Source organism: Canis lupus, chromosome 5 (assembly GCF_003254725.2).
Source record: "Canis lupus dingo isolate Sandy chromosome 5, ASM325472v2, whole genome shotgun sequence".
Taxonomy (NCBI): Eukaryota; Metazoa; Chordata; class Mammalia; order Carnivora; family Canidae; genus Canis; species Canis lupus.
This window is the reverse complement of record NC_064247.1, coordinates 38848172-38990124: the sequence shown is the minus strand read 5'-3', so window position 1 is coordinate 38990124 and position 141953 is coordinate 38848172. Positions and strand designations below refer to the sequence as shown.

At 42.1% G+C, this 141953-nt stretch overlaps 3 protein-coding genes and 1 long non-coding RNA gene across 5 annotated transcripts; 2 read left to right on the top strand and 2 right to left on the bottom strand.

Moving 5' to 3' along the window:
- The first annotated feature begins 32189 nt into the window (after nt 1-32189).
- Nucleotides 32190-64503, top strand: PMP22 (peripheral myelin protein 22). 2 transcript variants are annotated; one of them, XM_025428323.2, is made up of 5 exons: nt 32190-32452; nt 36761-36872; nt 38364-38463; nt 55566-55706; nt 63173-64503. In XM_025428323.2, the coding sequence occupies exons 2-5, from the start codon at nt 36795-36797 to the stop codon at nt 63334-63336; spliced, it is 483 nt and encodes a 160-aa protein (XP_025284108.1). In that variant the 5' UTR covers nt 32190-32452; nt 36761-36794; the 3' UTR covers nt 63337-64503. The 2 variants fall into 2 exon arrangements, with proteins under 2 accessions (XP_025284108.1, XP_025284107.1); XM_025428322.3 differs by lacking the exon at nt 32190-32452 and adding an exon at nt 34768-35119.
- Nucleotides 64504-83398: 18895 nt separating this feature from the next.
- On the bottom strand, nt 83399-85278 carry LOC112647577 (40S ribosomal protein S6-like). The gene is given in 3 exon segments (XM_035716109.2): nt 83399-84039; nt 84042-84326; nt 85209-85278. Coding segments are annotated over 3 exon segments (927 nt in total). The 3' UTR covers nt 83399-83467.
- A 6158-nt stretch (nt 85279-91436) lies between these two features.
- On the top strand, nt 91437-97787 carry LOC118354813 (uncharacterized). The gene is made up of 3 exons (XR_004816026.2): nt 91437-91828; nt 95790-95934; nt 97164-97787. It is a non-coding gene; the product is annotated as an uncharacterized LOC118354813 (long non-coding RNA).
- A 20531-nt stretch (nt 97788-118318) lies between these two features.
- Nucleotides 118319-118739, bottom strand: LOC112647626 (ubiquitin-like protein 5). Its single transcript, XM_025428786.3, has one exon. The coding sequence runs from the start codon at nt 118704-118706 to the stop codon at nt 118485-118487; it is 222 nt and encodes a 73-aa protein (XP_025284571.1). The 5' UTR covers nt 118707-118739; the 3' UTR covers nt 118319-118484.
- Nucleotides 118740-141953: the final 23214 nt, after the last annotated feature.

The following is a 141953-nucleotide window of genomic DNA, read 5'->3' as shown; positions in this document are numbered from 1 at the left end:
TTCTTCTAAATCTTCTAGTGTCTTCTGAACTTACATTTAAACACCTGGAATTCAACCTGATAGGATGTCAACAGCATTCTGGCTTTCAATGCTTTGATGCGGAAGCTCTGAGATGGGAAGGTGGGGTAACCCAAGGGAAAGGCTTTGTCTCTGTATCTCCTCCCTGTCACTTAGGTGTAGACCTCCTCTCTGCCATGAGCTAGCTAGCATCTCTCTTTCCTCCCTGCTCCTATCTAACCACTGTTGATCAACCCCAAATCCATCTCTCTCTCTCTCTCTCTCTCTCTTAAAAGTATCTCAGACCTTGGTTAGTCAATTTCATGAACTATCTCAAAATGCTAGTAGTGTTGACATAAACATGGTAAGCTTGGACCAGGGGTATTTTTGTGGTCTCAGTGTATTCTTTTAAAAATCATTTTAGAAATCAAATCCTTCTCCTTTTGCTTCTAATGGAAACAAAGACCTCTAAGTGCCACTCAAACGCTTAGGCAATGAGAGCAATCAAGCGTTGATAGTCATCGCTTTTAGACGACACTAAGAATAAACAAATTCCCCATGTCTCGAACTTGTTATATGTTTCACGGAAAATCTTGGTGACTTTTTCCATGACCTGCTACCTTTTTTTAAAAGAAATATATGCTTGTGGAATTGTTTTCTTTCCCCCCCTTAAACATACGTTGCCAGCATTACAAGAATGTGATGGGAAGAAAACGTAGTTCAGACGCAGAAAAAGGCCAGTTCTCTTGTTATTTCAGTAAACTGTGGGCAAGCCTGTGTTCCACAAATAAACATTCGGTTGTTGGTCTTAAATATTGTGGCCACTTCACGAGGGTAAATAGTCTAATGCTGAAATGCACGAAGAGCGAAGAATCACCAAGTGTGACCCTGTGTGAGAATCACAGGCTTACAAATATCAACACGGGATGCGGCTTTATATATTCAGGCCCAAGGTATCTTGACTAGTATGTGGCTTTAAGGAAGGGCTGCTGGAATGTCAAAGGTTTCCACCTCCCCAAGCATCATTCAGATTTAGAAATGCGTGTAACTGCCCCTAAATAGCCAAGTCACCTATAATTTTAGTAATTTCCATTTATGCCTCTGGGGAAGTGTTGTCATAAACACCTCACCTGGCACTTTCGAGCTCTGAGTTCATGCTGTAAATAGCCGTGGTGGGGTCTGGTTGTAGGTTATAATTTTTGTTTTGCCCTGAGAGTAGGGATGGAGTCCTTTCCTTTGTATGCAGGGCTGACCCAAGGCGCACAGGAGGCGGACTGGCTGTTTATTGCTGTGTCCCCAGGCTCATCTCCACTCTGCTAGCCCTGACCCTTCCTTCAACTATTTCTAGCAGCACCAGGTTCACCATTGACTTGGTTGCCAAGACCAGTCTTCTGGGCCCACAGAGCTCTGACAGTATTTTCGGAACTCTATATAGTCATGCATTCAAGGGGAAAAGACAATATTTCATCTCTTCACCAGAGTTGGACAATCTTTTTCACCTTGCAGACCAGCTCTAGACCTTGGTAGTGTGTATGTGTGGAGTGCTGAATTAAGAAGGTTGCTGAGGCCCTGTGTGAGCTTGGACAGGTAAGAATCGAGAGGTGCCAGAGGATAGTGTTGTCTGCAGGAGTTCCAGGGCAGAGAAGTGGCCGCACAACTACAATTAGCCCTGCTCTGAGTTGTTCTGAATCCTTCTCAGCTCAAATCTTTCTCTGTCAACATCAGAAAGGTTCTGTTTTGTCTTCTAGGGCTCATTCTCTCCGGACCTTGCTATTTGCTAGTTTTTCTGGGAGCTAATAGGAGACACTTTCTCCTGCTGAGATTTTTCCTCTTAGCAAAAGAACTTTTTATTTTTCTTTAAAAATGTTATTTATTCATGAGAGACACAGAGAGAGAGAGACAGAGACAGAGACAGAGACAGAGACATAGGCAGAGAAAGAAGCAGGCTCCCTGTGAGGACCCCGATGTGGGACTTGATCCCTGGACCCCAGGATCAGGACCTGAGCCAAAGGCCGACGCTCAACCGCTGAGCCACTCAGGTGCCCCTAGCAAAACAATCTTTTAAAGAGCTCACCAGGACTGTAAAGCAATTCTGGTGGCATTGTGGCACAGTGAGGAAGGAGCTTGTCAGGGACAGGGAGCCTTTTACTGCTGCTCTAAATGGTACCTCATTGTGTATGGATGGATAGAGCTGTGGGAACCATACAAATTGCTTGTTTTTCTCACTTTTCTTCCTCCCTGTAAGGTGAAGTAATAGCCTTGGACTAAGTTTCAAGGTTCTTGTCTTGGGTGTTTTAGCTCCTCAGTTACTCAGACATAAGGATGCTTTTCCTACAGTCCCCTCCCCTCCCAAATTGTGCTCTGCTTGCCTGAGAACCTGCTCTTTATTGAAACCTATGTATTTACTGATAACAAACAAAAATCATTACATATATTGGGGGATATCCATTTATTTGCAACAAGCTGGCCGGTTTCACGTTTCAACCCCAGGCCACATGATGTGTGTAGCAAAGATGGAGGCTCTTTAAGAGATGAGGCCAGGCAACCCGAGAGGAAAATAATAAGCCAGGGCCACAGATAAGACTTAAGAGCACCATTCACACCACAGAATGAAAGAGTAAAGCATTAATGCTTTGTTTATTTATTTTATCATTTATTATTTGAGAGAGTGAGAAAGAATAAGAGAGCACGTGCACATAAGAAAGGGGAAGGGCAGGGGGAGGAGAGAGGGAGAGAGAGAAATCCTCAAGCAGATTCCCTGCTGAGTGTAGAACCTGACCAGGGGCTCGATCCCACCACTCTGAGATCATGATTTGAGCTGAAACCAAGAGTCAGACCCTCAACTGACTGTCACCCAGGCACCCTAAAGCACTGACACTTTAAAATAATGCTGGAAGAGGCAACTTTCTCAGTTTCCTAAAGGCTAGATGTAGTAGATATTTCTCAGGGTCTTGGGGGAAAATAATCATACCTCCAAGTATTCATGTCTTTGCAAAGTCCTATCTTCTCCTTGAATATGGGCTCACTTTCTGATCACTTAACACAGCAGAATACAGTGTAACACTGTGCCAATTCCAGGCAGAGGCCTTGAGAAGGCCTGGGAACTTCTGCTTTTGTGCTCTTGAGACCTTGCTGCCATGTAAGAAGTGTGACTATCCGGAGATCACCATACTGTGAAGGAGCCCAAACAGCCACACGGAGAGGCTCGTGTGGATCAGAACCTCAGCCAATGACTGCAGATGGGCTTGTAGGGAGGCCAGCACCTGCTGCCAGTCATGTGAATGAGACCATTTGGAACCTTCCTGCCTTCCCAGTACCTCTGCTGATACCATTGGAAGCAGAACTGCCCAGACAACCTACAAAATCATAAGAAATAATAAACTGTTGTCTTAAACTACTAAGTTCTTGGATAATTTTTTATGTCACAACAGGCAGCCCAAACAAGTTTGTTGAATTGCCTATTACTATGTTCTCATCATATAACACAACAATCTCATGAGGCAGCTATTATTGCCACTTTGCAAATGGGGAAACTGAGACCCAGAGAGATTGCATAACCCCACAGTTGTTAAGCAACTAGTCTGAGATTATTCAGACAGAAATGCTGGATTGAGTGTTCAATCCCTTTATCTGACACTGGGATATGAGCTGTTAACCACTATTTTATGCTGTTAGAGGGTCTCCAGATAGCTTTGCTTCTCAGTGATAACAACAACAACAACAACAACAACAAATGTGTAAAATGATGGCACTGATGGATTTAGAATTGAGGACAAAGGCATTTAGGAAAGCTTTAATTTTGGAAAATTTGCATAAAATTAAAGCATGAGTGGCATCCAGCCTCTGGGCCGATGGTCATCTCTTGACACATGTAATGATAATAGGGATAGTCAACTCGTGCTGAGCAGAGGAACTTTATAAGTATTATTTTACAATCACAGCTGTTCTCTAAGGTGTGCACATTTAATTATTTACATTCAAAAAATGAGGAAATTGAGACTGAGGGAAGTAGAATAATCCAGAGTCAAGTCACTGGTAAAGTTCAGAATTAGGAGTTGAACTCAGATAGGTTCGCTTCCAATTTTTCCCAAAAGATGCTCATGAGGAATAATATTTTGAGCAGTCTCATAAACACTAAATTATTTTTACCATAGTATTTCAAAGCCTTAGCTCTAAACTTCTTTCATTCTATCTTTAAGTAGAATTTAAGAATAATAACTGGCTGTATACTCTGTTTGTTCAGATTGAAGAAAATATCTCTTACAGTTTAATAGAAAGTACTCAGTTCTAGAACTCAAATTCTTCACTCAACTTCTCCTGGAAGCCTGTCAGCAATACCATGGACACTGATGGATTGTAAGATTGCCCTCCATGTGTTGAGTCTTGTCAGCATATTTTTCCTAAAGAGCATTCAGTCTTAGAAGGGAAATGATTGTGTTTAGTGACCACATGCACCAGTATTTTGGTGCTAGTTGACCAAAATAGGTTCTTTCCCATATGTGTGAATTTTGTTTTTATCTGGGGTGAAGTTATAGCTACAAAAATAGCTCCTTAACTTCCTCTAGAGAGAAAAGAGAGTTCAGAACTAGATCTTTCCAGTTGTTGCCTTGGTTTGGACTCTCTTCATCTCACCTTGTTCATAACATGTTTCTTTGCTCATATGCAGCTCGGGGGACACAGAAACATATTAATAAAATGAGCATTAACTACTGTGGTGTGATAGTGTTAGGAAATGTAGAAAGGAATCTAATTATGAAATATAGAGAGGAATTGATGAAAAGCCTAAATCTACAAGCACAGAGCTATCTAGTGAGAATTTCCACAGCCATCTCTGTTCTGTTAATTGGTATTCAGGATAAGTAACTACCTATATAGAAGTGAAGTTTTGAGATTTTGAGATGTGTTTATTGCTCATCCTTCAAGAAGAGAAGGATAATGTTTATCTCTTGAGGAGGAGAAAGCTCAAAGGCTCAGGGATCCATCAGTGGTGAAATAATGACTATCCATATTGGAGAGTTTGTATGACAGGACGATCTCTTCTAGCTACATTAGACAGAAAGGGATACAGATCTTCCTTAACTTAAGATGGGATTACACTCTGATAAACCCATAGTAAGTTGAAAATATTGTCAGAAAATGCATTTAATACATCTAACCTTCCAGACATCATAGCTTAGTCTACCTTAAATGTATTTAGAACACTTGCATTAGCTTACAGTTAGGCAAAATCATGTAATGCAAAGCCTATTTTATAATGAAGTATTGAATATCTCATGAATTAATTGAATACTCTACTGAAAGTGAAACACATAATGAATACATCGGTGCAGAATGGTTGTAAGTGTAACAGTTGTTTACCATCATGATCGCTGCCTGACAGGGTGCAGCAAATTGCTGTGGCCCAGCATCACGAGAGAGGATTGTATCACATATCACTAGTTTGGGAAAAGATCCAAAGTCAAAATTTGAAATATTATTTCTACTGAATGCTTATTGCTTTCACACCATTGTAAAGTTAAAAAATCATAAGTCAAAACATCTTAAGTAGGGGGCCATCTGTGTAGGATATTGAATATTTTCTAGGGTCACTGATAAAGCTGAGGAAACAGACTCTTGGCTGATCTCCCAAGTCACTCCCAAACCAAGTTGCTAAACTTAAGGCCACCAAAGAAGTTGACTTTTATGGGTTTGGGAAAATCCCATTGAGTTGAGAAGCCACCAAACAACTATCACATCCAGCACTATTTCTGTTGGGATCAGAAAGCCACCTCTGCTAAATCAGGAAGTGGTAAACACAGCTACCAACTCCAGCAAACATGACCTCTGTCATCCCAAGGAGCAAAATTCATGCCTCGCATCCTTACTATCTTCTCATGGAGCTGAATTCCAAAGGCAAGTCTCACACAAGTACAACCCAGTCAGCCCAACCCGAATCACATCAAGAGCCTGAACTGCAAGACAGTCTGGGAAACGGAGTTTTTTTGTTTTAAATCCTTTAGCCTCTACGGTATCGTAGGGCATATTTTCAGAAGGTTTGAATAGATATCAAGGGATCCAAACCCACCATTGCAATTAAAATTGTGTGAGGATGGCAAGAGATTTTTTGACCTGGACCAACTGACTGTGATTAGCAGTATGGACTTGGTTTTGAAGAGAGCTCATATTTAAATATTAAACACTATAAATTCATTTCAGTGTATAGTGGTTTTGAATGATTGCAATTGTCAAAAAGAGAAAGGAAGCCACTTGCTGAAGGTATGGTCTTACGTATAGGAGAGACTCCTTTGATTTGTTTTTTACTTAAAACTTGCATATTACACTCATTTGAGAGTCTTCACATTATAGAGTGATTACTGAGTTTTGTCCCTGCTTTACAGAAGAGAGAGTTCTGAGGACCACTCACCCATCAAGGGCATGCTTCTGAGCTATATGTTAAGTAGCTATATGACTTGTTTTATAGCCTACCTGTGTGAGGAGTGTTTGAAGACAGACAAATGATTAGTTTCCATAAGGAAGAATTCTAGTGAGAATTAGGTTAAGATAGAGCTTCCATGTTGGGGAGACAACAGAGAATTAGCCTGGAACTGGAGAGTAAGGCTGGAATAAATGTGGAGTGCATGCTCAGTCTAAAAGGGGGAGCCACTATTATGCATTGCCCTATTATTGCCAGCAGGAAGGTGGCCTCGTGGGGCTGGAGCTTCTGTACCCCTCTATTGCAGTGATTCACACCGTAGCAAGAGTCCGGAGGATTTAGCTTGGAGAGATGAGAGCGGGCAAGGCTACTGTAATACTATACCTCCAGCTTATTTTACAAACCAACCTAACAAGAAGTTGTGGGTGTGGGGAGGGAGTTCGGATTTAGACCTGGAGCTTAGGTTTATTATATTCACACTATAAATTAGAGTGCTGATGACCACAGTGAGATGAACCAAAGCCTTGAAATGCAAGAGTGTATCAGTTGGAACAGGCAACATCATGTAACTTTAGTTTATTGTACCAGTATACAGTCCAATAGAAAAATAGGAGATTGCATTGAAGACCATTTAGGAGGTCTTAACTTTAAAGTAAGTGTGTACTTAACTTGAAAGTACACAGCTATTATAAATCAGGAGACATGACCTAACTCAGAGTACAATATGCAAATACACATACCTCCATGTCTGCACAAGTGGTATGATGCTATATAGCTTAATTCCACTTAAGAAAAGTAAAAGGAGCTTGATATTTTCTAGTGCTAAGTTTGAGATGGCAACAGGGCAACTAGACGGAGAGGCTCATCCTAGTTGAAGGACTTTTTACAAGTCCCAATCTGGTCATTTTGAAGGACCTGGTGGCAAATATTCTTGCATGACTATAGAAATTAAACTAGTCAACAAAATCAATCCAATGATGAAAGGCTAGGTGAAGTCAATTATGTCACTGATATAATGAAGTCAGCTATTTGTTTTTAACATTTAACTATATATATAACAACATATATTTATATAACAACCATATATATGTTTATATGTAGTTTTATGTATATTTATATTATATATATTTATTTATTTTTGGCTAGGACAAAAATCTGGCCAAGGGTTATTATTAAAAGTAATACTTTATAGAAATATATTGAAGAGGATCCTGGCAAATTGTGAGGAGGATCATCTAATAAAGTCTTTTGGTCAGGAGAAGCTATAATCTCCTACATGGTTCCTCCCAATCTCCTCTGAGCTAAATACCACCCAGTACTTTTGTCACTCTTCAACTCAAGGCTCAATTTCTAGTCACCATTTCCCACTAGAAGCTTCACAATACCTTTTGGAATTGCCTCATATCTTCAGCTTAATGCTAGAGACTCCCATATAAGGTGGGGCAACTTGCCTCTCTTCCTTCATCATTCAGTGAGTCCACATAACTCCTAGAGGATTATGATGAGATTTTTCAGTTGTTTATCTGAATCTCCACTAATCTAATTCCTCAGATTCATGGGAGTTTATCTCAGAGACACTTGGCTATCTCTTCCACTTAGTGCAGCTGTGTTTCTGTTGTCAGCGAAGTTTCTCTTCTAGGCATTTCCCATAAATGCTATTTTATGACAGTATTGCCAGCCACACCATTCTTCTTGTGATGTTTATCAGCCCTGCTCAATAGCACTTTCTGCAATGGTGGAAATATTCTAGATCTTCTCTTCCAAGAGAGAGATATTGAACACTGACTAGAGTTCCACATGAAAATTTAAGGCACCAAAACTCAGGAATGCTATTTAGTTGCTTCATGTCATGGAACCAGCATGGTGCAATTCCAGACATAAGCCTGAGTCTTCTCTCTCTTGATGACGTTTTCTCTATACCATGATTGGCGGTCTCAACAAGCATTTATCTGCAAAGTTTTATTGACCATCTTTAAATGTATCAAGTATTTTGGGGATGCCAAGAAATAACATAACTCCATTGGGTCAAAAAGTGGTTGCAATAAGGAGAGAGAATCACATTGTTGACCTCTAAGAGCAAAGAAGAGGGATAGTCCCTGTGTTCACCATCAGGAGTCCAGAGGTGTTACTATGACTATTCCACAAGATGGGTCAGGTTCTGCCTCTGTGCTGGACAGACAAGTCTCTTGATCGCTGAAGTTTCTTTAGTGCTTGACACACACTACAGGTCATCAATCTCATCCATTGTGCTACTCCAAGGTCTTTGGCTTTGGTGACAATGAGGCTAAGTAATTTGCCCAAGCCCACACAGCTACTAAGACAGAGTCCAGGTTGAAATCTAGATCCTTTTGGGATCCCTGGGTGGCTCAGTGATTGAGCATCTACCTTTGGCTCAGGTCATAATCCCTGGGTCCCAGGATTGAGTCCCGCAGCAGGCTCCTGGGGAGCCTGCTTCTCCCTCTGCCTGTGTCTCTGCCTCTCTCTGTGTGTCTCTCATGAGTAAATAAATAAAAATCTTTTTTTAATTTTTTTAATTTATTTATGATAGTCACACACAGAAGGAGAGAGAGCAGAGACATAGGCAGAGGGAGAAGCAGGCTCCATGCACCGGGAGCTCGACGTGGGATTCGATCCCAGGTCTCCAGGATCACGCCCTGGGCCAAAGGCAGGCGCCAAACCACTGCACCACCCAGGGATCCCATAAATAAAAATCTTTAAAAAAAATCTAGATCCTTTTGACCCCAGTATTGATTAAGGTAGCAGTGGGTACAGATACTGCAAACATAGTTTGTACACCGACTCTGGTGGTCTTGAATGCAAGGTTAAGAAATTTGGATTTGATTCATTGGCAGCAGTCATCCAGAGAATCTTTTAATGAACTTCTCAGTGGAAGCTATTGAAGAAGTAGGAAGTACAAAGAATAAGCTAGTAGTGGTGTTAGAGAGGAAAGATGGGAGAGCTTCAAGAAAAACCATATATAAAGGTTTTATGACTTAGGGACTCTTCTCTCACAAGCAGGTGTCTTATAGATGCCAAGGACAGTGGTAGCATTGGAATGTCAAGGACCAGAACTGTTCTGGCACTCCATCAGAAGGTCAGCAGCTCATTTTTAGGTCCAGAAGATGCTAACTGATCACGGGCTGAGCTGTGGAAAGGTCCAGCTGGTACCTGATGAACACAGAGCAAGCTACCCCATGCTCTTTGGAATCGAAGTAGAGTGAAGTCAAGTAACTTGAGCAAAGCAGTCAGCCAGTATTGGAAGGGAAGTGAGTATGGAAAGTACAGGAAGAGCAAAGAGGCAGGGAAGTCACCTCAGAAGAGACAGAGGAGGTCCAGAATGAGGCAGTGGCAGGAGAAGAGAAAGGCAAGTCCAGGCAGTATAGTGACTGGTGTAACATTATGTAAGAGGTTGCAGGAGGTTGAAGATCATAAATAGACTTGAAGGACATGAAGGAGGTCGCTGATAACTTTTAATAGTTCTCTTTGGGGAGCACAACATGGCCAGATAACGCAGGAATTTAACGGAAAGAGGACTATGTTCTGTGAGTAGCAGGGGTTGACTGGCAATGAAAGGAAGGACAGAGAAGTAACAACCAGAAACACACAGGGAAGTCAACACAAAATAGGAAAAATGTGTTCACTTTTATAGGAAAAAGGAAAGAAGCCGAGTGGAGAGGATGAGAAATTAAACATATTGGAAGAATCATACTGCATGTACTTCTCTCAACATTTATTTATGAGAGAGAGAGAGAGAGAGAGATGAGAAATTAAACATATTGGAAGAATCATACTGCATGTACTTCTCTCAACATTTATTTATGAGAGAGAGAGAGAGAGAGAGAGAGAGAGAGAGAGAGTCCGTGCGGGTAGGTAGAGGGAGAGAATCTCAAGCAAACTCCATGGTGAGAACAAAGCCCGATGTGAGGCTCCATCTCATGACCCTGAGATCATGACCTGAGCCAAAATCAAGAGTTAGATGCTAAACCTATTGAGCCATCCAGGTGCGCCATCCTGAAGCCCTATTTTTAAGCTATAGTAATTGGAAGTGGGATAGGTAGGTGGATCAATGAAACAGAAAGTCCAGAAATAGCGCCACATATATATGTGGATCTAAGAAAATGCTTCGTAATGGTGGGAGAAAAATGGATTATTCAAAAACTGGTTATTTGCTTTAAAAAACACTACACACATTAGGTTGTAATTTCAAGTGATGTATTGACATAATTCTAGCTGGTTATGAAGTTTTAAAAACCATGAAAATACAGGGGCACCTGGGTGAACATGAAGCCTGTTTGTCCCTCTCCCTCTGTTCCTCTCCTTGCTTGTACTCTCTCTCTCCAATAAATAAGTAAAATCTTTAAAAAAGATAAATAAAAATTAAAACCTAAAAATTAAAACTTTTTAGTACAAAAGTACTAAAAGAAAATGTAGGTAAGTTTAATAGTAATATAAGCATATCAAAAAACATAAAATTCTAACTAACAACTGTAGGCCAATGAAACTAGAAGCAAATTCTAGGTGGTTCTGTTAGAAAGCATTTGAAGTGGAGCTAAGTACCTGTGGTGAGGAACCCTTCCATTCTCTCTGAACCTGTTCAAGCATCCAGAAGTATGACAATAGTATATTAAACTCAGAAACTGGGAGTTAGCAGTGAGTGGTCCCTATTGCATTTTTTGGTAGAATTGGTCTTTGGAATTTTTCAAATTCTGGCATCATTTGATTGCAGTTTCAAAATATCAGCTACTCAATAACAACATCTATCACTTCCTCTTGGAGAAAATCATCAAATATTAGGAAGGAACTTAATTCTTTGCAATTAAATTATTTGCAACAAGTGTCCATCTCTTTAAGAATCCTCAAGATTGCCAAATATACAGGGAAGGCATGCCACATGCCACATGGGGAAATCAATTGACATCACTAAAATGGCCTTAATTGACACGAACAGTGTCATGAAGTCGTGCTTAAAAAAAAAAGAGAAAGCCACACAACTGAGTCCTAATTTCTAATACTCATTTGAGTGCCTTCAATCCAATACAGTCTGTGTAGAAAATAAAATCTTGGACTTCCTGCCAATACCTTCACACCATGTGCTGAAAAGACATATTTCAATGGGCCCCACTCAATTTTAATTTCCAACTTGAGTGCATTTCCTGTGTTATTGCATGATGTTTAGTAAGCATAATACTGAGAAGACAGACATTTAGGAGCACCTTCTTTTATTTTTATGGCGACTCCCTTCCTCGATGCCTACTTAGCTTGTGTTCCATGTACCTGGCCACGACACACATTTTCCAATCCTCACCATGACTCACAAAATAATTGTTAACTAAAATAAACACCTCTTCTCCTGTACTATAGTTTCCAACAGAAAAATGTCACTGGCCTCTTCTTCCCTGAGTACGTCACTCATATTTCAAGAGTGAGTTCAAATGTTGGTACATCGGTGGTTTAATCCAACCACTGAACCAAAAACAAACACAAGCCTTACTACCACTCCTCATGACATTGTTCTTTCATACCAATATGCTGTTGATACCCTGCTTCACTCAAGTTGTGTCTACTGATTTAAGAATTCTAGCACTATGTATCACTCAAGATGGGCTAAGTTATGCTGCAGTGATAAATGAACTCCAAATCTCACCCAGCGAAGTTCACATCTGGAGCAGGTCAGTTGAAGGCTGTGCTGCATGTCTTCCTCACTCCCTGGGGTCCAGGCTGGTGGAACAGCCACTTCTGGAACCTGGACAAGATATCATGGCAGTAGAGGGAGAGAGAACATGGCGAATTGTACACTGGCTTTTAAAGTTGTTTTGCCACTCTCATTTCTCTGAGTAAAATGGGTCATACAGGCATGCTTAACTTCAAAGGCAGCAGAGAGAGGCAGTGCTGTCATGCACATAGAAGGCAAAGAACTGGAAATAGGTAGTGAATGGTACTAATGACTTCCACATGCTTATTTGGCTTCCTTGCCAAGCATAAATGTGTCAAAAGCTATGAAATTGGTTTTCCAAACTTCTGGAAAATATTTTGACTTAAACCCTGTTTATGCTTTGAAGAAGACTTTGAATGTTGGCTTTGAAGTTTTAAACTCTTTAGATAAAAAAATATTCAATTTATAACTGGAAAGCAGTATCTTTGTACTTATTCTAGAAAAAAAATTCTCAACAGGTTTGTGAAAAAGGTCATCATTGGAAAATGATACAGAATCTTTGTCCCCCATTTGACAAAATTTCTAAACAGACAAATCTTTGCAGAGTAGAATCAAGTAAGTTCCTTGGTCTAGTGAAATTCAATTTTAATTTATTGTTTTATATTTCTAAGTAATATCTACACTCGATGTGGGCTTGAGATCACGATCTGGAGATTGAAAGTTGCATGTTCTACTGAGCCAGCTAGGTGCCCCTAGTGAAATCTAATTTTAAAATTTATTGTCAGTTGGGGGTTGTTTGTGAGAGATCTACTTGCCCATCACTTGTTCTAGCACATGCAGATTCACAATCTATATTTGAATTAGGCTGGAATCCTCTTTCCTGTTTATATTTATGATTTTATTTTGAGCTGTAGTATTTATATTACTATTTTCATTACACTCTTATTTAACAAACCACTTTTGAGTCATTGCTTCTTTTTTGTGAACTGTGGATTTAAAACAGAAGAGAGGCAATAACAACAACAACAACAAGATAAAAAACACAAAGGGTAATGTGTAAAGAAAATAAAACAAAGTGCTTACATGAATTAGGACTTCATTGATTAGGATGGACATATTTTGTACAAGTTGACTTTAAAGTATATCTCATTTTCTACAGTCTTCAGCAGGAAATGTTTTCCCATTGGGTGTGTGAGTCGGGAAGATAATTTACAAGCAAATTAAGTTTAGAGCCTTTCTCCCCCCACCCTTTAAAAAAAAAAGATTCTATTTATTTATTCATGAGAGGCACAGAGAGAGAGGCAGAGACATAGACAGAGGGAGAAGTAGGCTCCATGTGGGGAGCTCGATGGGGGTTTGGATCCCAGAACTCTGGATCACGCCCTGAGCCAAAGGCAGACACTCAACCACTGAGCCACCAGGCATCCCAGGTTTAGAGTATTTTTGAGTAAGGTATTTAGATGATGGGTAACTCATGCTCTAGAAAGCCTGTATTTAGATGACTTGTGAAAACGATATAGGCAGAACTCTGTATCTCCAAAGACAGATAAAAGTAGAAAATCCTACCTCTTTGATTTTCAGAAAGTGGTAAAATCTGAAAAATTCATAGCTTGTGATCTCAGAGAATGTGATTCCCCCTCTCCATTCTACTTGACAATGTCCTTCTAAATACCCTCAAATGGTTTTGAGGTGTTGTTTTGTCTTTATTGTAAGAGACATATCAATTATTTAATTGACCCCCCCTCTTTTAACTTTAAAATTAATAACGTGATGAATCTCAATGAATCAGTGGTCATCATCCCTCCCTGAGGAAGGACCCTGGAAGGGGTTAGAGAAGGGTCAGCTGTGTTCTCTTCAACACTCTTCCATAGGGAGGAGAAAGTGAAGTCCATCTTCTATGAACCAAAATAAGAAAAAAGTAGAGAAGAAAGTCCCTCTCTGGCACTCATGTTTATTATCTGCTCTGGTTTGAATGTTTATGTCCCCCAAAATTCATATGTTGAAACCTAACCTCCAAGGTGGTGGTATTAGGAGATGGGGACTTTGGGAGGTGGAACCCTCCTAAGTGGGATCAGTGTCTTTATAAAAGGGGCCCTAGAGAGCTTCTTTGTCCCTTCCAGCATATGAGAACACAGCAAGAAGGTAGTGGTCTATGAACCAGAAAGCAGCTTCTTACCAGACACTGAATTTGCTGGCACCTTGATCTTGGACTTCTCACCTCTAGAACTTGAGAAATAAATTTCAGTTGTTCCTTAGCTACCAGTCTATGATATTTTATATAAGACATTGTCTCAGATAATAGCAGTAGCAGCAAAGAACGTGAGCATGCTGGTAGGGCTCACATAGAAGGAGCAGCAACTCTATGCAATTGAACTTGTATTGGATCCTTGTGGGCCAGGTCATGTAGCGGGCACTTTATAGTGATGGGAAGAGGAAACAGGGCTGACCTCATGCTCAAGGGATCATGGAGATGGTTCCTATGAAGGCTAAGTGCAATTCAAGAGAGACAAAGTAAGTGGTGTGTGGAGGTAAGGGTGGAAATAGAGGAGCTCTTATGTTTTGGATCAGGAAAAGCTTGATACAGGAGGTGGGATTTAAAGATGGAGACAGATTAATAGGATAAATTGTGACAAACAAGGGGATAGTATGAATGAAGGTATAGAAAAAAAATGTGCTTTTTGGTTGGCTGGAACAGTACTCTGTGAGGGGAGTAGTGGAGGACATGCCCAGGAAGATATATTGGGGCCCTTTGGGAGAGTGATTTGAACTTTATTGACTAGTCCATGAGGAGACATTAGGGTTTGAGCTGTGCTTTGGGAAGATGCATTGCCCATAGTCGTTGGGTCTGTGGAAGAAGGGAGGGCTGGGCAATGGTAGAGTTAGTGGTGAGTGGGATAAGGTTTGGCCAAAAGTGAGTTTGGTTAAGAGATGGACTGCAAAGGAATATAATTTTCACTGATTGAAAGGAAGAAAGAAACCCAGAAACTCTAAGCCTGTTCTGGAAGGGGAATCTTTTTTGGAGGAGGGGGGTGAATGGACTTGAAGCTGCTATTCTCTTCTCTCAAATTTATTTTCCCTTTGGAAATCCCTCAATAATTGCCAAGGCCCCACCACACTGTTCTGTGTAAGGATGTGATGTGGGCTGAACTGTGATCTCCCTAAAATTCATAGGTCCAAGTCTTAAATCCCAGTACCTCAGAATGTGACATATTTGGAGAAAGGGTTGGCAATTAGGTTAAGATGTGGTCATGAGGGCAGGCCCTCACTCAATATGGCTGGTGTTCTTATGAAAGGAAGAAATTTAGGTGCAGACATGCACAGAAGGAAGACCATGTGAGGACATGGGAAGAGGATGGTCTTCCACAAGCCCAATGAGAGGCCTCAGAAGAGGCACCTTGATTTTAGACTTTTAGTCTCCAGAACCTTGAGAAAATTAATTCCTGTTGTTCAAGCCAACCAGCCTGTGCTACTTTGTCCTGGCAGCCCTAGCAAACTAGTCCAGTGTGTAAGGGAAGTGACTTCACTTGATGTTTTAGAGCACAGCAGAGAGAAGACATTTAACATAGGCTTTTGTAAAGTTTGGGAGACAGCAAAGATGAGCCAAATCCACAAACCAAGATAAAACTAGGCAATAGAACTTGTTTGAAATGGCTGGCTTTTTAAGACTTTAGCAACCCATCCCATTCATAAAAGGATGTATCCAGGGATAGACGCCTTTGGATTCTGTTGCTGCCTCTTGCATTCAGAGGGGGAGCCCCCACAGTATCGCTCTGCCATTTTGTCATGGAGCCATGTGCTGAAAGAGGGGTTAAGACTCAGAGCACAGGTGGCCTGTGGTGGGGCATGTGGTCAAGAAAAGAGCAATAGAATCCGACATCACAGCCTCCAGGTTTGTCCACAAACCAGTCTGGACATTCTTGGGATCGGTATGGCCTATGGTGTCCCCATGCACTTGCTGGGAGGGCTCTACCATGAACAAAGTGTTTTAAGCTTTGATGAAAACTGGGTGTTCCTACTCCTCACCCCCGCCCCACCACAAGCCTGCCTGGGAGGGCAGTAGTACCGGCAGCTGCTGTCCTTGCACGTACAGAGGAGGGGTGGTGATTCCCTCTGACTGGAGAGAAACATTATAGGAACATTCCCTGGCAAAGACTCAGCCCTCTAGAGTGCTCCAGGAAAATAGTTCTGAACACAGGAATTGCCAGGTCTGGATAAACATAGTTCAGCCCCTCAGATGTTTTGAGCATGACTGAATGTTCTCAGCGAACAGCCTTTCATCAGAGGTCTTCAAATAGTTCACATAAAATCCTGATCCTATTCCAAGCTGTGGCTTGGTCAAGAGTTATCAGATCCACTGTTCTGGGGACCCAGCACCGTCAAGTGCTCATCTTTTTGAGATAAAATGAACTTGTGAGAAAGTGAAAGCTTTAAGCTGAGCTGGTGGAGGGGCATCATGCTCCCCAGGAGGGTCCAATTCTGGTTTTCTGGCTAATGGACTTGGGAGGTGTCTTTATACCCTGAACTTCATTTTCCTCATGCATAAATAAGGAATGTTGGTAAGAGTGTGTCTTCATATGCATGGCTCCTATGTTTTTAATCCAATTGAAAAGCAAAAGGCAAAAGGGTTAGAAATTTAAGGTGTTTGACATAATGTACATAAATGAGTTGTAAAAGAGCTCAAAGCAATGTTTAGCAGCCAACAGATGGTGCATATAAACATGGGGTCACCACGGGGCAGGCATTCTAGAAATACATGGAGGTTTGGGGATTTATACGTTTTTCTAACTATACTCTCATTTATTCATTCATTCAACAAATATTAGTAAAGTGCTTATTTTATGCCAGGGACTATAATTAGGCATAGGGATCAGAAAACAGTAAGACAAGACCCAGCCTTCCAAGGCTTATAGACTAAGGAGGAATATGGTAAGGAAATAAATGGACAAATAATGCAATAAAGTATAATTAGATTTTAGCAGCTGGATGTGGTGTTCATGGTGTCAACAGCCTATAAGTAGTCACACAGATCTGTGACATGATTTTTAGAACTTGATTTTCTTTTTTAGGGACGTTTTAGTTTTACAGAGAAATTGAGAAGAAGGTATAGAGATTTCCCAGGTAGTCCTCTCCCCATATATATACCGCCTCTCACATTAACAACATCCCCCACTGGAAGGGTACATTTATTGCAATTAATAAACTTACATTGATACATCATCATTTACTCAGTGTTGAACATTCTATGGGTTTGGGCAGATACATAATGACATGGGTCCATCATTTTGGTATCATACAAAGTAATTTTGCTCCCCTAAATATCTTTTTTCTCCCTGCCTATTGGTCCCTCATATCTCCCTCAAGCTCTGTTAACCACTGATCCTTTTATTGTCTCCATACTTTTATTTTTTCCAGAATGTCATATGGTTGGCATCATACAGTATGCAGTATGCAGTATGCAGCCTTTCCTGACTGGCTTCTTTCACTTAGTGATATGTAGCTAAGTTTCGTCCATGCCATTTTTTTTTAATTTTTAAAAATATTTTATTGATTTATTTGAGAGAGAGAGAGAGTGAGAGAGGGAAAGCACGAACAGGGGGAGGGGTAGAGGGAGAAGCAGGCTTTTCACTGAGGAGGGAGCCTGTTGCGGGGCTCAATTCCAGGACCCCAAGACCATGACCTGAGCCAAAGGCAGACACCTAACCCACTGAGCCACCCAGGTGCCCTTCATCGATGTCATTTCCTGGCTTGAAAACTCATTTTCTTCCTGTGCTGAATAACATTCCATTATCTAGATGTATCACAGCTTATTTAGACATGCTGTGATTTCAATCTTGCTGAGAGCACAGCATAAAATGTATGGGCAGGAACAAGTTATCAAAGTAGTGAGGAGACCAGCTCATCACCCATCACCCACTTTTCAGAAAGGCTTGGTTCTCTGTGGGGTGGGGGGAAGTTTCTCCAGCATGATTATCTTCAGAGTGCAATAAAATCCTATCTCAGTACTGTCATGGAAAATGATCTTGAGACAGAAACCAGCTGCTATGACAATGATGGAAACAAGAAGCAAAGATGTCTAAGGAAGCAGTAGTTCTTATCCAGGAAACAGCATTTAGAGAAAACAAATAGGCTGTATTGGTGGACCCCATTGTGGGAACCCATGAGGCCCTTGGAGTGTATTCCTGTCAATATAAAAGCTCTATTCTCTACAAAGGGTACAAGAGTAGTGGGGGGAAGTCAAAAGAAGTTTCATGAAGGAGGTGATCTTAGAGCAGATTCTTGGTAGATAAGTCATATTCTGACCAGTAATGAGGAGGATCTTTGCTTGCTTGGAAAGTACTGATAAAAAAAATCAAAAAACAACTTTAATTTCTGGCCAAGAAGTAATGTCAGAGACTGGATTTACCCTCTGACTAGAAACAATAAAAAAGAATCAACAAAAAGCCAAAAACCAGACAAAATACACAGAAACTGGACGTAGACATCAGGCAGCAAAGAACATTCATCCCCTGTATATAGAGACATGAATAGGAAGGAAAGAAGGGAAAAATATATGATATATTAAGGTTAATTTTTAAAAAGCTGGAGTGATAAATATTGGACAGTCACTCTCAGACTTCCGGGCAAAGAGATACATTTTATAATAATAAAAGGATCAATTCATCAAGACGACATAACTATTCCAAATGTCTATGCACACAGTAGAACTCCAAAGTAAATTAAGCAAAAAATTATTAAACTGCAAAAAGAAATAGCCACAGCCACCAGTAGAAGTTAAATGTTACAACACCCTTTTTCAATATTTGACAGAAAAAAAAAGATAATCAGGAAGGATATAGAAGACTCAAGCCACGCTATCAATGAAGGGACTTAATTAACATTTATAATGAACATTTCTCCATCCAGAAACAGCAAAATGCATAAACTTTTCAAGAGCACATGGAACATTAATCAAAATAAGCCATGTGAGGACCATAAAAAAGTCTCAATGAATTTAAAACGATTAATGTCAGACAGAGTATATCCTCTTACTACAATTGAATTATATAAAAAATTAGCTGTAAGATCCGGGAAAAGTCCTCACATATTTGTGAAATAAGAGACAGACCTCGAAACAACCCATAGGTCCAGAAATAAATTAGAAAGGAAATTAGAAAGTATTGGGAACTGAGCGAAATAAGCAGTACTGATCTAGACAGTATTGATCTAGAGTATTTTTTTTTTCAATTCTAGAAGACAGAAAATGGCTTTTCCATCTTTTGATTGATACTCACCAGGTGCTGAGGGTAAGGAGACTTCTACTTTTAATATAGAGCACTAGTGGGAAAAACAGACCCTTAATGAACCCCTTTTGGATTGTTCAACACAGGTAAATTCTAGTTTGTAAAGCAGTCATAGCAAGAAACATTCATAAGTTGGTGGCTTGCCCTTGAAATGTCTTTTCCCCTAGCATTGGTTGGAAGTTTCATTCCCAGCTAACCCTCAAAAGCCTGTCTCAGCCACACAGGGGGGATATCTCAACTACATTCTGTGTTAAGTAGGTTGTGTGGCCTTGTTTTGAGACACAGTCACCATCTTATACATTGTTGGCCAAGGAGCAATGCGGGGTGATGGGTAGAGAAAAGAAACCGTGTTTGTTCAAAAAGTCCTTTTACCAGCTGCCAGGTGTCTGTTGAAATAGAAACAGAGAGGTGTGGGTGACAGGTCTGGCGTCTGGGAACAGCTGGGCGTCACTTCTGTCTCAGTAATGGGTGTGTTTTGGTCAGTGGGTGAACGATTTGTCCAAGGGCTTGAGGGCTTTTTCCTCCCTGGGGACGCCTGCCCAAGGCTCTTGGCTACTTCCGGCAGTGTCAGTCCTGAAGCAAGAGCTGGGGTGTCCTTACAGACCGGGAGCCTTTCCAATTCGATACTGTTCCTTTTAACCCAGGGTAATGAGATGAGTGAAGAGGTATGAGATAATTAATGATAGTGTCCATGGGGTAATAGTTTGTGGATGTTTGGCAATGTGGTGGAGACAAGGCTGAGTGTCTCAGTTGGGTTGATTCGATTCATTTTGGCCAATGATGCTAAAGAAAAATGTCAAGCTGAGTAGTACAGAGCCATGTGTACTTTCCACCTCTCCTGCCTTCCCACAGTGATCTTGGATGTTACTTATTTATATGGATGTGTCATAAGAAGAAGCAGGAATCCTGGATCCTTGAGTCATAGCTTGGATGAGAGCCCTCACCGACCCCAACTGGACTTGGAGTGAATGGCCAATAATCTTTGTTGGGTTAAACCACTAAGATTTGGGATTTTATTTTCTATTTCAGGAGGGTCCATTCTCTCTTTGTTAATACACTAAAGTTTGAGCCACTATTTGGCTGCAAGTGGTTGCTGCCACGCAGTAATGTGGGCTGGGTGTTGCCAAGTGTCCCAGTTTTTCAAGGCCAGCCTGAAATAGAGACTTTCACGTGACTCCAGGTTGGAAATGGTGGCAGTGAGTTCAATTTGAAACCATCATGGCCCTTTGGTGTGGAGACCAGACGTCAGTGGGCTGGCTTCAGCCTATCAGTGGCTCATTTCCGATCTCCAAGGTCCCTTTTCATCTATGTAAGTATTTTACAAATTTAGTGTCCTATTATATTTGTAACTTCAGGACATTACATTATGGACATAAATGTCTCAGAATCTTCAAGCTAAAATGTACAAAGCCATGGCCAATGGAGGACAACCCAAAGCGAAAGTATTTCTCCTACTCAGCCCACTCTCTCCTGTCTTTCTTTCTCTGCCACTTTTCAGGAAAGAGGTGAGGCATTCATTGCCTTACATCAGATTCTCCAGAAGCCAGATGCAGATGGGGATTTGTGAGCAAGTGGTTTACTAAGCAGATACTCCCAAGGCAGACTGGTAAAGGATGGGGACGCAGGGTAGTTGAGAGGAGCCAAGCAAAGCACCACCATCTTCAGCAACATTGTGTGGAGGGTAGATTTATCCTCACCCTATAAAATACTGGAGGGTAAGATGCACCTCAGGGTTGCCCCAACCCAAAGCAAGAAATCTGAGTTTTCACTCTCCCCAACCTGGCAGTCTGGTTAATGGCCACTATGCGGGTGGGAGGCCAGTATGTGAACTCCCAGGCACCTCTGGCTCTCTGTGCCTGCAGGTACAGCATTCCAGGAGCCCAAAGGCAGCCCTTCAAAGAAGAGATTGCAGGTACTGGCCATTGGAAACACAATGATGGGGGAGGTTGACCAGCAGGGGCACAGAAGTGATAAGACAGGATTTGATGGTATTTTGGTAGAGCACCAACATTGTCCACTTTAGGCATAAAAGAGATTTAAGGGGAAAAATTTCCAAAATTGCACCATCAATCAGTAGAAAAGAGTCATTTTTGTTGGGGGCTCATGGAGACATAGGGATTGTAGTTCTATATAAGCAGATGATACCTGCATGACTCCGGGCATCTCATTCAATTTCTCCAAGTCCCAGTTAGCTTGGGACTGTATGGCTGCTGTGAAGAACACAGAAGTAGTATGTCAGGCACTTCAGGCCTGGTGCATTTTGGTGCTCACTAAATGTCCTTAGCATCTTCCCTCTGCATGCTCCTGGTACTCTTATGCAATGCTGCAAGGCCCTCCCCCAGGAAGATGCCCAAAGGGACACTCCTGAATGCACTCTAGATTTTTTTTCTGGAATTTATTTATGATTCTGCTGGCTAAAGATTAAGAAAGTGGTGGCTCCGTTGAAGGGAATGGATGTTTAGAGTTGGGGCGCATCATCTCACTGGCTGGAGTGCTGTTTCTGCAGCCCCCGAGCTGACTCTGCCCAGCAGTCCCTGCACTGGCATTCAGGGTAGGGCTGGCACACAGATTGGCATTGCTGTCAAGACCATGACTCACAGATGGTCACAGAACAGTGCTTTTTAAGTACAGCTGCGTCTTCTGGCCAGTGGGGTGCTGGATGTTGAGAGTTATTATTTTATTATTCAGTGCCTTTCCCAAGTAAGAGTTCTGTTCTTTACAAAAGTTGTCCTATTATTTGACTTTCCATAGGCCTTGCACTGGTGATTGAAGAAATGCCGTTTGGCTTGGTGTCCAAAGAGAAACTTTAATGGTTAAGCTCCCGCCACAAATGAGAGTTCATGGTTCTGGGCCAGGGACTGTGCATACTGTAGGGCCAGCCACAGCCCTCTTTGCAGAAATTCTACTAAAGCGTGATTCCCACACCAGATCAATGCCAGCTCACAAATTGCTACAGGGTGTCTGTGAGGCCAAGACAGAAATTGAAAGTCAGAATTTAGAAACTTTTGTAGCAATGTCTTTTCCTTTTTTTTTTTTTTAATATTTTATTTATTCATGAGAGACACAGAGAGAGGCAGAAACATAGGCAGAGGGAGAAGCAGGCTCCCTGCCGGGATCCTGATATGGGACTTGATCCCAGGACCCCGGGATCACAACTTGAGCTGAAGACAGACACTCAACCACTGAGCTACCCAGGTGCCCCTTTTGTAGCAATTTTATGTTGCATAGCATCCAAGTACACCATCAGTGGGCATGTCTTATCTTGCACGTCCAGTGGGGTCATACAGCTGACTGGAATGGATCAGAAATAAAGAAAAAGCAAACTTTCTTTGCCACAGTTAGTTTGAGCAGTCCTGCTTGACTCTGCATTTCAGGACACCCCAGAAATCCATAGGACTCTTTACAGACTCATAGCATCCCCATAGAACTAAAAGATTCTCAGAAAATACCAGGGGGTTTCCAGAGAGTCCTAGTGATTCCCCCAGAGCCCAAGGAATCTGTTCAATCTCTCTGACCTTACTACTTTCCTCCCTCAGAGAATCAGCTGAGCCAAGTATTAAGGTAAGTTTTCCAGGCCTCAGAGCACCAGGAGGGAGTGCAAGTCAATTTGCTACTGCAGGAGCCGCTGCCTCTGCCCTGCTGGCATACAGTACTGTTTCTAAAGAATATATTTTTGGCACTTAACCCCAATTCTAGGATTGTTAATATATCAGCTAGTTTTTTATGTGTAACAAAGAACCCCAAAACTTTGCGACTTGAAACAACAAATCATCGGTTTTCACCATTCTGACTGCTGGCTGGCCTTGTGTGACATCCCTTATGGTCTGGGCCAGGCTCAGCTGCTCTTGTCTGGGGTGGCTTACATTTCTGGAGCCTTCGCTAGGATGGCTGGAATGGCTGGTCTCTCAATATCTAGCAAGATTCCCTGGGCTTGTTCAGGTGATGAGAGAATAGTCTCCAGCAGGAAGAGGGCAAGACCCAATGAGCAAGCACTCTTGGAAGCTTCTGTTTCTGCTGAGAACATCCCGTTGGCCCAAACAGGTCACACAGCCAGGTTCAGATTCAAAGAGTGGAGCAATGGACTACACTTTCGATGGAGAAAATAGGAAAGCTACATTGCAAAGAGGCACATCTAGAGGGTTGGGAATCTTTTGCATTCTCATGGAGATGAAGAGGCCAAGCGACATTGCTTGCTTCTGGTCTATGGTAGCTGCTCAATAAATCCCTGTTGAGTGAATACAGTTGTGAGGAGCTTTTAGTTTCCATTCTCCTCACGTAGTTGAGGTTAAGATGGTCAAAATACACTTCGCTCAAAGTCTGGTTCTGTCTGTGGATGGCTTTGGATGCCAAGAACATTTAGTCATCCTCTGTTTACTCTCTCATCATGGAAGAGGCCAGCCAAGTCCAGTGATCTTAGTGAGAGGAACTATATGGCTTTTGTTTCCTTTATAGAAGCAATCACTGGTGTCGACTGGGAACTAATGCTTTGGTTGTATGGTTGTTAAGACCACACCAGCCACTTTCAGCCCTACCAGGTAGTCACACATAGCCCAGTGGATAAGGGTCGGCTGCTGAAATTGATGGGTAAACAATGAGTCCATCAGTCGCCCGAGCAGGAGTCCACCTGATGGCATGCTGTCTGGGTGCAGGGCTCTCGTGGCCTGCCACCAGACTATGTACAGGTGTCTGAACCAGATTGTTCTTTCCATAGCTACATAGTGGAGTAGTTCACACCTTCAGGCTCATAACAGGTGTTCTCCCTCAGCTTGAGACTGAGAAGGGTCTTCCCATTGGCAGCTTACCACTGGCAATCCATGTCAACTACTTGCACCTTGGCCTCTCTGGAAAAACAAACAACAACCCATTACGCTTGCTATTTGAGGAAGCTGGAATGGCTTGTGTGATGAGACCTCTGGGATGCTTCTGTCTCTCTGGAGGATTTTCTGTGTGTGTGAATCCTAGGGCCATGGCTGGTTTTCTGTGTGCTGGCTCCAGGATTCTTCTATGTCTCACATCTCTCCATGTATATGTGGGGGTTTATTTGATGGACTTTGGGACTGATCTAGGGAAAAAAGATATGACCAAGAGAGAGAGTAACAGGCAACACACTTCATTAGGTGATGCTTGGGTAGGGTTACATGAGAGGGGAGGTCCCTCTCAGCATGAGCCTGGCGAATGGCTATCATCCAAAAGGAAGAGGGAGAAGGAAATTCTTAGAAGATAGGATTCCAAAAGGGGGCTTGCGTGTATAGGCGATGTTGCTTATCAACATGGTGGGGAGACTCTGGGTCAGAACTGTGAAGGGCTATAGCATCTTGGAGCCTCATAACCACAGGCTTCTATGTCATCAATGGCCTGCAGATGTGCAGTGAGGTTTCTTGGGGTGCAAACAGACAGGTTCTAAATGGACAAAAATCTGCTTGTTTGAGCTATTTTTAAAAATAGTTTAACATGTAAAAATTTGAATAAGACACCAGCAAGCTTTTGAGCTAAAAGGTCTCAGTCTGCAGTGAGAAATACACAACTTGGGACCAACACACAGAGGCCACCTTTGGGTCACTCGAATAACATCATAATTGACTTCTACAGTGTTCTCCCAAAGACCATGATGAGACCACCCCCTGAGTTTAAACACTGTGGTCTCTCCAAAAGGAGAAAAAACATATGACAAGGGAGGGGTTGAGTGGCCACTCGGAGTGACGTGGCTTGGTATGACCTCAGAGGCCATCCACCCAATTCCTCTCTCAGAATCACAGCGACAAGTGTCTCAGTTGGTCTCCAAGGATGTTTTCTCTTACCTGCTTGGGGAAAGTTAGCTGGCCTGGCATCCTTAGCGAAGCCTTCTGTCTTCGAATCTGTCCCCTCATTTCCTGAAATGTCTACAGTTTGAAGGAATGCCATTTCTTCTATTTGCCCCCACTGGGAAAGATGAGAACATCAGAGCTGGAAAGGTCATGTAGCTCAGTGTTCCAATAAAAGTGTTTCCAAGAGTGAGTTCCATTGGAACTTACATCTTGGAGAGAATCTAGGAATAAAAGTTCAATGGTCCAATAAATTTAAAAAATGCTTTATAATCTAGTCCCTGCCTAAGAGTTTCCAAGACTGAGTTGTATATTCAATGATCCAAGATCATATAGGAGCGAGGCACGAGACCATGTCAAGTAGACCACCTCCTGGGAAGTCTCTTGAAAATACCTTCCTTGGAAGGAAAAAAATTCAAGAGTCCTGAGGCTTCCCAATGGTTGAGGAGCTCATAAAGTGGTGAAATTCAGATAGTAATGTTATATTTTTTAAAGATTTTATTTATTTATTCATGAGAGACAGAGAGAGAGAGAGAGAGAGAGAGAGAGAAATAGAGTGCACCAGAGACACAGGCAGAGGGAGGGAAGCCCAACGTGGGACTCGATCCCAGGTCTCCAGGATTAGGCCTTGGGCTGAAGGCGGCGCTAAACCACTGAGCCATGCGGGCTGCCCAGTAATGATATTTTGATTTCATTATGGTTGCATACCATAATGGATGGAGGTGGCAAGAGAGAGAGAGAGAGAAAGAGTGAGAAGACAATGTGGCAGGTGATAGAGCATTGACAACCATGTAGGACTTTCCCCTTTGGTCAATGGACCACAACTGGTCAGTGCACTTTTACTCATCCCAACTATGTCTGATCATATTTTTGTAGTGAGTCATGAGGATTCTCAAATTCAAAGTCACATACCTAGACTGATGGGCTGTTGGCTCATTCATGGTCCCTCAAGATCAGTAAGGGTCCAGGATACTTACTTTATTTTTCTCTTTGAGTCTCCTGATGTATTTAAATAAGCATAAAATAAGGTTACCAAACTCATAGTCCATATACAATGCTGACATTATACCATCAATGTTGTTGGTGTGCTGTCAACATCGTGCTTCCTTGTAAGAGGTACAACGGAATTCAATTCTGTTGTACTACATCTGGGTCTGGATTGTGACTTCATTTGGAGACAGTACAAGAGATGAAGCAAGGCCTGGCCCGTGGCTCTCCTGACCCCTCCCTGGGGTAGGCCCAGTGCCCATTTCCTCCACGTTAGCCAGAGAATCACAGATTCATCTGATGGAGGCACAAGACTAAGATGTGTGATTATTAATCACGATTGGCTCTGTGATAAGTTCAGTTCCATGCAAATGCATTTTCCTCATTTCATGTTGAACTTGGAAGCCCAGTGTTGTGCTGCATTCTCAGACTTCACAGGCTTTCAGATCTTGCTTTCATTGTTGTCCACCATGGAACTTGCGATATGTCTGAAAGTATACATTTGTGGGAGTCTAGTGGTTGAGAATGCAGATTGTCAGCATTTATATTTTGGTGCTACCACTGCAGCTGTGTGCCCTTGGCACTACACTAACCTCTCGGTGCCCTAGGGATCAGAGATGTCCAGCCCTCCTAGGATTGTTGTAGCTATTAAATGAGAGGGTCAGTGCAGTGCCTGGTAAGCACCCAATAAATTACAGATCTATTATTTCCTAACTTTTCCCACACTAGGCATGCATTGCTGACTTTTCCTCATTTCATGAAATAAACTTCTTTAATGTTATTTTTAGTATCTACATAATATTCCATCTTAGGACTGCACCATAACTTCTCCAGTCAATTCCCCATTGTTTGAGACTTAGGATGTTTACATTTTCCTTCACGGTAAAAAGGGTTACAAAGGCCAAATTGTTGCATGTCCATCACTATCGTGAGGCACATTTCTAGAATTTTCATTTCCGGATCAGAATTCTAAGCTAATTGCTACAGGAGACCCCAGGGTGCCACTGAAGTCCCCTGGATAGATATTCCCTGATCTTCAACAAGGAAAAGTAAACATATTTGAAGCTTTGCCCACATCTGCCTTGAACCTCTCAAAGGGAGTTTTGACCTTTGTCCGTGAACTTCCCTGGCTCGAGCTGAGATTTCACACTTGGTAAGTGGTTCAGGGACTGAAACATCTGTGTTCAAGTTCATGTGTAGTGCAACTGCTGTTCCTCCGGCTCAGAGGCACTTGTGCCACGATGCACTCTGGGGCTTGTTCACTGGGGGTGTCTTCCAGGATGGTTGGTGCAAACTTCCTTCTTCTGGTGGGAGATTAATGCCCCATGGCTTGGTGTGGCCTCTTCTACCTGAATCGAACATTCCCTTGGCTTATAGCGGACTTTCCTATGCACCTACCTCAAAAAAGACAACCTCTGACATGGAGGCTGGGCTGCCTTCCCTGGCATTGTAGTATCTGGCCTGTGGGGCCCAGAAGATTCGTCCATTCCCGCCCATTCCAGCCTTGGCCCCGTGACAGGATGGATCACCTTCCCCAGCTCTATGGGCCTCTCCCCGGCCAGGAGCAGAAAAATGTCCCTGAGGAGTAAGAAGTCTTAGAGAAAAGTTTCAAACTTTTCCATCTCTAGCATACATCAATTTCGGACCCTCTCCTGCTTAAATTTCTCCCAGATCCCTTCTAGAAAAGCCCGCTTTCTCACCCTCCGCTTGCATCTATGGAATCTGGCTTTCCTAAGCAACAAACATTGGGGAACAAAGAATTCTTTGTACTTTGTGTCCTTCCAAGAGCACAACATAATCGCTCTGTGCTTTCTTGCTCCCATAGGTGAAGGGAGCTAAAGATGCAATTTACCCCGAGATAAATTTGCAAATTTTATTTTTTTTTTTTTTTTTTTTTTTTTATTTTTTATTGGTGTTCAATTTACTAACATACAGAATAACACCCAGTGCCCGTCACCCATTCACTCCCACCCCCCGCCCTCCTCCCCTTCTACCACCCCTAGTTCGTTTCCCAGAGTTAGCAGTCTTTATGTTCTGTCTCCCTTTCTGATATTTCCCACACATTTCTTCTCCCTTCCCTTATTTTCCCTTTCACTATTATTTATATTCCCCAAATGAATGAGAACATATAATGTTTGTCCTTCTCCGACTGACTTACTTCACTCAGCATAATACCCTCCAGTTCCATCCACGTTGAAGCAAATGGTGGGTATTTGTCATTTCTAATAGCTGAGTAATATTCCATTGTATACATAAACCACATCTTCTTTATCCATTCATCTTTCGTTGGACACCGAGGCTCCTTCCACAGTTTGGCTATCGTGGCCATTGCTGCTAGAAACATCGGGGTGCAAATTTTAAAGACATAATTTAGGGAACCTGCCTTGTGCCAATTTGGGTGTGTGTGGGTCTTCAGGCTGCTTTCTACCTGCTTCTGTTGTTCCCAGGGAATGTCTTCTGGGGGCTTAGATTTGCCATCATTCCAAGTGTGTGTTATTTATAGAGATCTGCTCAAGGAAGTCAAAGTGGCTCCTTACATTCCTTCTTTTCTCCTTTCTCTCCCTCTTCTCTCTTTTTTTCTTTGTCCTCCCTCCCTCCTTCTTTTCCTCCCGTGCTCCAGCTTTTAATACTAAGCTGCTCAGGAGAGTCAGAGGAGTCTCGATGAGGCAATAACCTCCCCTTTTGAGGACCTTTTCAGACCAGATGTGCCCAGGCCTGGCCAAGAACGCCCACACAGGCTGCTGGCTGCAGTGAGACAGGAAAGGCTTCATTTGTCATGTAAACACTCCCCAGATATTGACCCAGTGCCGGGCCAGACTGACGCTCTGACGACACCTTCATCCATGGGACAAATGCCCAATTAAGACTCACCTCTGTTTTTTTTTCCCCCCTTGGGGCTAGTCCACATAATGGAAAAATCACAGGTTTGGAAGTCAGAGGAACTGGTTTCGGGGCCCAGCCATGGCACATTTTCCCTGGCTGATGGAGGAAACATGACAAATTCTCCAAGCCCAACCTTCTTCACCTAGAGAAGATGGTCAAAATTGGCCCCCGCCGTTGAATAAGATACTACAGGCGGCAGCATTTCTGCAACTCTAAAGGCAGAAAAAAGGGGGGCTGCAGCCCACTTCAGAGCCTGTTTAGATCCCACACCATGAAGTCGACAGCAATGGTCTTATAAGATTAAACTGTCCAGTGTGCAGGATCCAGGGCTGCAAGGGTGTGCGACACAGAGACTGTGCCCTAGAAGGCAACAGGACACCTTCGAGGGGAACTCACAGGACTGGTGCAAGCAGTGGAGGTTTTAGGATATTTTCTGCTTTTTTAATGGAGAAAAAGAAATGCGGATGTAGAAATAGAATGTATCAGTATCTTTGGCAGAACAAGGAAATTAGATTATACGATGTGTAGGGCAGTATGGTGAAGAAGTATAGATGTTCTGTGAAGGCTGAAATTAGGGTACAAGATAGCGTGGGGTACGGGCTCTATGGCCGGGACACCTGCCTCACATCTGGCCTTTGTGATTTTTTCATGAGGTGTCTGAGAAAGCCGCTCAGTGTCTTGTGGTGCCTCAGTTTCCCCTCATATGGAAAAAAAGATGAAAGGGGAGCCTATTCATGAGGTTGTTGTAAAGAGCGGTGCTTGGGTGGCTCAGTTAAGAGTCTGCCTTTGGCTCAGGTCATGATCCCAGGGTCCTGGGATTGAGTCCCACATTGGGCTCCCTGCTCAGCAGGGAGCCTGCTTCTCCCTCTGCCTCTGCCTGCCACTCCCCCTGCTTGTGTTCTCTCTCTCTCAAATAAATAAATAAAATCTTTTAAAAAACGGTTGTTGTAGAGATTAATATTCCTAGAAAATGTTCAGAATGATGCCTCATACACCAAAAGTGCCAAGTAAGCATGAACTATGATTGTGATTGTTACATTTATCAGTGACTTGTGGATGACTTGTTGCTCCCAAGCTGGGGTGGCACAGCACAGCACAAAAGCTCAGGCACTGGGATGAGCCCATCTGATGTGACCTAACTGTGTCTCCTCTGGAAGTCTACCTGACTCTCGTCGTCCCTACTTATGTAATGGGTAGAAATAATAGAAGTAAAATACGACTTGGTCACTATGCTAGTCATCATTATGACAAGTGATGCCGGGGGGATATTCTCCCTGGCCCTAAGGATCTGCTCAACACAGATGGGCTGGGGTTTCTTTTGGCCGAGGACGGTCTCCAGAATAGGGGAGAGAAAGGGCCAGGAGGAGGCAGAGAGCCTGGCCCAGATGGGTAAAGATAAGTGTGTTGATGCCTGATGGGTGGGCCAGTGGGGGAGCACAGCAGGGACCAGCTCTGGGAGTCATCAGACAGGTCTCAGCTAAAGCCAGCAAGTTTTTAGGGCTTGGTTGCAGTTGATGGAGCAATCAAAGGAAACACGAGGCCAAGGGAGCAGGTCCTAGAACATGGAACTCTTGGGACGCCTGGGTGGCTCAGTGGTTGAGCGTCTGCCTTTGGCTCAGGGCATGATCCTGGGGTCCTGGGATCAAGTCCTGCATTGGGCTCCCCAGAGGGAGCCTGCTTCTCCCTCTGCCTATGTCTCTGCCTCTCTCGGTGTGTTTCATGAATAAATAAATAAAATCTTAACAACAACAACAACAACATGGAGCTCTTGGAAGGTTGGAGGGCTGATCAGATGCTTCCTACCTGTACCCTGCCCCACCCTTCTTCCTCTGAATTCTTAGCTCTTGGAGCAGAAATGGTCTCAGACATCTTCTGGCTTAGCCCAGCCCAAGGGGCAGGAACCTTGTCATGCAGCCTTCAGGTGGGATCACGGGGGTATCTAGGAAGGGGGTTGTCTGGGGAAGCCCAAAGCCATGCTCACTGGGTCCTCCTTCACTGCCTATGTCAGGGGAGGATTGAGGGAACTCCACTCTCTCTCTGCCCCCCCCCCCCCCCACACACACACTCCAGATATACACACACACACCGTGTGTTACCTGGTAAGACCAAACCATAACTTGTCTAACATTGTAGGCCACACTGGGCCTTACTACCATTCGGGCTCTACCACAAAGGCAGTGAGCAGGAAACCAGGGACCCTCTGACAACTTACGACAACCTGGCGGGACACTGAAGCATCTCGAGGAGTGTTAAAAATTACCCACACCTGAGCCACATCCCAGAGCACTGAGTCAGCCACTCTGCACTCAGGCCCAAGCCGGGCGGTATGCAAAGTTCTTGGTCATTTTAAGTAGCAGCCAGATCTAATGAGCCCCAAGGCTGGGTCAGGCTGTTCTACTGGGCCTGAAAGATCCTGGCTTGTAGCAGAATAAGGAGAGGGCCTTTGGGACCCCCTTCTGATCACAAAGCCCAATAAAACATAAAGTGTTTGTGACAGAGAAAGACTTCCCCAAACTCTACAGAGCACTACAGATTGGCACCCCTGACATAAGAGGTGGGGGAAGGTGCCAGAATTCCAAGAGACTCCTTCAGTAAAACCAAGTGCCCTTGTCTTGGGGTTTCTACCCAGGAGAACTTGCTGGAGATGGAGGACCCTTTCTGAGAGCTTGAAGGAGCAGAGAGTGCAAGGAGCCTGAAGAAGGCGGTACTTGAGTTCATCTACTACCCCATAGCTTTCCAACTGCTCTCCCGGCCTGTTCCGCCTGACAGGTTGGAATGTCTTCAACAGAGGCTTGTTTACTTGAATTGGATCATGGCTTGAAGGTCAATGTGATCTGTGCAATGTTTGAACTTCTCAAAATGATGATGTCGACTAAAAATGAGACTTAAGCTGTATGTAACACATATGACAGTACACACTCAGACCTTTCACATGGTGTATTTCCTCCTTGAGGAACTCCCTGGAGGGGGGGAGAGGAGGGACACTGGTTGCTGGGGCCGCTCTGCTGTCCTACAGCCTGGCACCGCAGCGGGACTAGGGTTGCCTTCCCAGGTTGTGGGCAAACCCAAAAGGCCTCTCCCTGTTCACCCCAGGTTTTCTATACCCTGGAGTGCCTCTTGGGATCACTGTGCTCTGGCAAGTACAAAAAGCTGGGTGCTGTCTCTTTAAGTAGTAGAGGCTGAGAAGCTCTCAGGCCACCATGACATATCCCAGCATTGGACCAGCCCCTGAATAAACTGGAAAGACGCCTGGTCTGGCTTCAGTTACAGGGAGCACCAACAGGGAACATCTCAGGGAGCCTGGTTGGAAGCAGTGGGGCTCACAGTCTGCCAGCTGCTGGTCTCTCTGCCGCCCTGTGGGGAGGGCCTTGCCGTGGCATCCCTTGTGTTTGACTGCAAGGAAATCCGCCTGGAGGAAGGGGTTACACCGTTTGGCCCGGTGAGTTTTCTTGGCAAATCGTCCCCCTGCATAGTGAGAGTATGCTTATGTTTCTTGGAGAGGTGCCCGGTCCCCCACCCCCTGCAAACCACCACTGGAAGGGATTGCAGTGGAGACAGTGCTCTGTGTTGCAACCGACAGAGTTGGAGCATTTTTTTTTTAATCCTTGATTAAGAGCTGGCTATATACTGGCTGGGGAGGTGAGAAGGACTATCTGAGAGCAACTAGAAACCCCAGCACATCCAGGTTTGAAGGGAGCAAGGGGACCCGATGCTATTTCCCTGATGGGAGACAGCTCTGCATGCACAGCTGGCAGGGGACGTAGGCTTGGGAAGCCGGTCAGGGAGAAGCTTCCACCTGTAGCAAAGCCCTGGTTGGGCCCTGGGTGTGGCCAAGCCTGGTGGACCCTTCCCTGGGCAGTGTTTCTTTTCCTATCCTGGGAATCGGGCAGGTGGGAGACATGGGCAAGGCAGTAAGGGCTGAACCAAAGGGTTTAGGTTCCCGTGTCCAAAAGTCACAGCACGGTGTGACCTGCTCATTGACTAAAATATCGGGTTCACGGGAGAGGAAGAAACAAGCTGTGCTTTACAGTGTGTGTGCTTTTCTGGAGGTAGATACCTCATTAAAAAGTTACTTGGAACAGAAAGAAAGGAAGAGAAAGAAAATCCTGAGTTAAATATGCTAATATTTGTAAAGTGCTTAGAATAGTTCTGGGGACACAGTGACCACATAAACGTTGGCTAAATAAATAAAAGTCTGGATGGCATAAAGTGAGGCCATAATTCCTGGGGGCAGCCTTGACCTATAAAATGACCCAGGAAAAAAATAAAATAAAATGACCCAGGAGGAGAGGCTATACTGCCATTGCTCTGGCTGGTTGTTCTATTGGCATATGCACTTCCGACCGGTGCGATTTCTAAGCTATTTTAGCTGGGGGTGGAGGGGTGGGGGGTGTCGGCCTTGCCTTGAGGGCTAAAGGTTATACAATAATAACTGGTGACAATTTACTGGCTCCTGGTCCCTATGTTCTAGACACTGTGCTAACAGCTTCACACACTTCGGCCCCTTTACTCACTACCATAAAACAGGCATTACCAGTCCTGCCTGCAGACCAAAAAAATGGAAGCTCATGGAACTTTAGCTACTTACTCAAATTCACAACCCTGAGGAACCAGGCGTGTCTGAGTCCAGAGCCAGAGGTCCCATTGGCATTGCCCCACCCCACCTCTCCCAGACTGTGTGTCAAGTCCTGCTAAAGTGCCTGCCACACCACGGGCATTGAATCAAACTTCTACATGTCATCTTCTTTGTAATCTGATAATAGAATTATCAGAAGAATCTTTCTGAATCTTTAAAAGACAGCTGTTGGAAGAATCCTTCAGATAATGTACTTAAAGAGAAGAATATGCAATGGGGCTGCCCTAAGCAGCTACTTTGAGGAGTAAAATCGTATGGAACCGTTTGAATCATTTAGAGCGATAGGGTTTTATGACACAGGACACTCGCAGGAGGGGTGTGTGCGCCAAGTGCTGCATTAGTAAGCAAAGGCATTTAAAGCCCACGTTAGGGCTCCCTGTTTGTGCATCAAGGCTCCCGCATCCTGGTATCTGGGTCCACCTGCACCACGCCCAGAAGGGCTCGCCTCTCTCTCTGGGACGCTGGGTGGACCGCGTTCAGGCGACTATGAATCAGCGGATTTCCCTGGCTGTTCTTCCCCCACCTCCAATGGCCAACTCCCCACCCAGTGGCCCGGTCGCCAGCGGAGGCTGGGAGCCAGGCCAGGTCGACTTCGTCTGGAGCTTACCGGGTTGTGGTCCGGTTCTGCCCAGGCTAGGAGCACCCAGACCCCCCGGGGGGACGCTGTTCCGTAGTCCACGGGGCTCTCCCTCCTCCCGCTAATCCTCACCCAAGCAGGCCCCGCAGGTGGGTCCCCTGGAGTCCTGGGAACCCGGCTCACGGCCTAGGCGCAGGCACTGACAGCGCAGCGCGGGCGCGGCCCAGGTGCGCCCCCGGCTGAAACGCCAGGGCAGGCCAGGACCCGAGAGGACAGGGGCGTCCTCCTGCCCTTAAGTGCCAGCTCCCCAGCTCCCCCCTACCCGGACGAGAGGAATCCAGGCTCGGCCCCCGCGTGGGCGCAGTCCGCGTGCGTGCGCCCCCCAAGCCCAGCGCCCGGCACCGGCGGAGGCGACCCCGGGAGGGCTTTTCCCTCGTGGCCGAGGGGGCGGGAGGGGGGAGGGAGGCCAGTTTATTGGCCAGCCCTTGGTCTCCAGGAACTCGGGGAGCCAGAGGAAGCGGAGGTGACAAAGCTCAGCTGCCGCTAGTTTGGAGTAAAAGTCGCCGCAGCGGTTTTGCAGAGATCGACTTTCTCCCGGGGCGGACTGAAGGCCGAGTAACTGTCGCCTGGGCTCCCCCCCTCCCTCCTGCCCTCTCTCCTCCCTGAGGCCCGCCCCCCTGCACACGCTGACCCAGGGACACACCCTGTTGCAGCGACGCAGACAGGGCGTTGCTCCCGTTAAAGGGGAACGCCGGGAGCCTCCCTCTGGCCCCTCGCTTCGCGCGCGCAGCCGGGCAGCGCAGGAGTCTTCGGGGACGCCAGCAGCCGAGCAAACGCACCGAGTTTGTGCCAGAGGCCACTTGGAGGATCGGGGACCGCTATCCCTTTGGGCTGTAAGTGCTTTGGTAGGCTGGGTGGAGGAGATGGAGGAGAAACGGGGGCATCGTGGGCATCTTCCGTCGATGGTGCCAGAAAGCGCGGGGCAGGCGCGGGTTTTGGGTTGGCCAAGTCTCCCCGCTGTTTTTCCGAGCTCAGACACACAGACAGACCGCGATCTGTCTCGAATAGTTCTTACGGGGCTTCTAGGGACACGGTGCGGCCTGCCTCATGGTCCATAAGTCGTAAGGGCGCGCGGGTGGTGGTGTCTGGATGTGGAGCAGGGGCTGAGCGGTTTTCTTCTCATTGGAGAGGCGCCTACTTGGGGACTCATTGGCAGAGCGGTCCCTGCGGTGGACCCCGGGGAGGGGGCGCCACGGGACTCCCGTGGACCCCCAACTTCTGCTCACATACCCTAGCCCCGATTATCCTTCTCGTGTCCCTCCCCGGCTCTAGGAGCCCCTGGATTTAATTTAAACCTTCTGGGAGACATCAGAGAACCTTATTTCTTCCCGTTGAATGTGTTGCTTATGCAGCGCAACGGAGGGGCCCGGCATATCGGGTACTTTTTAAATTAAAACTGAGTTACTGAAACGTCGTCTCCCTGGCCCAAGGCCTTGTACTGAAACGCCCCCTCAAGAGCAGCAGGGTTTTCGGAGCCACACGTATCCGCCTAACGGGTCACGCGGGTCTTCAGTTCCCCCAAGGACTGTAAAATGAGGGGCTAGGACGGCAGGAGGGGCTAGCCGAGGAGGGAGGACGCCCTGCCGGCCCTGGCGGGCTGCGGTCCCTTCGCACCCGACGTCTGGCCCCCTCCGTGCAGGCTTCTGGGCGCGCGTCCCGGCGCGCCGAGGCTGGAGCTGGACCGGGTTGCGTCTTGGCTGTGCGTGCCGGGGAGGGGGCGGGGGGCAGCCGGGACCCCGGCGAACCGCCCAGGGCCCAGCCCGGGGAGGGGAGCGCAGGGCCCGGCCCACGGGGGCCGCCGGGGACGCGCGCGGTGGGCGGCAAGCGGGGGACCCGGCCACTCTCCGGCGGCGGCTCTTTCCTGCCCGCGCGCCCCCGGCTGTGCGCCTCCTCTCCCGAGGGCCAGGACGGCGCCCCCGCGCTGGCCCGACCGGGTGGGAGCTCGGGAGCTAACGGAGTGCGGAGCGCAGCGGGTGTGGGAAACCAGCTCCCAGCCGCGCTCTCCCTGGCCGGTGCCGCCGGGTCCCCAGGCCTCGGGCAGAAATCCGGGCGCCTGCCTCCTGCCCCCTACCCGCCCCCCCACCTCGGTAGAGGAAGGGGGCACCCTGCCCGCCTCCTGCCCCCTTCCCCACGCGGGGCTGTGCCCGGAGGCAACCCGGGTGGGTGGAGGTGTGCCGTGGCCTCCGCCCGGCTGCCGGGAACGCCCCTCCTCCTGGGGTGACTTAGACGTGCGTGCGTACCCCTTGTTCTGTTCCCCAAGCGGGGGCTGTCGGGTGGCGGGCGGCTGCGGGCGGGGATGCTGCGGTCGGCTGCTGCCCTCTCTCGGCCGGCGCCCGGCGGCGGCGGCGGCGGTGGCGGGCGGGCGGGCGCGGCGCCAGGCCCCTGCATTCCGCGGGCGCGGGGACCCGCCCCCCGCGCTCCTCCTCCGCGGCTCGCCCGGCCTCACGCCCCGCTCGGGCTCCGTGTCCCCGCAGGCAGGACCTCCGCTGAGCACCACTCGCCGCCAGAATGCTCCTGCTGTTGCTGGGTATCATCGTCCTCCACGTCGCCGTGCTGGTGCTGCTGTTCGTCTCCACGATCGTCAGCGTGAGTGGCGGGCGGGGCACCCCGACCCCCCAACACCCCCTAGCCCGGGGCTCGGCCTCCCGGAGGCAGGTCCAGCGGCGCCTGCCTCGCCCTCAGCGCCCGGTCGTTATTTGCAGACAACGTCAAGTCTCAGACGTCGTCCCGGGGCGTCTTCGCAGTTTCTGGCAGTCTGCCCCCTTTCAGTTGTTTTGAGAAAACCCGAGCAGATTCATGGGGTAGGAAGGAAGCAATCGCCGCGCTAGGTCAGCTGCGCAGGCCTCCCCGTGTGCCAAATAATTTCAGAACAGAGCCAGGGTTCCCCGACTTCCATTTGATGAGATTAGCTTAGCGTTTACTCCCCCCCCCCACACCCCCCGCTGTAGATTCGTGGAGGAAGGAAGCAGAGTATTTATGAAGTTTTGTTTTTCTCCACGTGTCATACATAGGTCAGATGGGTGACTTGGTTCATAAAACACCCTGGAGGGCTGGAGATTGAAAAGTTAAAATGGGTTCTTCCAGAAAAGAGTTCACAGCCCCCTGTTCTGTTTTATGATGTGGACACAGCACCTTCCACCATCAGATAAGCCTCCACTATAGGAACAGGTCATCAGGGTCTCTTGGGTCACAGAGACTTCAAACATTAAGCACCTTAGATTTTTTTTTTAAGATTTTATTTATTTGTTCATGAGAGAAAGAAAGAGAGGCAGAGACATAGGCAGAGGGAGAAGCAGGCTCCCCGTGGGGAGCCCCATATGGGACTTGATCCCAGGACCCCAGGATCACCAGGACCCCAGGACCACGCCCTGAATGGAAGGCAATCACTCATCCACTGAGCCAGCCAGGCATCCCAAGCACCTTAAATTTGAAACTTCCTTCCTTGGCTGTGAGGATGAGCACAGACTCAGGCTGTCTTGTGGCTCTGGCTTTAACTTTTTAATATAAGGCAAATCCCAGGCATGATTTTCCCGTGCCTTTCAAAGGATGAGAGATAATTATGTCAGAACGAGAAATATTGATGTTGGGGACTTGTGGATTGTTCTATCATTTATAAGCACCTTTACAACATCTTAAAGACTCTTATCGGATTAATAGGAATAATAATAGGTAAGGAGATGGGCTCAGAGAGGTGGGACAGACACTCAGGGGATCCAGGACAAGAGCTGGCTCCCATGCAGGTGCCGTGGGCCGAGGCCGTGGCTCCTGTCGGAGTACATACTTCTGCACGTACTAGCTGACACGTGCATGCTATTTTTCTAATGACAGTGTGCTTTCTACTTGTAAACCCTGGGGCTCCCCGCAACACCATGTCTGAGCCAGCCCACCACGTCTCTCCTTTCTCCAGCATAACTGTGACCTCTGGCCAGGCCATACTGGGCAGGACAGGGCAGGGCAGGGCAGGGCAGGGCAGGGCAGGGGCAGGCTGGCTAGATGAGTGGAGGAGGCTGCTCTTACCTCCCCCTTCCTTGGTTCCTCACCGGGCTCGTCTGACTTAAGATGTCTGGTTCTTTCTAGCAATGGGTCGTGGGCAATGGACACGCCACTGACCTCTGGCAGAACTGTAGCACGTCCTCGGCAGGCAACGTCCACCACTGTCACTCATCATCAGCAAACGGTGAGACTGGCTTTTTGCTCTACACGCTTGCCCTTGTCTGTTGGTGCCATGTTTCTCAGTCCAGACCTGGAAACGCTTGTTCTTGGAAGACACGGCTCCAAAGTCGTCGCTGGGGTGGGGCGCAGAATGCAACAGGGGACCAGGAATCCAAGACAAGATGAGAGGAACAGAAGTTGGGCTGGTTAAGCCAAGACCCTGGGTATTTACTGTACATCATCTGTATTTGGGAAGATGCCCTGGAGTGCCCTCTTGTCACTTGGTGTGATGCTTCCTGTGTGCAAAGAAATGCAGACACAGATAAGCAAGCAGTCAAGGTGGCACAGTGGCAAGACTTTAGGCAGACCCCAGTCGGACTTTGGATCCAACTGGCATCTTTGCTTTGGTAGCTGTCTCTATCCAGAAATGTCCTGTTTCAGTGACAGTCCCAAGGGTGGTTGGGCCAGCTTTTGATCCCACATTTACAAGACTGCTTTTCTAAGTGGTGGGCCTCCCTGGTGCCATTTAGCATCAAAACTTTTGAGTGTTTCCTTGTGGCAAGACAGGAACTTGAAGCTATTGGGAGAATGTTAGCTGAGCCCAGGAGGGCCCTTCATCCAGAGGATTGTGTTCCTTCCTCTGTCCTCAGCACCATTGCTTGTGATACTTGAAACCAGGCTTACTTGGATCCAAGTTAAGGGGATAATTGGCAGTGAAGCACCCACTAGAGATCTCAAGTACTCAGAGAGAGCAGTCCTCAGCAGGGAGCCCTGTGTCTTTGGATGTGGAGAGGCCAAGGAAGGAGGGTGCCTCTTTTGGGTGGCCAGGTGCTGTTTAGTGGCTTCTAAATGGAAGGAGCCACTATGGAAGGAGCTGTAGTGCTTGGTGTTGAGGACATAGTGGGGTTGGCTTGGCATGGTCTCCTGTTTCAAAGCATCTATCCTCAGCCTGGAGAGGGGAGTAGCTTTAGGACGTACAGAGCTTTCTTGTCATCCTGGGTTTTAAAAGACCAATAAAATACGGACGGCCTGCCTTGTTGCTAAAGGTGTTCATGATCCAGTATTTCTTTTTTATTTTTAAAGATTTTATTTATTTATTCATGAGAGACACAGAGAGAGAGGCAGGGACACAGGCAGAGGGAGAAGCAGGCTCCCTGTGGGGAGTCCGATGTGGGACTTGATCCCAGGACCCCAGGATGACAACCTGAGCCAAAGGCAGAGGCTCAACTACTGAGCCACCCAGGTGCCCCCCTATCCAGTATTTCTGTTGAAGATGCTACAACCAGTGAGAGAGAGCAGCTTCGATCCAGCACAGTAAAGCAGTGAAGGGGCCCTCCATTCTGGCTTCCCACAGTGCAGTTTCTTTGCTGGGCTTTGCCTCCTGTGGGTTCCACACGCAAGCTGTCACTGAAGCATTACAAACCGAGCCTCTTGAACCTCAGTATAAAGAGAAACTTCTAGAATAGCTATTGGGAGCTTATGTGGGGAGGAGAGGCAAGGAGTAGAAAACCGTACTTAATGTCGTCACTTTTCTGGGCCTCAAAAAAAGAAAGGCCTCCGTCCTTACCGAAGCAAGCAGTCCCAAATCTTTCCTCTGAGTGCGTGAAAGATGCTGCATTGAAAACATCCTCGAGGTGGCACCATGAGTTTGCACGGTGAGCTGGCAAATGGAATGAAGCACTCATGCCTGCGGGAGAACAAGGCCGGAGCCCTGCCTGGCCCCAAAGCCACAGCATCCGGTGCGCCCCCCCCCCCCTTCAGGGTCTGGCTCAAGTTCCCTGAAGCCTCAGGATGGGAGGCGCCCCGCTCGCTGCTGACACCTGGTGGTCACAAGTGGTGACCGGGCCCCAGAGGGTGAGCGGCTTTCCCTGAGGCCAGCGGCAGTGTCCACAGTCACCCTTCCCTAGAGGCGTTTGGCCACATGAGGTTGGGGCCGAATCCTGGACTCTTAGGTCCGGAGGGGACAGAGGAGCAGCCATCTGAGTTGTGCTCAAACCGTGTATCGGAAGGAGAGTGGTCCTCAGGTCGGGGTCTGTGACCCTTCTTGCCGCACCTGCCGTGGTTGTGTCGGGCTGTTCTTGGGCCAGCAGCCCATCTCAAAGAGGCACCAGTGTCACTTGCATCAGGAAACTTCTCATCTTTCAACTGGCTCTTTATGCGCCAAGCTCATTCCTTGGGTTCCTTGACAATGACTTTGGGGTTTTTCTTGTTGCTCAGCGAGGTGGGGGGCGGACCCTGGAGCGTGGGGTCTCCCTCCTCCACATCTGCTTTCTCTGATGTGTTGAGGGAATCTGGACACGCCCTTAAGTAAGCTGGGTTGGTTTGGATTTGGGCTTCTTCTAAGTTAGAAGTTTCCATGGAAGCTTCTCCAGTAGCTGTTGACCTTGCCGACATCTCCCTGGTGGGTCAGCGTGAGCTGCGATGTCAGATCTGATAGAGGGGAATCCTCTGGACCTCCTCCACCTTGCTGATCCGGTTGACCAATTTCCGTGGCGAACAGTAGACGCAAAAACATATAATTACAAAATGAGACGGTCTTTACGAATGAACTATCTTAAGTCGGGAGCCACTTCCCTTGGTCCGTGAGTTTGCTCTCAGGATGTTCCAAACACACTTTTTATCGAAGGCATCCAAGTAATTCTTTACTGAAACTGATTTGCAAAGAGCACGTTACAGGTGTGTCTGGTGAACATAGGTTGGTTGATCTGACTTGCTGGTTTTTTCCTGAAGGGGCTTGTGTTTGTAGGTTTGTGGGGCCTGGGCTTGGCCCCCCTCCAGGGGTCATTGTGGCCTTTGTCATCTCTATGAACAGTGACCCTCACCTCATGGTGGTCAAACAGCTGTGGTACATAGTTTGAAAGAGATGTCACATCTTTCCCTCTTGCTACCTCTTGATACTGGAAGTGGTTTCAGATTTCTTACTAGCCGCCCTCAATCCTGCCTGCCTTCTTGTTTTCTCAATTTATTTGCTGGTTCCCGAGCCTCTTTGAGGAGCCAGGGGATAAGTGCGGAGGGATGAATCACTGTGAAGGCAGTGTAGGCCAGATGCCCAAGGAGTGGGGGCAGGCAGGCAGCGCCAGAGTTCAGGGGAGGAAGTGGAAGGGAGGTCTCGTGTGGGAGGTGGAATTTGATCCATCCTCCAGAGGATGGGCAGGATTTAAATAAATACAGGCAAGGAGGAGGATATTCCCTATCAAGGCAATGACGTGACCAACAGCAAGGGGACTGCGATGCCAGGGACGTGTTGGGCCAGTCGGCTAATATTCTGGTTAGGATTAAGACTGAATGCATATAACAGAACATCTTCAAGGGGCAGTGGCTTAAATAAGATAATTTATGGCACTCGTATGAAGTTGTCAGAGACCCAGGCACTTTCTAGCTCATTTCTTTGCCATCCCTTGGATTTGGTCCTCATCCTCATGGACAAAAGGGCTGCTGGGGCACCAGCCATCTCATCCACACTTCAGGCAATAGGGTGGAGAAGAGAGGAGAAGAAATGTGTGCCCTTCCCTTTTTATGAAATGTCTCCAGATAGACCACACACTTCTGCCTCTGTCTTGTACAGGAACTTAGTCACACGGCCACACCTTTTAACAAGGGAGGCTGAGAATGTAGTCATTTGGCTTTGTAAGAAACATGGCTTCTTAATTCCTAGAAATTTAATAGTGAGCACCTCCCAGTAAGCCTGGCTTGAAACACCACCCCACTGTTCTGGTTGGGATCTTTGTTATTTTTCTTCCAGCCTAGACTTCTCTTGTGAATTCCAGACTTGCATATCCAGCTACCTTCTAAACATTTCCACGGGGCTGTCTCATGGGCATCCCCAAACCAGTCCGTGTCTTCCACCGAACCCCACCTCTCTGACAGGGTTTAGGATTTTAGTGAATGCTGCTAATGTCTGCATGCATTTCGTCCTTGCTCCTCAGTGCCATCATAGGGCACCCCCCGGCCATTGGCCATTCCCTTGTGGGTCGCCATACCTTGCAGGACTTATCAGAGCCCCGGAGGCAGCCCCTGAACTCCCCACCTTTCTCTTCTTTATTTGTGACTTGCTTTTCTTTTTTTTTCTTTTTTAAGATTTTATTTATTTATTCACGAGAGACATAGAGAGAGAGAGACAGAGAGAGAGAGAGAGAGGCAGAGATACAGGCAGAGGGAGAAGCAGGCTCCATGCAGGGAGCCTGACGTGGGACTTGATCCGGGGTCTCCAGGACCACACCCTGGGCTGAAGGCCGGCACTAAACCACTGAGCCACCCAGGCTGCCCTGTGACTTGCTTTTCATACTGAATCCAGGTTGATATTTTTATTTTCTTTCTTTCCTTCTTTCTTTATTTATTTATTTATTAAGATTTTATTTATTTATTCATGAGAGACACACAAAGAGAGAAAGAGTCAGAGACACAGGCAGAGGGAGAAGCAGGCTCCATGCAGAGAGCCCGACGTGGGACTCGATCCTGGGACTCCAGGATCATGCCGTGGGCCAAAGGCAGGTGCTAAACCTCTGAGCCACCCAGGGATCCCCAGGGTGATATTTTTAAAAACCCAAAGCCAGTCCTTGGACTCTGGGCTTGAAGCATTTTAGAGTCCCTGCCTTGGTCTCAGTCTTCAGATGAAGATCTTTACCAAATTGCATAGGAATCTACCTGAATGATCTGTTCCCATGAACCCTCATCTCCCATCTCTTCTCCCCCATCATCTTGGAACTCTAGCCTCCTCTTACTTCCTTGACCATGAACTTCCCATCCCAAGGTCCTCCCCTCCCCCTTTCTCCCTTCTCCTGTTCTTTGGTGCATAGCTACTCATGGATGCCTACCAGGACTAGATACTGTTATACACGCCCAGGATACAAGAGTGAACAAGAGCTTGCATTTCACCGGGCGATAAAAACAGCCAAAGAACATGGATAATTTGGGGCCAAGGATGGGAAGTGCAGAGAGAGTGAGACAGGGTAATGTGTAATGAGGGCCGGGGCTGGGGGTGGGAGGCTTCTTGTCGGATTGACCCCTTGAGGATGACCGGGAGGCATCCATCTGTACATCTGGGGCAGGTTCCAGGCAGAGGGGCCACTCAATGCAGGCCTCAGGGCAGGGGAGGGGCCTGGCAGCGAGGAGGGCTGGAGGGCAGGCCAGAGCGTGGGAAGACAGAGGCCGAGGGGCAGAAGAGTAGGCCTGTCTATAGGTCCTTCTAGAGCCTAGTAGGCAGTTGGTGCATACAGGTGCGTTTCTACTTTTTCTGATCTCATTTAGACTGGCTGGATTGATTGATTGATTGATTGATTGATTGATTGATTTAAAGATTTATTTATTTATTTGAGAGAGAGAGCACACAGAGGGAGAAGTAGTTCCCCTCTGAACAGGGAGCCCAATGCGGGGCTAGATCCCAGGACCCTGGGATCATGACCTGAGCTGAAGGCAGAGGCTCAACCAACCCAGCCGCCCGGGCACCCAGACCTGCTATGTTTTATATGCATCTTTCAGCTGTCCGTTTTACTCTAAGTTGGAGTGGCAGCCCGGATCATTTAGGGGGCGGAACATATGAGACATCTTTGGTAGTAGAAATGCACTGATGACTGGTGATTGTCCTGAGACGTGGGATTCTTATCACTTTCATCATTGCTTGCCCTTCCTCCACCATCGTGCTCATCTTCTTTGTTGGGATTTTTTATTTTCATAGAAAATCCCCTAGGAATCTACCTATTTCACATCTAATTTTCCATATAGCCATAATGTTATTTCCTGATAGGAAATTAGTATCGGGTAACACATAGGTTCTCTCTGCCTTGAGTAGGACAGTGGAGCCTCGAGGTACAACAGACAGGCCCGTGGGGCAGCATCCACACGAGCAGACATCCATCCAGAGACAGATGAGGCCAGTTCCTGGAGCCTTGGTTTTCGAACTAATAAGATCTGAGCAGCTCTAGTTGGGATCTGGGGAGTCGGGGTGGATGCACTGAACCTTCTCCCTAAGTCCTGGAAGCCTTTACACAGTGAGTGAGTTTAAAATCTACCGACCCAGAAGGTTCCACAAGACCTGTGCCTTGCATTGACCCAACTAATGTTTTTTGTTTTGAATTCTCCAGAGTCTGCACATTTTAGGTCCAAATACACACATGCATTCTCCCACTTTTTGTTTTATCTACGTGGACCTGGTGGGTAGCCGAGTGGGTCGGAGTATTGGACTCAGGCCCTGGGCTGCTTGGGACCCCAGGCGCTGGACAGGCCCAGCCCTGACCTTGCCTGCCCCTTTGCTTGGCCTGGTCTTCATTGGGTTCACAGACTCCATCTTTCATAAAACCTGTCTCCTGTGCCCTGCCCCCACTGAAAAAGTCCTCCTTTGTCTCAGAAGAGAGCTCACAAACTTTTTCATACCGAGGTGTCCACACATAAAATGTGTGTGTTCTTGAATTCTCTTCATTTTAAAAGAGAGGGCCCATGCTGAACACGAAAGCATGAAGGAAAAAACAAGGCCCTCCTCCAGTCTGTCCCCAGAACATACAGGGCCACCTCTCATGTCTGAGGGCAGCTGCACACATGCACCCCCATTTCCCAGTGACGCCAGGCAGGTCTGCTGTGCCAGAGTGTGGGCTAGAGCCAGGATCCCAAGCCAAGAAAATGAGCAGTTGATGCTTTTTCTTTCTGTTCTAAGCAACAATGGCAACAACAAATTCATGGCAATCAGGTTGTGGGCAGCATGAGACTGACGCTTTGGATTGAAAATTAGAGAAATATAAAGCTTGCCAATCTCGGGAGCCCCTAGCTTGAGCCTCAGCGGTCAGTTGTTGTCTGTGTCTTCCAAGATTCCAGATTTCTCTCTCTTTTTTAAATCCATTTGGTGGCATTGTCATTTCGGCAAGGACATCAGACCATTTCCTCCTCTGTGGCTCAGCTCTTGGTCAGGCTTTAGAGAACACAGGAGGCCCTCTGCATTTATGAGTTCATGTTTTGCAATTTAAAATCTCCGTTGCTCTCTGGGCCAACCCACAATCTCTACCCAAGTGATGGCTCTTGATTTTACAGGCCCTTGTGGGTTTGCTGAGGCCCTGGCGGGTGAGGGAGGCACAGGGGATGGGATGTGGTGTCATAATGCTAATGTTTCAACCCGCAGAGTTTCTCATCAGATGCCAACATCCAGGAGTTAATTCTGAACGCTTGTTCAAACCTGAGTCTCAACCACATGGCCCTTGAAGCTCAGTCTTTGCTTTTTCAAAGAATTTCAGTTTCCAGGGTTCCAACTGAGTCAAGAAAGCACCTCTTATATTTCAGGAGTGGGGATTGGCCATAATGCGGCCCAAGGTTGTGGGCGTTGGTTTTTCAGAGCTTGAGAGAAGGATGTCTGGCATGAAGCCTCCTGAGTGTTCTCCACGGGCACACACATAGACTCTCAATGTTGGTAGGGGTCTGGGCGTGTCATCAGGTCCATCCCTCTCCTGCCACATCTGAGCTGATGCCCTCCTTCTTCACTGTGCCCACCCCATGTTTATCCTCCTAGTGATGGGTAACTCACTACCTTTAAAGAGGGCCTCCCATTTTCGAAGAGCTAATAGCACAGTCCTTTCATTTATATTCCTTAAATATGTTGAATGCATCTGATGTACCAGGCACTGCTCCACAAGCTGACCACACAGAGCCAAACCAGAAAGACCCAGCCTTTGCTCTAGTGGGGCTCACGGTTACTTGGTGGAGACAAGGATATACAAAAAATACTCAAATGTAGGCAGTGGAAAAGACTCTGAAGGAAACAGGGAGATGACATGGAAAGTCACCATATTGGGGGGAGCCAGTTATGGAAGGTGTCTTCCTTCTTTCCCTGTCTTATGGATGGAGATGGGAGGGATCCATCCTGTAATGAAAAGAGGCCAGTGTGGCTGAGTGTGCTGGCTGGAGGAAGGGGTATAAGATGTAAGGTGAGGTTTGAGGGGTTTGGGGCCAGATTGCAAGGCTTTGGACTGAGGAGGATGATGAGGACACCGTGAAGGGTTTTAAGCAGAAGAGTGGATGATTCCATCCATGTTTTGAGAGCTCATCTGGCTGTTATGTTGAGATTATGGAATGGGAGCAGAGCCCTGGGATGTACAAGTTGGCAGCTCATGGCGGAGGCCTCCGCTAGACATCCAAATATGGGAGTCACTCATCCCTACGGGAGGGTGTTGTGTCTAGAGCTGAATGGTCTTACCTAGGGAGTTGAGAGAGGGGGGGTTAGGAAGAAAGGAACAGAGTCCAGAGCTGAGGGTCGGGATACTCCAGTGATTAAATGGCGTGAGGGTCAGAGTTAGTGGAAGGGATTGGGAAAGAGTGGTCAGTGATGGGAGGAGTGCCATGAGGTATTGGCACGAAGCAGTGACTGTGTTGGACCTAAGCGTGTCCCCTCTTATGTCCGGTCATTTCTAATGATGTGCTAGGCATGGCTCATCCTCAAGCCATGAAGGGTCCCTAGGCTGACTTCAAGTACTCAGATTGGAGGGTCTTCCCTTGTCTGGGTGATGCCTCCTTCTCTCAGTGGCTTCTCTGGTGTCAAGTACTGCCTCTAGAAAGCAGGCATGAGCCTCCTCTTGCCCCTCGGATGCGGGATGGGGGGTGGTGCTGGTTTGGCTTTGCAGGGGTCCATGAGCAGAGATGAGGGAGACCTCGTGACCTTGCCCTCCTCCCTCCCCAGCTCCTGTGAATTCTAAACCTAAAGCAGGGCAGCAGGATCATTTAATTCATCAGATTTCAAAACATCATTGAACTTGTCAGTACCACCATCACCACTACCTCCGTGTATTGTGGTGGAAAACCCAGTAGAAAGGACACCAGGAGTCCTTGCTTTTTTGCACTGGGCCTGCCTCTAACAAACTGGGACCCTGGGGCAGGTGCCCTGGTTGCCCAGTAGAACGAGTACGGAGGTAGGGCCTGGAGTTGACACCTTCCACATCACGTCGTGGGGCCTCTTCATATTCAGGATATAATTGTGACATGGCGTGGGGGACAGTCGTGAGCAGAGGTGGCCTTTGAGATGGGCCGTGGAAATTGGGTAGAATTTCAGTAGGTGTGCAAGGGAGATTAGGGCATTGTGCTAGGGGAAGGGGGGATTATTGTGACCAGTGAGGTAGGGGCTCAATTCAAGCTCTTTTTTTAAATAAAGATTTTATTTATTTATTCATGAGAGACACACACAGAGAAGCAGAGACACAGGCAGAGGGAGAAGCAGCTTCCCTGTGGGGAGCCCGATGTGGGACTGATCCTAGGATCCTGGGATCACAACCTGAAGGGAAGGCAGTCGCTCAACCATTAAGCCACCCAGGTGTCCTTTGATTCTAGCTCTCTATCACCATGGTGCTTGGCCTTTTCAAAAATACTTTTGGGATTAAGAGGAGAGGGGGCTTCGGGTTATTATTATGTGGAAAATGCCTTTCAGGCCCAAAGATCCTTAGAATAATGCGGGCGTCCCCCCTCATCCACTGTACACTCTCAGAGAGTACAGCTCAGAAACGATGCGTTTCTGTCCTGGACTGCCATTTCTCTGGCCCAATCCAACTGTTCCAAGTGGTCTGTTCTTGAAACAAAAAAGGTTTTCTGATGAGTCAATTTGAAAAACACACAAATTTGAAACTTAAGAAGGCTTCTTCCTTTATGGCAAGAATTCTCTGAGCCTTTAATATTTTATTGCGCCTTGGAATTAACATCCAAGGAGGGAGGTTAATGGACTTGACCATGGAACCCATCCCCTCTTGTTTTTTTTAAGGATTTTATTTATTTATTCATGAGACACAGAGAGAGAGGCAGAGACCCAGGCAGAGGGAGAAGCAGGCTCCCTACAAGGAGCCTGATACGGGACTCGATCCAGGACTCTGGGATCACGACCTGAGCCAAAGGCAGAGGCTCAATTGCTGAGCCACTCAGGTGCCCTGTTTTTGTTTTTTTAATCAACCGTTGGGTTGATTAAAAAGTGGTCCCACGACAATTCTTTGAGAAACAAACACAGCCTAGCCTAACCTGATCCTCTAGTTACTAGAATTTTCCAACTGGAAATAAAGGAAGCCTCTGACAGCTTCATATTTTCAGGTACCTCTGTGCTGTATTATTTTCCCATAGCAGAAGACTGTTGATATTAAGCCACAGATAAAAGTTAGACTCTGAAAGGACCTCCTCCCCATGTGGCCTTCCTGGTCTCTGAGTTCTGGGCCCAGATCTGTGGGCTGAGGGCCCGCACAGCACAGAGCTTTCCCCTCTGGTTTGCATTCAGCCTGAGACCTGAACCTTCTTTCAAAGCCATCAGCTGGTCTGGATGAGGAAGAAGCCAGAGCCCCACGCGCTCAGCCCTGCACATACTGCAGCTAGTGGGTGAAGCCTGGATAGAGACCTCTTGGCAACTCAGCTATTCCTGGAATGGCATTCATATGGAGAAGGAACGACAATGGCAGGGTGTGATGGGAGGGCAGGTGGGGAGAGCCAGGCCTTGGTGGTCACGTGCTTTTTTAAAAAAAATCTTTTATTTTTTAAATTATTATTATTATTTTTTGGTCACATGATTTTTTATTTTTTTAATTTATTTTTATTTTTTAAAAAAGACTTTACTTATTTATTCATGAGAGACACACACACACACACAGAGAGAGAGAGAGAGAGATTGAGAGAGAGAGGCAGAGACACAGGCAGAGGGAGAAGCAGGCTCCCTGCAGGGAGCCCAATTTGGGACTGGATCCTGGGACTCTGAGATCACATCCTGAGCCAAAGACTCAACCACTGAGCCACCCAGGCGTCCCTTGGTCACATGCTTTTGAAAGCAGCCTAGCATTATGCCACTGTGCAGTCTGATCTCTTGCCCTTGGGATCCATCCCCTCTGATGGCCTCTTTCTTGGAGGTTTTATTCTCTCCTGGGCTCCCTTGTGTTTGCTCTGACTCTCCCGCATCTGCCCTTTCCTCTCCCTTCCAAGAAAACCGGTCCTCTTGACTGAGTCAGGAAGCTTTTCTGAATTCCCCAGAGCGGGACTCCAGGCGGAGCAGGGGATGGGAGGGGCAGGTGGTTCTGTAATGAAAGGTGCGGAAGGGCCCAGAAGATCTGGTGCATTTAAAAGTGCTTCCTTCATCCTTTCGGAGCCCGTAGCTCCCTGGACTGCAGGCCGGGCTAAGAATACAGCTGCGGGGGAACATGTACTTCCTTCACTGCTAAGCTGCCACGGCCGCAGGAATCTGACCTTGAGGTGAGCTTTGATCACTGAGTAACTCAAGCTTGCCCTTGTCTGCCGGGGGAGCTGGGCCCGCCTGTCACAAAGCTGTCAGCAGCTCCTGGGCCTGGCGGGGGCCTTAGAACCAAGTCTGCGGAGAGTTTTAGGCCTTCTGATCCCTGTGCCTCGCACCAGGGTTGGAGATTAAAACGCTGCCACGAGCAATTCCACAAATACTTACCTAGGCATCCACTTGGGGCCTGCAGGATGACCCTGGGTGATCGTGACGGGCTCAGCGGATGATTGCAAACTTGCAATCGGAGCCAAAGTGTGTCTCTGCACCGGGGCTCGGAGAGGAGCTCAGATCTGCCGCTTGGAGTGGTGGCCTGTTAGGTTCGCTCTGTACAGAGCAGGTTTGTCATCGATAGCTCTGTCCCTTATATCGGATACCTCTCTACCCTAATAATGACATCTGGTACATCTGCTTTGCTTTGCCATAGCAGAGGTTAGCCACTGAAGCCTGCAGGCCAAATCTGGCCCACTGCCCGATTTTGTAAATAAGGATTTATTGGGGGAGTGGGCCACACCCATTCATTTACATATTGACTAAGACCCATTTTGTGTTAAGATGCCAAAACCGAATAGTTGCCATGGACACCAGACCTGTGACTTGCAAAGCCTAAAATATTCACGGTCTGACTCTTTACAGATAATTTGCAAATACTTCCAAATACTTCTGCAGTTCTGGTTGGTGCTTCAACGATATGGTGGCTTGTGTGAGCACTGTGGTCCCCATCAATCATTATGGGAGTGACGCAGATGGAGTAAACCGTCTGCTGGAACAGTCTGTAAATGCTTATTTACTCTGGTCCTCAACATCAGCTTTTTTAAAAAAAACGTTTTATTTATTTATTTGAGATAGAGTGAGATCGGGAACAAGGGAGCATGTGTGGGGGTGGAAGAAGGTAGGAGAGAGAGAGAGAAACAGGCTCCTCACTGAGCAGGGAGCCGACTCGGGGCTCAATCCTGGGACCCCGGGATCACACCCTTAGTGGAAGGCAGACACTCAACCGACCGAGCCACCCAGGTGCTCCTAACATCAGCTTTTTAAATGAGGTACTTGGCATCATCCTTTGACAGAGCTTTCATATCAGCATGTTTGATCATTGCGCCAGGCCGACCAGCCAGTCAGTATGCCCCGTCAGAGAAGAGAAATTCAAGGCCAGGCACGTGGTAAGTGGCAAGTTAAGCCGATGGTCCGCAGAAGCAGGTGACAGAGCCATCCCCTGGACCACTGTAACTGGAGCACGCGACTGCTGGTGGTCAGGCTTCGCGTATCCTCCAATGGGATGGAACCCCTGCCGTGTCCTGAGCCGGGATACCTCCCTGCTCTCCTGGCCTAGTCCGGTCCAGGTGAAGGATTCTGGGTCTGGAGCAGTGGCCTCTGCAGTGCAGAAGCCGCGAGGACATCGTGGGCTTCCTTCTGATTAATACTGACAGGCGTTTGGACTACTCAGGCAGCCTCCTGAGGCTGGAGCGGAGGCTGCTCCCTTCTGGCTCAGCGCTGCTGTTCTTCCCCCACCCCTGCTTCCCATGTGCAGCTTCTGATTTGATAGCATTTGAGGGAAGGATAAGTGTCTTTCCTCTCTGCAAATGGAAGATCAGTCCTGTCCAGATTCCAACTCTTCTTCGAATTTTAGCGTCCTTGCCTATTATGACCGGCAATGTCTAGTGTACCTTGGGGTCTTTTAGATTATTTTTAATTATTCAAATTTTACATGAAAGCATTCTCCTTATTAAAAATAAATCAAATGATAGAGATCTCAACCAAAAACCAAACTCTCCTCCATTCCAGCTCCAGTTCGTGGAGGCAGTGTGAATATCACTCTGGCACGTCTTTGGCTCTTTTTCCAGTGAACACACACACACACACATTGATGTGTGTGTGTGTGTGTGCATATTCACACCTCCTTATGTAGTTTTTGGGTGTGTATTTACACAGTGACATCCTGTTGTGTGTACACCTTAGTCTTTTCATCATCTTGGAGATCTTTCAAAGATTGTTCATTTTCGAAGTTGTGATTTTTTTAACTGTTGCAAAATACTCCATTGTAGTCATTTACCCTAACTTGTTTCCACTCATAGGAGTGATGGTACGATGAACATCCTTATTCATTTCTCTTTGAGTATATGTTTAAGTATTTATCCAGAATATAGTAATTACATTGTGGACTCATATTATGGGCATTTAAGGATTAAAATGTATTCTTCCAAATTGCCAGTCACAGGATTATCATATTATCATTCCTCTGAACAGTGTACAGAGGTTATCTATTGTACGTGTACTCTCTTGATGCTATCAACCCTTTTGCTTTTTGCCAATTTGATAAACATTGGCATCACATTCCTTGTGCATTTCATTGCATTTTCCTAGATACTAAAAGGTTGAGCACCATTAAATATGTTTTTTTTAAAGGTTTTATCTATTTATTCATGAGACAGAGAGAGAGAGAGAGAGAAGAGAGGGGCAGAGACACAGGCAGAGGGAGAAGCAGGCTCCCTGTGGGGAGCCCAATCAGGACAAGATCCCAGGACCTCGGGATCACAACCTGAGTTGAAGGCACACGCTCAACCACTGAGCCACCCAGGCTCCACTCAGATACGTTTTTAAAGTGTTGGTCAAGTTCTAGTTGGGATATTATTTAGGATAGCATCGAATTAGTACATTACTTTGGGGTAAGTGGTGTCTTTAAGATTTTGAGTGTTTCTATCTGGAAACATAGTATGTTTCTGTGTCTTTGACACTTCTTCTATGTGCTTTAATAAAATTTATCTGCCTTATTGAGCACCACTCCCACCAAAGAAAGTGATTCTCTAATTGATTGTATTTCTGTCGTTTTAAAATTTTATTAAAATTTGCTCTTATTAGTGAGTCCATTAATTTTGGATTCATTTAATTATTCCTTTTCTAACTTCTTAAGTTGAAAGTTTAGTTCATTCTTTGTCAATACTTCTATTTCTTAGTGAAAGCTCTAAGGGTATACATTTTCCACTGAGTACTGATTGGACCACCACCTGTAGATTTGGCATTTACTACTCTCAATACCAATCCTTGCTGAAGAACGTTTTAGTTCTCATCTTCATTTCCTTGTCCCAATACTATTTTTTAAATTTCCAATCTTATTTTGGCCAGTTTGTTTTTCATTTCTACTTTCTGTTCTCCTCCAGTTGTGCCTTTATCACTTCTGTTTCCTTTGAGATTTATTGAGCATTTCTTGTTGCCTAATGTGTAGTGTGTAGTTTCCTTGAGTTTGAAAATAATTTATGATCTTTTTTATATGGACACAAAATTTCTTTTATCAATAATCTCTCTGCTACAGTAATTGTTTTTTAGTTACTTGATTTGTCTATTCTGAAAGAGGTATGCTGAAGTCTCTCACTATAATTGTGATTTTGTCGATTTCTTCTCGTATTCTAAGTGTTCTTTGCTTTATACCTTTTCTGGGCCATGTTATTATATGCATAAAGGTTTATGACTCTTATTTCCTCATGGTGAACTGGATCTTTCCATACTATGAAGTATCCCTGTTTGGCCCCTTTCGTCTTTTTCAATTTAAATTCTGTTTTGTTTGATGCCATTATTACTAAACTTACTTTCTTTTTGTTAATATTTGCCTGGCACCTCTTTTTAAAACCTTTTGATTTTTCGGCTGTTGTTTGTTTTAGGTGTATCTCTTGTATCAGACTATTTTTATTTATTTATTTATTTATTTATTTATTTATATCAGACTATTGATAGGAATTATGTAATTCAAGGTGAAGTTCTACATCTTCTAACAAGGGATGTGAATCCATTTATGTATATTGTGATTGATGATGTTATTATACTTACTATGTTTATCTATGTGTTTTATTTATTGTACCTGTGGCAAAAAAACCTTCAGCATTGTATTCCCAGAGCCAACCAGGGGGCTGGCCTCAAAACAGCAGATGTTCAGCAAATGCTCATTGGATGAAAACTTCCTTGAGCCCTTTATTCTGATCTGATTTGACAGATTATGGGAAAATAACTCCATTGTAATGGGGTTGAGACTAAAGTCCAAAGTATTGGCAAAAGAAGTTTCAAGAAGGTTTTAGTTACATTTTTAAATCTAAGGGATTTTTCCTATTCATGTAGATTTAACTTCAAAGATTTTGAGTTTTCAAAAAAAAGAAAAAAAAAACAAAGATTTTGAGTTTTCTCTAAATATGAGGTCTATTATTAGTGGTAGTGGGGAGTAAAGAGTAAGTAAAGGTTTTAGAATTGGAGGAGGTAATCCAGGCTGTCATCTGTACCAGCCATGCTGCCTGGGTGGGTGTACACCCAACATTTCCCAGCAAAACTCCATCACTGTTTCAGTTCTGGATTTAGATCTCACATATATTGATATTTCCAGCCTCATCTACCAGAGTACCGGATAATTGATTTACTTTTGAAAAAATAGTATTATGGCAACATTAACTTTATTGCAGACTGCTCCCCTGGAGGAATTACTAGGCTGGAGAAAGACAAACAGATTTAATGGAGAGGTATATAAAAAAATGAAGTTAGGATGGCTCACAATGTAGGACATCATTTTCTTACCTTAATTGACAAAGAAATTGAAAACATAAAAGGAGCATATGTTCCATCACAGTGAAAAGGATACTAGACTGGAATCAAGGGCCTCCCAGATTTGGCTGTGCCAGTTGGGCTCATCAAAACATCTCCGGAAATCCCTTTCAGTACAAAGGAGCTGTATTAGTTGATCTCTGACATTTCTTCCAACTGTAAAATGCTTCCAGTCTGTGTCTGGAAAAATCTTCCATGAAACTCTGGTGACAGTTAACCCAACCGGTGCCCTTAAGATTCTGTCGTGATCTCCCTGCAACTCATACCAGGTTCATCTTACTTGGTGATTGATTATAAGCCATGCAGATTTCATAGTTTTGAGTACCGTGTTGAGCATTGATGTGTTTCTCTAAGCTTTTACATGGTAGCCAGTTACTGCGCTGTGAGGATAAAGCCCTGTGGCTTCTCCAGTTGCTTTGCCTTGTTTAGAGCAGCACTCACCCCAGTGATTCTTTGGCACTCGGAAGAAAGGACGCGGGTGACAGATGGACAGAGCTAAATGCAGCTCCTCTAGCTGGACACCAAAGGTTCCCTCCGTAGTGCTGAACCCAGGCTGTCCTCTTCTCCCTTCCTCCCTGAAATGACATTATTTTGCAGTAGAAGGTGAACTACAGAATTCTCTTCTCTGCCTGAATATCAGTTGGAAGCTTGGAAATTTGATCCAACCTGGGAGTTCAATGAATCTACAGAAGTAGAACCCAGTGTCCCACCTGGTGATTTGACTGAGCACAGACTGCTCTGTGCTGAGGCTAAGGACTAGGGTTAAGATACCAAGATACAGCTTGGCTGAGCAAATGGATTTTCATAGCCTCCTCTTCTCCATCTGCGTTTTCTTCCAATTTACTACAAAACTGGTGTTGGCCTCAATACTGTTTGCTCTTCCCAGCCATCCTCACGATTCCTACCTCCTTGATGGATGTTGATATTTTGAAGAGTGGTTTTAAGTTATTCTTGGAATATAGGGGTTCCACTAAGCAAGCCCTTTAAAACCTCTTGGGGGCAAGAAGAGAGCAGAGGGTGGGGCTAGGACCCTCTAACATGTGTACACTGGGAAAAAACCTGGGAAGGAGTTTGACATATTTTAACTTGAGTTTAACTCCTATGAGTGGAACTAGAGCTATTTCCCTACAGCCTTTTCTTAAAAATGGCCATAATTAAGTATGTATTATAAAAGTGAATTGTCTGAGTTCTGTTCATACAAGATGGCTTCTGCCCCCTGGGAGGACTATGGCTTTCAGTGGTCATGGTGCGCCAGGCACCATGCTCCTCGTGGCACAGCAGTCCCCTGGTCCTGGCCAGCTCTTCCTAACCTGATGTCTCTCCCCTCCCAGAATGGCTGCAGTCTGTCCAGGCCACCATGATCCTGTCCATCATCTTTAGTGTTCTGTCGCTGTTCCTGTTCTTTTGCCAACTCTTCACCCTCACCAAGGGGGGTCGGTTTTACATCACTGGAGTCTTCCAAATCCTTGCCGGTAAGTTGGAAATGAAGTTCATGGGGGAGACTGTGCCTGTCCATGTCCATGGCTGGGGAATGATCAGTTAGTAAAGGGACATGGCCCCAGAATGACTGATATTTGAGTGTACCTTGGATGGTTTTTATAAAGTACAGGTGGGTGACTATGTGCGTTGAGTGCATACCTACACCTTAGGATTTGGGAACTCTCCACTGTTCCACAGAATGAGATCCATAGGGAATAGGACTTAGGGAGTCTGGAAGGAAGGTCCCTAACCAAGCCAGACCTATCACCAGGAATGAAGCTACAATTGGGACACATATCAGAGGTAAATGCAAAGAGTATCAGTAGAGCAAAGGCCAGTCTTGAGGGTGTATCTCCGTAAATTACATTCTGCCCTGAGGAGCCATCCCTACTTCGGCATGGAAAGTGGCCCCAATGTGCTGCTGAGCCTGCTCTCAGGTATGTGTCTCCTCCCTCTGAGCAGTGACGAAGGCATGGCAAATTCTTACTCTCCTTTATTCCCCCTCCAGGGTTCCACTGTGGTTTGATTTACTGTTGTCATCCTCATGTGTCTTCATTTTGACACTCCTGGGTAACATGCCATTATTTCCAAATATGGGGCCGTGACAGCACATGGGAGGTTTCCTTTGTTTCCTCCTAAAATTACCTTCAAGTTCCCCCACTGTACAGGTTATCCATATGTACAATATGCAGAGTCCTAGAAGCTTCTATTATAGAAGGTGACATCTTCCAACTTTGTCTCTAAATTCTGACAGACATCTTCCTTCATTGACTCTTATCCTTCTGTCTGTTGACTACTAGTTGACTCAGTCAGTAGACAATGGAGAGAAATAAGAGGCAGATGTGGTGGATCTTATAGTCCATGCTAATAAGTCACAAACTCCATATGTACCAGAGTACATCTACGTACTATGAGATGTCCTAGTGTCTGGCTATCTGAATAGGCAAAAGGGCTATTCTATTGTCTTTTATTTTCCTTGGTTGTTGGAATGTCCATGGTGCTGAATCACCACTCTGTGCTCAGGAGGCCAGAGGGTTGAAAACAGCCCACATGTCCTTGGTGGGTGGATGGATGTGCAGATAGAATGGCTTACACATGGCTATATAAGGCACGGCTGAGGTTGAATGTTGACCTTTTCTAGAAGCCAGAGAGTTACTTTTTCCTGGAAAAAGGAATTAGCCTGGACAGCTACTTATCATTAAATACTAAATACATTTCAATATACACCGTTTGAGGATTTCAAAACCAAATAGGGCTTTGCTCCTTGCGTAGGTGTTATTATACTGAGCCAAGCTCCTGGAGTGTTGCCAATTTTGTTAGATCACTAATTATGGAATAAGGTATCATTCCTAGGTATGTTAGAATCAGAGCTATCATTAGTCACTCCATTTCCAGAAATAACACACAAAACTAGAATGTATTCTGGGATTTCTTTTTTGGCTCACTATTTACGGTTTGATATCAAGTCAAATGATGTTCATATCTGTTGCATCAATGGATGCATGCCAGACTTAGGAACCAGATCTTTCACAAAATGTTTATATCTGACCTATACAAGTATTATTTTATTAATAAATAAACTGAGACCGGGAGAGGATAATGAGTACCCAAGAGCACCCAGCTCATGCAAGAACAAGTGAATGCCTCTACTTCCTCTCATTCCACATGGACTCAATATACACTTAGGAACATCCTTATAGTTAGAGATACAGAATCCACCAAAGTTGCTACAGAACACAAAATCCAAGGCAGAAACTTGGCTTTTCCAAAGTGAATGTGCTAATCTGTCCTGTTTTGAATCTCCTCTGAACTCAACTCATGCCTGCTAGAATTCTGCTATTAAAAAACCTCTCTATATCTAAAAGCACATGATTTGTTCCTCACTTCTCCCCTTCAAATATCAATTCTTATCTCTCATGGGACCCAATTTTCAGTTTATCTGTTCGTCAACCCAGTAGCCCATGTTGGAAGAGGAAGTTGTCATGAATTAGGAACGTCAAGCCACAGTAGCCATCGTAATTTTTAAGCCCAGAGAATGTTCTGTTCCTAACTGTTTGCTCCAGTTAACGTGAGCTGAAAGCAAGTCCACTGGCAACCACAGGCTCTCCAGAATGTTGGGTTTGAACTTGCCATGTAGGGCCTTGCCACTCAAGTTGAGGACTAAAGGAGGAAGGGGCTTCCTTTAGAGACTCCCGTGCTGCTTCAAAGCACCGAAGTATTTTGAGTGGAAGCCACTGGAAGATCTTCTGAGTCTCCCAGGTGGCTGTTTCGGGCTGCACTGTCTCTGCCTGGCTTCTCTTTGGAGGTCTCAGCTTCAGTCTTCACAGATCATGCACAGGAGCATGCAGGAAAGGCAGGGCTGAGGTGTGGGGGGGCTCTCAGGCCGACTGTAGCTTTAGGAGCAGTCTCTGCTTGCTCTAGATTACACCTCTGCGTGTGGTTATCGGTCTGCCTGCTTCGCTGCCTCATCCCCTTCTGCTTTTCATAATAAGCCACAAGCCTCACATTTAAGAGCTGTCTTCCTTTGATTACATACTTCTTAGGTTGGCTGCTTCCTGGAGATGTGTCGAGAGGCTTCATCTAGTTCATCACTTTTCAATCTTAGCTGTACATCAGAATCACTGTTGAGGGGTGCCTGGGTGGCTCAGTCAGTTGAGTGTCTGACTCTTGGTTTCGGCTCAGGTCATGACCTTAAGATTGCGGGATCAAGCCCCGCATCCAGCTGTGTGCTTGGCAAGGAGTCTGCTTGAGATTCTCTTTCTCCCTCTCCCTCTGCCCCTCCTCCTACTTATACATTCCTTCTGTCTCTCAACTAAATCTTTTTCAAAAAGAAAAAAAAAAAAAGAATCACCTTTTTAAAAAGAAGATGCTTTAAAAAAAATACAGTGTTCAGCCTTCATCCCCGAAGAGCTCTTGGGTGGGGCAGCTCCTTGGGTGACTCTCATGTTAATCCAGGGTTGGGAATGACTCATGTAAACCATCAAACCATCTCTAATTCCACTATAAGGTCTTCAAAGAATTTCTCTGTTGACAGCTCATCCCATTCATGAGCCATAGATTCTTCTAAACCTCTTTCTTAGAGAAGAGTCATTGTATCCTCTATATGGATTTGGGGGTCTTTTTAAAAAAATTTTTTTTCATGAGAGACACAGAGAGAGAGGCAGAGACATAGGCAGAGGGCGAAGCAGGCTCCCTGCAGAACTCAATCCCAGGAACCTGAGATCACAACCTGAGCCAAAGGCAGACGCTCAATCACAGAGCCACCCAGTTGCCCCCTGGAGTCTTTTTTATTTTCAGAACCGGTACCCATCTGTTCTCAGACAATGGTTACCCTGGCCCTAGCTCCACTGGGCTGGGTTGCACTCAATGGGAAAGCATCAAGAAATTCATAGAGATACAGACCTGAAAGACAGAGCCACATGTTTTGATCTGTATTTCACTGCTTAACACCCAGCACCAAGCTCCGGGCATACCACGTAGAAGGCCCTGAATAACCCACTTGTTGGATGACTGGATAATTGTATTCCCTTGGCAGAATCAAACACGAGTCACATGTGTAGTTAGTATTTATTGTGATTAAGAAGAAAAGACGGAAAAAAAGACTCCTGAGTGAGTTTTTCTGTTTGTTCTGTTTCTTCTATCAAATAGATACAGACATTGGGGCTTAAGCATGAAAGACTTTGGGGGATGAATAAAAGCACAGCGCCCTCCTTATTCTGCGGGGCTCAAAGGCAGTGGCGGCCAGTTACCACATTTACAGACCCCCCCCCCCATTGGGGGTGAACTGTTCCAAATGTTGCCCTGGCCATGCCCAGGTCAGAATCCAGGAATGCTGTGGGTGGCTTTCGAGGCAGCAGGGGTCACTTGGACGCTGAAGATGGAAATGGGGCCAGCAGTGCAGAGAAGGTTCTGTGTAGGTCAGATAGAGAGCCCAACGCTTTTCAGTGGAATGGACCTTCCGGCCTCTTCCTGCCCCACCTTGTGACCCTCCAAGGTGCTCACTCATCCATCCAAGGCCATGAGGCACCTCGTACCCACCATTTACTTTCTAGCCAACTTCACCCTGGCTTGTGCTCCAGGTTCTCGAATGAACGGCTTCTGCAGAGATCGCTGATGTAACTGCTCAAGTCACTTGCTGGGCCCCTGCACGCCTTTCAGTTCTGTTGACCTCTCACTGCTCCCAACTGTTTATTCTGTGGCTTCCAAGACCACTGTTTGCCCAGTTAGCTCACTTAGCCCACCGGAGACGGGGGAGGCAGGCCAGGGTCCCCCTCTCCCCCTCACCCCAGATCCAGTCCAGCCCTGAGTCCTGCCCCACTGTGTAGCATCCTGGATGGATATTGTGTCCATTTCTGTTCTCTTCTTGCACTCACTAACACCACCGCAGGTGTGCAAAAGCCAACTCAGGTGTCTTCCTGTCCCCTGTCTCATCCCTGCCCCTAAATCCATTTCACCTGCTGCTGCTGTAGTGATCTTCCTAAAACACACACCAGATCATGTTTCCTCTCTGCCAACGATGTGCTTCCCACCACAACTTCCTCAGCGTGCGGCTCAGGGCTCTGTCGCCAGGCCTGGGGCGCTCCCCTGCCTCCCCTTACGCTGCCCCCACTCTGTTCTGGGAGATTTTTGTCTTGGTGGTTCTTCTGCTGGTGGTTCCCACCCAGCCCTCTCTGTCTTCCTTGCCTCCCCCATGTTCTTCCTTTACTGGCACCCCCTTCTCACCCTTTCTTCACCTGGCTGACTCTCTTGCACCCTGTATACTCAGGTCATGCACCAGCTCCCCCACCAGGCTTCCCTGGGCTCCCCAGTTAGGACTCTGGGCCTGTCCATGCTCTCAGGGCATCATCTAGTGCCTTTCTCTCTCACTCTCTTGAAATCATGTCAGACGACACTGGAAGGTTCTACTGGCGTGGCTGTTTCTGAATGACACTCCCCTCTGAATCTAGGGGCCATGTCCAGTCCATCTTGGTGCCCTCAGTAGCTAGGACAGTGCTGCACACACTAGGGACTCATTACATGTGTTCTGAACCAGACAGAATGGAGATAAGGAAGTGTGGAGAATTCCCTCCGTTTCTGCCTTTGCCTTTGGCCCCTTTTTGGTTCCCTTCTAAGGGTTCTGGGGTCTGATTGCTCACCTGTGTTTGACTATCGCTGTTAAGGGAGACTTGAGGCCTCCCCTTAAAGGGGGCCTTGGTGGTTGCAGATCCAGCTCAATGTTGTCTGGACAGGGTCAGCGGCCACCACTTACAGGTGACTGCCCTCCGGGACTCAGGCCCCTACAAGGGCGTCCCCATCACTGCCAGGGCACAGATTCTGGTCCTTCCAGAAGGAAGGACCTTACTTACCTTCCCCGTGGGGGCCTTCATCCCCACGCCCCCACCTGCTAGTGGCTGAGGAAGCCAGTTACAGCCCACTTACAGGGACAGGTGTGTGACATTGGAGGGACTACCGAGTGGCCTCAAATACCCCATTTTCCAGGTCACCTCTCGTGCTGTACATGCAGACAGCCTGGTAATAACGTATTCCCTAAAACATCAGTCTCCCGACGACCGTAATTACAAGGCGTGTGTCCACTCTCGGGCTTTGTCAGGATCTGAGCTCAGTGCTTGTCGCAGCGAAGCTTAAATTCATTTACTGCTGAGATTCTCTTGCAGCGAATATCATATAAACTAGGCCACCTGGTCAGTCACCACACTTCTGAATCCTGCCTCCCTCCGTCCCTCTGGGTCACAGATAGTTTGCTCTTTGCCAGTGAGATCTGGGCACAGCTGGTCGATGCAACTCTCGTTCCAGATGGCCCATTTGGAAGCCTTGCCAGCATGACAAGTATCACCTGGTCTTTTAGCATGCATTTCCCTTGGTCACATTTCTCTTTCCATAGCCCTGCTCTCATGAGGTTAGCCCAAGAGATAGTCTCAATCTTTCCTAAAGACACAAATTTGCTCTCTGCAGAGGTGAGCTATGGAGCTGTGGGGAGAAAAGAATTGGGGATCACAGCCTGAGGCCCAATGAAGCCTGTCCCTGGCAGATGCAAACGGCTGTCTTTCTCCAATGACAATTTGCCAGCTGTGGTTTCCCTTCTAACACAGGCATCTTCGCTGCCTCCTGCATTTTCTGTAGGTGGCAGGTCCTGGATCCTATCCCGCCATAGTCCCAGGACTATTGTGTGGCTTTCTCAACAGGGGCCAACCCGGTGGGAGTTCACTCCTCTGACTTGGAGAAGGCCAGTCTTATCGGGGTGGTGAATGTAACATATTCCCACTTAGGCACTTTGTTCAAACAAAGTTGCAGTGTCCCATGGAATAGCAGCCCAAATAGCAGCGAGGTTAGATGTAGGTGGTCTCGGGAGTTGGGAGCTTTGGAACCACAGGCATCCCACATAACATGCTGGCTTTATAATAGAGTCACTCAGAGCCTCTCACAGACCCTGTTTTCAAGGAGGGAACAGAGTGAACAGAGCAGGCTTTGTGCAGCTCCGGGCGGGGTGCTGACATCACCGGGCCCCCTCCTGTGGGGGGATGCCGACTGTCACTGTGGGCATGGACCATCACTCTTGAACTTGTCTGCTTCAAGAGCCTCTAGGTGGAGGTTTTTCTTATCCTTTTAATGCCAAACAGCTGCAGAGGTGGGCCTGATTTTATCTGTGTATCCGATGACCTTCTCCTCCTCTTTGGGCTTCAGACCAACCTTTGGGCACCAGAAACTATTGGAAGGGATCAAGTGCAATGATAGTTTACTCTCTCTGCTTCCCACCCATATCCTGTCCTTCCTCCTCACCTTTTTTCCTCTCTCCATATTCCTTTGTCTCGATCAGTTACGTGGCAGTCCTGCTGAGCAGCCCTGGGTTCTGCCCCGAGCCCAGTGCTCCGGCCCTGGCACCACTCAAATAATGGCAGTCATTTCACCTTACTGGTTCAGATGACACCACCACCCATTTGTAGAGTGACTCGCGGGTTTCCAGGGGCTCCCCCACCCAAATCTCCTCGGAAAGAGCTAGGTGGGTTTATCTTGCAACCCACATCATTGCTGGCCACCTCCTCCTGTCAACTAGGAATTGGTGACAGTTGGAGGCACAGAAATGGGACCGAATAGATGACAAGGCGCCTTGGAGATGCCAGTCTGGGGCATGTAAGTCAGAAGCAGAGAGCAGATTGCTTCCCATGTTCCTATATCTTTGAGACCCCTCCTCTCAATTCTGCATCTGGCAGCAGATTCTTTCCAGAACCGGATATGCTTTTCTTGTACAGTGTTGTCTGTCAAAGATTGGGCGATATGGTCTGTGTGTGTGTGTTGTGTGTGTGTGTGTGTGTGTGAATGAGAGAGAGAGAGAGAGAGAGTCCAGGGCAGACAGGGGCTGGGGCAGGTACCAAGGGTCCTGTGGAGTCTGCACTGGGGATGGTAGACAGTGACCCCTCACTGTGACCTCTCCCTCATGCTACTTGTCCCTCTCTTTTGGCAGGTCTGTGCGTGATGAGCGCAGCGTCCATCTACACGGTGAGGCACCCAGAATGGCATTTCAACTCTGACTACGCCTATGGCTTCACCTACATCCTGGCCTGGGTGGCCTTCCCGCTGGCCCTTCTCAGCGGTGTCATATACGTGATCTTGCGGAAACGTGAATGAGGCGCCCAGACAGTTGGTCTGAGGCACTGAGCATACATAGGGAAAGGGAGGAAGGAAACCAGAAACCTGAAGAAAAAAAAGAAAAAAAAAAAAAAGAGCTAGCCAAAAAACCCAAACTCAAACCAAACCAAACAGAAAGCAGTCGAAGGGGGGGTGGGGGTTAGTGTTGATTGAAGATGTATATAATATCTACGGTTTATAAAACCTATTTATAACACTTTTTACATATATGTACATAGTATTGTTTGCTTTTTATGTTGACCATCAGCCTTGTGTTGAATCTTAAAGACGTAGCTAAGGAACTTGACATCTTAACCGTATAATCAAGCTCAGTAGTTTTGTTCTGTGTTTTGTTCTTTCTGTTTTGCCCGGACATACAATAACTCCATCTCGCCCCTTCCCTTTTATCTGAAAGAAGATACCTCCCTTCCGCTCCACCTCATTCAGAAAACCAAAGTGTGGGTAGAAACCCCTGAATGGCCAAAACCCCTTAAACTGTGGGGGACCCAGTGCATTGGGCACAGAGACGGGCACTGCCCAGGCCTCCGTGCGAAGCCTCCCACTCACATGGATAAAACCCCTAAACTGGAGCCCTTGGCAAAAACAACGGCTTGTGGCTTTGGAATACTTGCCCTTGACGGTGGGTGTCTCAGTCACACGTCTAGATGAGAAATCGGTGACAACGAACCTATGAAATGGTGCTATGTATTTACCATTCCTTATTATCACTAATCATCTAAACTACTCACTGGAAATTCAATTAACGATTTTATGACGTAAAGTAGAATGGAGACCTGAATAATTCTGTGTAATATAAATGGTTTATAACTGCTTTTGTACCTAGCTAGGCTGCAGTTATTACAATAATAAATGAATAATAAACACAGCCTTCATTGCTCCTACATTCTTCTTACGGTCGGAGCATGAGGACAAGCCTCTGGACCCCCCGGGACAGCGCATTCCCAGGGCTCAGCTGGGTCTAGACTGTTCTCTGCCTCCAAGGACTGTCTGGCAATGACTTGTATTGGCCACCAACTGTAGATGTATATACGGTGCCCTTCTGATGCTAAGACTCCAGACCTTTTTTTTTTTTTCGGCTTTGCTTTTTCTGATTTTATACCAACTGTGTGGACTAAGATGCATTAAAATAAACATCAGAGTAACTCACTGATCTCTCCTGGGATTTTGTGGGGACCTCGGTGGGGGTGGGACGTGCGTTTCAGAGCGGAGAGAGGAGCTGCAGCAGAGAACAAGGTTGAGCTCATGGTCGAGGTTGCACTTTGGCTTGGCTTTCTTTACAGACTACAGGGAGCATGTCATGCCTCCCATAAGCCTATGCAAGATGTCTGCTAATTGGGGAGGCCTGGGAGTTGCAGCTGAAACAAACTGTAAATGGGCTGGAAGGGACTTAAGTGTTCGTTTAGCTCAGCCCTCTCTCTTGTGGTCTTTTCTGTGATGAGCCATGTGGGGACGATGGAGGCATGTCATGCATTTGCCTAACCTATGGAGAATGTTGGTGTGAGCAGCACAGTCCCCTGACCTGTAAAAGGAGGGGATGTATGTTTTAGCGGAAAGTCTACATGATGAAGACTTGAGGCCAGACTTTCAGGTTACTAGGCATCAACTAAGTGCCTGATGTGGTCCTGAGGGAGGGCACGGGCCAACTGTGTCATCTAGCTCCAGTTTTCTGGGCTGTGTCTCACCCGTAGATGTTTTTACCCATTGACATTATATCGTACGTGTGTAATACATTGAGCTCACGATGCACTCAACGTTAATCCAATTCTCATTGAGTACCTACATTGAACTGGGCATCAGGGATCGAGAAAGGATCATATACACTTTTTAAAAAAGATTTATTTATTTTTGAAATACCATGCATGGAGAGAGGGACAGGGGGAGAGGAAGAACGAATCTCAAGCAGACTGTGTGCTGAGCACGGAGCTTGGCACTGGGCTCGCTCCCAGGACCCTGAGATCAAGACCTGAGCCAAAATCAAGAGTCGGATGCTTAACTGACTGAGCTACCCAGGTGCCCCTGGAATCATATACCTCTTAATCACAAAGGGTAATATTTTAGTGAGAGCATAGGCAAAACAATTATATTGTAATGAAGAACATATAGATTAGGCTTCTTGGGTTTGAACCTGCTCTCTGCCCCTTACCAACTGCAGAAGGCTATTCAAACTCTAAGATTCCATTTCCTCATCTGTAAAATGAACATGCCAGTGCCAAATTTATGGGATTGTAGAGATTAAAAAGAGATGGAATATATAAAGTGCTTAGTATAGTGAGCAGTAGGTAGAAAGCCTTCTGTAAATCAGTGGTTATCAGAGATGCAATGTTTGAGGTGTATCACAAGGAGACGTTGATTGTTCTGGGAAATTTGCAATTCCAGGCCCAGCATTAGAATCTCCCATGCAGGGGCCACCCCAGAGATTTGGATTCCTTCTGTCTGTGTTAGGCCCCACCCTGCCTTGATGGATTTAAGGGACCCTGCAGGTGATTACAGTGCATAGCCAGGATGAGCAGCCAGGAGCTAGTCAAGTGCTTTTCAGGACTTCAGTGTGCTGAGGAATCACCTGGGAATCCTATGAAATGCAGATCTGGTTCAGTAGGTCCGGGGTGGGGACTGAAGTTCTTCATTTCCAATTCGTGCCTAAGTGATGCTGATGCTCCTGGTCCATGGACCACACTTTGAGGAGCAAGCGCCAGAATAAAGCCACCTTCAGGCACCTCATGCTCTTGTGTCTTTGAACATCTATGATGGGAAGGCCTCCCCCTTTCCAGGTTTTCAATGATGATAAGCTAACTCTGCTTGTGACTTGGAGAGATGGGGTCAGGTGGCACAAATTGCTACAGGAGCATGTGAGACAAGTAATTGGGAAAACTAGGGACTTCAGGAGCTTGTACCTTGAAAAGTATACTTTCATTTCATAAACCTTCCTTTATAATATTTACCTAAAAATTAAAAATGTATACATGTAAGAATAAAGAAAATCAAAAGTGGCCCAAATCTCCCCACCTAAGTAATACTTTGGCATAAAAAAATTAATATATATCTAGTATTGTAACATCCTAAAGACATCTAGGGGGAAAAATAATGTGTGAAAGCCTCTTTCTGCCCTCCCCAGTCTCTTGCCAAAGATAACCTATAAAACATAGCTTATGATGTCTTCCATGAAAAAAGACAATGCCCATATATAGAAATCCATAAGTATTTAAAAACTATACACCAAAGTGGGGGTGCTTGGGTGGCTCAGTTGGTTAGGTGTCTAACTCTTAATTTCAGCTCAGGTCTTGCGCTCAGGATCATGAGTTTGAGCCTGACATTGGGCTCTACACTGGGCATGGAGCCTACTTAAAAAAAATAATGTATACCAAAGGGATCAAACTACTTACGCTGTTCTGTATCATGCTGTTCTTTTCATATCAGCATATACTTCATTATTTTCAATGAGCTCAGTTTAATTCTTTCAAAATTCTGCATTAGTATTTTATTGTGTAGCTATACCAACCTTACTGAGCCTTGGCTCAGAGATTTTTGCCTGGGTAGAATAGTTTCTACTCTCCTTCCAAGGAATAGACTTCATCTGTACCAAAGAGTGAAGAAGTTCAAGCCTCAAGGTGCTCTCAAGAATAATGGAAGTGCTGGGGGAAGACTGTGAGAGGAGATTCAAGACACACTCTAAACTGTAGGCTAGTTGGTTTGCAGGAAAGAACACGAGAACCCTACAGATCAAAGGAACCCTCTGGAATCAGAACAAAAAATCAAACCTTGACTTCAGAAACTATTCCTTTAAAGGAGTAAGGATTGACTGGATTAGTTTGTAGATCAGTTTATTTTATTTATTTTAAGATTTTATTTATTTATTCATGAGAGACACACAGAGAGAGGCTGAGACATAGGCAGAGGGAGAAGCAGGTTCCCAGTGGGGAGCCCAATGTGGGACTTGATCCCAGAACCCCAGGATCATGACCTGAGGCAAAGGCACACGCTCAACCACTGAGCCACCCAGGACATTGTTGAAAACAGTGGAGAAGCCAGCAGTAAATCAATGGGATCTAATAGTGGGATGTGGTCTGGAAAATAGAGAAAGAGAAGCTTCCTGAATCTCTTGACATCCCAGGGTAACAGTGAGCATTCCAAAGCTGTGCTTCCCTGAAGAACAACATCAGAGGCTAAACACTGGGGAGGAAAGAGATCTCACTAAAATAATCTAATCAGTTACTGAATACAAGCATACCTCATTTTATTGTGCTTCTCTTTGCAGATCTTGAATTTTTTTACAAATTGACGGTCTGTAACACTCTGCGTTGAACAAGTCTATCAGCACCATTTTCCCAACAGTATTGGGTCATTTTGTGTCATTATATCATATTTTGATAATTTTAGCAATATTTCAAACTTTTTTATTATCACATTTGTTATGGTGATCTGTGACCAGTGATTATGATTTGCTAAAAGCTCAGATGGTAGCAATTTTTAGCAGGAAAGTATTTTAAAGTGTATCCATTAGGTTTCATATGTATAACATCATTGCACTCTTAGTAGACTACAGTAGTGTAAACACAATTTTTATATGCACAGGGAAACAAAAAACCCTACTTGACTTGCTTTATTATGATATTTGCTTGATTGTGGTGGTCTGAAACAGGACCTGTCATATGAGGTATGCTTGTAATTAAACGAATAACAGTAGCAGAGTAGGGAGAGCCATATCCAGAGTTGCTATAATATATTTATATATTATAATGTATTACATATATTATAATATATTATCTAAAACATCCAGTTTCCAACAAAAAATTATGAGGCGTGTGAAGAAACAGGAAATATGACTCATACACCAGAAAAAAAACAGAAAAACTGTCCATGAGAGAGACTAGATGTCAGATTTATCAGAAAAAGACTTTAAAGTAGTCATCAGCTGAGTGAAGTAAGTCAGTCGGAGAAGGACAAACATTATATGTTCTCATTCATTTGGGGAATATAAATAATAGTGAAAGGGAAAATAAGGGAAGGTAGAAGAAATGTGTGGGAAATATCAGAAAGGGAGACAGAACGTAAAGACTGCTAACTCTGGGAAACGAACTAGGGGTGGTAGAAGGGGAGGAGGGCGGGGGGTGGGAGTGAATGGGTGACGGGCACTGGGTGTTATTCTGTATGTTAGTAAATTGAACACCAATTAAAAAAAATAAAAAAATAAAAAAAAATAAAATAAAATCATTAGAAAAAAAAAAAGAAGATAAACAAGAGGAGGTGATAGAATAATAGGGGATGTGGGGAAACAATAGAAGTATATTTCAAGAGGTAAAATTAGAGCTTAGATTTAAATGATGCAGAGAAGATAAACATTCAAAGATCCAGGGCAGCAACTTCTAGGCAGAAGAGACAGCAAGTGCAAAGCCCTTTAGAAGAAGAGAGTTAAAAGAAAAATCAGATTGGAAAGATAAGCAAGTAGAAGGTTCCTCCTTCCTCCAACTCCCCACTTCACCTACCCCAGGTCAGAACCTCAGCCACCTTTCTTCTCTAGACCTAGAAATCAACCCACCAGATTGGGGCATTGATGGGATTTCATATGTCAACAGCAAGTTACAGACTTTATTTTATTTCATCTACATATTTGCATTTGGGAATTCTTATATTTTGCATGGAAGCATTACTAAATCAAGTGATGTATTAACCACTGTTTATAACTGAAGAAAATAAGCTCTGGCATATAAAAGCAAATACCTGGAACCCCAGTGCTATTCATCTCAATGTGAGAGACATTGCCTTTACTTTCAGCCAGTCTTGGGCTGAAACGTAACAGCTGTTGATCTACTTGGGTGTTGCTAGCAGGTCGAGAACAGTGATCTATAGAGTAAAACACTCAGTTCATTAAGAAAAGCTGGTATCTCAGAGACAGATACCCATATCCAGAGTAATGGGGAAAGAGTGGTTTCCATATTGTTGATAGAACACCCCAAATCCTCAGGCCACTCATCAGCACAGTTATTTATCTTCTTCTCTAAGTCAAAGGAAGAAATACATCAGGCTTAAAAACCCTAATGGGAACAGGGAATAAAAAAAAGAAAGAAAGAAAGAGTGATTTGTAAGAACCAGTTTTGAATTTTGTTTTGGTTTCACTAAAGAAGACTTTGGGTAGCACTATTAAAATCAGATATATTTCAATATGACTGACATATATAATATATATAAGTTTTGAATACGTAATCCATTCATATGGGATTAAATAAAAACAATATAAAGAAGTGTTCAGCAAAATGTTTCTACTTTATTCTTGTCCTTCATTTCCACAAGGGTAACTTACTAGCTACTTGTGTCTTTGTTTTTTTGTGTAACAAAAACTGAAGTATATATATTATTGATTCCCCCTTTTTATATAAAGATTCTATACTCCTTAAAAAAAAAAATAAAATAAAGTAGTCATCATAAACATGTTCACACAATGAAAGGAAATCATGATTAAAGAGGTAATTGAAGGTATGATAACAATTTGCATCAGATAAAGAATATCAATAAAGAGATGGAAACTATGAAAAAGGAACAAGTGGAATTATGTTGTTGAAAAGTACAATAATGCAAAAATCATGACATCTCAATCAATAGACTTAGAAAAATCATTTGACAAAATCCAATGTTCTTTCATGATAAAAAAAAAATCCAACAAAATAGGAATAAGAGGATATTCACAACCTAATAAAGAACATCTATTAAAAACCCATGCCTCACATCCTATTTATTGGAAAAATATTGAATACCTCCCCTTTAATATCAGGAACAAGACAAGGATGTCTGTGATTACAACCTCTATTTAACATTACCTTGGAGGTTCAGCTAGGACAATTAAGAAAATTAGGTTAAAAAAATCAAGATTAAAATGGAAGACTAAAATTATCTCTATTTACAAATAAATGATCATGTATACAGAAAATCCTAAGTAATCCCATAAAAGCTCTTAGAATAAATGAATTTAGCAGAAGCAGGACAAAATGTCAATGTACAAAAATCTATTGTATTTCTATATTTGCAATGAACGATTCAAAAATGAAATTAAGAATGCAATTCCACTTAGAATAGCATTTAAAAAGGTAAAGTACTTAGGAATAAATTTAACAAAAAAGGTACAAAACTTATAGTGAGAATTATAGAACAGTGATGAAGACATTAAAGACAATCTAAATAACTGGAAAAATATCCATGTTTCTGGATCAGATAATTTAACATTGGTAAGATGGAATGCTCCTGAATTGTTCACATTTTCAAGGCAATTTCCATCAGAATCCCAGCTGACTTCTTTATAGAAATTCACAAGTTATTCTCTTTTTTAAAAAGATTTTATTTATTTATTTATTTATTTATTTATTTATTTATTCATTTATTTATTTATGAGAGACACACAGAGAGAGGCAGAGATGTAGGCAGAGGGAGAAGCAGATTCCCTGCAGGGAGCCCGATGCAGGACTCCATCCCAGGACCCCGAGATCATGCCCTGAGCCAAAGGCAGATGCTCAACCACTGAGCCACCCAGGCACCTCTCACAAGCTGTTTCTAGAATTCAAATAGATGACAGAAAATCCAAAATAACCCAAATAATCTTGCAAAAGAGCATAGTAGGAGGAACTCCTAGTTCCTGATTTCAAAACTTGCTACACAAAGCAATGGTAGACAAGACAGTGCAGTACTAGCCCAACAATAGATATATAGGTCAGTGGAATAGAGTTGAAAATCTGGAAGTAAACCCACATATCTGTGATGGTATATCATAAACCCACATATACTTGATCACATTCTATGATCAACTGATCAGCTAATGAGGAAAAGAATAGTCTCTTCAACAAACAGGGCTGGAACAACTAAACATCCACATGCAAAAAAAATTAAGTTGGACCTTTATTTAACAGCATATATAAAAATTAGCTCAAAAAGGATGAAAGACCTAAATTTAAGAGCTAAAACTATAAAACTCTTGAAGAAAACTTGGGAGTAATCTTCAGTAATCTTCCTTGGGTTTGGCAAAGATTCTTAGATATGATGCCAAAATCACCAGCTAAAAAAGAAAAATTCAATAAAATGGACATCATCAAAATTAAAAGCTATTGTGTTTCAAAGGACACCATCAAGAGAGTGAAAAGATAAACCACTGAATAGAAGATAATATTTGCAAACCCTGTATCTGATATGGGACCTGTATCCAGAATATATTTATAGAGAAGCCTTATACTCAATAATAAAAAAGACAACCCAATTAAAACATGAGTGAAGGACTTGAATAGACATTTGTCCAAGGAATATATATAAATGGCACGTAAACACTACTACTCCCTCCTCACCAAATGCTCAGCATTCTAAGTCATTGAGGAAATGAAAATTAGAGCCACAATGGGATACTAGTTTATACCCACTAGTTTAGCTAGAATCAAACAGTCTGATAATTACGCGTGTTGTTGAGGATGTAGAGAAATTGTAGCCCTCATACACTGATGGTGGCAATGTATATGGCACAACTGGTTTAGGAAACACTGTGAGTCCTCAAAGGATTAAAAGGATGTAGTGTGTTTATTAAACCATATGGCGTAGTGATTTCTGTTCTAGGAATATAGCTGAGAGACATGAACATGCAAAATGCAGAAACTCGTACATAGGTATTTATAGAGGTATTATTCATAACAGCCAAAAGGTAGAAACACCCCAAATGTCCATCGACTGAAGAACAGATAAACAAAATGTCATTTATCCACTTTTCAGAACACTATTTGTCCACAAAGAGGTAGGATGTCCTGCTATATGCTACAACATGGGCGAACCTTGGAGAATTTATGTTGCATGAAAGAAGTCAGTCACGAAAGACTACATATTCCACAAAGCAATTTCTTTGAAAGTCCACAGTGGGTAACTAGACAGAGATAGGAAGCAGATCAGTGGCTATTTAAGGCTGGGGAAAGGGGGATGGGGGTGTAGGCTTGTCATAGCTCACAGGTACCATGCTTCCTTGTTGAAGTGATAGACGTGTCCTAAAATTGACTGTCTTGATGGTTGCATATCTTTTCACAGAAGTTAATATATGAAAAAAACAAAGAATTGTACACTTTATTTATTTATTTTATTGTAAAGATTGTATTTATTTGTTCATGAGAGACACACAGAGAGAGGCAGAGACATAGGCAGAGGGAGAAGCTGGCTCCTTACAGAGACTCTGATGTGGGATTTGATTCCAGGACCCCGGGATCATGACCTGAGCCAAAGGCAAACACTCTACCACTGAGCCACCCAGGTGACCCAAGAACTATACACTTTAAATGGGAAAAATTAGAGAGGGAGACAAGCCATGAGAGACCCTTAACTCTGGGAAACAAGCAAAAGGTTGCAGAAGGGGAGGTGGATAGGGGAAATAGGGTAGCTGGGTGACGGGCACTGAGGAGGCCACTTGATGGGATGAGCACTGGCTGTTATACTCTATGTTGGCAAATTACATTTAAATTAAAAATAAAGGGATCCCTGGGTGGCGCAGTGGTTTAGCGCCTGCCTTTGGCCCAGGGCGCGATCCTGGAGACCCAGGATCGAATCCCACGTCGGGCTCCTGGTGCATGGAGCCTGCTTCTCCCTCTGCCTGTGTCTCTGCCTCTCTCTCTCTCTCTCTCTATGTGACTATCAAAAATAAATAAATTTAAAAAATTTTAAAAATTTAAATTAAAAATAAAAAATAAAAGATAAAAGGCATGCTATTCATATAATAAAAAAAATAAATGGGTTGATTGTATGCTGTGATAATTACATCTCAATAAAGGTGTTAATAAAAAGGAAAAGTGATTGCCATCTGTTCCAGCTGTTCCTAGTTCTCTCATCGAGCCTGTTCTTTCTGTTTGAAAAGGAATACACCTTTGATTCTCCTGGTTTGGGTTATTTATTTATTTATTTATTTATTTATTTATTTATTTAAGGGACAAGATTCTTATTCCTTCTGAGCAATCAAAAGCAAGACAGTATGTTGAAGACGAACAGTTAACATCTTTCTTCACTAAAATAATCTCGGGGTTTCCCAGGGGATTGAGCCCTTCTGAGAAGTATCTCAATCTTAGGAATTTATACAAATGGAGTTTTGATTAGAAACCACCCTCTTAGCCACTGCTTTTTGCTGAGAGCTCAGGGTTGGGGAGGGTACCATTCACAAAACCGCAAATGCAGGGAGGGGAATCGCAACTCAGGGCAGCGGGTGTGCTTGTTCCAATTTCTTTTTTTCTCCAGGATCATGTACCTTCATGTCTTAGTAAACTCGAAACTCTAGTTTTGTCTGTAATCCTCCCAAGTGCTACAAACGGCTTCGTCTTTCTGCCCCTAGCATCTGCTTTCAGACAGCTTTTCAATCCTCTTGATCTGCTGCTTATTAATTGGCAAATGGGGAAATTTGGGATTTGTGGTGGGCTCACTTCACTGGGTTTCCTTTTCTCTGATCTGTTGGCTCACGTCCTGGTGGCCTTGGTGTCAAAATGACACTTTCAAACAGATATTGAAAAAATTTTATCCAGATTTTTTTTTTTTAGTTGTTCCCAGCCAGAGGAATTTATCTGCTATAAGCTGCTGTACAAGAAGGCCCTTTTATTTTGAAAACAAAAATTCTTTATTTACCTTGAAAGAGTTTATGTGAAATTTATAAATTTTAGCTGGGAGAAAATCCACATCTTTTCCCATGCAGGTTGTAGGGGCCAAGGCCAGGCTCCCCCAAAATGGGTCACTTTGTCATATCGATTATTTTATTTTTAGGGATCCCTGGGTGGCGCAGTGGTTTGGCGCCTGCCTTTGGCCCAGGGCGCGATCCTGGAGACCCGGGATCGAATCCCACGTCGGGCTCCCGGTGCATGGAGCCTGCTTCTCCCTCTGCCTGTGTCTCTGCCTCTCTCTCTCTCTCTGTGACTATCACAAATAAATAAAAATTAAAAAAAAAAAATCTCCCGTGTAAAAAAAACACCCTCCATATATTAAGAAGTAAAAAGACATCCTTATCACCAGATAGGGAGTTTAAAGCTGAGAAGGCTGTAAAAACAAACCTTGTTGCCTTTTTGCTAATCTACTAACTCAGCCCAAATTCTGCTTTAGAATTCCTTACTAGTTAAAACTCCTAAACACCTGTTTTCCTTATCTTATACATTTCTCACAAATTTACTGTCTCTGCCTAAAATGTATAAAAACTGCCTGCTTTCATTATTTCTTTGGGTCTCAATTTCATTATTGCACCTCCGTGCATGCATAATAAAACTTTGGGCTTTTTCTTCTGTTGTTAACCTGACTCATCTAAATTTAATTCTTAGTTCGGCTGGAGGACCTTGGTTAGAGGGAGAATTTTCTCTCCCTGACAATGTACAGACAATGAATAAATGCTAATCGCTCAGTTCTTAGTTTATATTTTAGGAACATATTTTGCTTTTTTTTATACTGATCCTACATTCTTTTAAAAAATATTTTATTTATTCATGAGAGACACACAGAGAGAGGCAGAGACAGGTACAGAGAGAAGCAGGCCCACGCAGGGAGCCTAAGGTGGCAACTCGATCCCGGGTCTCCAGGATCACACCCCAGGCTGAAGGCGGCGCTAAACCGCTGGGCCACCAGGGCTGCCCCCTAATCCTAGACTTTTATATGAATTCTATTTTTAGATATTTACATGTTTTTCTGACTTTTATGCATGGTTTTCATTCCACTGTATTTTATTGTTGGTTATTGTGGGTATGTTGGAAGCCTATTGGCTTTGCCTAATCAGTTTCATATTTGATTCCTTTGCTGAATTGTCTTATTATTTTCAATATTTCTCGGATTATCTTGACTTTTCACATAGATAATCAATGCATGGGCAAAAATAGAAAAATGAGATAATGTGCCCCTTTTTCTCTTCCCATATTTATAGTTCTTAATTTTTTTGACCACCTTATTGATCATCTAACACTTTCAGAACATGCCAAATAAGACCTGTGATAGTAGTTGTTATCTTATTTTTTCTGAATTTAATGAGAATGCTTGTGCTTATCATTATTTGAAAATAATTTCTCTCAATAAGTATGCATTTCTTGACTCTCAATAGGAATTTTGACCAAGAATTTATATTAAATGTTACCAATTTTTTTTCAGTTTTAATCAAGACTCCTGTTTTTTGTTTTCTACCTTTAGTTACTATGGTAAATACTATGTTTTCTACCTTTAGTTACTTTAGTTTTCTTAATATTGACTTATCCATTTTGTTAATGGAATAAAAACTACATTTTATGGGTTATTATTCTTTTGAGAATTTGTTTTGACAAATTTTAATGGCATTTTATTGAGGCTTTTTTGGTAGTTATTAAACTTATAAATTAAATTGATTTTTAAGTTTCTTATGTGCTTTTTAAAATAAGTTTTAATCTTAGGGTTATGTAAGGGCTGTCACAGGAATAAAGATTTGTTTATTATGCTTCCTTATGGGTCTTCTGGAATATAGATATTAATGGGTTTTTGGAAGATGGGATAGTATTCAGCAGCAGAAATTATCATTATTTTTTAAAGATTTATTTATTTATTCATGAGAGACACACAGAGAAGCAGAGATACAGGCAGAGGGAGAAGCAAGCTCCCTGTGAGCCTGATGTGGGACTCGATCCCAGTACCCCGGGATCACGACCTGAGCCAAAGGCAGACACTCAACCACTGAGCCACCCAGGTGTTCCCCAGCAGAGAAATTCTGTGGCTCTTGTATAGTGATCCTACCAGCTACGCTAGCACTCTTGGTATCTTCCTCAAATTTCTGTTTCCCAATTTGTTTCCTATTTAAGTGTTTGAACTATTAATTTATTTTGATGATTTCAATATTTTCTAGGAAATTATATATTTTTCTTCAGATTTCTGATTTGCTTTTTAAAATGATACAGGCTTTCCTAATATGAAGTTTAAAGCCTCCATGTCTAACTTTCTTGTTCTTAATTTTGGTTTCCTTCTCTTGTTTTCTTTAAAAGTATTATTTTTTATCAATTTTACATATTTTTTCTAATTCATGAAGACTCTTATTTTCCTTGCTTTTCCCTTCCTGCTTTCATTCAGTTTCTTTTTCTTTTCTTCTTTTTCTTGCCAGTTCTTTCTTTGATCTCTAATAATTTCTTGCTTTATTAACATTGATACTGTAACATTTGTTGTATAAAGAAATATTATGATTATAGGTCTATCTGAATTATATCCTTTAGAATATACCATGGCCTTATTTGTCCTAATCAATTTTTTTTTTGCATTGGATTTTATTTTGTAGGAAAAGAGCATTGCCATCCCATTTTTTGTTTATTTTATACCTTTGCACATGGCTTTACTTGATTTTTAACATTCAGAATCTTCTTTTTAAAAAAAATTTATTTATTTATTTGAGAGAGAAAGAGAAAGAGAGAGTACAAGTGGGGAGAGGGGCCAAGGGAGACTGAAAGAGAATGCCAAGCATTCCTAAGTAATTTTATACCATGCCTTCCCCACTCTTGAATACTTAAATGAGCTTCATTTTATAGTTTGTTGTACTTTCAAGAAAACGTGGGCACAGTGTTTTCTGAATCTGAATAACAGAATGCCCTTCTGCTGGCTGAATGCATCAATTGGTTGGATATAAAATATTTTTAAATCAAGAGCTGATGGCTTAACTGAGTGAGCCACCCAGGCATCCCACATTTAGCATCTTGTAATAGCACCTCTGCCTCTATCCCTGCTCTCTCTCTTTCTCTTTCTCTCTCAAAAAAAAATTTAAAATAAGATCCTCCTTTTTTTTTTTTTGTCTACTAAACTGGAAAAGAGAAGTTAGTATAGAATTATAAGTAGGTATAGCTTCTCGGGGAGGCAATTTGTCAATATACATCAAAATTATTACGTATGAAATTATCCTTTGCCCTAGCAATTCTACATTTTGGGTTTTACTCTGACAGGATAGCCAAAGCTGTGTGCAACTATTTAGCTTCAAAGATATTAATTTCAGACTTGTTTATAATAAAGAACTTGGAAAAATAAAAAACTATTTAAATAAATTATGATACATCCATAAAATGGAGTATCAGACAGCTATTACAAGTGAAATGTTGTAATAGAAGAATATAAAAATGGACATAAAAGCAGAATACATTATAAAATGAAAAAAGTTGGCTACAAAACAGTATTTTAATATAATTCTATTTATTTCAACTTTACTTATTTTTATTTATTATCTACTATACTATAATAGATGTAGGGGAACAAGGCTTTATTTTTTGTGAGGAAGAACATTTCTCTTACAAAACTGGGGTTTTTTTGTTCTTGTTTTTGCTTTTTTTTTTTTTTTGTAGATTTTATTTATTTACTTGACAAAGAGACGGAGAGAACACAAGCAGGCTCTCTCCTGAGTAGGGAGTCCCATGTGGGGATCGATCCCAGGACCCCGGGATAACAACCCGAGCCAAAGGCAGATGCTTAACTGACTGAACCACCCAGGTGCCCCCATTTTGCAGTTTTCATGCCATGTACACTTCTATGCAAATGACTGCTGGGAATTGTAAGATAATTCACAATTTATTGACCTAATGATACGACACAATCAGTAGTACCTTTTAGACTCGGTCATTCATAATCTCATATGTAGATTCCAAAATTTAACTCTACATGTTTAGAATTTCAAATGGATATTGTTTGGAATTTGTATTGGTCCTTTTTAGAAAAATTCCAAATGGTGCCAAGGAGAAGGCAATATAAGATTTTTATTTTATTTTATTTTTTTTTAAAGATTTTTAAATGCCCGAAGTTTATGGCTACATCAGAGATTTAGCATATAAAATCTTCAGTGTGCTGATTCATATTGGGCAGGCATGTAGGTTTAAGAGTTGGAGAGGTAAAGCAGAGAGGTGTGGAGCACCCACACCACTAGTCAAGACCTAAATCTCTGAGAAATATTCAGCAAGTCCACATCTCAGATGGACTGCAGCCAAAAAACATTTCCTTTATTGCCCATCAGGATGTCGAACAAAAAATCATACCCTTCACTCTTTTTGCTCCTTTGGGTTCCATTAGGTATTTCCCAGGATAATTGTAGAGCTCTGCCAAATTAAGAATAGCAACAACAATGAAAAATATTCTTTAAGAGCCTTTTCCTAGGATTTATAGCATCTTTCTATATTCCTCTCGTTCATCCTAAAGCAAATGAATATTCTTTTACTTTACTAAGTCAGTGTCTGGGCTTCAAATGAATTTGAAAGGGTATCATTACCTAGGTAGACAGGGAATGCCAATCTTGAAAGTTTAAATTATGGGTGCTTTACTTGTTCTACCACCAAGTAGGCATTTCAAGGAGTCAATTACAATTTATGGGTTTCAAAGCAGATTTCCAGTAGAGGGAGCCCTTGCTTGGCTAATACAATGGAGGGACCTTTTTCTTCCCACTTGTTACCTTCGTTGAAGCTCATACCCTAAAATTTTTTTTTTTTTTTTTTTAATTTATTTTTTTATTGGTGTTCAATTTACTAACATACAGAATAACCCCCAGTGCCCGTCACCCATTCACTCCCACCCCCCGCCCTCCTCCCCTTCTACCACCCCTAGTTCGTTTCCCAGAGTTAGCAGTCTTTATGTTCTGTCTCCCTTTCTGATATTTCCCACACATTTCTTCTCCCTTCCCTTATTTTCCCTTTCACTATTATTTATATTCCCCAAATGAATGAGAACATATAATGTTTGTCCTTCTCTGACTGACTTACTTCACTCAGCATAATACCCTCCAGTTCCATCCACGTTGAAGCAAATGGTGGGTATTTGTCATTTCTAATAGCTGAGTAATATTCCATTGTATACATAAACCACATCTTCTTTATCCATTCATCTTTCGTTGGACACCGAGGCTCCTTCCACAGTTTGGCTATCGTGGCCATTGCTGCTAGAAACATCGGGGTGCAGGTGTCCCGGCGTTTCATTGCATTTGTATCTTTGGGGTAAATCCCCAACAGTGCAATTGCTGGGTCGTAGGGCAGGTCTATTTTTAACTGTTTGAGGAACCTCCACACAGTTTTCCAGAGTGGCTGCACCAGTTCACATTCCCACCAACAGTGTAAGAGGGTTCCCTTTTCTCCGCATCCTCTCCAACATTTGTTGTTTCCTGCCTTGTTAATTTTCCCCATTCTCACTGGTGTGAGGTGGTATCTCATTGTAGTTTTCATTTGTATTTCCCTGATGGCAAGTGATGCAGAGCATTTTCTCATATGCATGTTGGCCATGTCTATGTCTTCCTCTGTGAGATTTCTGTTCATGTCTTTTGCCCATTTCATGATTGGATTGTTTGTTTCTTTGGTGTTGAGTTTAATAAGTTCTTTATAGATCTTGGAAACTAGCCCTTTATCTGATATGTCATTTGCAAATATCTTCTCCCATTCTGTAGGTTGTCTTTGAGTTTTGTTGACTGTATCCTTTGCTGTGCAAAAGCTTCTTATCTTGATGAAGTCCCAATAGTTCATTTTTGCTTTTGTTTCTTTTGCCTTTGTGGATGTATCTTGCAAGAAGTTACTATGGCCGAGTTCAAAAAGGGTGTTGCCTGTGTTCTTCTCTAGGATTTTGATGGAATCTTGTCTCACATTTAGATCTTTCATCCATTTTGAGTTTATCTTTGTGTATGGTGAAAGAGAGTGGTCTAGTTTCATTCTTCTGCATGTGGATGTCCAATTTTCCCAGCACCATTTATTGAAGAGACTGTCTTTCTTCCAATGGATAGTCTTTCCTCCTTTATCGAATATTAGTTGCCCATAAAGTTCAGGGTCCACTTCTGGATTCTCTATTCTGTTCCACTGATCTATGTGTCTGTTTTTGTGCCAGTACCACACTGTCTTGATGACCACAGCTTTGTAGTACAACCTGAAATCTGGCATTGTGATGCCCCCAGATATGGTTTTCTTTTTTAAAATTCCCCTGGCTATTCGGGGTCTTTTCTGATTCCACACAAATCTTAAAATAATTTGTTCTAACTCTCTGAAGAAAGTCCATGGTATTTTGATAGGGATTGCATTAAACGTGTATATTGCCCTGGGTAACATTGACATTTAAATTAAGCAATCTAGAAGAAATGGACGCATTCCTGGAAAGCCACAAACTACCAAAACTGGAACAGGAAGAAATAGAAAACCTGAACAGGCCAATAACCAGGGAGGAAATTGAAGCAGTCATCAAAAACCTCCCAAGACACAAGAGTCCAGGGCCAGATGGCTTCCCAGGAGAATTTTATCAAACGTTTAAAGAAGAAATCATACCTATTCTCCTAAAGCTGTTTGGAAAGATAGAAAGAGATGGAGTACTTCCAAATTCGTTCTATGAAGCCAGCATCACCTTAATTCCAAAGCCAGACAAAGACCCCGCCAAAAAGGAGAATTACAGACCAATATCCCTGATGAACATGGATGCAAAAATTCTCAACAAGATACTGGCCAATAGGATCCAACAGTACATTAAGAAAATTATTCACCATGACCAAGTAGGATTTATCCCTGGGACACAAGGCTGGTTCAACACCCGTAAAACAATCAATGTGATTCATCATATCAGCAAGAGAAAAACCAAGAACCATATGATCCTCTCATTGGATGCAGAGAAAGCATTTGACAAAATACAGCATCCATTCCTGATCAAAACTCTTCAGAGTGTAGGGATAGAGGGAACATTCCTCGACATCTTAAAAGCCATCTACGAAAAGCCCACAGCAAATATCATTCTCAATGGGGAAGCACTGGGAGCCTTTCCCCTAAGATCAGGAACAAGACAGGGATGTCCACTCTCACCACTGCTATTCAACATAGTACTGGAAGTCCTAGCCTCAGCAATCAGACAACAAAAAGACATTAAAGGCATTCAAATTGGCAAAGAAGAAGTCAAACTCTCCCTCTTCGCCGATGACATGATACTCTACATAGAAAACCCAAAAGTCTCCACCCCAAGATTGCTAGAACTCATACAGCAATTCGGTAGCGTGGCAGGATACAAAATCAATGCCCAGAAGTCAGTGGCATTTCTATACACTAACAATGAGACTGAAGAAAGAGAAATTAAGGAGTCAATCCCATTTACAATTGCACCCAAAAGCATAAGATACCTAGGAATAAACCTCACCAAAGAGGTAAAGGATCTATACCCTCAAAACTATAGAACACTTCTGAAAGAAATTGAGGAAGACACAAAGAGATGGAAAAATATTCCATGCTCATGGATTGGCAGAATTCATACCCTAAAATTTTTGAATAGGATCCATTTTCATGTTTTTTCCACCCCCAGCTCTATCTGCACATTAAACACAAGCTTTTTTATTGTTTTTTGTTTTTTTTTTTTTGGTTGAAATGAACCACATTACTGTTTCTGTGCCTAGACCCTAGGGTAGGAATCCCCCAACGTTCAGGACTCTGGATTTGGTGGCTGGTGATTGACCATAAATCATGGAGTATTCGAGACTTGTCCATCTGTTCTGGGGTTTTTGGTCTTATCGCATTTATTTTGCAGTCAAATGAGGCATACTTATTATTATTATTATTAAAGATTTATTTATTTGTTTACTTACTTTAAAAAGAGAGAGAGAGAGACTGGGGCTCATCCTTTCTCTTTGGGGATAGAGCATTCTGAGCACTGTTTGGGGAATGAAATCAAATTGGCTCCTTGGTGATTTCTCTGAGTTAGTTGGGGAAAAGAATGCCTACTCATCTTAGATTCAATCCTGTGGTTGTCTCCATGATGCCAAACAATGGTGTTTACTTGTTCTTTTAATTCTCGAAGTGACCAGTTTTTAGGGATTGTTTGGAGTTGCCACTAAAAGCCACGTAGACTCAGAGGCAGCCCAAATGAAGTGGAGGTTAAGATCCTGGAGATCTTACACTCTACATTCAGACCCTAGGTCATTCACTCACTCACTGTGTAACTAGGACACATTATCTAACCTTTCCAAAATAATAACAGTATTTAGCTCACAGAATTGAGTCCAAGTGACACAATGGTGGCAAATAACAAGCGTCTAATGTATGCTAGGTATTACTGTTATTGTTGATTTTATTAGATGTGGTTTGTTTGTGGTGTCCAGAATTCCTTCATTTAAGACCTCTAATTCCTCCCCAAATTCCTACCAGCTCTGCTTTACCCTTAGCAGCTTACTGGCAACTGTAGGACAACATAGTTAGACAATTGTTATACTTAATACATATACAATTTTTGCACATTTCATAGATTGGGCATATTTTTATCATGTAGTATCAGTGGGAATTAAGGAGTACTGTGCCATTTTCTCCTCTTCCCAAAACTCTTGAGGAGCTTGTGTTTCTAGGGGGTAGGAATGGACATGGTCATGAGAATGGACACAAAATCTCCTTTTAGTTGTTGAAGAAAATGTCTTAGAAAATGAAGCCTACAAAGACAGCCCCCATGACCAAGCCAACACAGCAGCTCCTATGATTGCTCTCACTTTAAGGCACCAGAAACTTTTTTTTTTAATTAGGGAAAAACAAGAGGGAAAAAGCCCTTGTCATTGTACATATAACAATGTAATCTTATGAGTACATCTGACACAAACTAAAGAAATTAGTAAAACTCTCAACATCAAGGTTCAGATTTTAATCCATGCACTCTGAGTTTTAATGGATTATCTTACATTGACCCCTATTCACTGGATTTCTCCAGGGAGTCACTCATACTTCTGATTCTGCAAGAAAAAAGTCTGTTGTTGTAAAACTTTATTTTTAAAAATTGACTTTGCTCTTTTTCTCCCATAACCATTTATATAGTCTGCCCTTTAGGTGGGAGGAGGTTCTAGACATCCATAGTGAAGACAATAAAACAGGGTTTGCAAGAGGAAGCATTTTTGAAGTTATGAGATTTTTAAAAGGTTTTATTTATTATTTGAGAGCAAAAGAGCAAGTAAGAGAGAGAGAGCATGAGTAGGGGAGGGACAGAGGGGCAAGCAGACTCTGTGCTGAGTGCAGAGCCTGACTTGGGGCTCAATCCCAAGACCCAAGGATCATGACCTGAGCCAAAGGCAGAAGCTTAACTGACTGAGCCATCCCATCCAGGTGCCCGGGGATTTCTTTTCTTTTTTTTTTTTTTTTTTTTTTTTTTTGGTGTCTGATCTTATTTATTTTGTCACTCTTAGAAAATCTCATTTTTGACTGGACTCAGACTTATAGGTAGAAGCTCTCAGAGAGGACAGCCTCCGTCTCTTGGCAATCTGTTCCTGGCGTTCTTCTTTGGCCTCCTTCATTCTCTTGGCCAAAAGTTTAGCATATTCTGCAGCCTCTTCCTTATTTTTCTTAGTACGCTGTTTCTTCAAAGCAATACGCCGACGTTTGTGTTGGAGGACACGTGGAGTAACAAGACGCTGAATCTTGGGTGCTTTGGTTCTAGGTTTCTTACCTTCCTTGTTTAGGGGCTTTCTCACAACATACTGGCGGACATCGTCTTCTTTTGACAGATTCAAAAGCTTTCGGATTCTGCTGGCCCTTTTGGGCCCCAGGCGACGAGGCACAGTAGTATCCGTGAGTCCAGGAATATCCTTCTCCCCTTTTTTCACAATAACCAAATCGAGAACACTGAGATTGGCATCCACAGTGCAACCCCGAACAGATCTGCGCCTCCTCTCTCCAGTCCTCCTGGGTCGGCAGCAGGAATGCCCCTTACTCAGCAGCAGGCGGACGCGGCCGTGGGTCAAGACACCCCGCTTCATGGGGAAGCCTTGTCATTGCCACCGCTGATGCGCACCACGTAACCCTTCCATTCCTCGCCCAGAGCATCGGCAGCAACTTCTGCGGCCACACGCTTCTCATGGAAGGTACGCAGTTTGCGCTCATCGTCCACTTCAATGAGTTCCTGGCAGCCAGGAGCTGGGAAGAGATGCTCAGCTTCATCCTGAAGCGGCCTACCGCCTCGGAGGCGCCACGAAAAAGAGACCCCCGGAGATATTTTTTTTGTAGATATTTTTGCACCCCTCTTAGAATGAGAGGTGGGAAGGCTGGGGGAACCTGACGTTGCAAAAATAAATGACCATTTTCAGGGAACTTGGAGGCTTAGAGGGATGAGGGAGAATGGATGGTTCTAAAGGACTAGGACCAATTGAACACATCCAGCTGTTCTCACCATACCACTGGTATCTTTAAAAATGAAGTGTTAAGTCATGGAGAGGAGAAAAGAGAAGACTATCTCTTTTTTTGCTGCTTTGTAAGGAAGCTCCAGTCATTTGTTGTAGGTGGGTTGCAAGTATTTGAAGGATTAAGTTGACCTTTGGTTTTTGCATAAATACCAACCACAGAGAAACTTTAGACTATTCTTGAGTGGACTAGACCTGCACTCTCCTTACAGTAGCCGTCAACCCCTGGGGGCTATTGAGCACTTGAAATGTGGCTAGTGTGACAAGGAAGTGAATTTTCAACTTAGTTATAATTAATTTATATTGACTTTAACCACAGTGTTTATATATATATGTATATATAATATGTATATTTATTATATGTTGAAATGAGAATATTTTAGATATATTGGGTTAAATATAATTTTTGAAATTAATTTCATCTATCTCATTGTACACTTTAGAAAGTATTTAAAAATATCTTTGTCGAGTGTACCCATGGTTCATTTCTTTTCATTGCGGGCGAGTATTCCATTGTATGGCTAACACATTTTGTTCATCCATTGATGATTGTTAGGGGACATTACTGTTGTTTCCATTTTGGACTATTACAAATTAAGCTGCTATGGACATTTGCGTACAAGTCTTTGAATAAACATATGTTTCCCTTTCTCTTGGACAAATTCATAAGAATAAAATGACTGACTCCTTTGGCCAGTGTAAGTTCAACTTGTTAAGAAACTGCCAGACTGTGTGCAAAGTGATTTTATGTCTCCACCAGCAATGCATGAGAGTTCAAGTTCCTCCACATTCTTGCCATCATTTGGTTGATCTTCAGTGTTAGCCATTCTGTGAGACTGCAGAAAATATATAATGCTCTCTGTCCCTGGCTCCTGGCAGAGGGATCCTAAATCCTTTGTGACTTCCTAAGTGATAAGAACACTGGGTGCTGGTTTCCTGTCTGTGAAATGATGTGCTATCCCGGGAGACCACAGGAGACACTCTGTGAGCAGCTGTGACTTCAGATTTTCTAGGACACTTTACTCCCGATACAGCAGCATATGAGACAATATAGTATCTTGAAAACTCAAAATTAAAAAGTTTTATATTATCTTTCTTTTTTTAAAACTCAAGTTGAATTAACATAGTGTTATATTAGTTCAGGTGTATAAGGATTCAACAATTCTATACATTTCTCAGCGGAAATCTGATCAGAGAAGGTAAGTTGACTTAAATATAGGGTTGTCAGATTTAGCAAACAAATTACAAAAAGCCCAGTTAAATTTAAATGTCAGAAAAAAGGACGCCTGGGTGGCTCAGTGGTTGAGCATCTGCCTTCCGCTCAGGGTGTGATTCTGGAGTCCCTGGATCAAGTCCCGGGATTGAGTCCTGCATCAGATTCCCTGCATGGAGCCTGCTTCTCCCTCTGCCTGTGTCTCTGCCTCTCTCTCTTTGTGTCTCTCATGAATGAATAAATAAAATCTTAAAAAAAATAAATATCAGATCAATAATGAATAAGTTTTAGTAAGTGTAAGTCCCATGCAATAGTTGGATATACTTAACACTGAAGGAAAAAAATGTTATTCATCTGAAAATAAAAGTTTAACTGGGTGTCCTGCATTTCTTTTTCTGGCAATCCTACTTAAGTCTAACTAGTGAGTGTCACATCGAAACCCAAGATATGCTAATTGCAAAATTTTCTACTATACTATGCTGACCCAAATACAATAATTAAATCTAGATATTATTTTATTATTGTATCACATATTGTGTTTTCTTGTGTTATAGCATATATTATTACGCTCTTTTTATTTTTTAAGCTCTTTTTAAATAAAACACTTGCATACAAAAAAAAAAAAAAACAAACAAACGCTAGAAGAATGTCTTGTTCTACTATTGGTCTTTGACCTCTGTCCCTGGCACAGAGCTCCTGAAATCCTTGCAATTTCCTGGGCGATTGGAGCATCTTTTGTTCTAATGAGGCAACTCTGGGCGGACTCCCAGATAGTTCTTGGATGAGAGCTGGTCACCAGGAAGATCAAGCTATGTCAGAAGCTTGGAGTTTCTGTCCCACCCCCAGTGTCTTGAGAAGAGAGAAGGGCTGCAAATGGAATGAGTGATTGATCATACCTATGTGAGGAAGCCTCTACAAAATCCCCAAAGTGTAAGGTTTGGAGAACTTCCGGGTGCTGGGAGAGTGGCAGGTGCTGGGAGAGCGGACACCCAAAGAGGGCATGGGAACTCAGGCCCCTTCTCACATACTTTGCCCTTTGCGACTCTTCCAACCGGATGTTCATCCATATCCTATATCATATTCTTTTATAATAAGGAGTAAATGTAAGTAAACTCTTTTCCTGAGTTCTGTGAGATGTTTTAACAAAGCGAACTTGAGGTGGGGGTAGTTGGAACCTTCTATCTATAGTTGGTGGGTCAGAAGCACAAGTGATTGTGATTGGAGTCTGCTGTGTGTGTGTGTGTGTGTGTGTGTGTGTGTGTGTCTGTGTGTGTGTGTTGAGGGGCAGTCTTGTGGGATTGAGCCCTTAACCTGTGGTATCTGATGCTATCTCGGGGTAGACAGTGCCAGAATTGAGCTAATCATGGAACACCCAGCCGGTGTCACAGAGAATTGCTTGGTGTGGAACAAACTTCACATTTGGTGACCAGAAGTGTCAGAATCACAGTGTTCTGTGTAAGTAGTAAAGTAAAGAAGACTCACAGGGAGGAAACACACAGTGAGGAAGAGCTAGGTGTTTCCCCATACAGGAGGGGGAAAATGAGTGTTGTGGGGTTTTTTGTTTTGTTTTGTTTTTACACGTTCTAGTATTAATGTGGTAGTACCTCATATGAGGGTTGTCAAACATGTCTTTCTTTTTTTCTTTTTGTCAAACATTTCTTGATGTGCTTGATTTCAATCAGTGTATCTTTTTTTTGGAGTTTCAAGATTTTAATATAAATTCCAGGTGGTTAACCTATAGCGTAATATTAGTTTCAGGAGTAGAATTTAGTGATTCATTATTTACATACAACACCCTGTGATCATCACAACAAGTGTCCTCTTTAATACCCATCACCCATTTAATCCCTCTGCCCACCAACCTCCCCTGCAAGTTGACTCTCTATTCTCCATAGTTAAGAGTCTGGTTTATGGTTTTCCTCTCCCCTTTTTTCCTCCCTACGTTTATCTATTTTGTTTCTTAGATTTCACATATGAGTGCGATCCTATGGTATTTGCCTTCCTCTGACTGACTTATTCTCCTGAGTATGATACACTCCAGCTCCATCCACGTTGTTGCAAATGGCAAGATTTCATTCTTCTTCATGGCTGAGTAATGTTCCATTGTGTACGTACATCACAACCTCTTTATCCATTCATTAGTCAGTGGACATTTGGGCTCTTTCCACAATTCGGCTACTGTTGATAGGGCTACTATAAACATCAGGGTGCATATGACCCTTCAAAACAGTATTTTTGCATTCTTTGGGTAAAACCTAGTATTGCAATTGCTGGGTTGTAGAATAGTTCTGTTTTTAACCTTCTGAGGAAACTGCATACTGTTTGCTGCACCAGTTTGCATTCCCACCAATGGTGTAAGAGGGTTCCCCTTCCTCTGTATCTTTGTCAATATTTGTATAGAATTTTAAATATTTTCTCCTAGTCTGTAGTTTGCCTTTCCAGTCTCCTAATAGTGTATTTTAAAGAGCAGAAGCTTAATTTTGGTAAAGCCCAGTTGATCAGTTTTTGAATTTTCTGGATTATGATTTTGGATACTTTTGCAAAACCCAAAGTCATAATCATTTTCTATATTTTCTTCAAATGTTTCATAGTTTTGGGTTTTACATCTAGTTCCATAATCCATTTTGAGGTAATTTCGTTATATAGTGTGACATGTGGATCCAAATTTGTTTCTTCCTTTCTTTCTCCCTACCTCCTTTCTTTTTGCATGTGAGTATCCAGGTGTCCCAGCATCATTTGTTGAAAAGAATCTTTTCTTCATTAAATTTCCCTGGTGTCAAAAATCAGTTGTCCATATATGCAAGGGTTTGTTTCTGGATGCTTTATTCTACTTCTTTGGTCTATTTCTCTATCTTGATGCTAAAACAGTCTAGATTACTCTGGTTTTATAATAAGTGTTGAAATCAGCTTAACACCAAACTTCATGTTCTGTTTCAATGTTCTTTTGTCTCTTCTATGTCTTTTGTGTTTCTATATGATCTTTAGAATCAGTTTGTCAATTTCTATAGAAATCTTGCTGGAGTTTTGACTAGAGTTGTATTGAGTATATAAATAAATTTGTGAATAACTGATATCTTAACAAAATTGAGTCTCCTAACTCATGAACAAGCCCATCTCTCTATTTCTATACTCTTTATTTTCTCTCAATATTTTGTAGTTTTAATATGGTTTATCAGCATTAACCCTAGGTATTTCACATTTTTAATGCTATTATAAGAAGTGTTATTATTTAGTTTCAATTTCCAAAAATTTGTTGTCAGTATATGAAAATATAATCGATTTATTTGTCACATATGTTCTACAACTTAGCTAAACTCACTAATTAATTCTAGTGGCTTTTTTGCGGTTTCCATCAGATTTTCTATGTAAACAATCATGTAATCTGTGAATAAATACTATTTTACTTCTTTATTTCTGATCTTGATGTCTTGTATTTTTCTGGTCTTAGGGACCAGCCAGGGAACTGGCTTAGATAATTATGGAGCTTGGCTAAGTAAGTCTGAGTCCATGAGTCCAGCAGTCAAGAAGAGAAAATGATAAGTAGCCTAGATCCCCATGAACATAGGTAAAAGCTGTCATCTGCAGGCAGTTAAGAAAGGAAAATTCAGTAAATGGAGAGCAGGTAGAGAGTGAACTGTTGTTCAGTAACTGCCTCAGGAATTACCTAAGCTTTCTTTTAAGGGGTTTCCACTGATTAAGTCAAGCTCACCAGGAAAATCTCTTTTTTTTTAAAGACAACTAATTAGGGACATCAATTATATCTGCAAAATTCCTTCAATGCAGCACCCCATCAATGTTTTATTGAACATTGGGAGAGGTATGTGCATGCCACAAAATGACTGCTGTTCTTCCTCCTGTCCTTGGTGTATAGTTCAAACAAGTTGACCCATCAAAAACCATCGCAGGATTTTATTTCCTTCGTGGGCTTATATGCTACAGCTTTGTTTCATTTTTAGTGCTTTAGGGTTTTTTTAAATGTTTATTTATTTATGATAGTCACACAGGGAGAGAGAGAGAGGCAGAGACATAGGCAGAGGGAGAAGCAGGCTCCATGCACCGGGAGCCTGACGTGGGATTCCATCCTGGGTCTCCAGGATCGCGCCCTGGGCCAAAGGCAGGTGCCAAACCGCTGCGCCACCCAGGGATACCAGTGCTTTAGGGTTTTAAGATACATCTTCAACTTATAATATCCTAACATAAATTGATATTATGCCCTTCATATACAGTATAAGAAACTTACAATTGTATACTTGAGTTTCTCTTCTCCCAACTTCTGTAGTTTTCTTGTTATACATTATATATTTACGTATATTATCAACCTCACATTATATTGTTGTACTTGTCTAAACAATAATCTTTTATAGTGTTTTCCTAAACTTTTTAAGGTAAAATACACATAACAAAATTTACCATCTTAACTGTTTTAAGGTATACAGTTTAGCAGTATTACATACATTCACAATGTTGTACAATCATCACTACCATTCATCTTCACAACTTTTTTCATCTTATAAGTTCTAAAACTCCTTACCTATTAAACAATAACTCTTCATTGGTCCCTCTCCCCAACTTCTGACAACCATCATTCTACTTTTTATTTCTATGAATTGGACTCCTTTGAGTATCTCATATAAATGGTATCCTACAGTACTTATCTTTTTAAGACTAGCTTATTTCACCTGTCATAATGTCCTCAAGGTTCATCCATGTTGTAGCCTCTGTCAGAATTTTCTTCCTTTTTTTTTTTTTTTTTTTTTAGAATTTTCTTCCTTTTTAAGACTGATAATATTCCATCATATGCATATACCACATTTTGCTTATTCATGAGGGACACGGGTTGCTTCCACGTCCTAGCTATTGTGAATAATGCTGCAATGAACATGCATACAAATATCTCTTTGAGATGCTGATTTCAATTATTTTGGATATCTTTATAGTGTTTGTATATCTATGTGTAGTTTTTTTAGTGTATTCTCTGGGTATTGAAATTTGCATATAACTTTTTACTGATATAAACTGATATCAACATTTCAACATTTGAATGACATATGGAGAATTTATTTTCATCTAAATCCCTTTACCTTCTCTGTTAAAAAATCTTGAATATCAGATGATTTATAATTTTTGTTTCGGTCATCAAAAATTATTTATAGGGACCCCTAAGTGGCTCAGTGATTGAGCATCTGCCTTCATTCAGCTCAAGGCGTGATCCTGGGATCCAGGATCAAGTCCTACATTGGGCTCCTTGCAGGGAGCCTACTTCTCCCTCTGCCTGTGTCTCTGCCTCTCTTTCTGTGACTCTCATGAATAAATAAATAAAATCTTTTAAAAAATGATTTATGAAACTCATGATGAAAAAAAAAAGAAACTCATGATGAGAAGGATAGTGTGTTACATATACCCATGTTTCTCTATTTTTGTTGTTTTTTTAAAATCTTCATTCCTGGCACTTTAAAATTTCTTCTTTTGTACTTCTTTTCTGTTGACAGAATTCTTTTATCCACTCTTTAATGGTTGGTCTTCCAGAAACACGTTCTGCTAATTTTCCTTTGTCTGAGAACATTTTTATTTCCCTCACTGCTGGTGGGTAGTTTTGCTGGTTGTAGAATTTGTTGTTGGCAGTTCTCTTCATTCTGTATCTGAAAAATGTCACTTCCTTCTGTTCTCTATGATGTCAGTTAAGGAGTCAGCTGACATTCGAATTGATACTAAGGTAATGCATCATTTCTCTTTGGCTGATCTCAAGCTTTTTTTTTTTTTTCTTTAGTTTTCAGAAGTTTAATTATAATGTGTCTTAGCATGACTTTCTTTGGATTTATCTTTTTTGTGGTTTGCTTTGTTTCTTGAATCTGAGAGCTTATGTCTTTTGCCAAATTTGTGAAGTTTTCACTCACTTTTTTTCTTCAAACAGTTTTTCAGTCCCCTCTTTTTTTGTTCTCCTTTTGGGACTCCAATGATACAAATGTTGGATCTTCTGTTATTCTTCCACAGGTTTCTGAGGCTATTAATATTTTCTCTACTGTTCAGATTGTATTAATTCTTTCTTTCTTTCTTTCTTTTTTAAAGTAGGTGCAATGCCCAACATGGGGATTGAACTCACAATCCTGAGATCAAGACCTGAGCTGAGATCAAGAGTTGGATGCTTAAATGACTGAGGCACCCAGGTACACCCACACTATGTTAATTCTCTTGTTCTGTTTTCAAGCTAAATAATTCTATCCTTTATCATATTGTAAGTTTCAGCTCTATAATTTCCATGTTTCTTTTTTAATATTTCTCTTTCTTTGATTAGACTTACTCCCTTTTTCTTCTATAAGAGAATTTGTGGTTGTTTGTTGAAACATTTTTATGATAGCTGCTTAAAAAATCCCTGTTTACATTATTCCAACATGTGATTTATCTCCATGTTGGTATCAATTGTCTTTTCTTATTCAAGTTGTGGTTCTCCTGATTCTTGATATGACAATATATTTTTTGTTGTTATCCTGGACAAGTGTTGAATATTAAGTTTAGCAACTCTCTAAATTTTCAAATTTTGTCAAGAAGTCACACTGTTTAACATTAGCTCATAGATCCTGACCTATTTTTTGTAGGCCAAGCTTCCAATCACTATTTAATTTTGGTGGTGCCACTTGGGTCTGTTATGTTTATCTGATGCTTTGTGATGCCACCTGGGTCTATTGTGTTTATCTAATGCTTCTATGGCTCCCCTGGGTCCCTCCTGCCAGACAGGGTGGAAAGACCTTCCTCAGACCAGACCATTCTTAATGTATTTAAGCAGAAGACCCTGATTCACAGGAACAGAGAGCTCTTCCTAACATGGGTGCTTATTGTGTTGGGATCCCTTTTTGCCACTGCCCATGGCAAAGCCATCAATCTTGGTGGTGGAGATGTATCTTACAACTGGCATGGAAGCAGAGCACTCCTTGGGCTGGGAAATTTGTTGTGCAGGTTCCCCTTTGTTGGTGTCCCTGGTTATGCCATGTCTCTGGATTAGGAAGATGAATATAAGGCCCAATAGGGAAGAATGGTACCCACCCTGCAGCTTATTATTAGAGGGCCAGGGGCTTCTGATCAGTTCTGCTGCCAGTTTGGCTACCCTTCCTGGTGTCATCCCTGGGAATCCCTTTTGATCTGGGGAAGAAATGAACTTAACCTGGGATATCGTCTGTTATAGGCTGAGGATTGAGAAATGCTGGAATTGCCTTATTCTGTTGTGTGAAGGGCTTTAGGGAGGAGGGGCCATTTGATACTCTGCCTCTATCTCGTTCCTCCTGTTCTGGAGTTCTGAACAATCTGCCTTTTTCTTTCCACTTGTCAGAATTCTCCTTGGCTGTCTCTTGCGTCATTTCCAGTATTTATCATTTTAATTAGTGGGAAAAAACAGGGATAGATAAGTCTACACCATTTTGCCCAGAATGGAAGTCATCAATGATCTTTGAAAAAGATTTAAATGATAAGAAAATATTTTCTATATTTATATATTATCTACACCATCACTATTTCTAGTGTTCTTCATCCTTTTATAGATCTATTTTCCATCTGGAATTTTTTTTTCTGATTGAAAGATTTCCTAATTACTTTAACTTTTCTGTAGCACCAGTCAGCTGGGAATGGATTCCTTCAGTTTTTCTGTCTTCGAAAGTTTTCATTTCACTTTGGTTCGGAAAGATGATTATTCTGTGTATAGACTTCCAAGGTAATAGTTTCTCTCATTACTTTAAAGATGTCACTCCATTGTCATCCCACTTGCACTATCTCCTACAAAAATTCTGTCATCTGCCTTATCTTTGCTCCTCTTTAGGTAATATATCTCCACCCCACCCCGCCCCAGCTACTTTTTAACATTTTCTCTTTATCACTGGTTTTGAGCAATTTTATTATAATGTGCTTCATAGTTTTGTTCATGTTTCTTGTACTTGGGCCTGTTGAGGTTCTTGGATTTGTGGCTTTATAGTTTTCATCAAAGGTGAAACCCTGCCTCTTTCATTAGCAGAAAGAAGCATCATCTATTAATTTCTGTCATTTTAAAAGCCTAGATTTTGAGAGTTCTTTAGAAATTGGATATTACAACACTTGTCATTTTCTTCATAAGTACGAATTTTTATAAAGTGTACACATTTATGTTTACTTTTTAGTAGATTTTCCAAAATGATTAGCTCTTTCTCAAGCTTACTATGAAATCATTGCCCTAAGCATGTTTAAGAAAGCAATTTGGTGTCGGTCCTGGAGTAAGATTTTTAATTCAGGACAAAAGTGTTGGTACCTGCTCATACTTCATTGATTGCTCTGTAGATTGGTCCAGGCCCTGGTCAATTTGGCAATTGAATATTTATTAAAATGAAAAAATACTCTTGATGCAGTAATTCCAAGCTAGGTAAATTACTTGGTATATGCTAGATATGGTTGCCTATATGAGATATGATGTGAAATTAAATGTAGCAGCAAGATTTGCAACAGTCAAGTCGTGGAAGTAATATACATGTTCATCAACAGAGGACCAGTTAAATAGTTGTGGTGCACCCACACAATGGCACACTATTTAACTCTCACAAAGAATGAGAAAGCTCTTTGTGCACTAACATGAAATAAGAACTAAGTTAAATTATTATAGAAAACAAGATATATGAAACACTGTGTTTTGTAAAACCACAAGATGGAAATCAGCTTAGTAGTCTATCACTGATACATCAATCTATCATTTATAGATGCACAGAATACTTCTGGAAAACTGTGTAGGGAAGGGACCTAGACAACTGGAGTGTGTAGGATTTCTTGCTTTTTCACTTTAGCCCATTCATATCCTTTGAATATTGTACCCATGGCTGAATTGCCCATTCACAGAAACAAATAAGCCCCAAACAGATAAGCTGTGTGACATGGATGATTCACAAAGCAGATAATAGAAAATCAATACTATTCTCTCAAATTCTGTCCCCAGGGGGAGAAATGGAGTCTTGCCTTTGAGAGTTTGAAGACAGTGAATCCCTTAGTGTGAGAGCACCAGGCTTGAAATTAGAAGCCCAGGTGTTAGAGAACTTGATTAGACCTTGGTAGTCATGGCTTCCATTCCAGGCTTTGAACATGGCAGCTGAGTGTCATTTGGAATGTAAAATCATCTTTTCAAAGCCTGAATGTTTTCCTCCATTGGAGACCACACGAGTTGGTGCAGGTGTCAATGCCTGGCATCTGGCACTTACATTGTGTTTTACCAATCCTGGAAAAAGTGTTGTATTGAAAACACAGGGGGATCTTAGTTTTATTCTATTAAAGAGACATGTTGCTTCCCCATTCTGAGCACAATCTTTTCTTATTTGTGGAGTAGAATGAATGATTTTCTGTTCCAGAGTCTTTAGGAGGTATTTCCATGAGGAAAGCAGTTAGAAGGGGAGAAGAGCTATACCCTCCAAGAAGTATTGAAGGGAGGAGGATTGGGGTGTGGAGCTTCTGGGTCTTTTTGGCCATTGCAGACATTACAGGGGCAGAGTACCTTCTGGGGTGTTTAGGTGAAGGAGCAAAGAGCCGAGCCTGCAAATTTGGGGTGTTTGTGAGATGTGTGGGAGAAGCTGAGGAAACTAGGAAGGAGAACATAAAATAATGCGATGGTGGAGTGTGAGCCAATGGTAGAAGGGAGGGGCTTTAAGCAGTTTTTCATTATTAACTTAATCTCCCTTACAATTCTTTAAGTATGTATTTGAATGACTTTAATTATTTTTGATTGCCAGACATTTCCTTGAGCCTGGACCATATAAAATACCAGAATTTATTCAGGTTACAACTGTCAAATGAGGATGCTGGGTCTTTATTGACACCTTTGTAGTTTTCAAAGTTTTGGTGGCTTTTTAGAGTCTCTTAAATTCTGTTGTGGGTTTCATAATCATTCAACTGTATTCTTTTCCTCCAGAGAAGGAACTGAAAGGGATATAGCAAGTCTTCTCTTTCACAGTCCAGTGGGACATAGCATTCATCCTTTCCCTGGTACCCTTAAGGTTTGACATAATCTGGCACCTACCTACCTACCTCTTAAACCTTGTTTCCTACCATCATCTCTTTTACCCTTTCTTTCCCATCCATTATGTTCCATCTTGCTGTTCCCCAAAGATACCAAACACATTTCAATCTCAGGGCAACTCCACTTGCTGTTTCTTGGCATGACATCCACCATGGCACTCTTCAGCATTCTCTTCAGCTCCTAAGAGAGGTGTTCCGTGATCAAGCCTACTTGAAACACCTTCTCCATCTCCATCCTCTGCTTCATTCTGTCTCTCAGGTAATGTTTATTACTGGCATTTTACTGAGCAGTCTATTTATTTATATATTTAGTTCTCTCTACTCCACTTGAACAAAGCTCTACAAAGGCATTACCTTGTCTTGCTTATGGCTACATTCCCAATGCACAAAGGGATGCTGAATAAGTATTTGTTGAATGAATGAATGATGTACAAATATTGGGTCCTCTTTCTCACTTAATCACTTTGACGGCATCTACTACCAAGGTACAGCACTCAAAACTAAACAGCTAAAGGAGAAACAAAATATAAGCAATGTAAGTGTCTAGCATTTAGAGAGACCACAGACTAATGAGGTGGGGGTAGACAGATGTATACCCAGAATCTCTGTGGTATGCTTACAATTTGACCTAAGTTCAAGATAATGTGGGTGCATCCCAAAGTGAGACATAACAGTGTCACCTAGCATTTATTTAGTGCTTTACTGTGTATGCACTGGAGTATTTCCACACATTATTTCTGTGATGATGCATGTGAAACTGATATGAAAGCCTGAACTTACAAAATAGATCAATTAAAGGGTGACTATTTGCATTATAAAAGAACTCTTGTGGTACAAAAGGTTTTGTGCAGAGTTCCCTTAAATAGCATCTCCCCTAGTGTATTAGTGTTTATTTATAGGTCATTAACTACTTGACCAAGATGCTGCAGGGCAGAGCAGCATAAAGACAACTGGTCAGGAGGCCCCACCAGTGCAAGAGCAATTAAATCTGAAGATAAAGTATTTTTGAAATGATACACAAAGTCAATGGGGAAAGGGTACTCATTTGCCAGGATTTGTTTTATCTCAGTAGGGACCCCACACATTGGGTGAACTACACACCTATGTGATCTCATTCATGCCAAACCGAGGCAAATGAATTCTCCACTCTGTGTGGCTAAAGTCTGATATGTCCGGGGTCATAGCTATGCTTGGCCCCCTTATGGTTGTGCTTTAATTAAGAGGTAAAATTATTAAAGTGGCAGATGTTTCTAGCCCGAGGACCTGGATCCAGTTATATCAAGCAGATGGTCCCAAGCAAGAGACCATCCTTTAAGGAAGAAGCATTTGCAATTCATGAGCATTCGTGATGTTCATTTCTCTCACTCCCCAATGTTCTGCTTGTCAGGGGTCCCATTGTGTGGCCAGGGAGCATGATGAATTAGACAAACCCCTTCTGGTTTGGAACATAGTCTTGCACTGATGAAAATTAAAAGTATTGTCTTCCAGAAGATCAAGAGATCCAGCTCTCCAGAGTGGAGACTTATCCTGTCCTCTCTCTTTTCTGCCTGGTGATCTGTTTGAAAGTCATCAATTATGTCACAAGCCTCACCCAAGATATGACTTCGAACTAGAGTTGTGAAAGAATGTACTTGCTCCTTTGTGTGATTCCTGAAATTTTCACCTTGGGACTGGCCCCGGTCAGATCTGGGGCTCACTTTGATCCTTCACCAGGAGGATTGGCTGGTAGAGGCTCAGGAAAGACTGTCATTGCAGGCAAAATACCTGGCTTGATACCAGAAAATATGGATTCTGTTTTTCATGCCCAGTGTGACCTGGGGCAAAGCACACACATGCACATGTGCACACACACAATCTCTGAACTGCAATTTCTTCATTTTTTATCTATTCAATAAATAGTTATTGAAGATCTACTCTGGGCATGTTAGCTGAAAAAAGAGGGTAATCAAATTTTCTCTCTTATCTCACAACAGAACCGTGGAGCTCAGATGAGATAAATGAAAAGATATTAAAGTACTATTGTATGTAAATTTAAGAGTCAATAGTGATATAATGCTAGGCCTTGTACCATGGAATGTGCCTAATAAGCAGAAGCAATCTTGGTCATAGACACATTATGGAATAAAGCTAGAAAAATGATGGGCTTTGCATTCATTTATTGGATTTGATGTTTTATTCGTTGTAAATATTGATAGACAATATTTTATATAAAAGAAGTCTGAGGTACTCTGAGTTTTTAATTTATTTTTGATAAGAGGGAACCCTGGGTGGCGCAGCGGTTTAGCGCCTGCCTTTGGCCCAGGGCACGATCCTGGAGACCCGGGATCGAGTCCCACGTCGGGCTCCCAGTGTATGGAGCCTGCTTCTCCCTCTGCCTATGTCTCTGCCTCTCTCTCTCTCTCTGTGTGTGACTATCATAAATAAATAAAAAAATTTTTAAAAATTTATTTTTGATAAGAATATCAAATAGGAAGCCCGAAAAGAAATACCATGCATGGTTGCGCTTGAGTCATGTTGATCTGGTAGGTGAATTGTCTTCTGTCTTTCTCTCCCCTTCTAGCACAGTTGCCCACTCTGCTTCCTTCCTCTTCTGGATTCTCAGTATCCTGGCACTTCCAGAGAACCCTTTGTACAATAATGGTGACTGAAGACTTCCTTTGGCAATGTCCTGGCTAGGGGATGTATTATTTTCGTTGGGTGGGAAAAATAATTTCCCTCCACCCTTATGAGTTCTTAGCTGAGACCATTGAATAAAACACAAATTAACAAGAGAAAAGCAAATAGAAGTTTACTAAGATATATATGTGAGAGATTCCAGGGAGAAATAAGTAATTTCCCTGGGTAGCTTAAGAAAAAAGACGTTCTTAATATTATTATTTATATTATTTATTAATATATTTATTACTATTATTATATTATTTATTAATATTGTTAGAAACAAAGCCATATGCCCCCAAATAGTGTCACTTAAGGCTCCTAGTCGGTAAACCAAGACTTAATACCTCACCTACCTGCAGTTTCAACCCCCCAGAAATCTAGTCTTAACCAGTCAATCAGGATTTTTCTGATCACCATCAAGGAGGCAATCTGTCACATGGCCCTCCCCTTTGCCTCAAAGAGAGATGAGCTAATCTACTTGCTAAAACAATTTTGATGAAATAATGAAATAATTATTGAAATAATGAAATAATCGTTTTCTGTTTATGACCCCCTTGTCCTGCCTTTGAAAACCTCTCCCTATCTGTAGCCATTTGGAGCTCCTCTCTCCTTCTAGGTGCAATGCTGCCCAATTCATGAATTGCTTAGTAAGGCCATTTAGATCTTTAAAATGTACTTGGTTAAATTTTTGTTATTCAACAATATCATCTTAATAGAGAAAGAGGAGGAGGATGTCAGCCTCCTAGGGGAGAGCAAATGATTTTTAGGGAAAAGTGAATGTGCCCTATGGAGGGTAGATGTGAGGTGTGAGTCTGTGACACACTTTGTCTGGGTGTGGGATCAAGTTCTAGGCTCCTCTCCTGGGACAAGAATCAGCCTTCCCTGGGTGATGAAGCTCATGAGGAGCAGATTTACGACAATTGAGTTCCTTTGGAGAATCTGTCTTTAAGCAGATAAGGAGAATTCAGAGAAAGCTTCTTCCTTCTCTTTGGTTTTTCAGGTGCTTCCAGCTCAAAATAATCAATATGCCACAAGTAGCATATTTTGGGGTGGCAAATCTGATACTCTTATTCTCTATTCTACCGAGTGTCCTGTGTCTAGCCTCAGTTGACTGCTGGGTGAAAAACTCATCAGGTGGATTAATGCACTCCAAGCACTAAGTAAATGGCATGGTCTGGCTTAAGTAGAAGATTTATTGCCTCGTTTCATTAATCCTCACATACTTTTAATGTCTGATATGCCCTTGATTTAATAAAAACTTGTCAAGAAAAAGAAAAGACATCTGTTGAACTGTAAGATCAGTTGTAGGCATATTTCAATTTTTTAGTTTTAAAATGCAAAAAATTTTTAACATGTCTATTTAAAATAAATGAAAGATGCTATGAAAATCAGGGATTTTCCATGAAGCCTAAAGGTGGCAACATAATGTTTTCTATACTTTGTTGTATTAATCTGATTTCACTGTATCTTCATCTCTGTGAGGTAATTAAATGGTGGAGGAAGGAAGGAGGGTGCATGGCAAAGGGGCTTCAGAACTCAGCATAGAGACTTTGGGGGTATTTATCCCATAAAGCAGTGAAAATGATATCAATACTCTTAAGAGGAGTTGTAAGATTTAAATATAGTACTAAAGAGAACAGCAAAAATTAAATCAAGCAACTGATATAAAAGGCCTAGCATGAATCCTAAGACATATGTGCTCAGTGAATGTTTTATTCAGACTTCTACTTCTCATGATTTTGTTATCTTTTCATATGAATGACTGACAGAGTAGGAAATATGGAGTAGACCATATAGTTCATATAAACCAGATGGAATAGGAAAAGGCTATTTTACTAATATATTTAGTGATGATAAGAGAAGTAGCTAGGTCAGATTTTCCAATTGTCAGAACTATTTTGGATGCAAGCAACAGAAATCTAGCTCAAAGTAGTTTAAATAAGATGGGAATTGATTAGCATCTGTAACTGGAAAATCCAAGAAAGCAAACCTGGCATTGGGTACTGTGAGATAATAGAAAATATAAATTGATCTCTGGGGGGACCTGAGTGGCTCAGTGGTTGAACATCTGCCTTTGGCTCAGGGCATGATCCTGGGGTCTGGGATCAAGTCCTGCATTAGACTCCCCACAGACAGCCTGCTTCTCCCTGTGCCTGTGTCTCTGCCTCTCTCTCTGTGTCTCTCATGAATAAATAAAATCTTAAAAAAAAAAAAAAAAAGTTGATCTCTGTCTCCGGTTCCTGACACAGAGCTTCTAATTCCTTGTAATATCCTGGGAGATAGGGGTATCTTTTAATGAAGTGACTCTGGGAGGGTCCCTGAATGGCTCCTGTGGTGGGGGGAGCTGGTCACAGGAAAAACCAAGCTGTGATTGGAAGCTTAGAATTTACAGCCCCCTCATCTATTCTCCAGAGAGGAGGGAGGGACTGGAAATGGAATTAATAATTGGTTTTGCCTAATGAGGAGGCTTCCATAAAGATCCCAGGAGTTTGGGGTTTACAGGACTTCCAGATTGGTGAACATATCCATATATGAGGAGGGTCATGTACCTCAACTTCGCAGGGACAGAAGCTCTTGCACTTGGTACCATTCCAGACTTCTTATGTATCTCTTCATCTGGTTGTTCATCTGTGTCCTTTACCATGTCCTTTAAGTTAATAAGCTGGTGAACAAAATTTACTGTTTCCTTGTGCTCCGGGAGCCTTCCAGTAAATTAGTCAAACCCAAGGATGGGGTCATGGGAACCTCTGATTTATAGCCGAGTTGGACAGAAATTGTGGGTAACCAGGAGACTTACTTGTGATTAGCATCTGAAGTAAGGGGGGAGTCTTGTGGGATTGAGGCCTTAACCTGTGAGATCTGATGCTCTTTCCAGGTAGATACTGTCATATTAAGTTAAGCTGTAGGACACCCAGCTGGTGTCTCAGAGAATTGCTTGGCTGACATCATCAAGATTCTGTCTCTCCTTATCTCCTAAAAATTCTTGCCTCTGCTTGGAAACTTTCTAATAGGTTCCCTCCACATGGCTGCAAGATGGCCTCGGTGGCCACCAGCCTATATGGTCCTTAGAGCCCCTGACTTCAGAGAGATGAGTATATCTTTTCTGATAGCTTCAATAAATCCAAGTTCTGAGGAAGACCTGGCCAGGCCTGGGTCATGTGTTTACCCTGGACCAATGTGGGTGGGGACTAGAAATTGATTGATCAGGCCTGTGTCACATGTTTACTTCTATATTAGTGGGGATGGGGTTAACCCACTAAACTAGATGGATAAAAAATGGAGTTGTAAAAAAAAAAAAAAAAAAAAAAATGGAGTTGTTTCCTTAAAAAGGGTATGCTGATTAGACAAAATAGTATGTGCCCCGTAGATTATAATTGAGTTAAGATAGGGAGTTGGTCACATATATTTAATTCTCTTTATGTGCCTCCTTAAGTTTTATTTTTTTGATTATCGACTTTACTTAAAAATAAAGAAAAATTCATGTTCACATAGCATGCAAACACTTTGAAGCATATTTGCTCAATATCCAATGAATTTAAGAGAATGTTCTACTAATATGTTTTACATGAAAAAGCAATGTTCATTAAGAAATAAGTGAAAATGTCCTTTAATGCCTTCTAATTTAGATCAGAGGGGTCAAGAGGTAGACATTGGGGCCTGGGGTCATGGAAGGATGGATTAGAATGCAAACATTGCCTATATTCCAGGAGATCACACAGCTGAAAACGCTCTGTGGTGCTCAACTTCAGGCCAGCATAAAGCAGGGGTGTTTCCACAAATGGGTCCTACCAAATGAGATGTATTAGTGAGAATTGGGGATTGAGGTCAGATAAATTCCAACCACCACAATAAATATGAAAGAGAAATTATATGGCTAATGGATAAAACTTTCTTATTTCTTCATGCTGCTGGGTCTCTGATCTGGCAAAGTGACACTGAAGTAAATTTAAATAGTTGCTTTCTCCCAGAAGGGCAAAAATATTAAAAAAGCAATTCCTAAAAATAATCCATCTCTATTCCAAATACTGGATCAATACCCTTTGAAAAGTTGGGGGAAAAACACCACATATAAATCACAGTCATTTGAAAATATATAGCTGTTCAAGAAAAGAAGCAATATGGTATAAAGCAATTCTCTCCTTCAAAACAAAATTACCCTGTGGAATGAAGAGACTTTCAAAAAACAAAATCTTCCAGTTGGTGTTTTAATAAGATTCATGATGGCATCACATCTATAAAACGTGAATTATGGCAACAATGTGAGATTGCATAAGGATGAAGCCACTGTCAAAGTTAAAAAAATGAAGGCAGTAAACACTTTGATTTGTGCTGAAAATCAGAATTAGATGACATGAATTAGAAGACATGATAATGATGAGGTAATAGATAAATGCTACAGGTGACTGGCCTAGGAGAGTATACATATATCTTCCCCAAATTAAGCAATCATCCATTTCAGGAAGGTTAGTGCAATACAAATTTTAAATGTAGGCTTCTTGAGCAAAATGGGCCTGACTGATGCTGAGAAATTAATCCTCCAGTTTCAAGTCTGGTAGACAGGGGAAGATTGACGGATCCCATGGATGACCCTGAAGAAACTTGGAAGCACTCTTGGGCCAAAAGTCCTTAGACTCGAATTCATTAGTTTTAATCAGCCCTGGTGGCTTGAATTCCAGGATGGGCTTTATATTTCACAGACCAAGTCAGAACATGTGTGTCATATTTCCTTAGGACATTAGATCAGTGGGTACTAAATATTCCCTCATGGTTGACCCATATTAAAGGTCTTACCAGGGCACTTAACTCCTTAGGCTTTGTATTGGTCTCCAGGGCTCTGAGCTACACTGGAGCACAGGGTAAAGCTATTGACTGTGGAGTGTCTTTAGCTCTATTGCTGCAGCTTGTATCATCTGAATCATTCTTGCTTTCACTTGCTTTCTTCCCAGCCCATAGGTAATAAAACCTAAAAAAAGAGTTGAGTTTTTCTTCTTGAAAATTCTATTAACTTAGAATATTATAAATTAAGTGAAATGGTATTAAGAATTTTGTTTCAGGGGATCCCTGGGTGGTGCAGCGGTTTGGTGCCTGCCTTTGGCCGGAGACCCGGGATCGAGTCCCACGTCAGGCTCCCGGTGCATGGAGCCTGCTTCTCCCTCTGCCTATGTCTCTGCCTCTCTCTCTCTCTCTCTCTCCCCCCGTGTGTGACTATCATAAATAAATAAATTTAAAAAAATTAAAAAGAATTTTGTTTCATTAAAAAAAAGACTGTGTGTCGGGACGCCTGGGTGGCTCAGTGGTTGAGCGTCTGCTGTTGGCTCAGGGCGTGATCCAAGTCCCATATCAAGCTTCTTACATGGAGCCTGCTTCTCCTCCTTCTGCCTGTGTCTCTGCCTCTCTTTCTGTGTCTCTCATGAATAAATAAATAAATTTTTATAAAAAAAACTGTGTGAAACTGGATTTTCATATTTTAACTGGATTAAAATAAAAAGGAAGTATCTAAAAACATGATAATGTAAACTATAGATCTAAAATTTATACCAGGAGAGCAATTATATATGATGCAGTACCGTTAAATAACATTTCAATTTGTGATTTTATTGTATTCTTATTTTTCAAATAAATCCTCTTCTCCATCCCTTCCCCCTTTTTGACAATCCGTGTAAGATTGCAAAATATAAGCTTTATGGGGAAGGACTGTCAAATATTCTGAAATTATATACTTTTTCCTTCCAAAGTTCTCTTTTCAAATGAAATGATAGTAATGATAGAAGTTCACCTTTTAAAAAAGTTCTATCTTGGCAAAATAAGGCGATTATTGCTAATGAATTTTGTAGACCTGTCCCATCTTTTCTATTCACCCTCTCATGAAGTACCTGGCTCCCTTTGAAGGGTCATGGGCCTTTCTCTCCTAGGTTCTGGGTAACAAACTAGACTGAGAGAACATTCTCCTTGTGGAAGCTTCTGCTCATTTTCTTATTTTGGATTCCCATGTATTTCTCTGTATTTTTATATATGTATTTAAATAATTATTTCAATTTTTTTTTTAGTTCTAGAATTTCCCTTTATTTTATTGCTATTCTCTCTCTACTGCAAATTACTATCTCTTCATGCATTGTTAGTATATTTTCATTTACTTCTTAGGGCATAGTTATAATAATGATTTAAAATCCTAACTCAAACATCTGGTCATTTTGGAGTAGTCTTTATTGATTGTTTTGTCTCTTGATAATAAGTCACATATGTTTGTTTTTATATGTAAAATTATTTTGGAATATATCTTGGGAATTATAAATGTGTTATAAAGACTCTTGGATTTTTAAAATACTCCTCTGAAGAGGATTGCTTTCTGTTTATTTTAGCAGGTAATTAATTTGGTAGGACTAAAACTGCAAATTATGTCTCTTGGGCAGCAGCTCAAGTTTCAGTTGTTATTTTATCCTTAGCTCAGCTGCTTGGAGCCTGTCCCATACATGTGTGGTTTGGGAATTAGCCAGAAATGTGATTCAAGTACATACACAGAACTTGGGATTCCCTCCTCTGCTCTGTCCTTTCTAAGTTTCCTTCCTCATTTTCCAGTGCTTGGGTTTTCCTCAAACACGTTCTTTCAGTGTTTTTGGCCAAAACCCAGCAGATTTTCTGTTAAAGTTTTTGCCATCCCCACATGGCAAAGATTGGGGCCTGCTTTCAGGCTAGAAATTGTGAAAACGGGAAACATTCAGTGCTGTCCCCCATCTGTCAACTATCAAGTCTGTTCCAGAATATGCCTGCTTTTGGTTGCTTTCCAGTGTCTTTAGTTGGAATTGTTGTTTTTAATTTTTAATTTTTGTTTGTTTAATTTGTTCAGGGTTTATACTTGTAATCTGAATGAAGATAGATTCAATAAGAATCTATTTGGTCTTGTCAGAAGTGGAAACCATTTTTATAATTATATAATATTTTATAATTAAAACACTAAGACTCAAGACTCAGTGTTCTTAGTTTCAAATAACCAAGTCAATTTTAGTAAATTCAAGTAGGAAATAAGTATATCGACCAATATCAATGTATTAGTTTGCTAAGGCTACCATAACAAACTGTTACATACTGGGTGAATTAAACAACAGAAATTTATTTTCTCACATTTTTGGACGCTGAAAGTCCAGACCAAGGTGCTGGCAGGATCGGTTTCCTCGGAACTTCTGGATGGCTCAGTGGTTGAACGTCTCCCTTTGGCTCAGGGTGTGATCTGCCTTTTACTCAGGGTGTGATCCTGGGGTCCTGGGATCAAGTCCCACATTCAGCCCCCTTCAGGAAGCCTGCTTCTCTCTGTGTGTGTCTCTGCCTCTGTCTGTGTGTGTCTCTCATGAATAAATAAAATCTTAAAAAAAAAAAAAGGATTGGTTTCCTCTAGCAGACACCTCTTTCTTTGACTTCCAAACAGCCATTTTCTTGCTATGTCTTCCCATGCTCTTCTCTCTGCCTGTGGCTGTGCCCAATCTCCTCTTCTTATAAGTAAACCAGCCAGATTGGATTAAAGGCCTCTCTGACGACCTCATTTTAGCTTAGTCACTCTTTAAAGACCTTATCTTTAAACCCAGTCACATCCTGGTGTACTGGGGATTAGGGCTTCAACAACATGAAGTTTGGGAGATGTATAATGCAGCTCATAACAATCAGCTACCTTACTCATTCTTCAAGAGGGCCAGAGAACAAGAGTATGGAGTTAGTAATAACCATCAATTTAAACCACATGAGAACAGTGTTCATGGAGATACTATTACTATCCCCGCTGAGCATAGAGACTTCAACGTGTTACTTAAAACTGGACATTGGGTACAACCTCTAGAACAAATGTAGTCTCTGAAAATTAGATGTTGCACCCACAACCTGTACCAGAAATAGCTTTTGAATGATGTCTTTGCATTATGAAATCCCGAAGTCTCTCATGAATTTGTATTTTTGGTCGTATTGTATTGGTGGATCACATGTCTGTGTCCTAGCCTCAGGGAGTTTAGGTAAGTGAATTTCTAATTTCAAAGGGGAATACAAACTAAAAAGATGCAGATGTGCCTAGACAAGAGGAAGTAGCACACTTTCTGGCTGGCCAAGTAGAACAAAAAATATTGGAATGGAATAATTCCAATAATTGGAATAATTGCTTAATGAAATAAATTAGATAAGAATACTGGAACCCAGATAACATAGTAATACCAATGATGAGCAGGGAGGGTTCAATATGGCGGTGTATGGAAATCCTGAGCTCACCTTGACCCATGGACACAGCAACTACATATGGAAAAATTCCATCTGAAAGGAAACAAGAAACTGGATAAACTGAGCCTCCATAACAAGAGACAGCACCAAGATGGGTAGAAGAGGCAGACATAAGGTCTCACTAAAAACCACACCCAAGGCACAGTGTTCCAGAGGAAGAAGGAATACTGGTGTTGATGGGCACCATTTTGGAAACTACCCTCTAGACTGCTAATGCCAGAGGTCACACTGTACTGAGAGACCTGCACAATCCTCTGCCAGGCCTCACAGTCAAAAGGATAATAACCCTACCAATCCACATGCCAATAGCAGTTATGGCTTCACCACAGCAATAGGATGCATGTGTCCACATAGCAGATGCCTTTCAAATGGGGGTGTGTTTCTGGGCTTCACAGGACATCTCCTACATAAGGCCACCCCATCAAGATGGGGAGATATAATTGAACTACATAATACATGCAAACAAACAGAGCTAGACAAAATGAGGAGACAGAGAAATATGTTCCAAACGAAAGAACAAAATAAAACTTCAGAACAGAACTAAACTAAATAGAGAGAAGCAATCTACCCAATAAAGAGTTCAAAGTCATGGTCATAAAGATGCTTACCAAACTTGGGAAAAGAATGGAGAACATGTAAGAATTTTAACAAAGAAATGGAAGATATAAGAAAGTGCCAATTAGAGCTAAAGAACACAATAACAAAAATGAATAGTACAGTAGAGGGAACCAAAAGCAGATTAGATGATACAGAAGAACAGATCAAAGATCTGGAAGACAGGTTAGTAGAAATCACCCAAACTAAACATTGACAAATAAAAATTTAAAAAATGAAGATGGTTTAAGGAACATCAAGCATGCTACCATTCACATTATAGAGGCCTCAGAAGGAGAAGAGAGAGAGAAAGGGGGGAAAAGCATGTTTGAAGAAATAATAACTGAAAAATTCCCTAAGCTGGAGAAAGAAACAGATATCCAGGTCCAGAAAGTGTAGAAAGGCTTCAACAAGATGAACCCAAATAAATCTACATCAAAACACATTAAGATTAAACTATCAAAAATTAAAGATAAAGAGAGAACCTTAAAAGCAGAAACAGTAAAGCAATTAGTTATATCTAAGGGGAGCTGGATAAGACTATTGATTCATCATTCTGGTAAGCCTGTCACAAGAGACAAAGTTTAAAAGCCTCTGTACTATGAGACTGATGAAAGATAGCTTCCTATATTTCTTTGTAATAATTTACTTCCTTCTGGTTTTCATAAAATTATAAAGTATCTTCATAAACATGTCTGTGTTTATTAAATGAGAAAAATTCAATCTATAATGTATTCATAAAACTTAGATGCAAGTTATATATCTCTAAGTATAGTCACAGGCATAATAAAAATTCAACCATTTTTCTGAAATTAAAAAAAAAAAAGAGTGATTTTTCACCAGAAAGTCTGCAGTCCAGAAAGTAGTGGGGTAATATATTCCAAATGCTGAAAACAACAACAAAAATGTGTAATCAAGGATATCCTACCCAGCAAGGTTATAATTCAGAATGGAAAGGAAGACAGAGTTCTTAGAGAGGCAAAAGCTAATGTAATTCATCACCATTCAAACAGCTTTAAAAGAGGTATTAAAGAGATTTCTTTAAGTAGAAAAAAAAGGGTCAACAGTAGAAATAAGACCATATGCAGAAGAAAAACTGTCTCACTGATTAAGGTAACCATACAATAAAGTGAGTGGAATAATGATCTATAAAAATAGTATGAAGATTAAAAGACAAAAGAAGTAAAATCCACTCTGTCTAAAATAATTATTTAAGGGACACACAAAATGAAAATATGGAAAATATTACATCAAAACCAAAAAACATGGTAGGGAAGATGTAGGGCTTTTAAAATGTGGTCAAACTTAAATAACCATCAATTTAAAATAGATTGCTATACATAGGTTATTATATATAAGTCTCATGGAAACCACAAACCAAAACCTATTATCGAAACACAAAACAATAAAGAGAAAGGAATCCAAAGCTAACACTAAAGAAAATCATCAAATCACAAGGAAAGGGAAGAAAGGGAAGGAGAAGAACTACAAAAACAACCAAAAACAATGAACAAAATAGCAGTAGACACATACTTACCAATAATACTTATAATATAAGTGGACTAAATATTCCAATCAAAAGACATAAGGTGGCGAATGAATAAAGTAACAAGACCCATCTCTATGCTGCCTACAAGAGACTCATTTAGGGCCTAAAGATACACACAGATTGAAAGAAAAGGAATAGATAAAGATATCTGTGTAAAGGAAGTGGTAAGAGAGCTAGATTAGCAATAATTATTCCAGACAAAATATATTTTAAAACAAAGTCTGTAATAAGAGATAAAGAAGGGTATTGCATAATGATAAAGAGATCAGTCCAACAAGAAAATATAACATTTGTAAATATAGAACCACCTAAATATATAAAACAAATATTAACAGATAAAAAGGAAGAACAAGGAGATAACACATTAGAATAGATGGACTTAATAGACATATACAAAACATTCCTTCCAAAAACAGAAGGATTCATGTTCTTCCCAAGAGCATATGGAACATTCTCCAAGATCTTGTTAGGTCACAAAAATGTCTCAATAAATTTAAGAAGATTTAAATCATATCAAGCATCTTGTTGGATCAAGAAACTAGAAATCAGGGATCCCTGGGTGGCGCAGCGGTTTGGCGCCTGCCTTTGGCCCAGGGCGCGATCCTGGAGTCCCGGGATCGAGTCCCACATCGGGCTCCCGGTGCATGGAGCCTGCTTCTCCCTCTGCCTGTGTCTCTGCCTCTCTCTCTCTCTCTCTCTCTCTCTCATAAATAAATAAAAATAAAAAAAAAAGAAACTAGAAATCAATTACAGGAAGAAAACTGGAAAAAAAAACCCATAAACACATAGAGACTAAACAACATGCTACTCAACAACTAATAGGTAAATGAAGAAATCAGAAAAAAAATACTATGAGACAAATACACATGAAAACACAACATTTCAACATATATGGAAAGTAGCAAAAATGGTTTTAAGGGGGAAGTTTGTAGTGATACAGGCCACCTCAAGAAACAAGAAAAATCTCAAATGATGTAACCCTACATCTAAGGAAACTAGAAAAAAAAGAACACCACCACCAAAAAGTCCAAAGTTAGCAAAAGAAAGGAAATAATAAAGATCCGAGCAGAAATAAATGAAATAGAGAATTAAAAAATCAATATAAAGGATTGATAAAACTAAGAGTTAGTTCTTTGGAAAGATAAGCAAAATTGATAAACCTTTACCCAGACTTATAAAAAACAACCCCCCTTCCCCCCCCAAAAAAAACCACCACAAAATGAAGAGTCTCAAATAAATCAGAAACGGAGAAGAAGTTACAATTATAACACCACAATAATACAAAGGGTTGTAAGAGACTACTATGAAAAATTATATAGTACAAATTGGGACAACTATAAGAAATGGATGAATGCCTGGAAACATATAATCTTTCAGGACTATCAGAAAAAATCAGAAAAAAAAAAGAGAAAATCTGAACAGACCGCTTACTAGTAATAAAATTGAATCAATAATAATAATTTTAAAAACCACAATAAAGACAGGTGCAGGACCAGATGCTTTCACATTTGAATTCTACCAAACATTTAAAGAAGAGTTAATACCTATCCTTCTCTTGGGATCCCTGGGTGGCGCAGCGGTTTGGCGCCTGCCTTTGGCCCAGGGCGCGATCCTGGAGACCCGGGATCGAATCCCACGTCAGGCTCCCGGTGCATGGAGCCTGCTTCTCCCTCTGCCTGTGTCTCCGCCTCTCTCTCTCTCTGTGTGACTATCATAAATTAAAAAAATAAATAAATAAAATCTTAAAAAAAAAAAACCTATCCTTCTCAAACTATTGCAAAAAATTGAAGAGGAAGGAACACTTCTAAACTCATTCTACAATACTAGCCTTACCCTTATATCAAAAACCAAAGACACTACCAAAAAAAAAAAAAAAGAAAAGAAAAAAAGAAAAGAAAATTACAGGCCAATATCCCTGATGAACTTGATGGGAAAAGTCCTGAACAAAATATTAGCAAACTGAATTCAACAATACATTAAAAGGATCACACACCATGATTAGTGGGATTTATTTTATGGATGCAAGGATGGTTCAGCATCTACAAATCAATCAATATGGTACACCACATTAACAAAATGAAGGATAAAAATCATATGGTCATCTCAATAGATGCAGAAAAAGTACTCAACAAAATAAAAATTCATTTATGATAAATACTCTCAACAAAGTGTATATAGAAGGGGCATACATGAACATATTAAAGGCCATATATGACAAACCCACAGCTAACATCTTACTCAATGGTGACAAGCTGAAATCTTCTATTCTATTAGGAACAAGACAAGGATGCTCACTCTCCCCATTTTATTCTACAGGAAGGTCTGCTCACAGCAATTAGTCAAGAAAAAGAAATAAAAATCATCCAATTGCAGATGGCAGGATATTATATACAGAAAACCCTAAAGTCTCCAGCAAAAATCTATTAGAACTAATGAATTCAGTAAAGTTACAGGATAAAATCAATATAGAGAAATCTGTTGCACTTATATACACTAATAATGAACTATCAGAAAGAGAAATTAAGTAAACCATACCATTTACAATTGCATCAAAAAGAATAAAATACCTGGGAATAAATTTAACCAAGGAGTTGAAAGATCAGTATCCTAAAAACTGTAAGACATTGATTAAAGAAATTAAAGGTGATACAAATAAATTGAAGCATATGGTGCTCATGGATTGGAAGAATTTATATTGTTAAAATGTTCATGCTACCCAAAACAATCTACAGATTAAATGCAATCCCTATCAAAATACCAATGGTATTTTTCACAAAACTAGAACAAATAATCCTGAAGTTTATATGGAACCACAAAAGACCCCACATAGTCAAAGCAATCTTGAGAAAGAATAAAGCTGGGTGTATCACATTCCCAGATTCCAAACTATACTACAAAGCTATAGAAATCAAAATAGCATAGTATTGGTACAAAAACAGACACATAGATCAATGTTCTAGAACACAGAGCCCAGAAATAAACCCATGCTTAATTATTCTGTGAAGAACAAAAGGAAGAATATAAAATGCGAACAAAGACAATCTCTTCAAAAAATGGTGTTGGGAAACTGGACAACTACATGTAAAGGAATAAAACTGGACTGTTTTCATACACCAAAATAAACTAAAAATGGATAAAAGACTGAAACGTAAACTGCAAACCATAAAACTATAAAATTCCTACAGGAAAACATAGGCAGTAAGCTCCTTGATTGATCTTAGTGATACTTAGTATCCAAAATATATAAAGAACTCACACAACTCAATATAAAAAAATCTGATTTAGTGATGCCTGGGTAGCTCAGTGGTTGGGCCTCTGTGTTCATCTCAGGGCGTGATCCCTGGATCTGGGATCGAGTCCCACATCGGGCCCCTTTGCAGGGAGCCTGCTCTCTGCCTGTGTCTCTGCCTCTCTCTCTGTCTATGTCTCTCATGAATAATTTTTTAAAAATCTGATTTAAAAAGTGAGCAGAGGATCTAAATTGACATTTTCCCAAAAAAGACATATAGACGGCCAGCAGACACATGAAAAGATGTTCAACATCACTAATCAAAGAAATGCAAATCAAAACCACAATGAACTATCACCTCACACTTGTCAAACTGGCTATTATAAAAAAATGACAACATATAACAAGTGTTGGCAAAGATGTGGAGAAAAAGGAACCCTTGTGTATTGTTGATGGGAATGTAAGTTGGTTCAGCCACTATGGAAAACAGCAGAGGTTTCTCAAAAATTAATAACCAGCAATTCAGTTTCTAGGTATTTAGCCGAAGAAAGTGAAAACACCAATTCAAAAAGATATATGCACCCTTACATTCATTGCAGCATTATTTACAATAGCTAATATATACAAGAAACTTAAGTGTCCATCAGTAGATGAATGGATAAAGAAAATGTAGCACGTACACACAGTGGAATATTACTCAACCTTAAAAAATGAAATCTTGGCATTTGCAACAACATGGATGGACCTAGAGAGGATAATACTAAGTGAAATTAGCCAAAGAAAGACAAATGCCATATGATTTCACTTAAACATGGAATCTAAAAACCAAAATAAACAAAATAGAAACAGATTCTTAGATACAGAGAACAAAGTGATGGTTGCCAGAGTGGAGTGCGGTACAGGGAATTGACAAACTAGGTTAAGATGATTAAGAGGTACAATATTCCAGGTATTAGATAGATGTTATGACGATATAGTGTACAACATAGTGAATATAGTCAATAATATTGTAATAATTTTATATGGTGACGGATGGCAACTAGACTTATGGAGGTCTTATTGATGGTTGTTTCCTAATGTATATAAATATCATATCACCATGTTATACACTGGAAACTAATATAATAATGTATGTCAACTACTCTTCAGTTAAAATATAGATTCCTATTCCATTGGGTGTGATGGAAATTAAATATGAAAATATATGTAAAATGCTTAGCATCTCTAGCAATTAGCTATCTCTCAATAAATGTTAGCTAAAGTTTTTATGTTGTTTTATAAAATAACAAAGAGTCTAAAAGTTTTTCTAGGAAAAAATAACAAAGCTCAAAGTAAATAAAAAAAACAATGAAGAACATTAATTAAGCATTTTAAAAAGAGCCAGGTATTACGCTAAGCTTTTTATATGTGCTAGCTCATTTATTTCTAACAATCCATTATGTATTATTATTGTCTCTATTTTTAGATGCATAGACAGATTCAGATATATTAATAAACTGGCCTAAGGTCATATGGCTAATAAGTGGCAAATCTCAGATTCCAATCCAGTTATTTCTGACTCCAGATCTGATGTTTATGACCACTATGCTGCACTGTTTCTCTATGTATATAAATAGAAAACCTAAAGGGAAAGAACAGAATATATAAATGACAAGCAATAATTGAAAAGTGACAGAAAGAAATTTGCTGCCATGAAGGAAGAAAGACCAGAGTGTTTAAGTGGGAAATAGTTCATTGGATAGCAGACAGGATTATCAAAATAAAACAAAACAAAACACTATCTAGACATATTCTGTTAACTTCTGAATTTTAGAGTTGAAAAAAACCCAGTTTGTATTAAAGGAAAAATGTTGTTACTTATGAGTGAAAAAAAAATGTGTTTGTCATCACCCTTCTCAGCAGCATTCAGATGTCAGATGATCACAGAAAATCATCTAGAAAACTTTAAGGAAAATCCTTGTGAACCAAAACATCCCAATCAATCTGAAGTCACATGCTCACCAAAAATACTCTTGGTGAGCTGAATAAAAATTTGCTGAATAAGTACTTCTACAATTTAATGGGAGATTGAATAAAAATAAGGAATTGGTGGGACACCTGGGTGGCTCAGTCAGTTGGGCTCTTAATTTCAGCTCAGGTCATGATCTCAGGGTGGTGAGATTGAGCCCCATATCGATTCTCTCTCCCTCTTCCTCTGTCCTTCCCTCCCCACCCCTACTCACATGCTCATTCTCTCAAAAGAGAGAGTGGGGGGAAATAAGGAACTTAAGAATAGGGAAGCAGTATTATATATGAAATGAAACCAGTAAAATATAGTGTGAAATATAAATAATTCCTATTCGTATTGTTTTTTTTATTTTTATTTTTTTTTTATTTATGATAGTCACACACACAGAGAGAGGCAGAGACACAGGCAGAGAGAGAAGCAGGCTCCATGCACCAGGAGCCCAACGTAGGATTTGATCCCGGGTCTCCAGGATCGCGCCCTGGGCCAAAGGCAGGCGCCAAACCGCTGCGCCACCCAGGGATCCCCCTATTCGTATTGTTATAAAAATGTCAAAAGTAATTCTTTAATGAGAAGCTACATAATTAAAAAATCACATTCAGTAGAAAATATTATGTAAAACATCAGTTTATAATCAACACAAACTGAGATATGTGGATCTGGAGGGAAATGTAGAAGCAAAAGCAAGTTGCCTATTTTATCTTACTCAAGAATGAGTTTTTTTCAATGCTAGTGAATTTAGGAAAATAAGTTCTTTTTATAAATGGAATAATGTTAAATAATATGTAGGCAATTATTTTTATTCAGAAGTTATCATCAGTAGAATAATAAAAGTTGGAGCAACATCCAAAAAATCTGTCAATGAAGATAAAGTAAAAACAATGTACATAACAAGAGCCAGGGAAAAAAAATTGCAAAGGAAACAATGACACATAAAGGTTAAATAAAAGATGAGGCAATGTAAATAGAATAAAGCAGAGATAGATTACTAATATCATATGATGGTGAATTCAGGTCAAAAGCAATAGCTGAGCAAAGGAGTGTTCTTTTTTATTGATAAAGGGATCACTGAACATTAATATGACATAATAAAAATTTATGTGCCAAATAACATCATAGTAAATATATAAAGCAAGAAAGCACAATGAGAAATTCACAACCATAAGGTAAGATGTAAAAAATTACAGATTAGATAGCCAAAAATTAAGAGATAAATTTGAAGGAGATGTAGAACTTTCTCTTCTTCAAACAGGCACTATTCATCAAATATCCATAGAACATTATATAAATTTATTATACATTTAAAAGAACTATATGATCATTCCAAAATACAAGAGTAGTATATTGAAGTTATCATGCAAAATAATAAAATGAAGAGCTGTAAACACTTCATGAAGAAGTAGAACATTATCAAATTTCTTGAAGCTCCCTGTAATCTTCTCTGATTTCCCTCTTTTCCCCAAATTGCCCTTCAAATAATCATTTTCATGAATTTTACTAATTACTTTCCTGCTCACCTTGGCAGTTTATCAAATATGTATACCTCCCTCCATAGTTGTGAACTTGGAACTATACTGCAAGAAGTCCTCTGCAATTTGCTCAACATTATGTCTTGAGATTTCATTGAGGTGGATTTGAATAGCCGAGACTCATTCATTGGCATTCTGAATAATATTCCATTGTGTGGATATGTCACAGCTTATTAGCCATTCTTCTGTCAGTGGCCAGTTCTGTTTCCAGTTATTGTTTCTTTTTCCAATTATTATTAGTGCTTCTCTGAATATCCTCTCTTATGCCAACTGGTACACATATGCACAAGTTCCTTAGTAGTGGTATTTTTCAAACTCTAGGGGTGGGTCATTACAAGTTAGCAGAATCCAATAAGGGTTTTTCTTTTTAAATAAATAAATAAGCTTTTTAAAAGAACACACACACACACAAAACTGGAATAAACTTAACCAAAATAATAAGGGAAAATAATTATGCAATGTGAGAAGTGTGACCAGAAAGGTGACCATGGATTCTAAGTGGATTAGAACAGAAACATAGGGTTCTGAACAATGCCGTGCTAATACATTTAAAATTCTTAAGGAAATGGATGATTTTCTAGGAAATATCAGTTATCAAGCTTGAAGCAGGAAGAAGAGACCTAAATAAAGCAATGACCATGAGAAAAATTTTAAACTTTTGTCAAAGAACTATCCCATTCTTAAAATACTAGGCTAAGAGGCCACTAAAGATTGGCTCTTTGACCTTCAAAGACTAGAAAATTCTTGCAATATTTAATGTGTTCCAGAGCATAGATAAAAATAGAAGTCTTTCCAGTTCATTTTACTAACTTAGCCTAACCACATGTGTCAGTCAGCTTTCAGAAAAAAAAAACAAAAGAAAAAAACAAGAAAAAAAAAAAAAAAAGCCAGATGTCACACTCACAGTAGATCATTTGAAGAGCGTTCAATAAAGGTGTGGAAATGCCAGATGGGTATGCAGTCTTGTTACTAACCCTTGGCTTGAAGGGGGCGTGGGAGAGGGTGATTATCAGAACTTACTAAGAGGGCCTGATGGGAGCTGTGATCTCCTGGGACCTAGACAGCTTTCCCTGACCTTGAAAGGAAAGAGCTAGGAGAACAGATGCCCTCACATGATTTTTCTTTTGCCCACCAATTTCTTTACTGGCTTCCTCATTGACCAAACCCAACCAGAAGCCATAGGTCAATGGAGTCCATTGGTGTGGTCCATGTGAGTCAAATTCCTAGGGCAGAAAGTAGGTGGAGAAAGGTGGAGGTGGCTCTAGGAGGGGCAAATGGGAGTCATATTGCACACTGTGATACCACAATGCCTTGAGTACAATCTAAAAAGGATTGCACAGAGATCAGTGGAGAACAAGCTAACCTATGGATATAGGTGCAAAAATATTGAAGTAAAATATTAGCAAATTGATTTCAGAACTGGTTTGGTATTCAATGGGGGTACTTCTCCATTTCCATCTATATTTTTTAGGATCCTTGTCTTTGATTTTACATGTCCAAGGAAATTCCCACTCTTTGTTTCCCCTCTTATTCTCTCCTTCCCAAGGGAGGAGGAATGACTTAACTGATTAGTGTTGAAGAGAGGACAGCAAGCCTGCTGGACCTGTTTGGAACTAGCCTCTCCCCAGAATGTAAGCCATTTCTGCTGCTCCATGGAGCAACAGTATAGAGAAGGCCTCTGGGTTTCAAGCTGGGCAGTGACCAGGGGAACAAGTTATTGAAATCAGGGGCAAAGGAACTGGCAAGCCCATTGGGCTGTGCATCTAGGCCATGTCATCCAGTCCAGGTTTTATCAATAATCAAGCTAAGATCAACCTCCATCTGATTCCTATGTCTTTTATTCACTCTGCATTTGGGAGAAGAACCAACAATATTAATCTACTGGCCCTTAGGAATGGTGACACCAAGTATGTGGAAGAAGGGAAAGCTTTATACATGGCTGATGGGAATGTAAGTGGTATAGTCGCTATGGAAAACAGTATGGCAGTTTCTTTAAAAAATTAAAAATTGAATGACCACATAATCCAGCAATCCCACTCATGGTATATATCTGCAGGAAATGAAATCACTGTCTTGAAGAGATACCTGCACACCTCTGCTCATTGTAGCCTTATTCACAATAGCCAAGGTATGAAAACAACCTAAGTGTCCACCTGATATGGAAGATGTGGATATACAATGGAAGATTATTCAGTCACGAGAAAGAAGAAAATCCTACCATTTACAACAACATGAGTGGATCTTGAGGGCATTATGCTAATTAAGTAAGATGGAGGAATATAAATACTCTATGATCTCATTTATATGTGGAATCTAAAAAAAACTGAAGCTGTAATAACAGAGTCCAATGGTGGTTACCAGGGACTGAGGGATGGGCGAATTGGGGTGATGTTGTTTTAAGGTATAAATTTGCAACTAGCAGACAAGTTCTGGAGCAGTAATGTACAGCATGGTGGTTACAGGCAACAGTATTGTATTATAAACTCCAAAGTTGCTAGGAGACTAGATCTTAACTATTTGTACCACAAAAAACAATTAATGATTATGTGACATGATAAAGATGTTAGCTAATGCTACCATACTAATCATATTACAACATAAAAATGTATCAAACCAACACATCGTAGACTTCAGACTTCTATAATGTTATATGCCAATTATCACTCCCCCACCCCCCAAAAAGCCAAAAGAATGGCTGTTTACCTCTGATCCCTTTTTTTTTTTGCAGACATTCCTTCTATCACCACCATATATCCAGTGGGACTCTATAAATACTGTCCTCTGGGTAGGGAAGAATCAGAAGGAACAAAGGTTTTTTTCTTTTCTTTTTTTTTTGTGCAACTTCTAAGATTTTATTAACATGAGTTTTTAAAAACAAGCATCTGTATCAGTGTGGGGGAGATGGTAGCAAAGAGGGGAGAGGAGCTAACAGGAGGGGAGAGGAGCCGGGGGGCGGGGGAGGCAGGACAGGACAAATGGAAGGAATTCTGCTCTATTGGTAATAAAGCTCTAGGTTCATCCCATCGTGGATTTCATAGTCCCCCAGAGACACGTGGTCCTTGAAAATCGTGTACCACTTCTTCAGGATGATCTTGTTCCAACGGGTGCCAGTTTGGGCTGCGATCAGCTTCTTAAGGTCCCCGATGGTGTCATCAGTGTTGCACCTAACGCGGACCTTCTTCCCTAGACGGTCGTTGCAAACAACCTCGATCATCCTGTCTTGAGCTTTCGCAGACGTGCACACCCTTGATGTTCACTGTTTTTTGAGCTTGGAAGCAGACCTTTATAAATCTATAGCTAAATACAGAATTAAAAGCCATGACTCTTCTGCAGGAAAGAAGAAAAACTTTGATTTTTTTTCAGCAATGTGGCTTTGAATGGGGGAATCAGACATGAAATCCTTACCATTGACCAGGGCATGAGAAGAACTGAAGATAAAGTGAAAATCTTTCCTCTGACCAGAACAAGGGAAGACATAAACCAAAAGTAAGAAAGGACAAATGAGAGGCTACTTGAAGTTGGAGGTGATGATGGAGGGAATGGAAATTTACATGAAATCTTTAAAGGAGTTGAGAAGGTTCCAGAGCAGAAAAGGCCATTTTCTGACTTCCAGAGGTGTGACCAGGCAAAACACAAGCCTTAAAGAAGTCTATTGAAAATAAGACATGGGGCACCTGAGTGGCTCAGCCAGATAAACATTTACCTTCAGCTCAGGTCATGATCCTGGGATCCTGGGATTGATCTCCATGTCAGACTCCCTGCACAGTGGAGAGTCTGCTTCTCACTCTACCTTTGTTGCTCCCCTTGCTTGTGCACTCTCTCTCTGTGTCAAATAAATAAATAAATAAATAAATAAATAAATAAATAAAATCTTTAAAAAAGATAAGATATTTGGCCCAACATGGAGTCGCTTATGCTAAGTCCTACATCACCAAACCAAGACTTAATTTAATCCTAGTTTCAGCTCTCTTCCAGAAATAAAAACTCAAACCAGTCAATCAGGAATCATCTGGTCAGCTCTAGTGAGGTCATCTGCCTGATAGATCCCTGTCATCCCCTAAAGGAAAGTGACTTTGCAATAACTAACCCCCCCCCCTTTTTTTGCAAATATAATTTTCTTCCTGCTTCCTTCCACCTGTAAAAGTCTTTCATTTCGTATAGGTACTCAGAGTTCCTTTCTATCAACCAGTTGAATGCTCCCTGATTTATGAATTAATAAATAAAGCCAGTAAGATCTTTAAACGTTACTCAGTTGAATTTTGTTTCTTAACTAAGTCCAAACCAAATCAAACCAAATAAATTAAAACATGTGGGTGTTGAGTCACACTGGCTGAAGTTGATGTGGAGCCATATGGACATGAAGGTAACTTTGCAGATTCCTGAGCTCACTGGGGGAAAGCAGCCCAGAATTCCCTACCCCTGGTCCCATGGTAGACACCAAACATAGGGAACATTGAATGTCCTGTGGAACTCACTTTGGGATTTGCTAGTGTGCTTAGTTCTTGGGTCTGATGTCAGGAGCTTGAATTTGAGCAAAAGGACACATCTGATTCTCACTTGTCATCCGTGAATGCCCTTTGGGGACTCTCTGATCAACAGTCTAGAGACACTTTCAGCTGCCTGCACTTTGTCCTTTCTGGGGGCCAAGTGGATTATTTTGGCACTTGCCAAACAAGAGCTTCTTGTTTTCCCCTATAACCTAGTGATATGTCTCAGAGGACTTTCCTGTCTCTGGAAGCTTCATAGTGCTGTGATGCAAGAAATAAATGTCCTTGAGTGTCCAAAAGGGCCTGTCACGATCAGATGAAGACAGGAAAGGTGTGGATGTAGGAATGAGGAGGCACCAAATGACAAAAGCTTTCAAAGTGCTTTCTTGTGGCCTGATTACATTGGAGAAAATTTAGGGGCGAGGAAAGGGTGTCCCAAGAGATTAGAAAAATTTACCCAAGAAAATAAAGCTATGAAATGGCAGAAAGGGCATTCAAACCCAGATTTTCTGCTTCTGGCTGGACCCATCCTCCCTCCATCTCACTGGGCTGCAGTGATGCCCCAGTCATTATGAATGTCAATGAACTTTTAATGAGGTCTTAATCAAGGCCTTCATTATGGACTCTTGGGGAGCAGAGCAATGGCCCTTAGGAGACAAAAGCTGGCATTCAGGCCAAAAGGGCTTGGGGTTCTGGCCCCTTTCAAGGACATTGCAGCCTCTCTCTCCCCCCCCACCCCTTTACTCCCACTGCCCTGAAGACCTCAAGCAAACAAAAGGAAACCCTCAGATCTACTTTGCATCAGCTCTGGACTGCCCTTGGCCTTGGTGCTAATGAAGTAACTTGACAAATCCCCCTGAGAAGTTGCATTTCATTTGCATGTGTTTAGCTGCTCCCAGTGTCCTCACTTCCTGAGACTGATGTGACCCTCCTAAAACCACAGGAAGCCACGTTTTTCTTCCCTTTCTTCTTCCAGCCTCTCTCCTACCCCAGTCTTGCTTGTTGAGGCCAATCTAACAACAAAGTTTAGCCCCTGGCAGATTTTTCACACAACGGAAAGGCAAAGATTCATATGCCTTCATTTAGAGCTGCTGACTTAGCTGGAAAATCCCAGCTTGACCTCATTTCTTATTGCATTTTCTTCCTCAAAGACCCAAATGTGGATATGCTCACAAACTGATAGAGCTGCTGCTAGATTAAGAAACGTTCCCAATAAACTCTTGGTTTTCAATCGGTTTACCAAATAATGTGGATCTGTCACAAGCATTGTGTCCGGATGCTGAGATCACACGCAAGGAAAATTATGATAGAAGTCTTGTGTATTTTACAGTCATTCTTATCAGATGCCTTGATCTCCAGGCTGAAAACAGCCAGCTTTTAAAATTCAAATACTGATTCTGAGTATGTAATGCTCAAAAGGAGCTAGGCATCCTGTCATTTCACTCCCTGAAGATTTCGCGAGCTATAATATGCTAAAAGGCAAGAGAATTGGGACTAAAATATTTACTAATCAGAAAGGTAGTAGAAAGCATTTTATAGTAAAAAAATAATAAATATATGCCATATAAAAAAATAATAGTAACAGCTCCAGTGCATTCCTTCTCTTGTGTGATCTCTATTAATGTTAGAACAAATTCAGCGTCAATCACAAAATGGCAGAGAAAGGATCATCTTCATGTCCCCTCCATGGAATTGGTTTCTTCTAGATGTCTTCATCCCCTTCCCTATCTTGCTTCCCAACTGCCTCAAACCCAGGAGGAAGGGAAGGAGAGAAAAAGTAGAGTTTAGTGTAATATAAACACGAAGTTTTTGTTTCTGTAAGCCCTTTCTGTCTCTGGCTTTTCCCCAGCCACATCACTGTGAATGGTTCAGAGTAGTTCTGGAAATGGGAAGAAGTTGGATGCTGTGTGAAAGAAAGGATCTGCAAAAAAATACATTTAAATTATTTAGGAAGATGGTAAGTGCATACAAAGTTACTTTATTATTTGCTTTGAAAGTTAGAATTCGCTGGTAGGTAGGATATGTTTCATGACACAAACGACTGATGCAACTTTTAATTTGGGGACCAATTATTGAAGTGCTGGATCAGCATGGCTCAAAAGAGCTTGTGTGCCTCTCTTCCCAACTCCCTTCTGTAATTTCTTGTTGGGAATGTGAAATGAGCTACAATGGGAGTATTTACACCCAGGAAACCGGCCAAAGCTACAAACCGGGGCTTCTACCCTCCCTGAGAGGGGAGTGACTTATCAAATCATTGGTGACTTACCAGTAGTGACTTACCACTAGACGCATTACCCATCTGGCTTTGGTTCTGTCACCAAATTGCTGCACCAACTTCTGTTCAGGATGGAGTAGAGTGATCACTCATTTATTTCATGTCCACCTTGTGCAAAGCTGTGGTGGATATTGATGTGGGAAACAAAGGCAAAAGAGAACTTATTAAATTTCCTTACTACCCACCACCTATTGGCAAGTCCTTGAAATGGGCAGAGTGACGATGTTGACGCTTCACTAAGGGCAAAAAGCAATCTTAGCCTGATCTCAGGATCCTGTAAGTGTGCTTACATATATAAAAGTTCCTGTAGAAATTTCCTTTATCTCTAAATGCCCCAACAGCTTCCTAACAACAGCTAGCCCCTCAAAACCCTGGAAACCTTGCTTCCAAAATTCCTTAGAAACGAAAGTTATCCCTAACCCCCTCCCAACTTGAAAGTATATAATGGACCACTCCTCATGACTCCAATGCAGCTCTTTCTGCCCACGGGTCCTGTTCCCAGGCTTTAATAAAACCACCTTTTTGCACCAAAGACATCTCAAGAATTCTTTCTTAGCTTTGGTCGTTGGCTTTGAACCCTAATGTCTCTGAGTCCTGATATCAGGTACTATGGAGAATTCTGGAATGTCATGGTCAGTGCTGTCAAGTAGTGAACTGTAGTCAGAGGCAGAATTAAATGAACACAATAATGCCCTGTCAGGGGCTGTGAAAGCTTGAGGACTGGCACAGAATAGGTGGCCTATGAGCCACCTATGTTCTTAGAAGAACAGAGTAAGATTTAAGTTAACAGAAATGGAACCATGATAAGGAGAGAGAGGGAGGGAACCACACAAGTGGAGGGAATCGCAAAAAACCAACAAATAAAAGTGAGGCTATGAAATGAACGTGCAGGGGTGTTGGGAGTGGGGGTAAGTCATCTGTGCCCAAAATAAAGACGCTGTGATTCATGAACACCAGAGGTCAGAGCATACTTTTCGGAATTTTGAGTTTTCACTTTGCTGGGAATTCAAAGGTCACTTTCTCATCTATACAGTTATTATTTAACATCAGTATATTAATTTTTGTGAGCCATATGTGTGCTGGTGTTCAAGCTTCCCAACACAAGTCATGCTTATAAATTAGCTTCTTCAGCATAAGCTGCAAAAATGGTGACGAGGAGAATTTTATCACCCCAAAATGTGTCATTTTGGCATAAGGATTATTTTGAGCAAAAAGAAATAAAAACCCAGCAGATTTAGGAAAAGCTCTTCTCTTCCCCTTCACTGACTAAATTTACATCGGAAAGGGTGCCTGTACCAGGAAGAGAGCTATTACCAAAGACATCTTTTTAGGGAAACTTACCTGCATAACAGGGCAAATTTTGTTTTCCAAAGTTCTCTGCCTCCCTGTGAGTGGCCTGCCTTTCCTTTGTATCCAGATCTCCCACCTCTTTACTTAACTGAGGATGCTATATGCACCTCAATAACCTGGCTGCCCTCTTGGTCTCATATTTTTATGGGGTTCCTGTGTGTACAAAATGTGTTTCTTTTTCTCCTGTTGATCTGTCTTATATCAATTTTTAATTATTAGACCAAAGAAACTAAAAGAGAAGAAAATTTTTCTTCCCCTATAGTGCAAAGAAATTCAGCCTTTCATTGCTTTTGCAAACAATCCTTGCAAAAAGAATCTTGAATTTTTTTTGTACTTGGTAGTATTTATTTATTTATTTATTTATTTATTTATTTATTTATTTTTGTACTTGATAGTGTTTAAAAAAATATATCCATAAGCAACATTTCCAGCAGTAGGATTCTGGATCAAAAAGTATGTGCATTTTAAAACCTGATTGACATGGTCACATTTCCCTTCAAGAAGCTGCACAAATGTACATTCTCAGCTTTGTAAGAGTGTTTCTTTACTCACAATCTAACCAGTATGGAGTATTAGCAAATTTTTTTAAATGCCAATCTGGATAATGAAAATTGCATATAGCTGAATTTACATTTCTCCATTATGAGTGAGACTGATGTTTTAAATATGATCATTGGCCCTTGTATTTATTCTTCTTTTTTTTACAAGCTGCTTCTGTCTCTTGTTCATGATTCAATTAGCTTGCCCAACTTTTTCCACTGGTTTGTAGAAATGCTTTGCAAATGAGGAGAATAAACCATCTGGCTGTCCTGTGTATGGTCCTTATTTTTGCTCAGTTGGCTGTCCTTGATTACGTTTATGATTTTATTTTTCTGATAATACAGAGATTTTAAGACACCTTTTTGTGTTCAAAATAATCAAACTTCCTCTTTATGGGTCTGGAGCTTGTGATGTTTAGAAAGAACTTTAAAATTAGAAATCAATTCTTTTCTGCTTTCTTATTTAAAAAGCTGATGTATTTATTATTTGATAGGAACATTTTAAATTTATAATTTTTTAAAAATAATAAGTATCCATTTCCGTAGCACATTTGTAACATTTTTATTTATTTAATGGTTATTTAAAGTCTCAGCTATAAGATGGAGAGAGATCGAAAAACATATCCTTTGCCTTCAAAGAGCTCTCATTCTTGTGGGAAGACATATGGTTAATTAAATTATATAATTGTATATGATGCAATTGTATAGAACTATATTACATAACTCATTCATCAAAAAACTGAGGAGCCCTCTATGTCTGTAATATGTATTATATATATGCACAGGCAATAGAATTAATTTATCCAAAAAATTAGGGAATCCTCTCAGAGGGGAAAATAGATGATCTTTGCTTTAAGATGGGCATTCTGCCTAAAGATGTGTTCAAAGTAGAATAAGATGTACAGAGAAAGCTCAGCTGCTGAAGATATCAGAGCAGAGAGGCTATAGTTATCTGGGGATGAGGGGAGTGGAGGGACAGAGGCTGAACTGCCCCTTTGGAGATTCTCTGGAGGTCTGCTCTATCCTCTTTCAAGTTCAAGTAAATTTGAAAACCTCATTTCTTCCTTGGGAAAGAGACCAGAGAAACTGCTCAGTTAGTATGGAGAATACCAACAAGTGTTGGGTCGGGGGGAGCAACTGTATGAGATTATAGAGAGGTTCTCTGGGCTTATCCCCAACAGAGGACCAGCTGAGAGATTTCAAACCTAGGAGAACTAGCTGGAAAGTCCAGAGCTGTGAACAAGAGCCAAAAAAAGAGGTATGTGGTCTAAGAAAGTTCAACACTTCTCAAAGCAGCAGCTATAATGCCCAAAACCCCCACAACCCCCATAATTTAAGGGCTTCATTCGATGAGAGCCCCATGTATAACTGAGGAGGGGCTCAGAGTTTGCACACATGATCACAAGGTGGATGTCCATGACCCCATTTTAAAGAAGAAGAAAATGAGGTGCAGGGAAGTTAAATAACTTGTCCAAGGTAAAAATCTTAGTGAAGCCAAGACGATATCTGGCATTTAATGTTAAATTATTTCTAGCATCTGTTCCTGATATTTTGCTGTGAATAAGCATGGCAAGGTTCAAGACATGCTACCCCGAATATGGCACCCTGGCCTACGAAGTATTTTAAACTGAAGGGATTTGAGAACGGCAGGTGGAGGAAGGACTTTGAGAGGTGCCCTCCTTAAATCCAGAGGAAGGGAGTATCCTTATGTCTGAAGATGGAGGGAAGACAAGGGGAATCTGAATGAACAGGCTTTGCTAAGTTTCCCCAGTTTACTACACTTACTTCACATGCTTTGTCCTATCATGTTTTCCCATGACTTTCTACTTTTCATCACACCTTGCATTAAAAAATACTTGACTGCTTCTTCCTGTCTTCATTTCCTCAGGAAGGCTCCCATGTCACATAAACCTATATTAAATAAATGTGTATACTTTTGTCTAGTTAATCCATCTTTTGTTACAGACATCCAGAGAAGAACCAGAAAGGGTACCAGGGAAAAAAGCCACCCTCCTCCCTCGCAAGCATCTTGTTTAAATATGATACTTATATGTTCCAATCCCTGCTTTCTCCTCCTGCCTGATGTTGCTGGCTTCAACCCCTGGTCCTGGAACAGAACTGAACTCCTCTCTCTGCAAAGCCTTACCTGTTGATGACCGAATTGGATTGATGGCTAAGAATTTTAACTTTCCGCACCCAAAACCTCACTCTGTCTTTTCCAGTTCAATCTCTCTCAGACTACCAACCACTCCAATCCCAAGCTCTTCCTCATGCTGGGTCTCTGGGCCTCAGGCCTCTGGACCAGCCCTGCACCCCAGGCTCCTGTTGCTCTGGGGAGCCATCTCACACAGCATCTTGCTCAAACTTTGGCATCTTTAATTCTTCCTCTTCTCTTTAAGTAATGAAAAGCTATCACTCCATCTGAACACATCAGCAGACTGCAGGCTGAGGGAAGATGTGTTTTGGGTCAAGGACCTTTTTATTTATTGCTCTTAAAACCCTTCCTCCCAGGCTCCACAATCATCCTTAAAGCACCTTGTTTGCTCATTGTACGACATCTGTGATTGAGGGGGCATTGAACATACAGGTACACCTCCGTCTCTAAGATCCCAGCTCTGGCTGCTAGACCAGAAGACCAAAGGCAGATCCAGCAGTTTTCAGTTCCAGTCCCAGGAACTTGGAGGTTATTCCATCAGAGCACAGATCTACTTCAGAAATGTCCCCACTTCTTGCTTATCTCTTTTTCTCACTGTTAAATCGCAGTATCAAAATAGAATGAAAGCTGACTTGATGGAAGACAGGTGATGAGATACACTGCCCTTCTTGTGAAGCCTTATCTCTTCTCGGCTTACCCCACAATTCCCTCCCATCTCCCTGCTCCTCCTCCAAGCTTACCTGGTGATCCCCTATCCCTCCTGCTCCCCTGAAGGTCCCTATAGTTCTCTGGCCTCATCTACACTGCGCATGCTGGCTGACTGTGCAGAGCCATAGAACTCAGTCTCCTGGTGGGTGTGGACAGGTGGGGCTTGAGCTCAGGCAGGATGGGGCAGAGGAGTGAGGCCAAGCCAGCTCTGCCCACCTACCCAGCCTTTTAGTGCACTATGCTTCTATCTTCCATGCTGCTTATTTCTCAGAGAATCTGTCACAACCTTGTGGCCTGGGTAGCTCCCCTGACTGGAGTATAAATTGTGTGAGCATATCCACCTTGTTTACTATTGTATCCCCAGCAGCTAGCTAAGTGTCTGGCTCACTATGAACAAAATATAGGTTGGCTGAATGGACGCTTTGAAGCTGTGTGTGTGGGTGTGTGTGTGTGCGCGCATCTGTGTGTGTAGGGACAGAGGGGAATACAATGGGATAGGGAGAAAGATGCTTCTTACAGGTGTTTAAAAACGAAATCCAACTGAGTAAATTTAAAGATCTAATTGGCTTTATTCAATGATTCATGAATTGGGCAGTATCCCTTCTTGCAGATAGAAAGGAGCTCTGAAAAAAAAAAAGAAAGGAGCTCTGAGGAGCTGCACAAAATAGAAGGCTTTGATAGGCAGAAGGGGGAAGGAGTAAGGAAAAAGTAGATTACCAGGGCGACTGGATGGCTCAGTCGGTTAAGTGTCTGCCTTTGGCTCAGATCAAGATCCTGGGGTCCTGGGATCAAGGCCCGTGTTGGGCTCCCTGCTCAATGGAAAGCCTGCTTCTCCTTCTCCACCACTTGCACTCTTTCATGGTCTCTCTCTCTCTCAAATAAATAAATAAAATCTTAAAAATGAAAAGAAAAGAAAAAGTAGATAACCTCATCTTTCTCTGGGGTATAGAAGGGGTCCATCAGGTGGATCACCTCACTAGTGCTGACCAGGAAATTCCAAATTTCAGATTGACTGGCTAGGATTACATTCCTCGGAGAGGCTGAAACTGTAATTAGGTTAGGAATGAAGTCTTGGTTTGCTGACTTGGAGCTTAGCACCAGTGACTCCATTTGGGGCCTGTGGTTTCTTTTTTGATCCAGGGAAAGCATTTACAGTGTGATGCGGATCACCTGGGAATAAAAAAAGAAAGGAGAAAAACTGCATCCATTGGGCTGGGCTGTGTAAAGGTAACATTTATAGCACAATCAGCGGCCTACCAAATGGTCCTTCAATAGCTGGTCCCCCTACTCCTCCTCATAGGGGGTGAGTAGGGCTGAATGATACCCCTTGAGAATTCTCCCAGCTTCCCTTGCAGTTAAGACAGGTCATGTGACCCAATCCTGGCAATGGGACCAGTGAAAGAGACACATGCATGCAAATGCTCCTCCTCTTCAGCAGGGTATTGAGTCTATAGGGGATGCTGGGAACAGTAGCTGTCCCATGGTCATGAGGGACAGGCTAATATACTGAGCATGGAGCTGGGGTAGATAAAGAACAAGAGCTTGGGTTTTGAGGAAGAAAACCCCACCTCTCCTCTTGTGAGCCTCCTTTACCCTCACATGACTACCACACTCACACTTCTGACACCAGGTATATGTGTATGTGTGTGGTTTCTACACCAAGCAATTCTCTGTGACACAAGCTGGGTGTCCTGCAACTTAATTCTGACTCTGTCTACTTGGAGCTAGCAAACTCAGGGAAACACTTATGTCTACCAGTTTATTATATAATAAAGAATATCATAAAGGATACAAAAGAACAGCCAGAGGAAGGGATGTAAGGGTGAGGTCTGGGAGGCTTTCAAGCATAGGAGCTTCTGTGCCTGTGGAGTTGGGATGAGGCACACCAACTGGTACATGGATGTGTTTACGTACCTGGAAGTCCCCTGAACGCTGTACTTTGGGGATGTTTATGGAGGCTTTGTCACATAGGCATGATCAATTAATAACTCCATTTTCAGCCCTTTTTCCCTCTCCAGAGAATGTGAGGGTGAGGCTGACAATTCCAAGTTTCTAATCATGGTTTGGGTTTTCCAGTGACCAGATCTATCCAGAAAGCCACCAAGAATCACTTCGTTAGTACAAAAGACCCTCCTATCACCCAGGAAATTCTAAAGATTGAGGAACTCTGTGTCAGGACACAGGGCCAAAGACCAAATATTAGAACAAAGGATGCTCCTGGTGCTCTTATTATTCAAGAAAGCACAAGGGTTTTAGGAGCTCTGTGCCAGGAACTAGGGGCAGAGACCAATATATTTTCTATGATCTCACAATTTTTTATGAGAATGGTGAGCCAACTTTTTAAAAAGTCCTGCTTCTGTACTTGTTATTGGGAATATCAGTTGGTCTTATTTTTTCAGCCACATTTCATACACTTGTAAGAATGCATCCTCACTGATGAATTATAGCCATTTATGTGAACAAATAGCCATTTCCTATTAGCACAAGAAAAATTGTGTATATAAGTATAGACTAACTTGAATGATCTTGAGAAGACTTTTAGATCTATCCATGTGATGCCTCTGATTTGCCGTTCATTTTTCATAATTATTAACTCACAACTTGAAAAGGCACCGAGGGCATTTATTTATGGTGCATTTTCACAACATCTACAAGTTAAATCTGGTTATCTAGAAGGTGCTAAAGCTGCTGTAGATCATCACGTTGACCTGTGTATATCACTGCGTACCTCTGAGATTCTATGAGTTAGCGAGGGGCTCTTTATAGTTTTTTTGCTCTGTGAATCCAACTGAGAATCAGGATTATTGGTTATATTATGAAAATCTGGCCGGGGAAATGGTGAAACCAGCATGAAGATCATGGAATCTGGGGAGATGTTCCAAGTGTGGAGCTTGGAGATAGGTGGGGTCGGGGGTGTGTCATTCCAAAGCAGATTATAAATACCATCAGTTAAGAATGAGCAAGTTCTTGGATCGCCTGGGTGGCTCAATCGGTGAAGCCATGGACTCTTGCTTTTGCTTTGGATCGTGATCTCAGGGTCCTGAGATCGAGCCTAACCCACCTTTCTCTACACACAGTGGGGAGTCTGCTGGAGATCCTCTCCCTCTGCCTCTCCCCCGCTCAAATAAATAAATAAATAAATAGAATCTTAAAAAAAATAATGAGTAAGTTCTTAGGATGGTTCTCATTTGCCTTTTCTAAAGACCTTCCCCTGCTCCACATTTTTAAGGGGAAGTGCACAGTCATGAACTTTAGCGGGATTTCCCTTTTCCTCTGAAATTTCCTCATATCCCAGTGGCAATACTGCTCAAGTCAAGCTGATAGGCTGGGCTCACAGACACAGAAAGGAACGTGGGTCCAAATTCGTTTGCGAGAATATGCTTAAGTAAATTACAGCCAGATGTTTGCTGGGGAGCATTTTTTTGGGGGGGGGGGGCGGTTAAAAAAAATCCCCCCCTGGCATGCAGTACCAGCCTGTGTCCACTGGGTGGCGGGAGTGGCCACTAAATGCGAACCACCCGCCTGACCTGGCTGGGCTGGGCCTGAGTGGAAGCAGATTTATAGGAAATGCACAGCTCACAGTCGATCTGATGTTTTAAAAATGTGCAATTTCCTATATTCTTGAAGGAGCCTAGTTCTGCTTATTAACACAGAAAAGAGACAGGTTATAAAATGGCCCAAGAAGGAAGGGGGCTGAAGACAGCTGGGGCAGGAGCCTGGGCCGTACTGGAGGCTCTGGCCTCACCTCCGGCTCTTTACAGGGACGGGGGCGTGGTATCCATTGGGTTTCAAATTCCCCTCCATCGGAAATCCTCTGATTTATGGTAAGGAGGTTATTTACACAGCCTTCATGTGAGGCGAGGGTCTCAACCAATATCGGGGTGGTAGGAGAGGAAAAGAAAATCGGTAAAGATTATTGCTTTAGGATACTTGAGGATAAATAAGTGTCACGTTTCTTTATTTTTTTAAAGTCAAATCAAGCCAGACCTCCAGGAGGCGAGGCCCCCAGGGAGGGTGCGAGTTAATTTCTGGGCTGGGGTGTCCAGCCACACAGCAGGCACGGTGAGCTGCCCGGCAGGAGGGAGAGGCCAGGCAGCAAAAACACTGATCTTGTGGAGTCGGTGGCTGAGTACGTGGAGCCCGAATGATGGGAAACCCTTAGGCACTGTTATTTTGAAAAATACAGAGAAGTGGGGCACCTGGATGGCCCAGTGGTTGAGCATCTGCCTTCAGCTCAGGGCCTGATCCTGGGGTCCCCGGGATCGAGTCCTGCATTGGGCTCCCTTCATGGAGCCTGCTTCTCCCTATGCCTGGGTCTCTGCCTCTCTGTGTCGCTCATTAATAAATAAATTAAAAAAAAAAAAAAAAAGAAAAAGAAAAATACAGAGAAGTAAGAAGGGGCTGCATTTGGAGGGAAGTTGATTCATTCATTCATTTGCTTTTTAAATTTTTTAATTGAATGAGAGACATGCCAGGCAGGCACTTTGGGTGCAGTGGGAACAGAGCTTCTCGTGGACTTCAGGCAAGCAGGGAAGACAGACGACTGAACCCGTGAACATGCATGTACATACGTGTGCAATTACACAGTGCGGCTCATGCTACAGAGGCTGTGATGAAAGCCGTGAGGAAGAGGGTGGTCAGGCAAGGCATGGGCAGCTTTTGAACTGAGGTTACCCGGAGCTTTTCTGCTTCCTCATCCAGGTAGTCTTTGTCTTGTTCTGCTGTTAAATGTGTCACGTGTGTGTTCAATAAATACATCTTAAAAATCTTGTATGTCTCAGGCAGGCTGCTAGGTCTCAAGGTGAATAGGTCTTGAGTTTTAGCCTCTCCCAGCATCCAGTTGTAGCAAGTGCATGAGCTCTGTAGTGCCCTGCTCACCACCCACTAGCTAGTGATGGCAAGCAAATTAACTTCTTTAATTTTCAGTTTATACATCTGTCTACTGAAAAAAATCATGGAATCTGCCCATGGATTATCATAAAAATGATATAAATATTAAGTGTAATGCATTTATACATATAAATATACATATTAAAGCATTATATTTATGTAAATATTACATATCATATACATAATATAATAAATATAATAGATATGAGGTGCTAGAGAAAGCACTGCATGCTGCCTGTTGTGATTATTCATCTTTCAAGAGCTGGCTATGAGGGGGAAGCAAACTGAGCTCTGGGTATTAGTGCAAACTGCTGGAGAGGCATGAAAGGATCAAACACCTGGGTTAGAATTCAGTTTACAGTCTAGGAATTTGCTAGACACCCCTTCTGCTATCCAAAAAAAAGAAGAAGAAGAAAGGGGAGGAGAAGGAGAAGGAGGAAGAGGAGGAGGAGGAGGAGGAAGAGAAGGAGGAGGAGGAGGAGGAGAAGGAGGAAGAAAAGAAGAAAAGAAAAAAGGAAAGAAGGAAAGGAAAGGAAAGGAAAGGAAAGAAAAAAGAAAAGAAAAGAAAAGAAAAAAAGCGAAAAGAGGAAAACAAAGAAGTAGGGGCCAGAGCATTGAGCCTGCCCCGGCCGGGCCAGCCTACGAGGAGAGGAGCAGGCCCCACCGCGGGCGCAGGCCTGAGGGTGGCCCAGCACCAGGGCACCACACTGGCTCTCGGTTTCCGTTCACCCGCAGGCAGAGGGAGGCGGGCTGAGCTGGAGGGTACGGGTCAGGGACAAGCACTCACCGCCCGCTCCTGCTCTCAGGAAGATGAGTTTACTTCTGTGTCCATGTGAAGTCAGGCAGCTGGTTTTACTGAATTTTTCACCGGGTTCATGATGTTTGGATATCAGAGGGCAACAGCCTAAAAGAGATTGATGGGCTCTCGCTTTCCTGCGTTATCTCGGGAGCCCCTGGCCACTGTCTCTGCAGGGACAGCTTGGGGGGCGGGGGGGGGGGGCTTCCTCAGCTGAGGCTGGGAAGCTCCACACATTGTCATGTGTAGCGAGAAGCCAGAGGGACTCACTGGCTCAACTGTAAATGAAGCTGATATGCTTGGGGTTATCTGGGCCGGATTAAACCACGAAGTGAGGAAATCTGCTCTCAGTGTCTTCTTGGAAAAAATGTATTTCACTTCTGCATGGAGTGACTGCCATATGATGGGCCTAATGGTAGAGCATCTTTCTAAATTGCTTTTTTTCTTTGAAATGTCTGCAAGATGAGTTATTCGGTGGCACTGAACCCCTGCTGGGGGAAGATACTTCTCCTCCCGCAACTGCCCATGATGTTTAGGGTACATTCAGCCTTGCTTCCTTCCCCTTCCCTGTTCCATACCATTGATGGATGAGTCCAACAGCCTGGTTGAGCCTCTGGAGGCAAGCTGTCGAGGGCGGTCTGGTCTCTGAGACGACGCACACAAATCAGTGTCTTAATCAACGGGCTGCTCTGGCCAAAGGTATATGTATCCCTGGTGTGGGTGGCTTTGGTTCCAACTTTCAAGAGAGATAGCATCTTTAACAAATGATTAATTTTTTTAAAGCTTTTATTTATTTATTCATAGAGACACACAGAGAGAGGCAGAGACACAGGCAGAGGGAGAAGCAGGCTCCATGCAGGGAACCCGATGCAGGACTCGATCCCGGGTCTCCAGGATCGCGCCCTGGGTCAAAGGCAGGTTCCAAACCGCTGAGCCACCCAGGGATCCCCTTAATTTGTTTTTAATTGCACACACGTTACATGCCATGGGTGGAAAGAGGAGAGTAATGCAGGAAAACTCAGAGGGGAAAATAAATATCACTGGGCATTCCGTCATTTCAGAAATAACTTGTTACCCTTTCGTTACATTTCTTGCCGGCTCATTTCAATGATGTGTTTAGAGTTACGCGGGAGTGTTCCATACAGATGCTTTCTAAAACTCCGTTTTCATTTAACTTGTCATTACATTTCATCTTGTCTAGGCATTCTTCCACATAGTTTGTATAATCAAGTATTCACTCTATCAGATTATAAAAATAATCTACAATAGGCATTTAAAATGTTTGGACAAGATTGAGACGCAAGGTCTAGCAGCCCCTTTTAGAAACAGTTTCTAGACCCCATAAGCCCTTACAAGCCTTAGAAAATAATGGGAAATTTTCCATTTCACTCTACGAAGTTAGCAGAGCTTAGCTAAGAAGGCTGGACAAATGTAGCGTGTAAGAACAGAAAGCTACCCACAAATGTTATTAATAAACATGAAAGCCAAAACCTCAGAAAAATATAAGCAATAGAATCAGTATGATAAAAGAATACTACACCTTGAAGAGGTAGGATTTTCTTTTCCTCCTCAGAAACCCAAGGATAATTCAGTGTTAGAAACAGATCAATAGGGGCAGCTGGGTAGTGCAGTCTGTTAAGCATCCGACTTTTGGTTTCAGGTCAGGTTATGATCTCAGGGTCACGAGATCGAGCCCCACATTGGGTTCCATGCTCATACAGAATCTGCTTGAGACTCTTTCTCCTCTGCACCCCACCATACACACACTCTCAATCTCTAAAATATATTTTTTAAAGGTTTTATTTATTTATTCATGAGAGACATAAAGAGAGAAAGGCAGAGGCACAGGCAGAGGGAGAAGCAGGCTCCCTGTGGGGAGCCCGATGCGGGACTCAATCCCAGGACCCCGGGATCATGCCCTGAGCTGAAGGCAGACGCTCAACCACTGAGCCACCCTCAATCTCTAAATCTCTAAAATAAATAAATAAATCTTTTTTTTTTTTCCAAAAAAGAAATAGATTGATAGTAATGACCATATTAGTAATTTGGAGGAAAAAAATCACAAGAAAATCTTCACATTTGAGCAATTCCTAACAAGGACAACAACAAAAAATCTTGGTAAGTTGACAACCACAAGATACTTCCCAACCAAGACAAGAATCATGTTTCTGAAATAAACCACAAACACCATTCTTCAGACACCAAAAGCATCTCACCAATGTTAATCATAAAACCAGGATGTTAGCTTTCCTCCTGACAGCTAACCCGCAGAAATACATTGAACCCAATCTCCTTACTGTATACCAGCAACAGCCAGTTGGAAATTAAGGTGGAAAATAGATCTCATTAACAATCTCAACAAAAGGCATGAAACATCTATGAGAACTCGAAGAAAATCCTAGAGATGCTAAGCCAGATGTCAAAAACATGGAGTTAATTCTCACGTGTCATCCTACACAGAAAGATCGAATATTGTAAAGATATCAATGGCCCTTTTGATTGATCTGTAAATTCCCATAGTTTTATTTTATTTTTTTTGGTTGGGAGCATGAAGGTAGCTTCTTTTTTATTATTATAAAAAAAAGTGTGTATTGTTAGGAACTTCAAACAATATGGAAGGCTATAAGGAAGAAAATCTAATTCGGAAAAATAAAATCTTCAGAAACTGGAGCATGACTTCTGAAAATTACTTGAAGAATTCTTTTGAAATTCATGCATACATCATTTAGCCTGATTGGCAAGATGATTTGCATTTCATTTTTTGGTCCAGGGCCTTTACTTCACTCTAAGAGCCCAGAAGGTCCTTTGAAGACTTAACTAACCCCCAGGTGGGTGGGGGTTCTTCTAGTCTTTTGTTTACCAAAGACAGGACTGGGCCTGAGCTGTTGGGGAGCCCTTCAGAGCATAGGGAGCCTCCCTCCCTGGGATGGAGACTGAGGTCCATGCTGACCACCCTGCAGGAGTAGTCCATCTCCATACAATTCACAGAGGGGCTTTCTCTCTCATTTCTGTAGCCTGGAATTGTTCAAATATTCATAGGCATTATCTGCTCCTTAAGGTCACGTTGAACTGAGCTGTAAAATCATCTATGAAACTGGGTCCTTTCTTTCCCCCTATAGTCACTGTGATTCTCTCTCCAATTTCTTGTCTGGTATGAGCTCTATCCTGGTTTTCTCACTCTTCTTGGGTTCACTTTATAAATCTGTATTTTAATAGGAAATCCATTTTTCTTTAGTTTTTAATTGTTATTACAGGTTGTATACACACTTCCCTATTCCTTAATGCGTTTGTTGAAGTAGAATTACTGTGTCAGTTTTTAAGGCAAGGAACATAGGGTCATGGATCACAGCAGTAAGGTTTTGCTTCTTTTTAATCCCACCAACAGAGGGAGTATCCTTTTGACCACAGTATTTAGATCCTCCCTGATCTGATAGGCAAAGAAAATATAATACTTTGTCTTTGCATTTCTTTGATGACCAATAAATTAAGTTTGAGGTCTGGGTTCAACAGAAGCTTTTTCCAAACAGCCAAATTTTAAAATTACATTTCTGAAAACTTGAGTCTAGAATTTCTATTCTGAACTGAAAATTTACATGTTTCACTTAGTTTGTTTACCTTATGCATTCTGGATTTTCAATTCTCCTTCCTTATCTATTTATTCTTATACCAATACCACATTGATTTTAATTATTTTATTTTATTAGTTTTAGTTTTTTTTTTTTTAAAGATTTTTAAAAATTTATCCATGAGAGACACACAGAGAAAGGCAGAGACACAGGCAGAGGGAGAAGCAGGATCCTCGCAGGGAGCCCGACGTGGGACTCGATCCCAGGACCCCGGGATCATGCCCTGAGCCAAAGGCAGACGCTCAACCACTGAGTCACCCACACATCCCTGTCTTAATTATTTTAACTATAGTTTGCTTTCTGGTGAAATAGGCTGCCTTCACTATTATTTGTTTAAAAATGTCTTCTTATAGGGGCACCTGGTTGGCTCAGTCAGTTGGGCACATGCTGGATTTTAGCTCAGGTCTGGTCTCAGGGTTATGGGATCAAGCTCTGTGTGGGGCTCTGCGCTGAGTGTGGAGCCTGCTTGGGATTCCCTCTGTCCCTCTACCCCATGTGTTCACACTCTCTCTCCAAAAAATTTTTTTCTTATTTATTTTTCCTGCATGTTTATTCTTCTGATAAGCTTCAGAATTTTGGTAGAGATTCATCTTTCTTCTTCTCTTCCCCACAAGCAAATAACAACAGAAAACAAACCATAAGCCTCTTGGATTTTAACTGGTAGTGCATTAAACATTATGGAGTTATTTAAGAATTGAAATATTCACAGAATTACCTTCACGCACAAAGTTATGGTATATTTATGCATATTTTGATTTTATATTACTTAACCAAATTTGGTAGCTATACGGCTTTTATAACTTTGTCTTATTGGTACCTAGGCAGATTACCTAGTTTTCATATTTTGTGCTTTTTGCTAGATTTTTGTATCAGAGTCATGCTAGCTTCCCCAAATGGGATTTCTTGCCTCTGCTCCACATCAATTTACATAGCAATTTACAGAGCTGTTTTCCAATGCTTGTTAAAATTCTGCCCCTATTCCATCTGATCCTGCACATTTTGAGGGTCATATTGGAGATAACTTTTTAAAAGATACTTGCAAATATATTTCTCTGTTCGGGTTTTCCACCACTGAAAGGAGTGAATCTGTGTAATTTATACTTTTGCAGAAATCAGCTTTTCAAAGGGTGTATATGTGTATATACTATTGTACATGTGTGTATAGATAAATTCCCATAGTTTCTTCTCACAAATTTATTATTCTTCCTATATATTGTTATATCTCCTTTCCTCTTAATATTATATATTTCCTTTTTCTTTCCTGTTTGTGTTTGATTTAGTAGTTTCTTTTCTCTTTAATTAATATTCTTAGAGAACTATTTTTGGAGACCCACATGGGACAATAGATAGAGATCTGGCTCCCCTTTCTAATGCTCACGTACTGTTCCTCCATACACCTGAATCATGCTTGTTTTAAGCATTCCGCTAATTACTGATACTCAGGCTATTCCCAGAATGTTTGTAGAAGATGCTGCTGCAATCAATGACATTGTACCTCTAAGCACACTGGTGCTTTTATTTTTATAGAGGCATTCCCCCAGGGGGGATTAGTGGGATTGTGGGGATAACTGTCTCTGTATTCTAACTTACAATGGGTATTGCCAGAATATTTTGCAAAGATATTGTAGAAATTTATACTTTGTGTTGGCAATGTATGAAAGTACCCATTTGTTCAGAGTTTCTCTAGCAGGGGATACTACAGTGTATTTAATTTTTGCCAATTTTGAGGGGAAAAAACAGTATTGGATTTTTTTTTTAAGATTTTATTTATTTATTCATGGGAGACACAGAGAGAGAGGCAGAGACATAGGCAGAGGGAGAAACAGGCTCTTCTCAGGGAGCCTGATGTGGGACTCGATCCCAGGACCCCAGGATCATGACCTGAGCTGAAGGCAGATGCTCAACCACTGAGCCACCCAGGCGCCCCAACAGTATTGGATCGTTGCTTTATTTGTCTTTCCTTGACCGTGAGTGAGGTTGAGAATCTTTTATTAAATTTATTGGCCATTTGTATCCCCTCTTCTATGACTTGCTTTGTTATAGCCTTTGGACGTTTTTCGATCAACTTACTGGCTTTCTCTTTTTTGACTTACAGGTGATTTTTTGATCTTGGGGATATTAACCCCTTGTTATGTGAGTTGTCAACATGTTTTACTGGTTCTGTTAGTTTGATTAGAGATGCAGGGTCTAGTTCTAATGTCCATGACCAGATCTTTTTTCTTGTGAATAACTCTCACACAGAGAAACTAGACTCTCAAGTATGAGTGCAAAAATAGTAGGCTTCCATGCCCTATTTCTCCTTCTTAGTCCCAATGGAGCAGAAAGGGGAAGATCTCTAACTCAACAGCCATAAGGGGTTCCAACTTCTCACCATGCTGACAAAGGAGAGGGACTCAGATACATTTCTGAATCTGTAATACCTCAAGCAATGGATTTTCTCCCCTCATTTCTTTTGCTAACAATTCTCAGCTGGTACAAAGGTTACAAGCAGAAACTTGGTGTGTGTGAGATTGGCTGTTCTTGGGAATGGGTTGCTGGAACCCTCACTTTTGTGGGGTTTCCTAATTGCAAGCGGCATGTGATTCTTTCATACTAATAGCCCTTCACAGCTTGAAACTACTGGTTCCTTGAAAGGACTTTGGTAAAAACCACCCTCTGTCTTAAATTTTAAACATGGCAGATAGGAACTTTAAACTTAATCTAGCTAATTAGGATACACAAGGTCATTCTATATTTAAGACCTACAGGCATCAACTCATTTAAACAAATCAGTGACCAAAGAGAAAAGAGCATATTGCAATATGGCCTATGCAGGATGAACCCAATTTCCAAAGGGATTTTCCTAGGAACCTCTGCCATCATACCTGTATTCACTTGCCTGTGGCCTTTATGTATAGTGTTTTGGGGTTTTTTTGTTTTTATTTTTTTATTTTTTTTATTTTTTTTGTCATAGAGAGCATAAAATTTTTACATAGCCAAAATGTCTTTATGGAGTCTGGATTTCTGTAGCAATCCTTGGAAAGATCTCTAGAGCTATATTCTCCTGGCTTTTCTTCCAGTGATTTTTATTTTTGCACTTATTTAATTAGTATGCAATAAATTACTGTGTATGGAATGAGTTGGGTTTTTTGTCTAGATGGAAAACAAATCATGTCAGTACCATCTATTAACTATTACAATGTCTAGGGGCACCTGGCTGGCTCAGTTGGTTAAGCATCTATCTACCTTAGGTATAGGTCATGTCCCAGAATCCTGGTATTGAGTCCTGAGTTGGGCTCTCTCCCTCTTGCTCTGCCGCCCCTGCTCATGTGCGTGCTCTTTCTCTCTCTCAAATAAATAAAAAATATCTTTAGAAAAATAAATATTAGAGTGTCTAAAGAACTAAAAATACAAAAAGATTTTTAAAAAATGCAATTATCTTGAGAAATTTTAAAATCTGGCAAATCAAATAAGAAGATGTCAGCAGCTATACATTATATTTGAACAACACAATCTGTAAGGTAATATACAATCAAACTTTGGTTATTTTGTATACACTCATACATACTGATAGAGAACATGACACTTTTTGAGGAGAAAATATGATTCTTCCTTTCATGTCTGTGGAATACTTATAAAAGCTCAATGAGGTCCTGGATCAGAAGAAAACTTTAATAATTTACCAAAGTAGAAAGTGACCAAACCACATTCTTTTGATCGCAATCCAATGAAACTAGGAATCAACAATGAAAAGTGGACCAAAAATACATTTTTTAAATAAATCGCAGAATACTGTCAGAAATAACCTCCTAACCAAATTAAAAATCATAACTAAACACAATCCATTCTCAGGTATAATAACAAAGAAAATATTTCATTATAAAACCAGACTAAAGTTTTCAGAAAATTGTATAGCTATTCTTTTAATTTAAAAAAAAAGAAAAAAGCTGAAATGGACAAAGGCTACAATCTCAGAAGTTAGGAAAGGTAAAACAAAATAAACCAAATGAAACCAGAAGGTAGGTATTAATAAAGATAGAAGCTTATACTGATTCACTAGAAAATAAAGGAGGAGTTGAAATGAAAGCAGAAGTTGGTATCTGAAAAGATTAATGGAATAGAGATTCCCCTGCTGATTCTGATTAAATAAAAAGCAAGAAAGCAACATTATACCATGATAGTAACAAGAAAGGAGATACAAATATGGGATAGATTAAAAGAAATACTAGATATTATTATGTACAACAATATGGCAATACATTTTAAAATCTAGAGAACACAGAAAGTCTCTTATTGAAATATGCACTTCTGAAATGGACCCAAGAAGAACTCTAAAATTAGCACAAACACAGGATAGACAGGAAAGGTAATTACAGTGCCACTATCGAAGACAAAAAACTAGGCTCAAATGTTCTTACAGCTGAGATCCACATAGCAGAACAGACGATGCCTATATGAATTGGGAAGATAGAAAACCCCTCATTTATGTGTGTGTGTGTGTGTGTGGGTGTGTGGTGTTTAATGTCTATGTGTACATATAATATTTTATAGAATGAAGAGCAAGAATGAATGCTATTTCACAAATGCCTGTTCTTTTATTTTCTTTCATTCCCTCTTTCTTTTTCTCTTCTTTCTTTCTCTCCTCCCTCCCTCCCTTTCTTTCTTTCTTTCTTTCTTTCTTTCTTTCTTTCTTTCTTTCTTTCTCTTTCTTTCTTTTTCTTTCTTTCTTTCTTCTTTCTCTCTTTCTCTCTTTCTCTCTCTCTCTCTTTCTCTCTTTCTCTCTTTCTTTGTAATACCTTAAATGTCTTGAGAATATAAAGTTCTTTGAAAGCTTCCCTCTGCTGATTGCATGAGTCTGTTTGGAATGAAGTAATTTGCTTTGATTCCTTATCTTGTACTTTGTACTGCTGTCTCCTTTGTTGGCTTTTTTTCCATTCTTAGAGTATACACTTTATCCTGTCTCAGGGCATTTCTGAAAACTACCCTTGGTCTAGAACATTCTTCCTGCAGTTTGCTTTGTGACTACTTGTCCTCATTATTCAAGTCTCCCTACTGACCTCATTATTCAGGTCTCCCTATTTAATTCTGTTTATTTTCTTCCTTAGACTTCATAACCAATTATTATTCTCTTGTCTTTCTGCTCTCTTACCTACTGCAGGAGGCACGTTTCTAAGAAATGCTCCTCACTTTTGTCTGATTTTTTTTGACTGTGGGCAAGGCTGGGAATATGAGGAGATGTCATTTCTATGACTGCATCATGTCATATAGCAAAAGGGAGATTATTATCCATGTACTTTAATCACACGTGCCCTTTAAAAGCAGAGAGTGTTCTCTAGCTGGGGGCAGAAGGGGAGCAAGGCAAAGCATGAGCAAGGCTGGATGTGCCACTGCTGGACTGAAGATGGAGGGGGCCTTTTGGGAAGGAATGTGAGAATCCTTTAGGAACTGACAGAGGTCAGTCAACAAGCAGGGGATTGAGGAACTCAGTCTTACAAACCTATGGGGCTAAGTTCTACCAATGGCCCAAGGAACTTGGAAGTAGATTCTTCCTCCAGGCAAGAGCACAGGCAGCTGATATCTTGTGGGTTTTTTTTGCCTTTAATCAGGGACTCCAGCTGATTCTATCCAGACTTCAGATATACAGATGTCTACTCTC

Bases quoted from the DNA above. Each gene is read 5' to 3' on its own strand.
- PMP22 (XM_025428323.2), top strand. From the start codon at position 36,795: ATGCTCCTGCTGTTGCTGGGTATCATCGTCCTCCACGTCGCCGTGCTG. The intron at 38,464-55,565 runs GTGAGACTGGCT...CTCCCCTCCCAG, and splicing joins TCACTCATCATCAGCAAACG to AATGGCTGCAGTCTGTCCAG. The intron at 55,707-63,172 runs GTAAGTTGGAAA...CTCTTTTGGCAG, and splicing joins AGTCTTCCAAATCCTTGCCG to GTCTGTGCGTGATGAGCGCA.
- LOC112647626 (XM_025428786.3), bottom strand. From the start codon at position 118,706: ATGATCGAGGTTGTTTGCAACGACCGTCTAGGGAAGAAGGTCCGCGTT.